Below are 144,179 nucleotides of genomic sequence, written 5' to 3'. Positions count from 1 at the left end.
CTAAGTGAAATAAGCTAGACAGAGAAAGACAAATAGTGAATGATATCACTTACATGTAGAATCCAAAAAAGCCAAACTCATGAAAACATAGAGTGGTGATTACTAGGGCCAGGGGGATGAAGGAAATGTGAAGATGTCGGCAAAAGAATATAGATTTCCGGTTATAATATTGTATTATGTACTTGATAGCATCTTTCTCACGGAGAGCCATAATATAGACCTCCAGCAGTTCACAGTCTAGGGGGATGTCATACACACACATAAAGGACCCTGTCAGAGGGCAAAGTGACCTCCTGCTGCAAAGAAGCAATTCACAGGGCTCCTGGTGTATAAGCTAGTGCGAAAATAACCCCATTGCAGGTGTTCTGGGAGCTTCTTGGGAAGGGAAGAGATTTGAACTGGGCCAGGGGAGAACCCTGTCAGATGCCTTTCTAAAATCAAGACTCTCTGCTTCCAAAGCCATCACCAATCCATCAACTCAGTAGCTCTATCAAAAAAGGAAATAAGACACATTCTGCATGGAGCACTGGGTGTTGTGCACAAACAATGAATCATGGAACACTTCATCTAAAACTAATGTTGTAATGTATGGGGATTAACATAAGAATTAAAAAAAAAAGGAAATAAGACTGTCTGGATAACAATTTCCACATGTTCTCTTTTTATGTGGTTGTGGGTTTCGAACCACATGCATAGGTAAAGAAAGAATGAGGTCATTACCATTTTTGTCCGCTCCTTTTTGTCTTTGCAGCTGGGCTCTGTGTCCATTCTGTCCACAGTGGCCCAGGATGAGTAGATAATAATGACTACCAGTATTTATTAAGCCCCTACTATGTGCCAAGCATGGTTATAAGACCTTTATATTAGTAACCCATTTAATCCTCATAACTACTAAATCAGAGAGGTGCTTATAGTATCCCCATTTCAAAAATGAAGAAACTGAGGCATAAAGATTAAATAGCTTTCTAGGATCATACAGCTGTACAGAGAGGAGTCAGGACATGAACTCAGGTAGCTGGATGTCAGAGCCTGAATGCTAAATCCCCAAGCTCTCTCTACTGCCTCTCTGAACTCCAGAATCTTTAGGAGACTGACAGATATTCCTGGGGCTAGAGATGGGGCAAATTTAAGGAAAGTTAAGTTCCCTTGATAGCTTTTCATGGGCAACACAACACCTCTCCTTCCTTTGGGCTTTCCTTCCCTGACCCAAGTGTCCTAAGCGATAGCAAGTTGGTAATTGGGAGTGTCTATGAAAGAGATTGCCTTTGTGTATTATGCAAACTATTGTGTCTTGTATGTCACTAGAACTTGCCTTAAATATCACTAGAATCTGTCCCTCTTCTCTCCTGTATGTCACAAAGGAATCCTCTGAAGACCAACCCACCTGTCTTATCCACTTTTACCCAGTCTAATCCATCTTCTCCTCTTCAGTTGGGTTCCAGCAGGGAACAGTTGGGACACTCAAAAAGTGAGTTAAAGAGAGAATTCAGTGAAACCAGGGAGAGAAGCGATTACACCCCAAAGCCTGGAGAGAAAGGGGAACAGAGCATAGTTATCAGAACCTGGCAAGACGTGGTTGTGGGAGAGAGATGGCTGAGATGTGGTCATAGCAGGGGAACAACCCTTATCAAGGCCAGCATCTGCAGGAAGCTGGGGCAAGGTCTCCGTTGCTTACTCTCTCTCTTCTCATCTTCTGATGCCTATCAGAAACCAGAGGGCCAGGAGCCCCTGTGGTGTAGTTAGTAGGGACTGAGAACAGATCTGGAAAGGTGAAAGGAGACTAATCAACACAGGTTATTCCTCTCTAAGTTTCTGTTCTGTTTGGCTTTTTATAAGCAATGCTATAATGAACAGCATATGTACATCTTTTTATGCTGGGCTTTTAATTCTGTTGAATAGATGGCCAGTTGTGGGACTGCCAACTCAAAGCATTTGGGAAGTTTTAAATGTTTACAGATGCTACCAAATAACTTGCCTAAAAAATTGTAGCAATTTCACCAACACTATATATACACCTTCATTGGGAGTAGATGTTACTAATGCCTTAAAATGTGTTGGTCAGATTAGCAGAAATTATTATGTGTTGTTTTATTTTGCATTTCCTCAGTGATGAGTGAGATTGAGGATGATTCCTAAGTATATGAGATCACTTCTGTGAATTTCCTGTTCCCATTAGGAGTGTTTAGTACCTTTCTTGCCAATCTTTATTTCACTCCATTCTTCTTTGTTCACGTAGTCTTTGCTGTATACAAGTTTTAGATATTTTTTGTCTTGTTTAGAGTCAGATTTCCAAAACACAAATCTGACTTTCATCTTAAAACCCTTCAGTGACTGCCCTTTGCCTTCAGGATAAAGTCTAAATTCCCTTGATGACTTAAAGGGCTCTTTCATGAGACAGTTCTGGAGAGCTCCTCAGCACTGTCTCCTGGTCCTCCCCACCTGTTCCCTCCCAATCTCAGGTACAGGTACAAACTGCCATGCCCTTGCTGCCATCCCTCATGCATTTTCAGGCACTGTTTTCTCTTCCTGAGATGACTGTCTTCACTTCCTTTTTGCCCCCTTAACTCCTGTCCTCTCTCAAAGATTAATTTTGACGTTGTCTTCTCTGCAAGGCCGTAAGTGTTGCTGTCTCCCTTGTCTGAGACTGAGTCTCAGATGACTGCCAGGCATGGTGATCTGGATTAAAGGCAAATGGCATACAGTATGTGGGGAGTGGGACATATCAAGATGAATAAGCTCCAGTATGTGTCCCAAGGGCACACAGCATAGTGGTTCAGTTGCATTGTCCATATTGAACAGAACAAGCATCAGCAAAATATTAACAATCCTCATTTTGATTTTTCCTACCAGCAGTTTTCCCAGAAAAGAATCAAAGAGGTGATTGTTCCTAGAAAAGCCACATACCATTTGTCAAAGTCCCTTCACTGTGACCTCAGTAGGCCAGCTGTAACATTCTAAGGTTACTCCAGAAAATCATACAACTGCAGTGAAAGGTCCTCCAACCACCATTACCAAATATTGAGTTTTGATGTCTTGTGGCCCTGAGGATCCCCCATGACAAACAAATGAGGCTTCACTCCATAAAAAAGTACTGTTCTAATGCATCACTTTCTCAGTGGGTCTGTTTGTCATAGTGTGATATGTAAATATCCACCAGATATTTAGCCTGTTTTTTTATCCCTATTGAAACAACTTCCACTACTCCAACCCAAGCACTTCTTTCCACCTCCACTTTAAACAACCCTAAGCATGAATGTTCAGACTTACAGAGCAGTGTGATATTCTTTCCAAACTAATTCAAATAAAAGTTAATTTGCAAAAAATTCCTCCACATAGTGAGTTTTTTATTGCATTTAAACAAGGATTGGAGAGGTATTGTGTCAGAGCACACAGTGGGAAGGGTTCTTGTTCTTAGGAAGACATAGATAGGCAAGGGACTTCACCACCCTGAGCGTCAGTTTCCTCATCCATAAAATGGGATAATGTCTATATTGCAGGACAGTGGTGACCAGTGGAAAAGTACATGCTTTTGAGATAGCTAGCATATCTAGAAAATATGAATAAATGGTAGATAATACTTCCTTTCATTGTTTATCTAGGCTCCATTCCCTCCATTATTCTAGATATGGAAGAACATACAAGAGCAACAGGCTGACTGGTTTCTAATCCCACTTCTGGTGCTAACTCATTTTATTATTTATCTAAACTCTATCTCCAAGAATTTGAGATGATTCAATAACCAGCGAGTAAGACAGCCCAATAATTAAAGACTTATATAATCAAATGTGGACAATCCCATCACCAAACTCTTTCTTGTAGAGAGTATTATATTTCTTTGGGGAAAAAAAGTGATAAAGTACCATGGGTAAGGTGAAGTCAATGTGCTATTTAATATGGGGACAACCACCACTTTTTGGGTGAGCACCCTGATAAGTTTAAGCCTACAGTTTGGGAGAGTGATCAAAAGAAGAGGATTATGTGAATTTATTTTAAGTACTACAAAGGTAAGAAAATTAAAGTTCAATTGGTGACTATCTTTGGGGGAGAATCATATGAGGAGAGAGTCTGGAAAGGTTATCTGCTGCTTGGAATAAATAGGACAAAAAGAAAAAATATCCTAGTATTGGCCTGAAGGAAACAGGACTTTGGAGAGAAAAGAACTATCTAATAAGGATTTTTAGTTGTTTGTGATATTTGTATCCAAGTCTCTGCAATAAGATCTTGCAAAGTCCACATTGTTCACTAAAGCTTTGCAGCCAGAGAAATCTTTGGGAACTCTCATCTACTCATATCTGGCTTGGTATGGGGCTAAAATAGACATTGCTTGTATAGATGCAGAGTAGTGGACAGCTGATATATAAGTTGTGTACATTCAGTAAAACTTTAGTGAATACAAACTGGGTCTCTGGTACTATAATTGGGGATTCAGTAGGGAAGAAAACAATAGTGTACGCAATGATAAATCATGTAAGGTGCTATAAGACAGGAAGGACATGCATCCCAAGGATATACAGATGAATGACTAGTTTAATGTATGTGATGATGGCATAGGGAAAGCTACAGAGAGTAGGGGCATTTTAGTAAGACCTTAAGAAATGAGTAAGAACTTGCTTCAGCTAGTAAGGTGGAAGAAGACAAGCCCGGCAGAGGTAACAGCTAGAGCAAAAGCAGAGAGGCTCACTAGTGGGGAGAGAAATTCTCTGATGTGTCTAAAGACATGAGAGAGGAGGGAAGCTGGAGGATGAGTCCAGGACTGGATTTTAAAGGGTTATTCTCTATTTCTTATTCTGGCTCAGTAGGTCTTGAAACACCAACATTCTTTTGAAGTTTGTTCCTTATTCTCTTTCGACAAATAGAGCCACCTTCTTATAAATAACACTTGCAAAATGTCCCATGAGATTGAGTCAAACAAAGCCTGCTGAGCTCAAGAATCAATTTCTATGTTCCCTTCAGGCATTTAAGATATATTCGGTTGCCCATGGTCGTGGTTTTTATGCTGAGGTAGTCTGTACACTGAGCCTTTTTACACTATCCATCATTAATCTCAGGAGTGGCTTAATTCCTACCATCTTCAAGACTCCAATCCTTCCTGTGAAGAAGAAGGATGAGGGATGAAGAGAGAAGGGACTTCCTCAGGTCTTATTGGACTGGCCATTTGTCTAATAGAGCTCCATGTCAGCAGTTGTTCATCAAGAATGGAATGGAATGAGTGTCCATAAACCATAGAGCAAAAGGGATTATAGATGTGTCACAGTGCTTGGGAAGCAAAGAGCAAGATGATAATGTGCATTGGGTTCATTCTTGGCTAGAACAAGCTAACTGACCAATACTCAACTGCAATCACCCCCTCTTTCCATGTTAAAAGAAAGAACTGGAGGTAATGGGTGAAGGGACTTGGGCAAGGTGGTTGAATAGAAAGCATGTAGGATTATGACTCCAAAAGTGTATGTTAAAAATCTCCAGTTAGGCACATACTGGCTGGAAGGGTTTGGACAACTTTTTAAAGTATTCTGATCCTCATTTCTTTTTACCTACAACATGAGGATAGTAGTATATGCCCTGAAAAGATGTGAAGATTAAAAAATAACATAAATCATCTAATCCATGGTAGAAATTTAGTAAAAGACAATTACTATTATATGGCATCCTCTCTTTACCCTGTCCTAAGACTCATCTTCTGAATGTAAATGTTGAATCACTAAGAATATGTGCTCAGAACACAGGGGTCCTTTTAATTTTGTTTGAACCATCTGAAGCTCCTGCACAAGTCCTGTATCACTTGGACTAAAATGGTCCTATCTGCCACCACTGACGTGTTCCTCAGTTTTGGTATCCATTATGGGACAAGCACTTGGACTTTTTCATCTTTTATAGCCTAGACATCTTTTTAACCTTCTATAAAACCTAAAATCAAAGATAGGCACTGGGATGGATTTCTGTGATGCCAGTGTTCTTCTTGATTTGTAAATATTGCACTTAGGGAAATTCAATTAGAAATAAAATAATTAAGTCAATAATCTCCTTTTTGTGTGCTTCAGTGATAAGAGAACTAGAAGATCTAAACAACACTGTTCTAAGTAAAGTTTGTCTAATTAGCACTATTATTAGCTTGTATTCTTCTAAAACTTTACATTTCACAAATCATCTTCATAATACGTCTTAAGAAAAATAGATTAAGGAAATTCATTTGGACTTGCTCAAAAACCATAGAGCTGCATTGTTTTTCCTGTACATTTGAAAAATCTTGGAGTGAAATTTGTTGTTTGGGTCTTAATTGGAAAAACTACAGATTGACATCAAACAAAATGTTGGATTTAAATGGTGTCTTTCCCATTTATGGGTGCTTGTAACTTGGGCAAGTTATTTAACTTCTGAGTCTCAGTTTTCTCATATAAAATGAAAATAATGTTCTCTATCTCTTAGGATAATTGTAATTATAAAGCACTTCACATAGCACTGTATTCTTAGACAGCTTCCCAAAGCATTGTTCTTTCCACCCCTCATTCTTCTTTTGCTGCTTTCAGTAGCTCTTTTTTGTTATAAATTAAGTCTCAACTCCTCACATGGGCTTTGAGATGCTTTCTGTATTCTGATGTTGGCCTGCCTTTTCGCAAAGTTCTTATTTTATGTGCCCTACATACACCCAGACTGAACTCACTATTTGTTTCACAGATCCCAGAAAGTTCTAACACATGTTTTCCTTTCCTATTTTCTCTGACAATCGTGCTGTCTTCAGTGTATCAAAATTTTCCCAAGGCTTCAAGATTTAAGTTCAAATGTTTCTACCTCCTTGACATTTTGAAATTTCCCCTGACATCCTCAGAGTGGAAATATCTCCCCTTCTCCTCTCAATCCTCACAGAATTCAAGTCAACATTCATTTATCATATGCCATCTCTATGTCCAGCTCTGTGCTAACCACCACATATATAAAGACAAGTAAGACACAATTCTTCTCTAATAATGAATAAGATATGATTTAATAAAGAAAAACTTAATGGAAGATTTTTATAGTAACAATATATCACATTCTCCCTTTTCTTATTTTGTTATAAATAACTACTATTTACTGCCTGGCCCCAGAGGGACTCATTATGGGAGTTAACCCCTCCATGATCAGTATTATTCCCATCTTAACAATGACGATGGCAAAGATCTAAATTTCAGAGAGGTTGGAAAACTTGTTAACCTCTGCTTTTTCTAACAGATCTATCTGACTTTATGACTCATAACTACACTAATGTCTGAGATTTCATATTAAATATGAAGAAGGCATTCCTTCTGAATTTAGGAAAGGCTCTATTTAATTAGAAAGAAGAACTGTGAAATTGTGAGGTGCAGCAGTCCAGGGGCCACATTTAATTAATCTATATGCCCCTCTGTAGCACTAAGAACATATCTGGTACTGGATTAGTCAGCAGAAGTGAATTTGGGATAGACCATTCTTTGTTGTTCTTGTTGTTGTTACATAAGAATCTTTTGATCATCCAATATTACCAAGGGACACAGTAACCACTGGTGATAAAGCAAAGACTAAAACAAACAAGATACTTATACTCTAGCTGATGAGGTAATGTTAGATAAATAATTACCCCCCAAATCTTTAATTACAATTGTGATAAATGTTATGAGGAGATTATGTGGTGCTATGAAAGTATATACAAAGATACCTCATAGTCTGAGAGTTTAGAAAAGATGTCTCCAAAAACATGATATTTGACCTGAAACTTGAAAGAGATGGAAGTAAGCCAGGTGACGATGAAGGGGATGGGAGGGAAAGGTAAAGAGAATGGAGAAGAATTCTGGATTTTTGCAGAATATACTTCCCCAGAACTGGGTTAGCTTCCACTTTCCCAAAGCCTATGTTTCAGTGTTCAAGCTTTTGTGTATTAGGATTTGTCACATCCTATTAAGATTGCTATTATTAGTATAGATGTCTGTCTCCCTACTTTACAATGCATTCCTTGAGTAGAATTTTGTTTTCATCTCTGTATTTTCAAGGATTTGGACTCAATACATTTTCAGAATTCCTTGTTGAAATAATAGAACATTATATCTTGCTAGGCCTGTAGAGTTAGCAGGTGTTGAATGAAATTCCAGTTTTTGGAATATTATTATATAATATTATGTAAAATACATAAAATTCTATGATATTTAATATAAATCAACACTAGACATTCCACCAGAATTTTATTTACCTCTCCTCATCTTGTCCTATTTTCCAGTATTTTCAGTATTTCATAAAAGCAAGATAATACCGTTCCCATTTGTATATCTATCCACTTATGGGCACCAACAGATGATTCCAGGTGCATTTTCCTGTTAAGCAATATTAAGGTAAAAAGAAGGTTATCAAGTTTGAAAATTGATTAGAGGGAAAATATAAACTAAACCAAATATCTCTTTAATGTCCACCAAAAGGGAGATTTATATTCAGAAATGCATAACTCCACCAATGAAAGACTAAATAAATGAAAACAGTTAACACTGTTGAAAAGCTGGGGTGTTGAGCTATCGGGAAATTAATGTTACACTCATTCATTTCCAAAAAATGGTAGGGCTTATCCCATTTATAACAAGAAGAAAAGAGAACTTACACATTTCTGGCAAAGAAAGGGCTTCCCAAGTTGCAGATAAATATTGATACTGGCTTTAAGACAGCAAAAATCACACACAAAATCAAACACAATAGACATATGGAAGACTTTGGGGGAACTTTACAACATTGCATTTAGTATCTTTCCATTTAGGACAGACTTTAATCAACATTTTTGCTGTTGAAGGTCAGCCAAGCTAGCAATTTGGCTGTTGGTTCAAAGAAACATATAGATTTTTTAAAGATAAAATTTAATTCTAGAAGATGCACAGTTTTTTGTTTTTTTTTTTTTTTTTTTTTTTAAGATTTTATTTATTTATTTGAGACAGAGAGAATGAGAGACAGAGAGCATGAGAGGGAGGAGGGTCAGAGGGAGAAGCAGACTCCCCGCCGAGCAGGGAGCCCGATGCGGGACTCGATCCCGGGACTCCAGGATCATGACCTGAGCCGAAGGCAGTCGCTTAACCAACTGAGCCACCCAGGCGCCCGAAGATGCACAGTTTTAAGTTACAATTCCATTAGGTTTGACAAATGCATCCACCCATATAACCCACATACCTATCTATAGAATAAAACTGTCAACCTAGAATTTTCCCTCCCTTCTCAATTAAAGTATTCCCCAGAGGCATGATGGCTCTGCAATCATATAGTTTATTTTCTTGTGTCTGTCTTCTTGGGCTCAGTATGTCTACTCAATCTGACCATGTTGCTGAGTTTATAAGAAATTTGTTATTTTTATTACTTAATATTATTCTGTGATGTGAATATATCACAATTTGCTTATCCATTCTATTTTAGGCTATTATAAGTAAGGTGTCTGTGAACATTTTTTTTCCCAGTCATTTTGTAAGCATAGATTTCATTTCCTTTGGCTAAACACCTAGAATTGCAAGGTCACACAGCAGAGGTATGTTTAAATTTTATGAGAAAATACCAAAACGTTATCCCACAGTAGTTGTGCCATTTTATACTTCCACCAGAAATGCATTAGAGTCTGGTTACTCCCCAACTTCATCAATATTTGGTGTTACCATTCTTTTAGTAGCACCTTGTCATGGTTCATCCATTGTTAGTATTGCTATAGTAGATGCTTTTATCATATTGATAAAAGTTTCTTTTTCTATTTTTAGTTTGTTAAAAGTTTAAATCATAGATATTGAACTTTTTCAAATGATTTTTTTGGAATTTATTAAGATATAATTATGTTTTTTCTCTTTTATTCCATTAGTATAATTAATTTCATTGCTTGACTTTTTTAAAAAATGAAAATAATCTTTTTCTTACTGGGTCAGAGGTCACTTAATCCATTTTATGTATTGTTAGATTGGTACTGATTGATCGATTCAGAGAGAGCATGCATGGGGCAGGGAATGGCAGAGGGAGAGAGAGAATCTTAAGCAGGCTCCACAGCCAGCACGGAGCCAACATGGGGCTCAGTCTCATGACCCTGAGATCATGACCTGAGTCGAAATCAAGAGTCAGACATTTATAGCCTGGTGATGGGTATTAAAGAGGGCACGTTCTGCATGGAGCACTGGGTGTTATGCACAAACAATGAATTATGGAACACTACATCAAAAACTAATGATGTAATGTATGGTGATTAACATAACAATAAAAAATTAAAAAAAAAGAGTCAGACATTTAACCAGCTGAGCCACCCAGGAGCCCTTGTATTGTTAGATTTGTTAATATTTTGTTCAGGATTTTTTCTCCTAAGTTAATGAGAGATATTGATCTATCATTTCATTTACTTAGGATATCTTTTTTCAGGTTTTTCCCTTAGGGCACGGGCCTCATAAAAGCCGTGGTGAAGTGTTCTATGGTCTCCTATTTTCTGAAGTTTGTGATTACTATTACTGATTTCTTAACTATTTGATAGCATTTACCAGTAATAACAGCTGGGTCTTGAGATTTGTTTGTGTGAATACTTTTGACAGTAAATTCAATTTCTTTAAAAGAGTAGCTGTCAAAGATGGGTGTACATCAGAATTGCCTAGTGGGCTTTCAAACACAAATAGTCGAACCTCACTTTCAGAATTTCTGGCTCAGCAGTTTTGAAGTGAGGCTTAAAATTTTCATTTTAGTAGTGTATTGCATGATGTTGATAGTCCTGGTTTGAGGACCAGACTTTGAAAATCATAGACTTAAAAGATACAGAGCTATTTACATTTTATATTACTTCTTGTATCGGTTTTTGGTTGTGTATTTTTCAAGGATTCTTTTTTGCATTTCACCTAAGTAGTTGAGTTTACTGGTATGAAGTTGTTAATAATATTATCTTACTACGTTTGTAATATGTGTAGGAAATTTGGTGATGTCTTCTCTGCTGTGATAAAGAGAATTTGTTTTAATTAGACTGGTTTTTTTTTTCTCTAAGCACTGCTTTAGGTGCATTCCAACAATTGTGACATGTGTGTTCTTTCAATATCATTCAGCTGATAATAGTTTCTAGTTTTCCTCATTTCTTTTCTATTGACATGGAAGTGTGCTGTTTAATTTCCATACATCAGATACATTGCTAGATACCTTACTTTTATGATACTCAAATTTGATTTGGTTGCGATCAATGAATAAAGTCTGTAAGGAAGAAATTTTTCTAGGTCATTGAGGCTTTCCATGACCCAACATGTTGGCTATCTTGGTGAACATTACAAATGAAGTTGAAGAGAATGTGTATTATGCAGTTGTTGATGTGGTTTTCTGTAAATGTAATCTAGACCGGTGGTGATTGACAACATTTACATTTTTATAGCTTTACTGATTTTTTTTGGTCTAGTTTTTGTTTGTTGTTGTTGTTGTTGTTGTTGTTTTAATGCTGTGAGAAGAGAGTTAAAATTTCCAAATCTGGTCGTGGATTTATTACTTCCTTTAATTCGGTGCATACATGTATATGAGTTCATATTTTTCTAATGAATTGACCCTTAGATCATTATAAAATGTCTCTATATTCCTGTGGCCGTACTCTTTGTGTTGAATGTTACTTTAACTAATATTTATATGACCACTCCAGCCTTCTTGTAATTAGTGTAGTAAGTTGTATATTTTTCCATTGCTTTTCTTTTATTATATTATTAGGCAGTAGTTTAACCTTAGTTTCTATCTTTAGGTGCATGTATGTTAGTAAAACCATATGCACTTTTTTACATCTGTAGGCTTGGACAGTATCTCCTATAGAGCAGAATATGCATCCAACTTAATTTTAAAAGAATCACAATGGGGGGCACCTGGGTGGCTCAGTTGGTTAAGCGACTGCCTTCGGCTCAGGTCATGATCCTGGAGTCCCGGGATCAAGTCCCGCATCGGGCTCCCTGCTCGGCAGGGAGTCTGCTTCTCCCTCTGACCCTCCCCCCTCTCATGTGCTTTCTCTCTCTCTCTCTCTCAAATAAATAAATAAAATCTTAAAAAAAAAAATAAAAGAATCACAGTGGTTTCATTAGAATATATTACCATCTGTCATAAATCCTACTATAAAAGCATTTACAGATCATTAGGGTGTGCTTAGTACTGGTCCTATAAATTAAAATCTATTGAGTATTGCCTATGATATTAGGTGCTACTTGAAGAATTTTATGGATAGTAAATTAATTTAATCTCTACATGAACCCTATGAGGTGTAAGAACTATAATTTTCCCTAATTTTCATTTAAGGAAACTGAGGCACAGAGATGCTTAAGAAACTTGACCAAGGTCACACAGTAGCATGGCAGGCTTTGAACCCAGACATTCTGGTCCCCAAAACTTCAGTCTGCGTAATTTTTTTTTTTTTTAATGATTAAGGATGGATAGAGATGTATGGGTCCAAAAAAGAAGGGAAGAAGGAGAAGGGGAAGGAAGGAGGAAACCAATACAGCAGAGTGTGAGGAAGAAGGAAACTCTACAGCAGCAAATGCAACAGAGAAACTAATCAAACAGTAACAGGACATCATCATTGAGTTTGGCAATGAAAAGGTGACTCTCATTAGAAAGTCTCAGCCAAGTGCCGGAGGCAGATGTATGGAACAGAAGAATGAGAAATACTGGATGGGGGCTGGCATGCGGAGTGCACGCTTTTGATGAGTCAGTATGGAAGTATTGGAGGGTGAATGGAGGTGGGAAAGGGCATTGTCGTTTGTCATCTTTCTGTTTGGGGGCAACGTGTCTGTTTTGTGTTTTAGAATGAGAGAAATGCAAGTATGTTTATGGAGAGGAAAAAGCAGAGAGGGAGATTTGGGTATAAGCCTGGTTACAAAATAATTGTGAAGACCATCAGAGTTACCTGAAACAGAGGGGAGACAGAACAGAGAGGTGTGTGTATTGGGGTGGGAGGAGCGAAAGCACTTCACCTGCTTTTCCACATGCTTCTCACAAGCCACCTAGCCTTGGCATTCCTGACAGACCCCAAGTCCATGGCAAATCGCTACAGGCACGTCAGAATCTGTTTCTGTGACAGAGCCGTCTGCTGATGAATCAAGTGTGAATGAATCAGATACAGATGGACTGAATTTCACTGGAAATAAGCATGAATTACAAAACTGGAAGAGAAAAAATGCCCAAGGAAAAATCACTTTGTGCCAGCCGAAAATTATTTGGAATGTTAATTTTCCAGCATGGCTCCATATTCTCATCCATCCCTTTGCCCTCCTTTAACCCACCCCCAATTTGTCTGCGTAGATGACATTCGTCAATCCTTCGGGACCTTTGGAACAGGTCTGGGGAAACCACGGAGGCAGGGACTGCTGGGAAGCAGTGATACAAGATTCGTGTAGGCATTTATTAGTCAGCACAGGGTCTGTGGAGATGCTGGTGGGAAATGATTCTGGCATGCCTCAAGGATGTTCTTCCTCCTTGGCTAGGCAGACTCAGACATGGCAGCGTATCAGAATGGAAAAATCCATGGGCTTCAGAGTCAGACTGACCTGGTTGGGAACCCTGAAAACACCGTCCATTGGCCATGGGCCCTGAATCAAGTGGTTTTACCTGATAGGCCTCAGTTGCATTATCTGAAAAATGGGAATAACAAGTGCTGTCACATAGATATTAGACTTCAGTGAGGCTGTGCATTCACAAAGCAGATAGAGTTCCTGACAAAGGCTATGTATCCAGAAAATATAAGCCAGTTTCCATGAAGAGGGAATCACAGAGATCTCCAAAGTCATATAAAAAGCAGAACAGACTCTAGCTTAAGACTCCTGAAGTAGAGACTCTGGATGGGGTTCAGAAATAGTTTTGCAAAAGCTTCTCACTGATTTCTGATGGTTGGGTACATTTAAGAACTACTGGAATAGAGGCTAAGGTAGGGGAAAAGAACATCCTCATCCCCAGTGTGAGATTAGCTTTCTGAATCCTGCTCATGTACTCCAGGTATTTACTGCTTCTCTTTGTTCTCAGCTTTGTGGGACCATGTGATTCCACGTTAAAAAGAAATGAATTATAGTGTAATTAAAATGTTGATCCCAAATGCAGATGCAGTCTTTTGTTAAAGGCCTACCCAGAGGGAGGAAGCAGAACTTAGTTGAAGGAGCACTGGGATAGGCAACAGTTTATATCTGTTCAAGACCCAATTCATCATCCATATCTCTAGAAGGCAGAAGAAAACTTACTTTATAGCCACAATTCATCATGTGTTCTTAAAAGGCCTGTTCTGAGGAGTAAGTGAAATAATATAGAAGGAGCACAACTGCATCCATGTGACAATAAGAGCCCAATTTAAAACATGAACTGGGAAAACAAACAAATAAGACATGAAGTGGCTAGATTTTAGCCAATCAGACACAAGCAGAGCTATTGGTAGGGTTCAGAAAGTGGTCCTTAAAAGGAGTCCATTCAGCCAGTATATTCCTTCTATTTTATGCCCTTCCCCTTCCTCTTGCCTAGGCCATGACTGTGATAGTGGAAGTAGCTCAGCCATTTTGGTGGCCAACACATGCTAAAGAAGGACTGAACAAAAAGACAGGAAAAGCCTGGGTTCCTCTTGGCATCTTGAAATAGCTTTAGAAGCCCTGGATTGCTTACCTCCAGATTTCTTGTTATATAGGAATAACAAAAGTCCTGATTTATTTGTGACATTTGTTTTGGGGCTTCTCCTACTAAGAGCCAAAGCAATTCTTGATAGGAGCTGTAAAACGTAGAACACTTTGAATTCAAAACACTATGGGATAAATACTGTGTGATCTCACTTGTCTGTGGAATCTAAAAAAGTCAAACCCCTCGACACAGAGAGTAGAATGGTGCTTTCCAGAGTCTGGGAAGTGTAGCTGCCGGCTATAGCAATACTGAATGCAGCCTTTGCCTTCAACTAGTGTTGAAAGTAGTCACATTCTCTGTTTGGCCCATGCTGGCTTATAAGTGAGATGCCCAGGAGCCAGGGACAGAGTAATGGTCAGGCACTGGGGGCTGGTGTTGGAATTGATGATGAGAAGGCTTTCCACTGGGACTTGATGGAGTTCCCACAGTAAGATGAATAGACGCCTGAGCAGATAGAATGGTTATGGCATCAGAAGAGGTATCAGATGAGAGGCACTAGGGTGGCACCGTTGGTTAAGCGTCCAACTCTTGGTTTAGGTTCAGGTTATGATCTCAGGTTATCATCTCAGGGTCGTGATCTCAGAGTCATGAGATCGAGCCCCACATCTCCACACTCGGCACGGAGTCTGCTTGAGATTCTCTCTCCCTCCCTCTGCCCCTCCTGCTCGTGCTCTCTCTGTCTCTCTGTCTCTCAAATAAGTAAATTTTTTTTTAAAAAGAAGAGGTATCAGATGAGGATTACCTCCAGTGCTTGGAGAATTGAGAATGACAGGAGACTAAGCAAAAGCTTTCATTTACTTGAGTCTACACTGTTGAGTGACTTTTGTGAGAGGCCACAGGGGATAGCATGAGTCAGGGCACATTGCTGTAGGAAGAATGCAGAACCAGAAGAAAGAATATTTCAGGCCAGGTTTGAATCTTGGCTTTACCACCTACCAGGTGGTACCGTACATCTCTCTGTATGCTGGTCTTCTAAGCTCTCAATTGACCCAATAGTGGCTACTTTGGTGGATCACTGTCGGATTATAGAATATGTACAGATGTGCCCAATATAATGCCCAGTAAATCTTAGTTGGTTACTGTTTTTCAGTGGTTATTTCAGCAAACAACCCTAAGTGCCTGCTATAGGCCAGCTACCTTGCTAGATGCCGTAGGAATACTGAATGCGGTCTTTGCCTTCAACTAGTGTTGAAAATAGTCACATTCTCTAAACAAAACAAAACAAAAAACAACCAACCAACCAACAAAAACATGAAAAACCAGAAAACCAGAGACCCTGCTCTTTTAAAATTAAATTCTGATCAAGTCACTATTCTTCTTAAATCCCTTTAGGGATTCCTATTGTTACTAGACAATGTATGGTGTTGCCTCTGCTTAAAAAAAGAAAAAAATGTCCATCTAATCCCAAACTACCCTTTACTATCTCAATTCCAGCCACTTAGATTTTTATATACACTATGTTTATGATTATTTGGTTAATATCTGTCTCTTTCACTAGATCTGAGCTCTGTTTGGGCAGAAAGTCTTACCCGCATTACCTGCCACTATGCACCTAAAGCTGAGCAGAATTCCCTACAGTTAGAAGGCAGTCACTAAATAGGTTTTAAACAAGTGGAAGAATGAATGACAACTATGACTGCCATGGTAGGTATAGCTGTCCCATGCAGTGGGAGCACAGAGAAAGGAAATAACAAAGCCCGTTTGGGGAGGAAGAGGCAGGGAAGCCTTCACAAATAATAGGACAAACAAACTTAGCTGTAAAGCACACCACAGAAAAGTTATCCAAGCAGAGAAGCTTTGGTGGGGAAAAAAATCCCAGGAGCTACTAATCACTCAGGCCTCCTTTCTTTCATCTGTAAAATAGAATTTTTGATACTTATCTTAATAGAGCGAAGTTATAAGTATCAATTGAGATACATGATGTAACATTCTCTACCAAATGGATATAAGGTACTGTGATCAGTACCTTCCTCTCTCAGGGATCCGTCTTTATGTTATGGGGATCTTGAAAATGGAAAGGCTATAATAATAATAATAATAGCGAAAACAATAATTGTTTTGTGTTATTGTATACCTGGCACTTGATGTACATTATTTTAATTCTACCACAGACCCGCAACTAAACTTTCTTTCATTTTGAAGATGGAAAGACATAGCTCCAGAGAGTTTAAGTATCAAGTATCAGAGAGTAGTAAGGAATTCACCTTATGGTGAAATTTTAATACAATGGCCAGAGATAGTTACTCATCAAGTATTTATTGAGTATCCACAGTGGATCAGTCCATTGTTCTATGTGCTGGGGATGCAGTGTGTATAAAAAAGACAAACATTCTGCTTCCATGGGGCACACAGTCCATTGGGATAAGACATATTGCAGAGATTGGGCTGGTGGTAACTGGAACCACACCGGGAGGAAGGCCGCCTCTTCTCTGGACTTAGGGGTATTATTCTAGATGGATGGCCACTCATTTTGAACTCCGTGAATGTCTTGCCACTTCACTTTGGGATTTAATCTCCTCATGTCATGAAGCCAGAGTCAGTAGGAAAAGGGAGGAATCTGAAACTAACATGGTCAGGTGGTGAGACAATTAGCAGGGCGACATTAGCCATTCTCAGGTTGTACCAACCAGGTGAGAAAGCAGAAGAGAGCTGGAGTCGGACTCAGGCATTTCAGCTCTTGTTCACAGCAGTCCAGGACACGATGGTACTCAGTGCATACCTGTGAGATGTTGCTGTAAGGCTTGAGACCTCTGATGTGCCCAATTGTGCACATTGCTTCCCAACTCCACTTTCAATAAAATAGACATAGAAATAAGCAAGTACTCTAAGTCTGCCTGCGCCATCATCACTCTGAGCTGCTTGTAAACACTTACCAGCGCACCACTGGACACATAGCGTCTCTCTGAGTCACAGTTTCTCCATCTGTAAAATGGGTAGAAGGAGGAGATGATTTCGAAACACCTAGAAGCCTAGGTGATGCATTAGGAGAAGACATGATTTGGAGTGGCACAGACTTGGATTAAATTCTGGAGGCTGGCCATGTGTTAACCATGGGACATTCAGCTAATTATGTACCTCTCTGAGCCTCACTTTCTGCCTGTGTAGAATGAGGCTAGTGACTCCTACATCGTTAGATTTTTCTGTGCATTAAATGTAATAAAACATAAAATGTTGGACATATCAAAGCTGAAAAGTGATAAACTTGCTCATTTTTTTTCACCTCCATGAACCATGAATAAAAGAAGGAATGAATGTATACGAACATTCTTTTTTCAGAGTTGCTTTTCCCCTTTTCTGCTTGGATCACTTCTACTTTCTTCTAATTTTTTTTCTAATTTCTTCTTAATACATACTGTTATTTACTGTTGATTTTGTTATTATCAAATGCTCTAAATTCTTACTCTACAGACATACTACGTTTAAAGGCTCTTCTAAACCCACAAACTGAGGCCAGTTTCCTTTGGAAGAGATAGGTGCACATGCATTTATTCAATAGCTCCTTGGTAGCTGGCACCTTACATATTTTGCTCATTAATCCTTCCAGTAAAGATAGGAGTGGGGTCCACGTCTGAGACATTTTCTTTGGACATCTGCAGAAGCCTCTTTGTACCACTAGGGGGCAGTAAATAGCTGTTATTCAAGATTTTGAAAACCAAGTATCCGCTATCAGATAAATACATGATACAACATGTTGGCAAATACTGAGTAAGTGTCCCCTGGCCAAGTCGCCACCTGAGGGTAAATGGTAAAGGGAAGGACCTGTGAGTCAGAACAGCATGTCACCTTTAATTATAGCTATGCAGCCTATACGAGCTTCAAGGAACTGAGTGAGCAGGGATATAATTTTCCAAATGAACATGGAGATAATCTATTCATGCCACTGCCTTTTAGGAAAGGGGAGACTGAGGCCGAGAGAGAGACAGAGACCCTTCCAGGGTCACCCAGTGAGTTGGCAGCAGAGCTAGAGCCAGAACCTTGTGGACACCATGTGCACACGACCTCACTTGTCGACAAGTAGGTACATATGTTAAAGATTTTGATATCCCTCTTATCCCGTATTTCAAAGAGGAGACTACAACTTTTCTCCATGGTGGGTCTTTCCACCCTGGGACGCTATAGAGGGCTTTGCTCATAGTACTTCCATTTGTATTGTTATTAGACTATCCTAGGTTTATTGCTTCTTAATAGAAGATAACCAGAAAGCCAGATAACATATAAGTGGATTTATCAAAGGAAAAGTCAGATGTGTTTTTCCAGGGATATAATTCTGGTGGCCACAGATAAAGACCTTTTTCATTTTGAACACAGTATCCAGAGAAGACTCTAGCAGGGAGTCATTACATTCATTCATCTTTCTTTCATTAAATAATAAGTAAATCATTAGATTCCAGCTCTGCAGCAGCTTCTAAGAAATGGTGGACATAGATAGAAATAAGGTGTACATAAATGAGACATATGGACATAAATGAGATATAAATCCTGCTCTGAACAAATCCACAGGCTAATTGCATGTCCTGACATGGAGCTAGATGATTACAATACAGAATCGTACATTTTATTATGGTGGTACACATGCCAGAGATTAAATTTTCTTTCTCTCTTCTTCTTCAGCAAGATATATGCCAGAAATTCACTTTCAACTCACCAAGAGCAGTCTTTTTAACAAGGAGGCAGGAGCAGAGTAGGGTACCTTGAGAATATGGATGCACACATAGATATATTGGATTCACTTGATCGGTGGAAAGGTAGATCACTCTGGAGTCACTGAGGTTGAACTGAGTTGTGGGAGCTGGGAAACTAAGAGCATGTCTCTTGAGAGGATGAGCACGTAACCTCATCAGACGGGGGAAGGACCACCTCACCCAATGTGCATGAAAAACCCGTCTTTTCTCTTAAGTCATTTCCGAGGAGGAGAAGGGCAGAGGGATTCTAAGTTGGTGATATATCAGATTTCATGATCAATTTCACCACAATTCTCAGATCTGGTTGATAACCTGCCTAAAGAGCTGGGTACGTACTTGAAAGAACCAAGCATGAAGACTTTCAAACGGAAAGCCCAGTAGTGGGAGCCTCTTGGCCTAGCTTGTTTCAGAGGATGTGAACATGCTCTCCCTTGAAGAACCATGGCAAGTGGCACAGCAGTCAGAGAAGTGAGACTTGGGGGCAAGTTGAGCCATCATGGCCCATCAGAGTGGTGGTTCGGGATTTCCATGGTAATAGACCTGGCAGTTAAAAGCAATGGCAGACAGGGGGAATGGGTGAAATAGGTGGTGGGGATTAAGGAGAGGACTTGTGATGAGCACCGGGTGATGTATGGAAGTATTGAATCGCTCTGTTGTACACCTGAAACTAATATTACACTATTACACTAATTTGATGTTAGCTAATTGGAATTAAAATAGAAACTTAAAAAAAAAAAGCTATGGCAGATATTTTTGTATCTGATGCCATTCCTCTTTATTTTAGAGGTTGGACTGACTTTGGCAAAGTCCAACCTTATGGATTTCCTAAGCGCATGTTTTGTTGTTGTTGTTGTCATTGTTCTGCTTATTTATTTTTAACAGTTTTTAGGGGAAAGTGTACTCTAAAAAACTGTGCAGTAATGAAGTAATATAAATGGAATAATACACAGTAAGGAAGCAAATGGGGATCTGAGAGATTAAGAAAATAAAACATGTGACCATTTTTACTCCAAGTTCAAGAAGAGATTCATAGAGATTAAAGTGATGTTGGAGATGTAGTTTGCTGTAGACATTTAAAGGAGGAATCCCAACTATGGCTGCCCCAGGTGTCAGGAAAGGCATCCCACGGAAGGAAGGCCTGCAAATGACTGCAGGTGAAGTTAGGAAAAATGCTTGGAAAGGTGAAGCGTGGGCAGTGGGAACAGCAAGAGCAAAGGCGCAGATGCCTGAAATCATATACAGGTCTCAGGCCTTTTTCATTAGCCTTGTGTTGGTGGTGGTGGTGCTGGGGTGTGACCAAACTTACAGACAAGCTGAGGGAATCGTGTTATTTTGTTTGTTTGGTCTTTGGGCTTCATTTTGGTTTTCGCACACCAGATTTGGAATTCCATGTGGCCCGAGTATCTGGTTCATGAACAGAATGAATAGAAGAGGCTGGTGGCCTTGCCCAACGGGTTAAAGAGTTGGAATATTCCATGGGAAACACTGTCAGGAAAAGGATCCCTTGACTTCTGAAGAGTAAAGCCTCCAAGTACTTGGGGCACTGAGGGGTCTCTCTATCCTAAACCGGAGACCTCCAAGGAGACAGAGGAGCAGGAAGGGCATAGCCATTTCCCAGTCACTGTTGATTTGATCTTCATAATTATCTCTGAGGTACACAGGCAGGGCTCTTCAACATTGACAGCTGAGGAATGTGAGCTCTCAAACAGGTGATGCCTGTCAGTGAGGAATGGAAGCAAAGGCACACCAGCACCCAGAGGTAAGAAGAGCAAATTGTGTCTCCACCAATTCCCCTCTTTTCTCCTAATTGCTTCTTGAGCCCAACTCTGTTACAGAATTGGCTTTAAGCAATTGCTGAATTGGCTTCGAGCAGTTTCCCCCATGCTTCACCTACTAATATTCATCCTGTGCCGCCCCACCCTGGTATCTCACCTAAGTCACATTTGAATTCTTTGCAACCATCCTGAGCACTCTGAGACCCGGCCCTCTGACCTCAGCACATTTTCTATTCATCCAGAAAACCGTTCTTTCCATCCTCATCCCAGTTCCTATAGAATTCATTTCCTCAGGTCTTAGCTTAGATGTCACCTCCTCCAGAAAACCTTCCCAGACTCACATGGAATGGCATTTGTTTCTGTGTCCTCCCTGTGCCCCCTAGCACATTTCCTTCTTCCAAAGCACCTATCACAATGTGTTGGCATTGCCTGGTTATTTACCTGTGTTCCTCACCAGTGACTAGTTAGCAGGGTTTTCTTATTCTCCATCATCTCTCCTAGCACCATGCATGGCACCCGACAATGATGCAGGCTCAGAAAATACACTGATTGGATGAGTAAATGAACGAGTCATTAAACAGACCAGTGCAGGTATTTTGCAAAAAATGTAAAGGGAGAGGCCAGGAAAGATCTATCAGTTCTCCAGTGGAATACCTGCCCGTGTTTGCATGGCAACTTGGGGCCCCTCAGCTCTGTCTCTCTCAGCCATATTCCCACATTCTGCCCTTGCTCAAGAGGTCAAGCAAGGTCTGCTAAGCAGGAAGCCCATTTTCCTCTGGAAAATACCCACTGCTTCTCTTTTGCATTCTTTTGACTCTGATGTCAGTGAAGCCAGGAGCTTCTGGAATCTCTATTAGCACCAGGCTGTGTGAACAGACTCCAGGCCAGAGTTGCAGCTGGAATGAATGGCCCTGGTGCTAACAGAGTCATTCTGGTGCGTGTGGAGAGAGCAGGCAGCATTGGTTCTTGCTGTGAGTGGTCAGGACGGTTAGGTGTGAAGCAGAATGAAGAAGAGTCAAATATGTATGGAGTCTTCCTCAAAGGCATTGGGGCACTATAGAAAAAGAACTTGAACTTTGGGAGCACACATCCCATAATTAGAATGTAGATCTGCCCCTAACTATATATAAGACTTTGGACAAGGAATTTAATTTTTCTCCTCCAGCTTCTTATTGTTGAATTACACCGATATCAGTACCTAAGTCAGGCCTGTTCTAAGGATGAGATGAAGTGATCCTCATGGGCTTCTTAGATGAGTTCTGAGTATTTAGTAGGCCAGCTTACTCGCTCTCTCTCTCCCTCTCACCCCCCTCTCTGAGTCAGGGTTCTCTAGAAAACTGAACAAATAGGAAGGAGAGAGAGAGGTTAAGGAATTGGCTCATGTGATTATAGAGGCTGGCAAGACCAAAATCTGAGGAGTGGACTGGCAGGCTGGAGACCCAGAGAAGAGTTGATGTTGCAGCTTGAGTCCAAATACAGTCTGCTGACAGAATTCACTCTTCCTCAGGAAAGGTTAGTATTTTTCTTAAGGCCTTCAACTGATTGGATGAGGCACACCCACATTATGGACAGTACTCTGCTTTACTCAAATTCTGTTGATTTTAATGTTAATCTCATCTAAAAAAATACTTTAACAGAAACATCTAGAATAATGATATTTGACCCAATGTCTAGGTACTGTGACCCAGCCAAGTTGACACATAAAATTAAGTGTCACCCTATCTATCAGATATGTGAATGAATGGGGATTCCTCATCCTTTAAATATAGTATGATCCCACAATTCTTTCTTTTGAAGATTTTATTTATTTATTTATTTAGAGCGAGTGGGGGAAGGGGCTGAGGGAGAGAGAATCTCAAGGAGACTCTGAGCTGAGTGCAGAGCCCAACACGGTGCTCGATCCCATGACCCTGCGATCATGACCTGAGCCGAAATCAAGAGTTGGATGCTTAAATGACTGAGCCGCCCAGGCACCCCTGATCCCGCAGTTCTTAAAATTAGCACAGTGGCAGGGACTTTCATTCCATTTTAATCTTCCACTCTAAATGCCCAGGAATTAAGTGATTTAAATCTCCAAGCCAGTACCAAAAGCTCTCTGTATTGAAGGGGTCTACATATTACCAGTTCTCTGCATCCAGAAGATACACAACATCCATTAAAAGAAAAGCCTAAACTGGTTATCTGAAAAGGTGGGCAAATAGTAGCTTGAGCAATAATTGCACCAATGAAGGACTATCTGCTACCAGAAATGGTAATACCAGGGAAACACTGATTATTCTTCCTTCTCTCCCCACCTTCATATATCTAATCAAGGCTGTCATCTCTCAGAGATAGAGCTCTATTGAGAAAGGGTAGCCAGACGTGTGTACAGTTAGCAGCACTGCCCGCTGGAAAGCCTGGATGCATGTCTCCAGTAGACAAGCCCAGGCTCCCACTCTTGTTGGCACATAGGTATCCAGGGAAGCTGTCCATGCATTGAGCCTCCTCCAAGGCCAATGCTGAGGGTGCTGCCCTGGGTTGGCTAATCTATTTGGGCTTCAGTCCTATAATACACAGCTCATCCCACTCCTTTCTGTGGATATAATGCTGCCATGCTTGACTTCCTAGCCAACTGAATTGGAGTCATGTCAAGCTTTCCATAAATCCTGATAAAATGCATTTATATTAAACAAGAGACGTCCCTCAGATCTAGACATCAGGTGTGGAACTGACTAAAAGCTTCTGTCTCTAACTCATTGGGTTATTGTAGGGACACAAGCTAAGACATCATCTCTAGCCATAAAGTGCTGTGGGCATGGTGTACTGTGGTGACCATATTTCTCTCCTATCCATTCTGATTGTACAACCCCCTTTGTCTGATAACAGCACCCCCTTTCCTATGGTAAAATTGTCCCTCAGTCTATATGGTCCTGGTGGAAGAAGGAAGCTTTTTCTTTTAGCTTCCAATTACCCAACTATAGGGAGATCTAGGTTGAACCATTCATAATCCTGGATCTCACTGAACAGAGAATAGCCCAAGGAGTATGGTGAGGAGAGAGAGAGAAGGAGGAGGAGGAGGAAGAGGTCATTTAGGACTTAGAACCTGTAGAACAGAACACAACTGAAGTCAGTTCTACTCCCAGGACAGGAGGGTGTGTGTGTGTGTGTGTGTGTGTGTGTGTGTGTGTGTGTTGGGATTATAGATGATTTATGTTTTCTGTGGCTTTGAATTTTTTTAAATAAAAAGAGAAAAATGCAAACAGAAAAAATATAAATATATTCCAACAGAAGGAATTCAATGTTGCGATTCAATACATGCTATTTATACTATGAAGCCAATATTATTAATAATAATGATGATAATAGTAAACAAAAATAGGAGGGAAGAATCTCACAAACGTAATGTTGAGCTAAGGAAGTCAGACCCCAAAGAGGGCATGCTTCATGATTCCATCAATATAAAGGTCAACAACAGGCAAAATCAATTTATCAGAAGCTGTGTATCAGAAGTCAGGAGAGTGATTACCCTTGGAGGAGCATACTAGGAGGGCATAAAACATAGACTACTAGGTGGATGGCAATGTTCTGTCTCTCATCTGGCTGCTGGTAACAGGCATGCATGCAGTTTGTGAAAATGGATTTAGCTGGGCATTGGTGATTTGTGCACTTTCTTGTTTGTATGTTATACTTCAATGAAATACTAACTTTTTTTTTTTTTTTAGACAAACCTTGTCCTGAATCGCCTACATCAATTGTTCAGGAAATATGGCAAAGTTGTTCTGGTGTGCTTAGAGGAAGTATCCCATACATTTGTTGTATTTCACATCTTCTTTTTTAAATTCCAAACTAGTCCTTATTGGTTTGAAAATTAATGACTTTTACACTTGCATTCTTCAGTGCTTCTTTGTTTTTGCAATTCTCAGCACAATGCTTCTGCAACCACCCTTCTTACAAGTTGCTGTGGCATTCAGGGCATGGTTTTCTGGACCTTGCCCGTGATTCACATTCTGAAAGGGTAAAGAGAAGCCAGCCAGCTCTGCTTTCTCCAAATGATAACATAGGCATCCTCAGTGGTTTATGGAAGGAGAGAGCAGTAATTACTGAGCTGCACATATGTAAACGTTCCCAGATTTTAGATGTAATGTATGTAAATGTAACTAGTCCAACAAAATGTTATTGTTTTAATAACTTGCACCAGTTTCCTCTTTGGGAGTAAGTTATCTTTTATTGGGCAGAAGTTCCCTAATACATCTCTGTGATGGAAATCAAGATCCCTAGGGTCTGGATGTTTGCTGATTTCAGGATTTTGGAGGGAAAAAAAAAAGGCAAAATGGCTCCTCATAAAAATGGGGGAGGAATGGATTGTGGTTCTTTGGAGTAAAAGAAGCTAAGAGAGTAAAGATAGTTCAGGAAAGATGAGTGGATGTCCTTGGTAGTGTGGAAGGATATTTTAAAAATGGAGATACTAGCGTATTTTATTTCATTTCTTGAATTAATCTGATATGAATCCTAACTCTTAACTCCACTGATCAATGGTTGCCCTGTGTGAAAGAGATTTTGTGGCTCCTGAAAACAGGGTTGAGTTTCTCATGACTATTGACATCACCCATATTATCAGAGAACAGAGACCAGAGAAAGAAGGAGCTCAGGAGGCAGATGAGGCCCCAAGGAATGAGTCACTGGGTGTCTGTTGAGTAGTGGGATAGGCCTTTAACTTCCACAGCCATGGAAATGCACAGGTCATGGAACTGGCGGGGAAGGAGGAGGAGGTTCAGACAGGAAATCCAAATGACAACTGAGTTACATAAATGTAAAAGTGAGTTATCTTGAAATCATGCTTCTTACCACCTTGTAAGTGGAATTTTGCAGTACTTTTTTTTTTTTTTTAACTCATCACAGATTTGAGAGTTTATGACATGTACCACTCCTTGTGCTAGGTGCTAGGGATACAGTGTTCAACAAATCAGACATGGTTATGGCTTTTGTTTAGACTTATGGTCTAGCACAGGCAGCAGAAATAAATAAATTATTATACAAGTGTTGTGTCCAATACAGGAAGTCAGGATTCTAGGGGAGTCTGTAATAGGAAGTGCAGACTTCATCTGGGGGAAAAAAAATAACAATATCTCAGGGAAGAGGATTAAGAAGGCAGGCTATGTCAAGTTGCCTTAAAGATGAATAAAAAAAGAGGCATCTGGGTGGCTCAGTTGGTTGAGTGTCTGCCTTCAGCTCAGGTTGTGATCTTGGGGTCCTGGGGTCGAGTCCTATGTGGAACCCAGGGTCGGGCTCCAATAAAGAAAGGCATAAAAAGATAGAGGCACTCAGGTGATATACAAACCCAACCTGGCTCATCTCAGTCCATTTTAACTAGTCTTTATGTAAAATATAAAGGTGAGTGTAGTGAATTCAGGTGTTACATTTAATTAGTTAAGAAGTGCTCTCAAGGGCGCCTGGGTGGCTCAGATGGTTAAGCGTCTGCCTTCGGCTCAGGTCATGATCTCAGGGCCCTGGGATCAAGTCCCGCATCGGGCTCCCTGCTCCTTGGGAGCCTGCTTCTCCCTCTGCCTCTCTCTCTCTCTCAGGAATAAATAAATAAAATCTTAAAAAAAAAAAAAAAAGAAGTGCTCTCAAGGGGTGCCTGGGTGGCTCAGTTGGTTAAGCGACTGCCTTCGGCTCAGGTCATGATCCCAGCGTCCTGGGACTGAGCCCCCCCCACGTCAGGCTCCCTGCTCAGCGGTGAGCCTGCTTCTCCCTCTCCTTCTGCCTGCTACTCTGCCTGCTTGTGTTTTCTCTCTCTCTCTCTGTCAAATGAATAAATTAAAAAAAAAATTTTTTTAAAGAAGTGCTCTCAAGTTTTGTAAGTAATCCCTCTGAAAAGTTATTCAAACTAGTAGCTTTTTCTTTCTGGAAACAAAAATGTCATTTAAGAAGTGGTTAGAGAGCCTCTACTTGATAGATGTTCAGAATATATGACGTAAGGAGTGTATGTTCCCAGATGCGACATACAGCAGCCACTCGAGTTGGGTACTAGAAGAGAGAATCGTCCCCTTCTCGCATTCCATCATGTACCCATAAATGTTCTCAATGTGGATAATGCACTTTCAGCCTTTTCAGGAGGAAAAGTGGCTGTTTTGTTTTCTGAGTGTAATAAAGCATCTGACTTCATTTTTTGATGTTTGCCAGGGGCTCTTAAGTCTCAGCCTTCCCTCGTTCCTGTCTGCTCCGCATCTGAGCAAGTTGGTAATAAAGCCAGTGCCCCCTCCTGTGGGCATACTGGCAGATTCAAACCAATCAAAGCCTTGTTCACACAGCGGGGGGCCTTACACCAGCCCACTCCTGGGTCACAATAACAAACCCGTGCCAGTCACCTTTTCCTGTACTCTGGAGCTCATTTTCAGACCAGCTGGGAAGCCTGCCCTGCTCCCTCCAGAAAGTTGATTATATGAATAAGAAACCTTTTCAAAATCCTTGGTGTGCGTGTGTAATGTCCTCAGTCTCTACATCTCAACCACATGTTGGGTGGGGGTCCATCCTGTTTCTGCAGAGTGGCTGCAACGCTGACTTTCATGCCCATTGGCTGTGTCCCAATCTCTTAAGTGAGTCTTTGCTCCAAAACCATGCTCTGTGCTCCATACTGTGATTCTGCGGTCTAGGCTTTGCAAACCACATCCCTCCTTTGCCACTTCTCCTCCCAGTAGGCTCTAGAAACAGCCATGGTCTGGAGGAGAGTGAAGGGGCTTGTTCCTTCTGGACCGCTAACTTTTCTCACCAGCCTAGCTTTAGCGGTGACTCCTCCCCATGTAGCAGCAGTTAGCTCTAGCTTCCAGACTTGCCCCCACACCAAGAACCAGTTCTGTCAGGTACCCTTAGAAAGACCAGTTCCAGCCAGGCTGTTCTTCTTGGAGATCAAAGTCATAGCTCCATGAAGCTCCCTCTCCAACCTCCTGATATCCCAATACCAGCCGGCCAGCACCCTCAAGACCACTTCTCTATGCTTCAAGGTATGAATAATCCCAACCTCCTCTTTGTTCCTCAAACCTTGGCACCTACTTCCTTCAGTTACTCCTTTATCATCTCATTTATTTTTTTTCCCTTTTCCTTCTTAATTCCCTCTATTAGATTGTCTCTGTTCAAATGACTGGTATGGTTTCTGTTTTAATTTGATCCTTCCTACTACAAACTGAAACTTGTTCTAATGGACGAGGCTACTTTGTTCCAAACTTTGGAAATAGTCACCTATCTCTGCCTCATAGATTTGAAAGAAGAGCTTGGATCCCTTTGGATTTCCTGCTTCCAACTGCTAAGAACACCTGCCAGTGTGCTTTGGGTCAGCCTCCTAGAGATGAGCCCAAGGTTCCACTCCTGACCCTTTTTCCTCTGCTTTCCATTCTTTGTTTGTGAGGCAGGAATATTTTCCATACAGCTGACTAGGTGAGTACAGTCAGATGTAATTCTCCCCACATTGGATCTGAAGTCATAGGCGTGGTGAGCAGGTCATTAGGAGGACCTCTCTTTAACATCAGATGTCAGCCACATTCTCTAATCTTGCCTTAGAAAGGACACCCACGAGTTAGAAATTGTTAATTCTCTGTTATTATTGGCTCCACATTTGACTCCTTGTTTTTCTTTCCAATGCTTGTTATAACCTAGAAAAGGAGAATATTAAATGAGTGGTACCCTTAATTTCCAACAGGCAAAATAATAGTAAAAATCAAACAGAGTGAAACTAGAATAGTACCCCCAAATACATGCAACAACTATAATCTCTGGATGATTTTACTTTTTAAAAAAGCATTTATTTATTTATTTTAGAGACGGAGAGAGAGAGAGCACGAGTGGGGAGAAGGTTAGAGAGGGGCGGGGGGAGAGAATCCTCAAGCAGACCTCCCCACTGAGCTCAGAGCCTGACTCGGGGCTCTGTCTCACGACCCCGAGACCATGACCTGAGCTAAAATCAAGAGTCAGCCGCTTAACCGACTGAGCCACCCAGGCGCCCCTCTCTAGATGATTTTAATACTTTTATCTTTTATATCTCTCTTAATTTCCACTCTATGGAACTTGCATTTTATATTTGTTTATAATTTTTTTTTTAAAAAAGAAACTAAATTGAGAGAAATTACACTATGGGAGGAAAAATTAAACTCTCAAAAGCATGAGGTTTATATCAAGTCATGTTGCCTCAGCCATGCCCTCAGTTTCTTGTGTATCCTCCTGGCCAAGAGGAGAAATAATGGTCCAAAGAGTACAAGAGGAAATTAACCCAAGCAAAGGCACATAAAGGGCTCATTTAAGAAGCATAAGCAAAAGAGAATGATCAGGTAGGAGATGGAAGGAGATGTGAGCCGGACAAATAAGGGTAAAGCAGAGGGAAGAAAGAGCCCAGGGTTTGCATGCAGTTGCATCTGATCCACCACCATCTATGGAGATTTCCTCAGAAAAGGAGGTTGGCTCCTGGCCCCAGCTGGCAGCTTCTCCAATCTCGCTCTCCTGTCAGACATCTGTCAGCACTCTGTGAGGACCATTGGAAATCAAGGCCATTCACAGTTTGTCTTGGACTCTTCAAGTCTTCCCACCCCTACTGGCTACTGGAAGGAAAGGGGAAAAAAGTTATAAGTTTCTCTAGCCACAGTGAGAATGGCCAAAAAAAGAAAAGAGAACAAGACGGCCTTAACAAAGGAGACGTGTTCCCAGGATGCCTCATTGTCAAAGGCTCCATTCATTCATTCATTCCCCCAAATATTTATTGAGCATAACTGTGTGCCAAGCATGGCAGTCAGTACTGGTGACACATTATTTAATGTCGACCTGAGCAAGCTGTTCTTTATCTTGCTTCACGTTCTTCCCTCAAAGGAAGTACAGCTCCTTGGCCCTCAACCACTTCCACCCCTCTGAAGGTGTTCCCTTTCCCCTGAGAGCAGAGTATAAGGATTGTACCTAATATATGCCTAGATATCTGGGGAAGGGGAAACAAGACAAGGGGACTCACCTTCAGTTGACTATCCCAAAGGGGCACATATCTAATGAGCGATGTCTTCACCTGCTTTCAGCTGACTCGGAAACTTTAAGCTCAAGAACATATACTTGAACTAGGTGTCATTCTTCAGAAGTACATACGTGCATAAATGCTTTTTACATGTTGGTGTTTTGTTCATGCTACTTTTTTCTGTATTTTCCTTTATCATTTTTCTATTTGCTGGCAAGCTCCTACTCAATTTTTTCTTTTCCTATGAAATGTTCTATATCCTATATACAGGTATATACATCTAGGGGTACCTGGGTAGCTTCTTGATTTCAGCTTGGGTCATGATCTCAGGGTTGTGAGATCAAGCCCCATATCGGGCTCCACACTAGGCTTGGAGTCTGCTTGGGATTCTCTCTCCCTCTCCCTCTCCTGGCCCCACCTCTCTCTCTCTCTCAAAATATATATATATATATATATCTAATGTGTGTAGATAGATGATGATGATGATGATAGATAGATAGATAGATAGATAGATAGATAGATAGATAGATAGATAGAAAGAAAGAAAGAAAGGATAAAGGAGTACTAAGGAAACAACCATGTTTACTCCACTCAGCTTCAAAAAGAGAACATTACAGAACCTTTCAAGCTGTGTGCCATTCCCTATATGCATTCCATTATCCCTCTCCCAACCTCCAGAGTTAACCACTATTCTGAATTTTGTTTTTATCAACTATCCCTTGTTTTTCTATACTTGATTTTCTACAAATGTATGCCTCAGTTTACTGTACCTGTTTTATACATAAATGGAATCTAAAAAATCGCTTCTCGGCCTTTTGGCTAAGATCAAGTGTAGTATCTGTTCTTAATCAGTTTAATAAATGGAATCTAAATTAATCTGTGTTGAATTTTGCACTGTTTACTTTTTTTATTTCTGCCATATAATATTCCAGTGTAATAATTATATTAAAATGTATCCCTTCTACTGACTATGTGAATTTGAAATTTTCATGGTTTATTACTAGTAAAATCAATGTTGCTGGAAACATTCTTATAGAATGCCTCGTACTATACACATGCAAGTTTCTCCTAGGCTATATTCCTAGAAATATAATTGCTGAATTTAGGGTTTTTAAAATTTGGTGGCTGACACCAATTTATTTTCAATGTGTTTGGTTCAATTTAAATTGCATTAGCATGATATGAGAGTTTCTGTCGCTCCATGCCCTTTACAGCAATCAATATTGTTAGGCTTTTTTTTTTCACCAATCTCAAGGGAATGAAATTGTTTTATTTTATTTGGCATCTCCTTTATAAATGATGAGAATAGGCATTTTTGAAAATGTTTATTGTTCGTTGTGTTTCTGCTTTCATGAAATACCTGTCCACATCTTTGTTCATTGTTATATGTGGCTACATGCTCTATAATCTTTATATTTTAGATACTAACACTTTTTATTGCTGTGAAATGTCACAGATACCTTTTCCAAGCATGTGGCTTGTATTTTCACTCTCTTTGTGATGACTGTTGATGAATAGAAATTCTTTTTTTTTTTAAGATTTTATTTATTTGCCAGAAAGAGAGAGAGGGAGAGTACAAGCAGAGGGAGTGGCAGACAGAGGGAGCGGGACTCAATCCCAGGACCCTGAGATCATGACCTGAGCCGAAGGCAGACAGACGCTTAACGACTGAGCCACCCAGACACCCCGATGAACAGAAATTCTTAATTTAAGAAATGTAGTTAGCTTTATCAATCTTTCCCTTTTTGATTTGTACTTATGTATCTTTTTTCATATTTTTATACTTCAAAGTCACATATATATTCCCCTTTTTTAAGATTTTAAATTTTTAATTGATTTTTACATATAGTCTAAGGAAATGTGTCCTTTTGTTTTTCCAGTAGCCAGTCCCATTTACTAACTATCCATCCTTTCCTCCATTGTTCTGCAATGTCATTTTTGTCATATACTTTTTTTTTAATGAGAAAAACTAGAGAAATTTTTTTTTTCAGTACGTACCCTCTTTAATACCCATCACCAGGCTAACCCATCCCCCACCCTTCTCCCTTCTAGAACCCTCAGTTTGTTTCTCAGAGTCCATAGTCTCTCATGGTTCATCTCCCCCTCCGATTTCCCCCCCTTCATTTTTCCCTTCCTGCTATCTTTTTTTTTTTTTTTAACATATAATGTATTATTTGTTTCAGAGGTACAGGTCTGTGATTCAACAGTCTTACACAATTCACAGCGCTCACCATGGCACATACCCTCCCCAGTGTCTATCACCCAGCCACCCGTCCCTCCCACCCCCACCACTCCAGCAACCCTCAGTTTGTTTCCTGAGAATAAAAATTCCTCATATCAGTGAGGTCACACGATACATGTCTTTCTCTGTTTGACTTATTTCACTCAGCATAATACCCTCCAGTTCCATCCACGTCGTTGCAAATGGCAAGATCTCATTCCTTTTGATGGCTGCATAATATTCCATTGTGTATATATATATATATATATATATATATATATATATACCACATCTTCTTTATCTATTCATCTGTTGATGGACATCTTGGCTCTTTCCATAGTTTGGCTATTGTGGACACTGCTGCTATAAACATCGGAGTGTACGTACCCCTTCAGATCCCTGCATTTGTATCTTTGGGGTAAATACCCAGTAGTGCAATTGCTGGGTCCTAGGGTAGCTCTATTTGTATAAATGCCTGTCCCATCACTTAGCTTTCTATTTGATTCCATTGGTTTGTCTATGCCTGCAGCAATCTGAAGTGCCTTAATTCCTGTAACTTCAAACAAATCATACTCTATGCCTAGGCAAGTTCCCTTGTCTTGTTTGTCTTTTTCGGAAATTTCTTAGTTTCTCCTTGTCTTTTAATATAAATTGCAGTATTACCTTGTCAGTTACACACACGCACACACACACACACACAAAAGAAAATCCTACAGAGATGTTGATTGGTATTGCATTAAATCTATTAATTTGGAGAGAATCAGTATCTTTAATAGATTGAATATTTCTATCTATGTATATTTCATGTTTCTTCACTTATGTAATATGTAAATTGATACAGTCATTATGGAAAAGAGTATGGACATTCCTCAAAAAATTAATCATAGAACTACATGATCCAGCAATCTCACTTCTTGATATATATCTGAAGGAAACAAAATCAGTATCCCAAAGAGAAATCTGCACTCATGTTTACTGCAGCATTATTTATAATAGCCAAGATATAAAAACAATCTAAGTGTCCATGAATGGATGAGGAAACTGTGATACATTATATATATAATATTATAGATATATATAAAATTATTTATTTATATAACATATTAATATGGTATCACAAAATATGTCATATATATTATATATAATGGAATATTATTCAGCCATGAGAAAGGAGGAAATCCTGCATTTGCAATCACATGGATGAAACTGGAAGACGTTATGCTAAGTGAAATAAACCAGAGGAAGACAAATACTATATAATCTACTTATATTTAGAATCTAAAAGACAAAATCCAAAAAAATGTTGAATTCAAAGAAATAGAGTAGATTGATGGTTGCTAGGAGTATGGGGTAGTGAAATGGGGAGATGTTGGTTACAGGGTACACACTTCCAGTTATAAGACGATTCAATTCTGGGGACTTAATTTACAGCATGGTGACTATAGTTAATAATAATATATTGTATACTTGAAATTGGTTAAGTGTTCTCTCTAAGTGTCCTCACCACACACATACACACACACACACACACACACACACAAGGGTAACTATACAAAGTGATATGTGTGTTAGTTAACTTGATTGTTGTAATCACTTAACAATGTATATGTATATCAAATAATCACACTTTATAGTTTAGATATACACAATTTTATTTGTCAGTTATACCTCAATAAAGCTGAAGTGGGCATCAGAAGAAAAAAAAGTTACTGTCCTCCTAAGAGTTGACATTGTTGTTTTATTTACAAATAGAGGTTAACCTGTATTGAATATTTTTTCTTGCATCTACTGAGATTTACTTTTATCCTTAAGTATACCAATATGATAAATATCTTAATAGATTTTACAGTGTTGAATCAATTTTGCCATCTAGATTATAGTAATGTTGGATTAGTGCTGAGTTTAGATTATGACTTCATTATACTGCATTGTTGAATATTTACTTACTAATTTTTTTAAGTTGATTGTTTTACTCCCCCTTGTACACTACTTTATGAAGTATTGGGCTAGATGATCTTCCAAACCAATCTAGAATTCAGGGATCCAGTCAATGGTACAGTTGAATGCTGAGTTCAAAAAACAGAGGGCTTCCTGGAAGCACTGGGAACTCTTAGGGAAGTCATGTGCTGGGAGTAGTAAAGAGGTGAGCTGTAGATTCTCTGTGACTGTCTAGCTGAATTCTAACACATGGGCTGGCATAGTATGAACTCAGTAACTGTTTATGAAGATAGTTAAGTTTGCCAGGAGGCTTGACCTGAGTTAGTTAGACCTGAGGTTCACTTCATAAATTGTAGACCACTAGATACAACCAAGTCATCAGTTCCTACATTGATAGCATTGGTATCTGACAAGAAACTCAACATGAACTTACTGTGTGCCTGCAATTACTGTCTCACTAGTATCAACGTTACTTATGAGAATGCGTCTAGATTTTATGGTAGAGTCATTAGGGATATTTGCATTTCTCCAAATAGCAGAGTACCTAAAAAGGACAGCTAAAATATATCTTAAACATCTCCAGTGCTTGCTCTCCTAATAGACAAAATATTCAGAAATCCAGTGGGCCATTCTTTACCTGGATCTATAGTCTCTTGTGGGTAGGGAGCTCTTTGCATGGCTAGCTTTGCTCAAGAACAGAAGATAGCTTGCTTTTTTTCAGTTCCTGTTTATTTTACAGCAATTGAAATCTTTCCAAACAGCATTTAATGAGAATTTCAGAGACATTGGGCTGTCTTGAAAAAGCTGTACAGTTCCACAGGCTACCTGAGTCAAGATTACAAGCTTGCAGGTGCATATTACAGTTTCTGAAGGGTGCCACCCCACACAAGCTGGCCCAGCCATCATCTTTCCACACTGCAGAGTAGGAGACATACAGTGGGAGGCCTGGTCTTCTTACAGTCTTGGCTAATAGGTGCAGTGGAATTTTTTTTTTAAGTGGTTATCTGTTAATCCAAAAACATCTGATTCTTGAAAAATCTGTTTTATTAATCGAGGGAGAGTTGATCTCGATATCGACTGTTCACTTTTTACAAATAATCTCATGTTTCTAGTTTAAGATATTTGAATTCTACTCCTAGATTTGCCATTAATTTACTGTATGCCTTTGGGCTATTTCTTGATTCACCTGGGTCTCAGCATACCTATGATGAAACATAATTAAAATGATGCCAAACAAAAACTACAAAACAAAATTTGGATTGAGTGGTCACTAGAATCACTTCTATTTTAAAGATGTATGGCTCTAGAGTGTGACTGACATCCAACAAGGATTTTATCAGCTGTAACTATCTGAGAGGCTACTTCCAGGAGCAAGTCTTTTGTGGGTTTTGATTCTCAGAGACAATCTGATGCATGCCCAAGACACAAGAGGGGCTGGCTGACATGAATACATACCTTGGGAAATCAGTGAGCAGGGTGAAAATGAGATATTGGGATATTACCCAACTCAGCCATCAGTGCACCTCCAAAGCCTTTACATTAAAAAAAAAAAAAAGATCAAATTTTGAAAATTCAAAAGGCCTTTTGTCAACTACAACAAGGGCAATCTAAACAGCTAAACCGAATAAATGGGGTGATGGGTGCCATTTCAGAATTGGGAGTTTTCGAGGAGCAGAAACAGCTTTTATTTGAGATGGCTGAATACTAACATTGGATTCTCCCATTTATGAGGTTTGTGACACTGGGTGCATTGCTTAACCAGAGCCAGTTTCTTGGGCATGTGACCTGTATAGTCACATAAGACCCTGCACTTAGAAGGTCCCCACACTTGCTTTAATATTCCGCTGTGCACCTGGGTGGCTCAGTCAGTTAAGCGTCTGCCTTCTGCTCAGGTCATGGTCCCAGGGTCCTGGGATCGAGCCCCACATCAGGCTCCCTGCTAAGTGGAGAAGTCTGCTTCTCCCTCTCCCTCTGCTGCTTCCCTGCACTTATACATGCACACTCTCTGTCTCTGAAATAAATAAAAATCTTAAAAAAAAAAAAATTCCGCTGTTGCCATCTTGAAATTCCCAGTAGTTTTTAACAAGGAGTCATGCATTTTTAATTTTCACTGGGTCCTGCAATTGTTAAGCTAGTCTTGAGCTTAACCTTTCTGAAACTTGGCTTTTCTATTGTAATACTTGTAGTTCAGAATCACAATGAGGATTAAGTGAGATACTTATGAAAGTTCCCAATGAACTCAGGGTATGATGTGTTTGCTAAGTAAATAAGTCTTATTCCCTACTTTGATCCATTTCTAGACCCACGTCTAACTGTTCTTCTTTAAAAGGAGACACAAGACTCGGGTTTTTTTCTGTGTGTGTGTTTTTTGTTTTGTTTTGTTTTAAATTTTTTCCTCACTTTATGTTCACAGACTGGTGCAGTCCAAAAGTGGAAGCATAAAACCATCTTGAATAAAAGCCATTTTTGGCCAGCTTAGAAATATTAAATATAATAAAACTTCTCCTGTGTTTATAGTTGGTTCTGGGGCTTCCCATGGATTAATAGTTCTGATAGGGCTTTTGAGAATGTCAGCAGTATACTGCATTTCAAACAGTACAGTGTGTCCCCATCAACAATTAACATGGAGTTTGACCCCTTACACATCTTCTCTGGACAAATAAGCCCTTAAATGGCCAGTATCTCACTTCAGTAGATCTTAAGTTATGAGGACACTGTGAGTAGTTACTATGGAGAAGTACATCATTTATCTCCCTTGAACTCCCCATTCTCAACACATTATCAGTTTTTGAAGAATATGGGTTCTTCAATTTCAAAAGAGATCTTGTCCTTTCACCTCTTGCTGAAGAGATTTTGATGAATATCTTTTGTTGTTTGACTTTGTTTCCACTTACACATTTTTCTTTATTTTAAAATAATTTGACATTATGGTTATATAATTGCATTTTACCTAGAATGGAATGGAATGGAGAGTCAAGGGATTTCTAACAAAATAAATAATAAAATTGTAATGATAGCTCACATTTAATGAACTATGTACCAGTATTCTCAAGAATCTAACAGTCTGTTATTTTATCTTCATAACAATCTTATGAGATATGTAATATCTCCCATATATAAATGCAGAATCTTATGAGATATGTAATATCTCCCATATATAAATGCAGAACGTGAGGTTTAACACAATGAAATAATCTGATCACAGTCAGGTTAGTTGCAGCCCAAGACTCGAATCCATGTCTGCTGAATTCCAAAACCTGCATTTTTAACATTTATGATATCCAAAGCAGAAGTATCAGATAAGTGAAGGACTTACCATGAAGGAAGGAGAAAGACAGTTGTTATTCATTCATTCATTCATTCATTCATTCAGAAATCCAACATATATTCATTGAGCATACGATGAGTCAAACACTATCCTAGGCAAGGTGCCTACAGTAGCTATAATCCTTACTTCAAGGGGCTTAAAAAATAAAAGGCAGAGCCATCCATGTAAATGAATTATTTGAATTGTGCTAAATGGTATGAAGAAGTGTAGGATACTTGGTGAGTGTGTAACAAGAGAATGGGTCCCAGTCTGGTGTGAAAAGAGAAAAAGTCTCCTTGAGAAAGTGATAGTATGATAGTATATTTTATCATTGAATTATAGAATTATAGATAAGGAAACAGTCCAGAGGAGAAAAACAACCTGCTCAAGATCATACGGAGAGTCAATGGAACATTTGGTAATCCAAGTTTGTATTCCAGGGTTCTTTCCTCTGTAGGGGGCTTTACACAATGATAATGGACTCCATTTTCTCTCAATAGGATCATGGGACTATATGCAGATGCAAAATATCCTTCTTCACTGATGAGAACTCATGCCTAGAGATGCAGTCTCGTGAATGTCTGAGTCTTGTTTCATAGCTCTCAGGATATTTCAAAGAATGCCACTACCTTGACTGAAGCATGTACACGCACATCTTCTTCTCTAAATGTTCACATATCTCTGGACAGTCCTATCCTGTTTACCATAAAACCAAACAGCTTTGAAGATAGAAATACGTCTAAGTTCTTTAAAGGTTAAACATGTTTCTTCGCCTTGAGATTTATGTGTGTGTACACTCAGGGTTTCCAAGCCTTGGCCATTGCCTCAGGGAATAAGACAGCTTGTTTTGGCTACAGTTTGGGAAGAGCTCAATTGAAACATTGCTTAGATAAATGCCACAAACCCTACATGGTGATGTCATGGCTTTGCCATGGAGCTGTTGCAAAGAAGTCCATTGAAGTTATTGAGAAGGGATACTTGAAGGGTTGCTCTTTATCTTGGGTTTTTGGGAACTGAACCTTTCTTATAATCTCATTATTTTAGATAACCTGTGACTATAGTTTAGATCACTTTTAGAAATGGTCATCATCATTAGCCACCAGGGAAATTCAAATCAAAACCACATTGAGATACCACCTTACACCAGTTAGAATGGCAAAAATGGACAGAGAAAGAAACAACAAATGTTGGAGAGGTTGTGGAGAAAGGGGAACCCTCTTACACTGTTGGTGGGAATGCAAGTTGGTATAGTCACTTTGGAAAACAGTGTGGAGGTGCCTCAAAAAATTAAATATAGAGCTACCCTATGACCCAGCAATTGCACTACTGGGTATTTACCCCAAAGACACAGATGTAGTGAAAAGAAGGGCCATATGCACCCCAACGTTCATAGCAGCAATGTCCTCAATAGCCAAACTGTGGAAAGAGCCGAGATGCCCCTCAACAGATGAATGGATAAAGAAGATGTGGCCCATATATACAATGGAATATTACTCAGCCATCAGAAAGGATGAATACCCAACTTTTACATCAACATGGATTGGACTGGAGATTATGCTAAGTGAAATAAGTCAAGCAGAGAAAGTCAATTATCATATGGTTTCACTTATTTGTGGAACATAAGGAATAGCATGGAGGACATTAGGAGAAGGAAGGGGAAAATGGGGGGGTGGAATTGGAGGGAGAGATGAACCATGAGAGACTATGGACTCTGAGAAACAAACAGGGTTTTAGAGGGGAGGGGGGGGGATTGGTTAGCCCGGTGATGGGTATTAAGGAGGGCACGTACTGCATGGAGCACTGGGTGTTATACGAAAACAATGGATCGTGGATCACCACATCAAAAACCAATGATGTATTATATGGTTACTAACATAACATAATAAAATTTAAAATATATATATATATATATATATATTTAGCATCTACCAGGAATGGTGTTTGATGCTAATAATTTCAGAGAATGAATTAAAGATTATTCCTGATATGTTTCCTTTCTCTCCTGCTCTGTTTTTTTGCTTCACTACTTCATCCTTAAATTTCTGTTGCATTTTGTCACTGAAAGACAATTTATAATTTGGAGGAAATACCCTTTAATTACCCATACTGCATGAACTCCAAGAAAGCTCCATTTCAGTTCTAAACTTTTTTGAAGATAGTAAGTAGAGAGCTGGGTGCAGAGATGATTTCAAGATAATATTTTTTAAATCCTGTGACAGAAATAGATTTAAAGTATTATTTTAATTGGGTGGTAGTTAATTGGATGACTATTGTCTCGATGGCTTTTCAACGTCCAGAATAATTTATAAAGTGTTGTAATAAAGGTAATAATAAGCACAGAGTGGTGTGGAGGCCTAAAGAGGAGTTCTTGATTCAGGGTAGAGCAGGGAGTGGGTGTGAGGATGTCTGAAAGGGAAGTTTTCCTGGTGAAGGCAATGCCTGAAGAATCAGAAAGACGATTTTAAAGAGGAGTAAAGAAGAGTGATATTCCAGGCACAAATGCATGATGGTATAAAACAACAGGGTGTTTTTAAGGTTCTCCAAGGTCAGTGCTACCATTTTATAGATAGAATTCCTGGCCTCCAGAAAGAGACGGTTGGTGTGGGGCACTTGTCTAATGTGTTAGTGTCAGAGCAGGGACCAGAACACTAGCTTCCCAGCTCCAAATCACTGGTTTTCCATGCCAGTGTGAGATCTTTGTTCTGTATGTTTAGACTACATTCCAAGACCTCACTGTTGGTCAAAGTTCCTGTAAACATTCCAGTTATCCCAAGCAGAATTCCTCAGCACAGGTTGCATGAGAGTGAGTCCAAGACCACCCTCTTTGCTAGATGAAGTATTATTAGAGTTTGTTATGTGATGAACAAATTGTGGAATGTCTCTAACTTTCTAACAGGGATGGGTCTTAGTTACTGTTATTTTGAAAAAATTCTCTTAAGCAACTTTATTTTGACCCAAGTGGGAATTTGAATGTACCTACTCTCCTCCTCCTCCTCCTCTTCTCTTTCCTTCTCTTCTTTTCTCCCCTGCTCTTTCATTCTCAAAATTTTGTTCTAGTCACTAAAAGACAACTTATGTTTTGAGGGAAAATATAATTTAATTGGCATATTGCAAGAAGCTCAGGAGAGAGTTAGTTCCATTTGAGTTCTAACCTTCTTTGGGCCCAGGTTACGAATGGAGAAGATAGGATGTTTGACCTTGAGCAAACCACTTCTTTTGTTTCATTCTTCTTATCTGTCTGTTGAGAGAGATTGGACCAGCTGGCTTTTCACATTCCTCTCAGCCCTAACGTTTAATATTTTGTTTTTCTAAGTTACTGGCAGAAATACTGAGTTTCTTGCAACTTGTTTTCAAAAATTAAATATTTTCCAGGAGTCTGATGAAAGGAAGCGCTAATTTCCCAAGCATGAGCCTGCTGATGGCTTGCACAATCTTCCTCTCTGGTTCTTTTAGCCAAAGGTCATCACTGACTTTTCCTACCTCTTGAAGCTCTCTTTATTCTTCTAGCATGGCTTCCGGTTATGTTCCTTGGATGATTTTCTATGTTTCTCCTGCGGCCAAACAAAAACAAAAATAAAACAAAACCAAAAACAGCATCTCTACAAATTTGTGGAGGGAAGCCATTTGAAACACAACTATCAATATTTTAGTATTCTAAAACAGTTCAATTCCCCAAGAACAGTTTGCCATGTGCCCCCACCCCCACCCCAGCATATGAGGAAAAGTATCCCAAGTAAATGCAAGGCTAAGATACAGGGTGGAACTAATTTCCTCTTCCAGGATTGCTATAAAATGGGATTTTTTTTTCTTCTCTCATCTCTTAATTGTGGAAATAATGTTCCAACAAAGCTAGGTGGAAAGAACGTTGACATCTCTTCATTCCTCAGCTATAAGATCACCAACACCCTTTGGAGAACTGATAACCCAGTAGAAAGCCTGGTTTCCCAATGGAACAGTGGAAAGATTCTGGGAAAATGCTTACAGAAATCTGTTATACATGCATGCTATGGTATAGTTGTGACTGGTTTCCTCATCTCATTGCCTCTGAGTTTTTACCTTTTCCTTATGTTTCTATCATAACGTTCTGCTTGGAGTTTCCCAGAGACCCACAATGTGCCATGTCTTTGTCCAAATTGTTCCATCTGTGAGGGATGCCCCTTTAACTACCTATTCTTCCTGTCATTTCCTGGGAGAGCCCCTTAGATTACTCTTCCTGAGAATCCTGTTCTAACATCCATGAGTCAAGTTCTCATCCTAACTCCAATTCCTCCTCCATCATGACAGTTCTTACATTGCACTCCAATTACTTAAGCATCTACTATGCCTGGAGGACAGGGTCTCCATTTGGCTCATCTCAAAACACTCAGCACATAGACAGCTAGTCTCTGAAGAGCACTGGTTAGCACTGAAATAAGAGCTAGTGAAGTAAACTCTGATAAATATATCTTCCAAACGCGTAGATGAGCACACAGTGGACTTCAAACACATGTGTCGAAATGATTAATAAATTAGGAGCACCTGGGTGGCTCAGTTGGTTAAGTGTCTGACTCTTGATTTCAGCTCAGGTCATGATCTCAGGGTTGTGAGATTTAGCCCCACGTCAGGCTCCATGCTCAGCACAGAGTCTGCTTGTGACTCTCTCTCTCTCTCTCTCTCTCTCTCATGCCTTCTGCCCCTCCCCCTCTCTCAAAAATAAATAAATCTTAAAAAAAAAAAGATTCTTTTTCTCCCTCTCCCTCTGCCCCTCTCCATGCCCCCCGCCTCTAAAAGTAAAGGGAAAAAAAAGATTAATAAATCAATTTTAATTAGAAGAAGATAAAATCCATTGTTTTGTAGGGGTGTGACATTTTCACTGGGTAATTTAAGAAACATAAATTTACCTCCATTCAAGAGTGTCAGGGTTTATTTCAGAGACAGCGGGGCTCTCTCTAATTAAAGATGGGTTTTCTCAATGGGTATAAAGTTTCTGTTATGCATGATGATTAAGTTCTAAAGATCTACTGTTCAACAGCAGTGTGTGTTCTTACCAAGAAACACATACATACACACAGACACAAGAAAACAAGGAAAGTTTTGGAAGTGATGGATATGTTTAGTATCTTGGTTGTGGTGACGGTATCATAGGTATGTGCATATGTCCAAACCCACAGATGTATACATTAAATGTGTGCTTTTGGGGGTATCAGTTTGACCTCAATAAAGCTAATTTAAAAATAGGTTTTAGAGTAAAGAAAGCAGCATAATTTCGTCTTGCTTCTTCTGAGATGGTGTATACTGAATGGGAGAAAGAACTCTGGAGCAAGGGTCAGCTGACTGAATCCAAATCCTAGTTCTACCACTTAATACTGTATAGACTCAGCTTCCCTACCAGTAGAAAGGAGATTAGTCACCTGAGAGGGTTGTGACAACTAAGCAAGGTAACACTTTTGTTAAACATTAAAGCAGTTTGCAAATATTAAGTCAAAGTGGCACTTCCCTTTTCCTACTGAGTTACCCAATCTATTGGTATTTTTCTTAACCAGAGGAAAATTGAAGGATGTGACTAGCAGAAAAAGTAGCACTTTCTTCTGTCTGTTTCGTTCCAGAGCTCTGCCTATGGCTAACTATTTTTTAGCTTTATTGTGGTATAATTGGCAAATAAAACTGTGTATATTTAAAGTGTACAATGGGATGATTTGACATACATATATTTTGTGAAACAATTACCTCTCTCAGATTAATTGACACATCCATCACTGCACAAAGGTAACTTTTGTTTTTTTTAAATGTGATGAGAACACTTAAGGTCTACACTCTTTAAAAAAAAAAAGATTTATTTATTTGAGAGAGAGAGAGAAAGTGTGTGCAAGTGTGGGAAGGGGCAGAGGGAGAGAATCCTTCATGCAGACTCCCTGCTGAGCTTGGAGCCTGAGCTGGGCTTAATCCCATGACCCATAAGATCATGACCTGAGCCAAAACCAAGAGTAGGATGCTCAACTGACTGAGCCACCCAGGCACCCCAAGGTCTACACTCTTAATAAGTTTTTCTATGGCTAACTTTTTAGATGCAAGAAATGGTTATAATGAGCAGTTGACTCACTATTACATTGCAAGGCTTTGGCGTATTTTTTGGTGTTTTGGAAATTAGTAATTGGAATTTGACTTAAACCAACTATTAATTGGGATTCCAAGTATTAATTGGAATTGACAGATTTGCTTTCTAATGACACATGAGAATTTGATCTTGTTTCTTTCTTTGTGGCATGGATAAAATCCCATCTTCCACATCCCTCCCCATGTGTTTTCTTGTGATTCACAGCTCTCAATACCCTGTATATAGAAAATGGATTGTTAAATTGCAGATATTTCCCAAATTGTTTATAGGCCAACATGAATGTTAGCAGTGAGTAGTGGAAGGCAGAGAATCTAAGTATGAGTCCTGGCTTCCCTACTTTCTGGCTGTGTGAGACTAGTGAAGTAGTATCAATCCCTTACGTAAATATAATATTTGTATTGATCCAAATATTGAGGGAAAGGAGAAAAATAATATCCTACAGTATCTTCGAGTCAGCTCATTAATCATTTATTGACACTTCCTTTCATTAAGCAAATATTTATTAAGGTGTCAAGCCCTATACTAAGTATACTGTCATGCCCTGGAATATACTGAAGGACCACCTTCTATCTTGATCACTGAACAGGGTCCTGGGTTAAAAGAAGTGTGTGACTAAGAGTCACTCTAAAGTAGCCCTTCCAGTGGTGGAACAAGAGCTGCTTACATTCTTTCAGTAATGAGTAACCCCATCCCTCACGTTTCCTAAGGAACCAGTGTGTTTCAGAGAGCCCTTTCATTTTGTGAGATCAGTCTCCCAGGTACTATCTTCGTTTTATGAAAATGTTAACTCCTGGTGTCCTACAGAACAGCTTCCACTTGGCTACATATCAGGTATCTTTTAATTTTCAGGAAAATTTGAGACAAAGGAAACAAGAAGATCCTGGACATAGTGAAAATTCTAACACAAAACAAGTTTGTTTTCAAAAATATCCTGTGGTGGTTAATTTTAAGTGCAACCTGACTGTACCACAGGAAGCCCAGAAATTTGGTCAAACATTATTCTGGGTATGTTTGTGAATGTATGTCTGGATGAGATTAAGATGTGAGTTGGCAGAGTAAAGCACATTGCCCTCTATAATGTGGATGAGCCTCATCCAATTAGTTGAAGGCCTGAATGGGACCAAAAGCCTGAGTGAGAAGGAACTCCTTGTGCCTGACTGCACTGAGCTGGGACATCATTCTTTCTTGACTGAGCATCAGCTCTTCTTGGGTCTCAAGCCTGCTGGCTTCTGGACTGGAGCTTACAAGATCTGCTCTCCTGGTTCTCAGACCTTCAGACTCAGATTGGAACTATACCATCTGTTTCCCTGGGTCTCCAGCTTGCCAACTGCAGATCTTGAGTCTTCTTAGCCTCCATAACTGTGTGACACAATTCCTTATGATACATCTCTTTGTGTATATAAGTATTTTCATATATACCATATGTATATGATCGGGAGTGAGCCAATGCCCTGTTATTTATGAGCAGTGTGACAATGCTGCAGTGTCCACACTGGACAGGAGAAGGTCTGTTTGGATAGGAAAGTTATAGCCTTGGTACTAGGCTAAGACATCTGAACTATCTCCTTAAGAGCATGGAAAGTCTTGGAAGGCTTTAATCAAGGAATAGGTGTGTCTGATTTGCATTTAGAGAGATCATTCTGGCAATTATGTGGGTTATGGATCAGAGGGGACCAGACTAGAGGTATTTGATGTTCTGCCTTTAATATGTTGATTGATTGGCTATATCCTGAACACCAGTTACATGACTGGCACGTTGCTGTGTGCTAACGTTGGGCCACAGACAGAGTGGGGACACAAGAATGAATCGAATTTCCTATCCCCCATGGGTCTCACAGTCCATGGTGGTATCATAATTGTGATGTTTCCAGGAAAGATTTTGATGTTCTTTCCAGGCTTAATCCCAGACTCTGTAGCAGTTTCTCAATAGCATGTGTGAACTAAGTGTTCAAGTCAGTAACTAAATAAATTGAGGTACAGCTGTCCGTCACAGCCCAAAGTGTTAAGTGAATCGGGAGTTTAACTGGCAGCCTTAAAACCTGCTTCCATTTACAAAGAATTTTCTCATCCTCTGCCTTATATAATTCTCACAAAGCACTGCAAAATGAGGAATCTTTCTGATCATACGCATTTATTACATGAGGTAATTAAGGCTTTAAGGAACTTATATTATTTATTCATTACACAGCCAAGAGGTATAGACTTGGAACCACATCCTCTAATTTCTGATCCATTTTTATTTTCACTAGTCTCTCTCCAGCCGTTAATAACACACATCCCCAGAAGGTAGTTTGTAGAGAGATCTGAGCTCTGCGCTAGTCTCCCGAGGAGGCACAAGGCAGAAACAAGGAGAACTTAGTAGCCAGTGAAGTAATCCATGTACAGGTTGCTGAATCACCCTGGCACCAAGGAGGGAGCTAAGTGATGTTGCTCTTCTGTGGAGTCTAATGCATCTCGCAGGGGCTTAAATGGCTTTTTGACATAGGCTCTGCTCATAGATTCCCACGGAGTCATTCACTTGTTCATTTATGTACTCATTCATTCAGGATGTCTTCCAGCATATTCAAGCAGGCCAGGTCTGAAAGGATGATCTCACCCTGTCTGGGGAGCTCAGACCCTGGAATGGGATCTGGCAGGGATTTTCTCTCCTGTAAATGTGGGTCAGGAGGCCTGGGGGGGCAGCAAATCAGAGGGCTACAGGCCAGATAGCCCCTCCTGGTGGGGCGGATGGCTCTTTCTGAGGCAAACATGTGTCTGTCTATCCCAAGTCTCCTCTGGCTCAAGGAACTGTGCCTGTTTTAAATTCTAGAAATAGGAAAATCAACTCAGATTCCACCTTCCTTGCACTGAGCAGAGTCATTTCACATAAAATATAAATTCAATCCAATCTCCAAAAAGATCCACAGCTTTCCAATTCAGTTATGTGAGCCCCAAAGTGACATGTTAATAATGAAGGACATTGGGCTTTCAAGTAAGAGAAAACAGGATTTAGATCCCACACTGAACTTGTGTGAACTTTACCAAATGCCTTAGCTTCTCCAAACTTCAGTTTTCCCATCTGAAAGATGGAGAAAATATTAACCTCCCAGGGCAGTGGGGAATATTAAGTGGAAAAAATTAAAAGGATATTAAGAACAGAATAATTTATTGTGTGGTAGGCCTTGTCCTACTTAGAATTTCTAAGTGAATCATCACAGAAATCATTTGACCGATGAACCCTGAGACTGGAACCTGATATGACTTTCCTGAAGGTGGAAACCACGTAAGTGGTAGAATCCAGAGTTCAGAGTCAAGCCCAGTGTGTCTTACCCTGCATTCCTGCCTGTCGATCTGATGATATATAATGTCTGTGCTCTTCTCTTTTGATCTTTGGCTATTCTCCTCCCAGATCCCTTTCTCTACCTTTGCTTTCTTCATCAGTGAAAATAATCATTTGGCTCATTTACAGATAAAGACACCTTATCAGGCTTATCATCTGAACCCAGCGCTGTCCGATGGCGGTGTTCTCTGGTCCTTCCACTAATGAGCCACCTAATTCAAGTCCTGTCACATATTCACTGCACAGTAAGTGTTCACTTTTATTTCTTTACAACTGGCTCCAAAGTAAAAGTGCATCTGAGACTTTCCCCTTGGATACCAGTAGCTCTGACTCGGTGTAGATGGGAAGACATTCCCCCTATGATGGGGAGGATGAGCAGGTACTGAAGCCTGTAGCTGCCGGAGGTTAAATGATATCTGGAAGGCACACTGCAGTTTGTATGTGGGTATCTGGTGGTGGCATTTTCCATCTGCTCTCCCTTCTCCAGGTTTGGCTCATAGCCAGCAGAGGGCAGGTACCAATACCAATCTCTCCCTTAGTGCACTATAAGCTAAAAGGGAATGGAGACCCACTCTCTACCCCACTTGCCCTTAAGGAAGCAACTAGAGACCTGCTAGGGGGAGTTGAACTCTTTGGGTAGTTTCTTCAGCAAAGAGACTGGGATGATACCTCACATCTGTTGTAACTCTGCTGCCAGATCCTGGGAATTGTACCCTCTGATGCTTTATCAACATCCCTGACTCTCCAGCGAAGCCTCTTCCAGAGTGTGAACAACCAGCCTTTAGCACATTCAAGTCTGCCCATCTAAGAGACTGATCTTAACCCATTTTATCATTGTTCTGTGCATCCAGACTTACAATGTCACTGGAGGGTGAGACTTAAGAATGATTATGGGTGCCCCAGCAATGACAGTGGCCTGACAATGACTGGGTGTGGAGTCAGTCAGAATCAGGCTGCCTGGGGTTGACAGTTCCATCCTACAGGCCTTCCACAGGCTTCTTCCTCTGTCTGGAATGCCATTTATTTCTTGTTCGTTGACTAATTCTATGGATCCACCTGCCTTTTGCCTTTAGAGTGTTGGATGAAATATAATTACAATTTAATGATTGCTAGGTTGGTTTCCAACATAAGCTGAAGGGCAGTCCTTTACGCAATTGTGCACTGAGAATTCTGTGTCATTTTTGATGTGTCCTATCATGGTACTAACTGCCATGAGGTTAAAATGCCAAAATTCAAGATAGCAGAACCATGACTGATGCTTGAGTGGCCCACGTTCATTTAAAATGCTACTTTGAAGTGGAAAATGTGTAAAATGTGTCAAATTTTAGAGAGAGAAATTTGAGCCTGGGCCAGCAATTCAGTTTTAGAATCCTCAGGAGGCACTGGGGATACCCTTCTCCCCTTTCAGGGGGCAAATACGTATCAATTTATCTACATTGGAAATATTTCATAATATCCACTATACATAAATATAGGAGTTCGTGAAAATATGTATAATATAGAAAGGATAAAAAAGCTAATTGGCTTTGTAAAGCACTGAGTCAGGTGTTTGTAAGGATGATCTAATTTAACTTTCATGGTAATGCATGAGAAAGATGTTTCCTCCATCAATGTAGAAACAGTCTCAAGGAAATTAATCCACTTGCTGGAAATAACACTCTTCTGGAATGTGTATATGTGTCAGGTCTGAAAACCTGTGCTCCTGCCATTTCATGAAATCCAATATTGATGATGGCTTTTCTCAAGGTCCTCTGCTTTTTCAAGGCCCTTGAATTTGTAGCTCCTTGTAAAGAACAGTAGGAAGGTAGAGAATTGGGCTGCTTTCCAGATGAATACTCTCAGACAAAGCAGTTGCCAGCCAGTTTGGAAATAGATATCTGCTCGTCTCAAGCAGGCCCACCTCTTGGACAAAGTCCAGAAGGCTCGTCCATTCTGTTCTGTGATGGTTTCCACCCCCTTGATGACTGGGTATGTCCTACCTTGTCAAAAAGACATCTGGGCACCATGAGCACTAGCTGTGGTTGTCTCTAGAGTCTGAAATTAGTAGCCATCTGGTGAACAGCACGCCTCAGTGGCTGCTCTGTAAGGAGCTCCAGAGGCAGGGGAGTGGGATGGGTGGTCCTGAACTGCAAAGAAGACGGTGTGCCTCATATTGTCTTGTCATACTGCTCCCTCCATGTCAGCCAGCATGCTCCTGTACCCAGTCCCCCTTAGCTTTAGTGGGACCCTGAATGTTGGTCTTCTGAGGTGCTTGGCAGGTCTCTCCCACCTGTGCTTGGTTGCTAGGAAATTGAATCCTGTCCTTCCACAACCATGTGGTCTCTCTCTCCCTGGATTTTGGAAACAACAGTATTAACTTTAAACTGTTTTTGTTTTGTTTTGTTTTGTTTTGTTTTGTTTTTGCCTTCCCTGAGATTCATTAGGTTGAGCAGTTTGTTGGACAATGCTTGTAAGCACTATTCAGAGCCAAATGACTCCAGAGGTTCTATGTGTGGCCCAGATTTTTAATTTGGGTTTTGAAAGCTGTTATTGTCTGGACCCTGGAATGAGAGCGAAAGTGAAGAAAAATGTAAATATGGTTTTCTATTGGTAGAGACATCCTGCAGGCAGACTAGACAGGGGAGGGGCCAGGAGGCAGGACTATGTGCTGCTCTGTGGCAGAAGAACAGGGTCAGAAGAGACCCTAATTCAGGACAACTGGTGTCATGCCTGTTTCCAACTCCAGCGGCAGAGCCAGTTTTACCAGCAACGGGAGCTCACTGTCTTACTAGGTCAAGTTCACATGTGTATTAGTTGTAGAAGCAAAGGGTCAGGAGTATTGTGAGAAGTCTCTCTGGGGACCTTGGGGACCAGCAGATTCAGTAGCCATATTTCACAGATGAAACAACTAAGGATCTTACCAGGAAACAAAGAAAATGATCTTTAAAATTATGCAGTCATATGTGAGGATTGAATATGCCACCTCTTTAACCTATTCATTCACCCAGCTCATTAGATATCAGCGCACCACACACACCAATCCAGGTACTGCTCAAGATTCAACAGTGAGCAAGACAGATGCATTTCTTAGAGTTCAGTAGAGGGAACAGGGAAATATAAATGAACAAATGAATATTAGTCTATTGTAGTAATTGCTATGAAGGAACAATAAAACCAGGGTTCTGAGAGAAGATATTGGAGATGAAGGAAATCTCCCAGACAGAAGTGTTAATGGAAAGTCTCTGAGAATTAACAGATGAGAAAATATGACCCATGGGAATCTCAGTGCAATAAACACGCCTAAAAGAAGAAACATTTTGTACAAAACCCCTGAGGGAGAAAAAACTAGGAAAGTTCTAGGATCTTGGCAAAAAATACCATCTGGCTGGTGTGGTTGGAGTGTGCTACATCAGAAGGTAATGGGGGAGAAATGAGGCCAGCAGAACCAGAGGTGTGATCCAACATGACCTTGGAGATGATGCATGCTAGTTAGGATTTTATCCTGCCAATAATAAGTCATTGGATGTTTACCTTGTCTTTTGAGTAATCAGTACATTCATGTGGTTCACAATTTAGAGATTTAATAAAGTATACAATGTAAAGATACTCTGCCATTCCTATCCTATCTACACAGTTCCCACCCCAAAACTGCCCCTTTGTAGATAGCTGTTGTCATTAATTTTTTAGGCATCCTACACGTACAGAAAGCAGGCACACACAATTTCTAGGTACACTCCTAATTTACACAAAGTAGGCTACCATATCCACGGTCCTGCTGCTTGCTTTTATCAGTTAGCATATCTTAGAAATCTTTCTCTATAAGTGTAAAGATATCTTGATTTTTTTTTTATAGATACAAAGCACTTTATATCACAGATATACCATAATTTCACCAGTGGATTTGAGGTTATTTTTAGTCACTTATTGTTGTAAACAATGCCACAGTTAATAACTGTGGAAAAACATCATTTTGCCTTGTACACCATATATCAGTGGGGTAGACTCGTAGAGGTATATGTTTTTGAAAATATCATGAGAAATAGCAGAGTAGGGAGTTCCAAGAATTGATTCTTCCACTGAGTGAACCTATAAGCTGGTGAAAACTGACAGAAGAAATGTTTTCAGGGGACCCTGGGTGGCTCAGTCGGTTAAGCATCTGCCTTCGGCTTCGGTCGTGATCCCAGGGTCCTAGGATTGAGTCCCATATAGGGCTTCTTGCTCAGCGGGGAGCCTGCTTCTCCCTTTCTCCCTCTGCCTACAGCTCCCCCTGCTTGTATGTGCTCTCTCGCTCTCTCTCACAAATAATTAAATAAAAAATCTTAAAAAAAATGTTTTCAGAACTCAGGAATTTACTAAAAATCGTACAGTAACCAGGGGTGTGTTTAATGAAGGAAAGCCTGCTCCATTTTGGTAAGAAAGTCTTGTACTTCTGCTTACCTGTCTACCATCCCCCATTCCCCAGCTTGGTGGCAGCCATGGGGATGGGGGCCCACATTTCTGTGCAGCTGCTAATGCTAGGACAATGTGAAACAAGCATTACAGACTTTTTTCTCCACAAATAATGGTGTATTTTGACTCATCTAGAGGTTCTCTGAGGGACCATTTTAGAAGCTTGCCCTTATTTCACCCCCTTCAGTCTTGGTGCCATCTGTTGAAAGCATTAAAGATCTATTATCCATAGCTGCCTGGGGTGAGGGATGACATGTGGGGTAAGCTGCAGACAGACCAAAAAGCCTGAGCAAGAGGAAACTGAGAAGGAAGAGTGCATATAATGATATGAGAGTCGGTTGTGTACACCAGGGATCAAGAGTGCAATGTGCATGTCTGGGACTAGATTCATACTCTGAAAAGTCCTTGAGAGGACTGTGGGCTTGCATCTCTGGCTGCTCTTTGAACTCTACGCAAGCAAAAGCTGGAGGCTGGGGCAGAGTTGTAGGTACACACACTAGCAAAGCTTTAAAGGAATGCTCCAGCGTAGAGCCAGTCTGCAAAGGAAGACCAAAATTGTATTTTGGCTTTTGGATTTTGGTTCCAGGCATTTTAGAAAATCTCTATCAGGTCTGACTGACTACTGAGACAATGAAACAGGGACTTTAGAGGCCACACATGACAAGGAAAATACTCTTTACAAAAATAGTTTAGCAGAGTCACTAAACAAATGGGTGACTGCAGCCCTCACCAAGCAACAACAGTAAATCCTAGGGAGGGGGAGAAAATCTGATATCCAGAGTTACTGCAATATAATACTCAGAATGTTGCATTTGCAACAACAGCAACAAAAATTACAAGGTATACAAAGAAATAAGTATAGCCCCTTTTCAGGGAAAATGGGGGGCACCTGGCTGGCTCAGTCCAAAGAGCATGTGATTCTTGATCTCAGATCATGAGTTTGAGCCCCACGTTCGGTGTAGAGATTACTTAAATAAGTAAACTTTAAAAAAAGAAAAGAAAAGAAATTGACAAACACTGCCGAAGCCCCGGGTTTGGACTTGGCTATGCTGTGTGAATTTAGCCATGTAATTACTTTCACCAGAGTTCTTTCTTTCTCTGTTTGGGTTACTGTCCAGTGCCTTTTTATTTTCACCTGAAAAACTCCACTTAGCCATTTTCTTGTAGGGGGAACCTCTTACTGACATACTCATTCAGCTTTTCTTTATCTGGAAATGTCTTTAATTTCTCCTTTCATTTTGAAGGCTAGTTTTGTCAGATATAGGATTCTTGGTTAATAGGTTTTCTGTTTGGCCTTGTTTTGTTTGTTTGTTTTACTTTCAATGCCTTAAATATGCCTTCTGGTCTCTTGTAGCTTCTGCTGAGATATTGGCTGCTAATCCTATTGAGGATTCCTCATACATGATGATTTACTTCTCTCCTTGCTTTCAAGATTCTCTGTCTTTTGATGGTTTTATTATAACGTGTGACTCTTTGTGTTTACCCTTCTTGGAGTTTGTTGAGCTTCTTGAGTGTGTAGATTCAAGAAGTTTTCGGCTCTTGTTTCCTTAAATACTTTTCTCTTAGGACTCCCATTTTGCACTGTTGTACATTTGATGGTGTCCCACAAGTGTCTCCAAAACTTCAAACATTCTCCAGTCTTTACAAATGTATTTATATGGGGAAGAGTCTTCCCAGCAACTGACAAAATGACTCAGATCTGTACCTAGAACAAGATATGCAGCAGGACACCCCACATGGGGATGCAGGAGTATGACACAGGAGACGATGGGTCCCCCAGAAATTAACCAACTGTGACAAGAGTTCTGGGCTTTCACAGGCTGTGGTACTGTTGGGGAACTCTTCTCAAACCCTCTGGTACTCTGAAGGACAGAGGGCCCTTTCTTTCTTTTTTTTTAAATTTTTTTAATAAGTTCAGTTAGCCACTGTATAGTACATCATTAGTTTTTGATGTAGTGTTCAATGATTCATTAGTTACGTGCCCTCCTCAATACCCATCACTCTCTTACCCCCTCCCCCAACTCCCTCACCTCTGAAACCCTCAGCTGGTTTCCCGTGGTCCATAGTCTCTCATGGGTCATCTCCAGAGGGCCCTTTCTAATAACTGAGTGACAGCTGTGTCAAAAATGCCGGTAACTTGGTAGATGCTCAAGACAACGCTGCAGTGAATGAACGAGAACCATGTAAAAGTCTGCTCAATAAAGTGGAGAGCAGATGAGTTCAAAAGGGGGAGTCTTCTCAGATCTGCTGAAATGTAGTACTAAAATCATTTATTGAAAATGGCTAACGCCCAAGCATAATTTTTCCAAAGCCCTGGAGTAAGGCTGGGGAAGAGGAACTGAATTACATGAGGTGATTTCAGTCACCCCAGTGCCCTTTCATTATCTTGTCTGTTTCTGTGTGTTCTGCTCCATCTTCCTGACCACAGGACTGCCTGTCTGTTCATTGACAGTCTCTTTGCCTGTATTCTCAGATGTGCCAGAAAGATGGATGCTCTCATTAGCAAACATGAGCTGACTGAAGTTACTTTAGGCTAGGCTCCATGCTGGGTACAAGATTCAGAGATGACTGGGACATAATCCTTGCCATGTTGAAACTGAATCTGTAGTGAGAAAAAAATCTAAGTATACAAACAGAATGTACGCAAATTTAAGCCTTCCTTGAGGAGTTCAAGAAAGTTATTTATTCATTCTTCAAAGCTTTTGTCACCCCTAAAGGGGATCAGGCTCTGTTCTAGGACAGGAAATTCACTGCAAAACAGAAAAAATCAAAATCCTTGCACTTGGGGAGTTTTCTTGTTTTGTGTGCGTTTAGGAGGTGGAGGAACATACACAAATCAAGTAAATGGGTAAATAAACAAGGTAATTTTAGATTATGTAAGAATTATGAAGGGAATGTATTATGTGTTAATATAGCTAGAGAACAGCATTAGTCTGATAGAAAAAGAGCTACTTAATTTAGGAGGGTTAAGTCAAGTTTCAAATGAAGTCTTAGCAGGAGGTGGATATAGATAAGTCCTTATGCTTGTGTTCACAAAATACTTAAGTCCCATTATTTACTGTTTATAAAACAATATTAGTCCCTTTTACAAACAATGTTCAGCTCCATTATTTTCATTTGGTCCTCACAGCTAAACACATTATAGTAGCTCCATTATGGAACTTTGATTATTTACCTGAGTAATTTGGATTTTTTAAAAATAATCTTCACTTCCCCATCTGGAAACAAAACAAAACAAAACAAAACAAAAAGGCTGATGAATTAATTCTCACCTCACAAAATTATTTGAGGGTTCAAATTAATGGGATGCAACATAAAATGAGAGTTGAATCTTAATCAGAAGAGTGTTATTGAGGATCATCTATGTGTTGGAAATTATGGTAAGTGTTGGACCTTTGTTTCCAGAAATATCCAAACAGATGTAGGATATTCCCATAACAGAAATACTGCAAAAGAGATTCCTGGGTTGGGTTAGGTCAGTCGATTGAAAATTCTAAGGCAGGTATCCACCTGACTTTTCTAAAATACCATTTCCAGGACCCAGTTAGGTGTCTTAACTGTGGGCATCTGGAGTAGATAATCATTATGGAAAGAATGCGTGAACTTGTTCAATAACTTTGAACTTATTTGATGCCTTTGACTTCCCTACCACCTATCACTCTAAAATATGATGGCTAAATTCTTCAACATTTGTCCTCGAGCTAGCATTTGGCAAAATCAGTGATTCTCCAGCTTTGAAACCAGGCAGTACCTGTGCTAAGGTTTACTCCTAGGGAAGTGCTCCAGGACACTGTCTACCTCTCAACACACTACTCTGAAGTATAGAGAATGTATATGTACCAGTCAAGGTACTGCTAGCTTCTAAAAGCCTCTGGAAGATTAGATATTGATTAAAATGTACTCAAGGATTATTTAAGAGCTCTTGCCAAGCACGCCTAGGAGCATATGAAAACAGTTAATGGAATATATACCAAATCTGACCTACTAGGGATTAGGTGTTCTCCAAGAAAGAATTCCAGGATGGTTGGTTTGGGATGATTTCTGTTCCCTTTCTTTAGAGGAGCACTGTTACTCTGTAATGTTATTTGTTCTGTGAGAGGCAAGGGCTTGCCAAGCAGTATTCTCAGAGAGGAGAGTTATGCACATTTAAAGCACCGAAAATGCAAAATAATCATCAGTCACCATATATTTCAGTCTCCTGATGCTCAGAGCTTTCCTGTCTGTTTTCTTAAAATAAAAAATAGTAAGGGGTGGTCTTTGAGCAAACATAAAATGATTTTCTTACCATAAACTTCACACTGCTTTTCATAAGTGTCACATCAGAATAGCAGAGCCATTCCAGAAATTCAGGTGGCCTTTTGAAGGACTTACGGATGACTTCTGGAGGCTGTATTTATTTATTTTTTCCTACTGTTGTTATCTCACAATGTTGAGTGTATAGAGAAGCTCTGAGCACATTTTGCCAGGATCTCTCTGTGGGGTTCAATGCTGTTTTTCAAAATCTTTGTTTACGTTGAGAGTGTATTAGATGATTGAAACTAGAACTTGCAATGGCTACTTGCTGTTTGAAGAGGCCAGACACCTGGAAACTGAAGGCTTGGGCTCTTGCCTTGGCCTCACTGCTCCCAGCTTGTAGATCCTGGACACAATTCATCTCTTTTGGCTACTGTGTCCCCCTCTTTACCATGGGCAGGATACTACCCACCTCACAAAAATAGCTGATTGGTAATCATGGAGAAGCTCTAATAAAGCTGAAATAAAAATCAAAGCTATTTATTCTGTTATTTAAGAATTTTGACGGGGCGCCTGGATGGCTCAGATGGCTAAGCATCTGCCTTTGGCTCAGGTCATGTTCCTAGGGTTCTGGGATTGAGCCCCGCATCAGGCTCCCTGCTCCGTGGGGAGTCTGCTTCTCCCTCTCCCTCTGCCCATCCCCCCTGTTCATGTGCTCGCTCTTTCTTTCTCTCTCAAATAAATAAAATCCTTAAAAAAAAAGAATTTTGAATTAATGGCTTACACCTAGTTTTTGTTTTATGCTCAGGATTCACGATTTTAATCCAATCAGTTTGCACACAATTTTTCTTTCTCTTCCATACTCTGCACATAAATGAGACTCATCCTAATCTTTGAACCTGCAGTTTCTTCTATCAGGTATACTGTCCCTGAACCTGTATCTACACAAGTCCTACACATGCTTTGAATCCTAATTTAAATCCCAAATTTTCATGACAACTTGGGCTTTAAATCTAGAGCAAAGAAGGAATTTGCCCAGTCTAAATAGTGATTTGGTCACATAGGTTGTTGCATATCCTCACCATTGTCTTTGAGTTTTCTGAATGCGGTGGCTCCATATGACATTTTGGAAATTAGAACTCCAATGGCAATGAAAATCTTTGGAAGTTTATGGGAAGTTATTGCCAGTGAGCCTCTGTAAAATCGTATGGTTCTTGTTCTGGGAAGAGACAGTTAAGCACTGATGTTCCTTAAAATGCTAATTAATCTTTAACATGCAATGACATTTTAGGGAATTGTACACAAATTCCTTTTGAAAAAGATTTTGCTATAGATACTCACCAGTGAAATTTCCAATTAATATTTAGGAAGCATTTTTAGTCCATAGCTCAAAAGTGAACATGCAGCCTTGAGATGAGAGCATGTCCCTGAAGGACAACAAAAAATGGAAATGCATTTTGCATCAGGGTCATAAAAATATGCTATCAGGGATTGTCTCTGCCTGGAACTCAACCAGGGTGGGTATGAGGACAGTGACATCACTCTCCACAAAAGAACAGCCAGTGTAGAGCTGCCTTTCTGGGCTTGATGAATCCATATACAAGGTGACTTATAGTAGTTCAGAGGTTGCTTTTTGTCCTGATGGCTGGCATGATTCCAGGGGGAGAAGAAGGGAGTCACTCAATTCTCCATTGTCCTGACCACCACAGAGACTATGCTGTGTTGATTTTGGCCTGGAAAGAGTCAAAGTCTAAAGCTTCTCATTTCAGACGAAAGTCTGGAGAGAGGAAGTAAGGAAGTGACCTGGCTAAGGCCCCACCATTTGTTAAAGTGACAGGACTGAAATCTGCATTTTTAAAAAAATATCCATTTCAGGGGCTGGAGATAGGAAATTTACTGCATTTTTTTCTAAAATGTAGTATGAATTATAATTGTTCAAAATTCCCAGAGGTTCCCCTTTCCTCCTCACATTCGTGCCTCCATAGAATCATAACTTATTAATGAGTACCATCACAACATGACATCCTACCTCCAAATCACAACTTCTCCCAAAGTTTTTAACTATATCCAAGCCTCTGCCCCTTTGATTTTGCCCTTCCCTTGGCCTGGATGACCCTACTGGACACTATCCTTTAATAGTCAGCTCAGATACCATATCTAGTTTTTCATAGCTCCTTTCGTTGATTGGGTTATTGTCCTTAAAGAACGGTTTATATTTTGCTTCAGACAATAATCATATCTTTTATTTTCCTTCCCCCTAAAATGTGATCATCCAGAATCTGAGAACTGTATCCTCTTTATCTTGAAAACTTCTGGCACCAATAAGCATCCTATAAATGTGTATTTAATTTGAATCTGCCATTGCCCAAAGTCATAGATAAACTAGTAAAAAGAAGTAGAACCCAGATCTTCTGAGCCCCAGTTCCTGTTCTCTTTCCATTCCAGCTTGAAAGGTGACTGTGACTTCCCTTTTGACCTTGAAGGAGGATATCTCTCTTGTCCCTGGCTTCACACTGGATGCTCCAAGCCAGCAGTGCATGGCTGGATGTATAGTAAAGGATGAAATCATCCTTTGGTTGTCCTGGAATCTTGGGAGGTCTCACATCCGGCAGTCCCAACTGTGAAGTCCAAAAGCTCCATCTGCGAGTCCATCTGGCGTTTTGAAATCCATAAATGTCTTTGTTATCCCAAACTTCTGCTGGACTAAGCACAGTTTCCACACCAAGTTGCCCCTCTAATCCCACCCATCAATTTCTCAGAATAGTCGTGGAGTAATAATTGTTTCACCCATCGCTTGTCAACATCTGAGATTTAATCATGCCCAGCTGGCAGGAACACACAGTGCCAAATGTGAGGGCAAGAAGATGCAGGGCAGAAAGACGTGAGGCCCCCGCACCAAGGTCCAGTCCCTGTGACTCAAATGCCCAAACGTCAGAAAGTCTAATCAGTTTCCACATCCCCTTCGGCGGGTCGGCGGGGCTGTGGGGCATTGACATGAATCACTTGCAATTTGAAATTGAAAGTTCTGCAGTTTCCAGTGGGAACTGTTTCACTTGCCAGAGAGAAATGGGAGAGTCACCCTCCTCCTCCAGCCATAGCCCTCATCTTTGAGCTTCCTGGGCTTTGCTGGCTGGCTAAAGACAGGTTTGGAAAGATTTGTATGGGGTCCTTAGAATGTTCTACCTATACTGGAACTTCTTAGCAAACCTAGAGGAAGCTTTTCCACTCTCTAATACATGGCTCCCCAAAATGACTTCTGGAGAATACTACTTCATGGAATATTAATTGGTCTTTTGAAGAGAAAGCTAATACTGTCAAATAAATTTGGGAAATGCTAGATTAAACCAGATTGACTCTCTCTGTTGCTGCTCTTTAACCAAGGAAAGCCTTTGTTATCATAATATACTTCGTAATTGCCCCGTAATTGGACAGACTGTGTGTGGCTTATTTGACCATTAAAACACTTTTTCCACCAAAGCTCTGGTGGAACTAATGGTAACTGGATTTCATTTAAAAACAAACAAAACAAAGTAAGACAAACAAACAAAAAACCAAAACAGACCAAAAAAAGTCTGATCTAGTCTTGCTATTCTTTTCTTCTTTTCATACCAAACTTGTGTAGTCACTTCTGCCTTTTACATTTTCTTCTCTTTTTTACTTCCTTTTAGTTTCCTTATTCATTTTCTTAGTTTATTTATAGAAACTACCTGCCAGTTTCTTCTTAAAATATATATATATATATATTTTTAGCATTGCTCCCATGTGTTGTTCTGAGTAGAAAGAGCAATGGCCTTGAATTCAAACAAATATGAAGTTTAAGTCTTTGCTCTGAGTCTTAACTGTGTGACCTGGAACAAATCTCAGCTTTAGGGGTGCCTGGATGGCTCAGTCGGTTAAGCATCTGCCTTCAGCTCAGGTCATGATCCCAGGGTCCTCAGATAGATCAAGCCCTGCATTGGGCTCCCTGTGGGGTCCCTTTGGGCTCACTGCTCAGCGGGGAGTCTGCCTCTCCCTCTCCCTCTGTACCTCCCCCATCTCCCCTGCTTCTGTGCTCTCTCTCAAAAATAAATAAATATAATCTTTAAAAATAAATAAAATCCAAACTCTAGATCTGTCCCTGGGCCCTGGTGATCCCATTTGCTAAATTGAGATGGTGAAAGGAAGAGCCCTGATGATAAATGCGGGAAAACATTTTACAAATGGTAAAGTGTTGTGAACATGTGAATTGTTGTATTCTACTGGTCTGGATTTGGAGAGCTGGTTTGGGCAAATGGAGTCTGAGCCAAAAAGGCAGCATTTCCAGCTCAGGCCTTACTTCTGGCCCCCTGCCTTTCCCATTTTCACATTCTCACATCGGGGCTCAGACTGAGGGGAACGTGCCCTAGAGACTGGTGGTTTCCATTAGATTACAAGCTCTACGTTCCATGGCAGGATTTCCAGCCTCAGCACATGTTGGCCCAGACCCTGCAACCCTCCAGCCCCACTCCCCCACATTGCTATCAGTACCCCTCACCCCTGGGACAGCTTCTTGCAACGTGTTGTTTTGTCTGTCCCCTGTTGCTACAGCAATCCAAAAAAGAGTTGTGTTTCCAATTCTCTGAAATGGAGACATCTGCATGCAATTTTGAAAATCCTTGTCAGGGTCCTCGTTTACTGTTTTGATCAGCTCTCTGACATGTGGGCAGAGTCTCCAGGGAATTTCAAAGGCGAAAGACCCCTCTAGGCAAACAAGTGCTTCCCATAAGGGCGGCCTGTCTGTGGATTCCTGTCTCCCAGGAATAAAAGCATGATGCAAAGCCATGAATGCTCAGAAGCTAACTCTGTCCCCCACTCTCCCTGCCCAGCCCACGAGGAAGAGTGGTCAAATTAAAAAGCTCAGTTTAGAACCCCGTTGAAGTTCATTTCTATGAAGCAGATTATGTCCTGAATTTCCATGTAAACCGATGGAGTCCTAAATTCTGCCGCTTACACATGCCCCATTTGAGAGGTGGCCGAGGTGGTGGGTAGTACTGGACAGCAGGAATCCTGGGTTTTGCTCCTCATCCCAATTAACCATGTGACCTAAAGTGTCAGAATTTCATCTGGGCTTCAGTTCTCTCACGTGCACAGCAAGTTGGTTGGATGTCCACGACGGCCTCTTTCCAGTCTAAAATAAGTCCAGATGGGCTACAAAAGAGGCTCCCACACACCTGCTGACCCTGGGTGGAAATTCATCATTTTAATCTAGACTATTTCTGGGATAATGTTGGGAAAGGAATATTTTTCAGCTCCACAATGGAGTGGAAGATTCATCTAGATCTCAGAATCAAATAGACCTAAATTTGAGCCCTAGTATACCACTTTTTGGGAGTGCAAGCTGGGGCAATTTATGTGAGGCCTCTAGGATATTGGCAGCCACTTTAGATAATTCATGAGAAATAGGTAAAGTAATATATGCAAAATATAACACATGGTACATAGAAGAAAGCAACATTTATATAATTTCCCATTCCTCTACCTTTTGCAGTCTATCAGCTTTCTTCCCTCAAGCTATTCCAAATCCAAGCATAAACAGACATTTAAAGCCCTTAACGCGTATCTGTATGCATTAGCTTACATTTACATTATAGCTGGAAAATCACCCATACCATACCCATAGCATGGCTTCTTGGTTAATTAGGGTTATCATTTTTGAGAAACAAGGTCAGTTCATTTTTAAATGCAATTTAACCTTTTGTTTGTTTGTTTGTTTCCCCCCAGGGGACCTTATAAAATATATCCAGTTCTTTCTTGAGTACCTGAGCATTCCAAAACCCTATTTTCTTCTTGGATCTTCAGAAACGGCATTTATGTTATTTTTATTACTTTTAATATATGTAGTGTATGGATGCTCTCATCCATCAGTCCTCCATGGAATATTCCACCTGAATGAGCTCTGGGAGATGTTCTTCCGCATCCCTCCAACTTACCCACCTGAGGCTGAGGGCCGTCAAGCCTTTCACTGCTGTCAGGTATTTTTCCTTGAGCAACTCTTCCCCCTATTTCTAACATGATGCCTCTCCTTTGTGGCAGGCCCAATTGGTGGAATTTTTGTTAAAATAGCAGTGCATGGACTGTGGCACCAGGAAAGTTTGAGGGCTTTCGTTTAGTTTATAAATACCATTTGTTTGAATGGCTGTGAAGCCTTTTGTTTCTTTTCTCCTTAGCTGTGTTCCAGATCTGTGAGATTATTAGAGAACTGAGTCCTGGGTGGGTTCATTTTCACCATAATTATGACTCAAAGCCCATGACTTTAAGGGTTACTGTGTTTCCCGTTGCTGCGGTGACAAATGACCACAAACTAGGTAGCTTAAAACAACACCCCTGTATTATCCTAGAGTTCCAAAGCTCAGAAGTTTAGAATGGGTCTCAATGGGCTAAAATCAAGATGTCAGCAGGACTGGGTTCTTTTAGGAGGATCTAGAGGAGAATCTGTTCTCTTGCCTTTCCCAGCTTCTGAAGGCCACTGCACTCCTTGACTCAAGTCCTCTCCCTCTGGTTTCCCTCTCTATTCAAAGCCAGAAGCCTGCATAGTCAAACCCCTCTTACTCTCTGTTCCTCATCTCAGCTTCATTGTCACATTGGATTCTCTGACTCTACAACTCCTGCCTCCCTCTTAAAATGGCCCTTGTGATTACATCGGGCCTGCCAGCATAATCCAGAATAACCTTCCCACGTTGATCCTTAACTTAATCCCATCTGCAAAGTCCTTTTTGCCATGTAAGATACTACAATCATAGATGTCGAGGATTAGGACATGGACATCTTTAGGCAGACTTTATTCTCCCCACCGCAGTTGTCAATATAGGATTGCTCTAAGTGATCTCCATTCCAGTGTGCTCCCTCTTGCCCACCCCACCAATTTAGCATCCCAGGGACAGGCCTTTGGGATACTTACCTAACTAGGCTAGTTAGTGTTTCTCCTGGGCCAACCAAGAAGACACTTCTGCTGCCTCTGCAGCCATAACAATGTGGGTACTGGACCTCCTTGGCTCAAGGTCCTAAATCTGAATCTACTCCTTCCTGTCATTGTAAGAAATCAAGCCAGGGTTTTCCCATTGATATCCATTCTAGGCCTGTCTAGATAGGACATCTGCATCTGAAGATGTGCCAAATGGCAGCAGAGGCAGAGGGGTAAACATGGTACCTAGCTCTGTGCCTCCCAGAGTGGGCAGACAAAAATACTACTTTTTCCCAAACTAGAAAAAATGGACAAACACCCCAGAATTGGAGACTTCTTTGTTACTGGTGATTGATCCAGTAAGACACCTATAATAGGGAAAATAATATAATAACTAATGTTTACTAAGATCTTAGTTTTTGCCAGATAGTATACTAGATGTGAATGTATATTATCCCTTTACTTCTCTTATCCACTTTGTGAAGCTTGTACTATAATTAGGCCCCTTCTATATGTAATAAAACAAAGGCTTAAGTAGGGAAATTGACCAAGTTCAGACAACTAGCAATATTTATTTCTAAGATCCCCACTACTTCCTAATCTTTCTGAAGATTGACTGCATAGGCTTTAGTCCACATACCTCTTCTTTATGCTCACTCCCTAGGTAATGGCACCAGGTCCAATTCCTTTAAAAACTATTTATATACTAAATATTCTCAAACTTAAGTCTCTAGCCTGCATCTCTCCAAGGAACTCCAGACTCATGTCCAACCACCCATTTATCACCTTGATTTCAAGGTCCATTAGACATCCCCAACTTAAGACCAAAACCAAATTCCATTTCCTATTATCCCCGATATGCTCCCCAGTGGTTTTCATCTTGGAAAATGTCGCCATCATCCAGTGTACCTTTTACACTCCTACATACTATCCATCAGCAAATTCTGTCCTCTCTACTTCTATAATATTTACAGAAGCTAAGCACTTTTCACCATCTGAGTCTAACTTGAGATGTCCAACAGAGATAATGTGAGCTACACATGTGATTTAAAATTTTCCAGTAGCCACATTTAAAAAGGAAAAAGAAACAGTTAAATAACATATTTTAATAACATAATTAACACATTTACTAATATTTTGTTTGAACACTTATTTGAGCAGAATATTATCATTTCAACATGTGATCAATACACATTGTACAGTGTTGTACCTTGTTTATTTCCTACTAAGCCTTTGAAGTCTGATGTTTACTTTACACTTACAGCACATGTCAGTTTGAATGAGGCCTATTCCAAGTGCTCAGTAACCATATTTGGCCAGTGGCTTCTGTGCTGAACAGTGCAGATCCAAGATCATAATCCCCCTAGAATTCTACCACAGCCTCCTAACAGTCTTTGGTGCTTCTGCTCTAAGTCCCCTGAGTCTATGATTCACACAGCAGCTTAACTGATCCTTTTAAAATGTAAATCACATCATGCCACTCTTTTGCACAAAATATCTTCAAGGCTCCCCATTACCAATTAAGTAAAAATCCAAAGTCCCTCCATGATGGGTCCCTTAACAGCTTTCATGCCCTATTCTTTCTCACTCTGCTCTAGTATGCTGGCTTTAGGGGCCACAGCTGATACTCCACCCATATCCCCTTAAGTCCCTCTGTTGGTTCTCTGTGCTCATCCTCCAGCCTCGGGAAGCCATATACCCTGGATGACCCCAGAGACCTTCTTTAAAGGACTGCCTTTGTGCACCTGGAACCAGCCCTCTTGCCTGTCCTGACAGAGGCCAGGGGAGTTTATTTCCTCCCTGGCTCCTGGGGGTGTAGTATAATCTCCAGGAAAGATCAAGCTAAGGCTGGAACTTTGCCTGAATTCTCAAACTTTCCTCCCCCATTTCTCTTACTCCCTTGTAGGTTCCCCCTGAGAACACTTCCTTAATGAATCATTTAAAAGGGAATCTGGGCAACCCAACCTAAGCTGCTGGCTGTAGACCCTTTCCTGCACCAGGGCTGCCTTTGTACTTGCTCTTCCTCAGCCTACAACTCTCTTCTCCCAGAGGGAAACAGGGCCTGCTGCTCTCACTTCATCCGGGTCTCTGCTCAAACGTCAGCGCCTCCAGAGAACCCGTCTCTGATGCACCTGTCTGTTTCTCCCTGTCTCCTTCCCTGCCTTACTTTCCACATAGCATTTATCACCATCTGTCTGTATAAGTGGGTTTTATTGTTGTTGCTTTTGCCTGTTTCTTTCGCCAGAATATAAACTTCACGAAAGAAACAACTTTGTTTTGTTCGCAACCAGCCCTGATCCTCAGAGGTGTGGATGCTCTCATGAATGGTGATAAATACGTGTTAAATTAATAGATGAATGCATGAGTGAATGAACTGGTGGAGACAGGACCAAACTGGACAGCATAATTCCAGAGTTCATACCCCATGTGTTTAAAAAGCCTAATCTACAAAGAGTGTCTCAAACTGTTGGTGTGCACATATGTTCCTCAATAAACATTGAGCATCATTCATTCTATATGCAAACTGTGGCACCATCACCCACCTCCATACTAAGGAAAATGGCCCTATTTCTTAGGGCAATGAGAGCAGGAGCATACATCACTCCCCTAAAACACTATCAGCTCTTAGGAATCTTAGCTTCTTACTTTCCAAGCCCGATTTTGACTCTAACCAGTAGTGCAAACAACATTAACTAATGTCAGACTGAATACATGAAAACTCAGGTTGAATAAATGAAATAAATGTAAAATGCCCGGCACAGTTCTGGCACATAAGATGCTCTTTATTCCCAGTAGCTATAATTATCATGGCAATTATTTGCACCCTGACATTTTACTTAAAACCTGAGTCAGTAACTCAGTTACATCAATGTGAAAGAATGAGGTCTGGTAGGGAACGGAACGGAGACTCAGGGTGGGGGGGAAGCTGATAAAATATGCAGTTCCACATTTCTCGGACTTTGCGTGCTAAGCATTGACCACTGGAACCTGTGCAGTAGAGGCGAGAGGTAATAATGAAGGAGAGCATACGATTTCCCCGGAGGAAAAGACTTATCATCTCTGTGGCTTTAGTAACAAGGCTGCTCAGTTAACTTTGCTGGTAGTTAGCAGCCTGTCTGAGAAGACTAGCACATTCTTCCAGTGCCCCAGCCAATATTGCTTTTGGAAGAGAGATTATTGGCAGATGTGAAAAGATGACTGAAATAGCTTAGAAATGAGCTTTCTGTGCACAAACCACCCCAACCTTTTCCTGTTTCAGTACACCAACGTAGGGAGCTTGCACTCTGTCTTTAAATGTCATTGAGCTTAGGAGTCATTTGATTCACCAAGGAAATGCAATCAAATGACAAAATGATGATCACGTTAAGATCATTCCTATTAATGTCAAAACTGCAAGCAATACAGCAAAATGCCACGACATTCTTGGGCAGTGAATCTCAAGAAGCTCTTGCTCTACCAAGAAACTGTGCTCCTGGGAAAGAGTTCCAGTGTACACACTTTCCTTCAGTCCCCTGGATGTGACAGTTCTCAGGATGTGGTGCCAGGGCTTGGGGGGCTGGTGAAATGGGCAGCTTGAGGGTCATGTTTATTGTCTTGTGTTTTCCTGCTGCTGCTGTAACGAACAAGTTTTAGTGGCTGACAACAACATAAATTAATTTTCTTACTCTCCTGGCTGTCAGAAGTCTGAAATGAGTCTTGCAGGACTAAAATCTATGTATCAGCAGGGCTGTATCCCTTCCGCAGGCTGTAGGGGAGAATCCTTTCCCTGCCTAATTCATCTTCTGGAGGAATCCACTCATTCCTTTGCCCTGGCTCCTTCCCCATCACCAAGCTCAGCAACATCTTCAGATCTCTCTCTCCCTCTCTCTCTGCCTCTGTCATCACACCTCCCCTAACTCTGACACTCCCTTTTATAACATATTCACAGGTTCCAGGAAATAAGATGTGGACATCTCTGGGGACCATTCTGTCTTCCATACTCCCCGCTATAACACCTCCCTTATTTATTCTGTATGTTCTGCTCCTTCTTCTGCAAACCGTGAACTCCCATGCAGCACAAAGGAGTTGCCCAGGCACTGTGTTAAGATACTTGACTAAATTTTAACTTGGCTTCCACCGCACTAGGCTATGTCCCTAAAGATGATCCCAGCCATCATACTGAGCCTTAGCTCGAGAAAATGCAAGGCTGCCAAACTGTTAAATGTATATTGTCCCAACCCATCGTCAGACCATTTTTAGCAATTCTATACTTACCCCACCTTTCATTTTCCAATTCCATATATGCCCCTTGTCCCTTTTTGGTTCCCTTTTTCAATTTTCCATAGTCCCTATTCCTATTTGTCCTCCTTTTAAAAAAACTTAGTTACCTTTGTCTCAGTTGGAGTTGGGCTCAGTCTACACTGGAGACTCTCTCCTCGACTACAGTAGCTTGGATAAAATCTGTCTTTCCACCTTTAACAAGTGTCCAGCTCTGTTTTTTTCCTTTTGGCACCTCTATCACAGCAAATATCAGAAAAGGATATAACCTAAGCCTTTTGCACCTCTGTATGATACAGAATCTGTATTTTCTTGTGGAAACTTGGGTCAGAGTTTTTGAGCTACTGAGAAATCAAGCAAGCTTATCAGTTTCATACAATTAGGAACGGAAAAGGTGTTTTCTGGGAGATGCTCCTAGAACCACACCACATGACCCATGTGCCAGGAAGGGGAATGATGTGGATTAGGGTCTATGGAATATTATTAGAGAAGCTCTGTGGAAGAGATGGGTTTGAGTTAACACTAGAAAAATTATCCAAATCTCCTGGTGGGGGAATGAGAACAAAGAGGGGATGGAGCAATGGAAAAGCAGGAGAGTTCTTCATAGTGCATCTGTTCTCCTCAGATATTGAAACTCAAGAGAACCAGGAAGTGTGTGATAGTGTCCTCTATAAGGATACCTCATTTTTTTTTCAATTGCTGTTTTCTTTGCTGGTCAGTCACTTTTAGAATCCACCTTTCCTTATTCTCCATTGTTCTGTTGCTCATTCTCTCCTTATTAGTTCATCTTTGCAAGGCTATAACGAACAGAATTACTTATACTCTCCACCAAGATACAGTTGTCTGGTGGTGCTGTCAGCATGTGGAGGGACAGTAGCCCTGCGTTCCAGTTACCTGTGCTCTCTTCCTCCCGGTGTGAGTGATCCAAGTCCCCAGATACCCATTACCTGAAGTTAAAGGCCCAATGCAGCTTTGTTTCTACTGTTAGTAGTATTTGTTACACCTGAGATTCCAGGGATAGGAGGGATGGTGGACTCTTGGCTTGACTTCTTCTGGATATATATTTTTGTCAAAGTATTCCTTCCATGGTCATGAACAGAATGGAATGATAAATGTTACAAATGCAGGCATGACTCCTTCGTTGATGACTAATCTGCTTCAGTCAGGACTTTATATGGGAGCAAAGTTTACTAACAACCCAAGCCCATGAGTAGCATGGAATCAACCTTCAAATGAAGCCTTTACAGCCTCTAGCAGTTTTATAGTCTGGCCAACAACAAAGACCCCAGTTATGCATTGTTACCTTCTTAAAAAGCCAAAGTCACTTCTCTCAAAATGCTCTCACATCTGAATAACAGATAGCTAGTTATCCACAAAGAAATATGTATTTATTAAATTTTAACACATTAATAAAGAACCAGATCTGTACATAAAAAGAGAAAAGGATAGTATTTATTTCCTTCTAGTGTCCATAGTCTATAAGGGAATAGTGATAAAATAAATAAAGTACTGTATTTTTATAAAAGCACAATGAGAAAATAGGGGGAAAAATCACCTAGGTAATCAAGGAAGATATAACAGAAGAAGTTAAGAGTTAAAGCAGTTCTTCATGGTGAAATGGTATGAGTTTGCTAGGTATGGGATTTTGAGGGGAAGGTCATTGTAGGCAAGGGAAATAGAATTACAAAATCCCAGAAGAATAAAAGAGTATGACATATTGATGAAATGCCAGTAGTTCAGTGCTTTGGACTTTGGGTACAAAGAGGTTCTTGGAGAGAAATAAAATTGATAAAGGAGAATAGGGTAGATTATGAGAATCCCTGCGTGCTTCATGGATGATCAGCTTCTTAGACACTCTTCACTGGATCACTGTGCCACTTGCTCCTGCACACAGGGATGATTGTACCTGGATTTATAACTGAAATGTTGGCCTCATCAAGTAGTGTGAAGGATGATGAAGAACACAGTGAGACTCAGAAGTGAAGCCAAGGGATTGAATTCCAGGCCTGTAAAATAGCCCCAGCAATAGTCTAGCCACTGGAAGTGTTCATAGCGAAGAGGAGCTGAATATTCAAAAAAAAGAAAAACAAATTTAGAAAGTAGAATGGATTGGACATAGAGACCAATTGATGGTGAGGAATGAGAAAGTGGGGAAATCTTTCATTTTGAGTTACCGGGAAGCATTGGTGTTGTCCACTGGAGGAGAGGCAATGGCAGTGAGGTTTTCTCCAAAGATGTATTCCACCTGACCTACAGAGTTGGTTGGAAGTAGTTCTTACAACCAGGCATAGCCCATCGCCATTGGAAGGCTGTGACTTCTTGTAAAGCTCCTATGAAGGAAACAGGCACCTCTTTGATGCCTACAGTGCTTAAATGGATGGAAATGCTCAAACAGATTGTCTGGAAAATATTTCATCATTAGAAGTGATCTAAGTGTGAAAGTGTCTATTGGGAACCAGCCCCAGTTCCCAAACTCCCTGAAGCCTTTTCCTCTCAAGAGGAAAGTGAAATAAGTAATACCGACATCTCCCCCACAGGGTCAGGAATTTTGCAAGAAGAAATGCTGGTAAGAAACTGAATCCCAGCAAGGATGGCCCATGAATCATTGCTTCTGAAACTGAAACAAAATTAGGATGGAATCTGGCTGGAGTGCAGGGTTCCTGATAATGTGAATTCCCCTGATTGGTGACTCTGTGACAAACAATGGGAAGAAAAGAGCTTGGCCAATTGAGTGATGCAGTTTTCTGACCCTTATAAGGTATGTGGATTCATTTCAAAGTGAAAAATAACCAAGCCCCAGGGCAAGGTCAAAGCTTAGCGATGACCTTCTCTAATCTTATTTTGTGAAAGAGAAAGTTGGAATTGAGGTGATATTCAGAAGCTTGCCAAAGAGCACACAGTAATGTGGAGGCAGAATCTAATTGACGCATATGATGGACAAATTTTGAAGGACTTGAATTATCATATAACTGGACACCTATAAGTAGCTGGACAGCTACTTATTTTGTACTTGCTCTGTGCAGGGGTGTATTCCAAATGCAAGACATCTCAAGTACCAATGATAAGTTCAGGTCAGTTCTAGAATACTAAAATATTCATGAACAGATAGGGTATAGTAAAACTTTCATTGCTACATCTATTTTTATTATTTAAGACTCTGTTCATCAGTTCCTCAACCTATTTATCTACAACAAAAATGTGAACCCTTAAAGAACCTACCTAGAGTACCCTTGGAACCCACAAAATTACCACCACCACCACCATCATCATCATCATCACCATCATCAAGCTTTCTACATGGCAGGAACAGCACTAAACATTTTACACCCACCATCTCATCCAGTCCTTATAATCATCTTGTGAAGCTTGTATGATTGCTATCCCCATTCTACAGAAGAGAAACGTTACGCTTAGAAAGAGGTAATATGTCCAATATCACATAGCTAGTACATAGCAGAGCCTGCATTAAAGGCGATAAGAGAGAGGGCTTTCAGGTCATATCTGCCAAACCTCTACATACTTTTCAGCCACAGGACATTAATCCAGTTCTTGCTTGGACTCACTTAGGGATGGGGGTTCATTGCCACCAGAGACAATCTATCTTCATTTCAGACATCTGTAACTGTGCTTCCTATAATGAAACTGAACTCAGGATTCTTTTGCAACATTTAATCATTAGTCCTGCTCATGTTCTCTTGAGACCTGCAAAAGAGTTCAATGTGTCATCCATCTGAAAATGTTCAGATGTGTGAACACACAGTCTTTTCTCTCCAATATTTACTCTCTTTCAGTTATCTTTCCTGTGTCTTGATTCCTGGATTACTTACCATTTTTATGATTCTCTTTCAGAGTTTCTCTTTCAGTCATCAAGAATTCCAAAAACTCCCGAGGTAGACCAATGGTCCTATATAGAGCTGAGTTAACAGCATGACTTTGAAAGAGTCAGCTTAGAAAAGAAAAGATATTAAGGTTAAATCCTGACTTTGTTTTTTGCCTGTGTAAATTCCTTATCCTCCCTGAATCTCAGGCCTCACCCGTTAAATTGAGATAATGATATCTCACCCATTGTTTAATAGGGACAAAATAAAATAATGTATACAAAGAATATCATAGTGCCTAAAACTGCTCTAGACAAGTAAAGTCTAAAAAAAAATACCATACTGTGCCTGGAGATAGGTAATAAGCATTCAAGATGACAATTTAAAATTATTTTTTTAATATTTTTATCTATTTCAGAGAGAGAGAGAGCGCACAAGCTGGGGAGACAGGCAGAGGGAGATGGAGAAGCAGACTTCCCACTGAGCAGGGAGCCCGATGCGGGACTCGATCCCAGGACCCTGAGATCAGGGCCTGAGCTGAAGGCAGACGCTTAACCGACTGAGCCACCCAGGCACTCTGACAGTTTAAAATTATTGATAAAGGACTTCACCTCCAGGAAGGTAGACTAGACCCAATTTTCTCCTAATTAGTGCAACTAAAAACTCTAGACATTGTACATAAAAAACACACATAATACTCTGAAAGTTGAAGATAAGAAGGCAGACAGACCAGAGGCCTTGGGACTCAAAGGAACAATAGGATGATGAATACCCTGGGTTTTCTTTTTGTCTCATATATATATGAGACAAAATATATTCTTTTGTCTCATATATATAAAATATATTCTTTTGTCTCATATATATAAAATATATTCTTTCGTCTCATATATATAAAACTGGAAGATGAAGAAGCCAGCAAACTGGAAATGCCAAAGGATACAGACAAAGAAAGCCCCAATAGAAGTTTCTTCTCTCAGTCAAGGGACCAGGAAAGGGACAGACAAGCAAGACATAAAGATTTTAGGCAATAACCAATCTACTACAGCCAAATACCACAGTAAAGGTGGTGTGGCAGCCCCATACCCATGCCAACAAATGCCAAGCAAGGAGCAGCCTGGATTTCCGCCCTTATAGCACTGTAACAAAACACCTCAACACGCAAGACTGGGGTGATATCGGAGAAGGTCTTTCCCCCCCACCAGCCAATGAAAAGCCATCCTACTTATGTCACTTGGGACCATTTGGGAGGCCTGAATTTCTACTCCAAGCCACCATTCCCCTCCCCACCATACAGCGCCAGAGCAAGCCTAGTGGGGACACAGGACTTCCATCACCCAGCATAGGGAAAGCACCCCCACTGACGTTACCATGGAAATAGCATAGGGAGCCAAATTCACGCCTCCAGTAATGATGAGCCTCCAATCTTGATTATAAACTGAGACCAAGTGGGAACCTAGATTTTTACCTCCATTTGGCAGTAACAAAATGGTGCTTTCCCTCTTTGGCCAGAACAGTATCAGAGAAGGCCAGTTCTTATTTAAATAGTAGATTTAAGGAGGCGCTTGGGTGGCTCAGTTGGTTAACCAGCTGCCTTCGGCTTGGGTCATGATCCTGGGGTTCTGCAATCGAGCCCCGCATCAGGCTCCTTGCTCAGCAGGGAGCCTGCTTCTCTCTCTGCCTGCTGCTTCCCCTGCTTGTGCTCTCTCTCACTCTCTGACAAATAAATAAGTAAAATCTTTAAAAGTAAATAAATAAATAGTAGATTTAGGGGCACCTGGCTCCATCAGTTAAGTGTCCGACTCTTGATTTTGTCTCAGGTCATGATCTCAGGGTCATGAGATCGAGCCCTGCATCAGGCTGTGTACTCCAGAGTACAGAGTCTGCTTGAAATTGTCTTTCTTCCTCTTCCTCTGTCCCTCCTGCTTGCACATGCTCTCTCTATCTCTCTTTAAATAAATAACATCTTTTAAAAAAGCTCCTTTAAAATAAATAAGTAAATAGTAGATTTAACTAAGACCCAGGGTTTTACAATATAATGTCCAGATTTCAAATGAAACTTCTTGTCATACCAAGAACGAAGATGATGTCAATTTGAATGAGAAATGACAATCAGCAGATGCCAAAATTGAGGAGACAGAGATGTTAACATTATCTGCCAACGATTTTAATGCAGCCCTAGTAGAAATACTGTAATGGGAAATTACAAATAGTCTTTAAGCAAATGATAAAACAGAATTAGCAAAGGAATAGAAGAAATAAAGAAGCAAATGATAATCTTAGAACTGAAAACTATAATAGCTGAAATGGGAAACTCAGGGGTAGGCTCAAAATGGAGAATACAAAGGAAAGAATCAGTGAATGGGAGGCAGAATAGTAGAAATCTCAATCTAAACAGCAGTCGAAAGAAGGAAGGAAAGGAAGGGAAATGTGAACCAAGCCTTAGGGACTAATGGCACTGAAAAGAAAATAGACAAATCCATAACTTTAGTTGAAGACTCAACACTTCCCAACAAGTGATTGGTCAAATAGAAAAGCAGGAAGCATATAGAAGAATTCACAACATCATCAAACAATAGTATCTAATCAACATTTAAAGAATACTCCAACTAACAACAGCAGAATAGACATTATTTTCAAGTGCCCAAGAAACATATACCAAGACAGACCATCTCCTGGGACAAAAGACAAATCCCAACAAATTTAAAATAATTGAAATCACTCAGTTTTTTCTTACCAGAATGGAATCAAACTAGAAATAAAAAGCAGAAAGACAACAGGAAAATCTCTAAACTCCTGGAAAATGAAGGATACACATCTAAATATTTCATGGGTCAAGTAAGGAAGTCTCAAGAATATAAAAAAGTACACTGGACTGAATGAAAATGAAAAGACAGTAAGTATATCAATATTTGTGGGGCACAGCTGAAGAGGGGCTGAGAAGGAAATTTATAGCATTAAATGAATACATTAGAAAAGAGAAAAAGCCAAACTAAACCCAAAGGGAGCAGAAAGAAGGAGATAAAAAAATAATAATAAATAAGAGCAGAAATCAATGACATTAAGAATAGAAAAATAACATAGAAATTAATTAAACAAAAATGTTTTTTTTTAAAAAAAAGACCAATAACATTGGCAAATCTTTAGCAAGATTGAAAAAAAGAGAGAAGACAGATTACCAGCACCAGAAATGAAATAGGGGATAACCCCACAGAACATGACAGAACAGGACAGACATCAAAAAGATAATAAAGGAAGGCTACAAACAACTCTAGACACATAAATTATTATCCACATTATTATCCAATATGAAATAGTTTGTATAGCCCTATAAATATTCAAGAATTTAAATTTATGCACGAAAACAATATTATTAGCAATTAGGGAAATGCAAGCTAAAATCACAATGAGACCTCACTACACATCTATTGGAATAGCTTAAATAAAAACAGTGGCAGTATCATTTGCAACGACATGGATGGAACTGGAGGGTATTATGTTGAGTGAAATAAGTCAGTCAGAGAAAGACATGTATCATATGACCTCACTGATATGAGGAATTCTTAATCGCAGGAAACAAACTGAGGGTTGCTGGAGTGGTGGGTGGTAGGAGGGATGGGGTGACTGGGTGATAGACACTGGGGAGGGTATGTGCTCTGGTAAGCGCTGTGAATTGTGCAAGAGTGTTGAATCTCAGATCTGTACCTCTGAAACAAATAATGCAATATATGTTAAGAAAAAAAAAAAAAGAAGAAGAAGGTAGCGGGAGGGGAAGAATGAAGCAGGGGAAATTGGAGGGCTAGACGAACCATGAGAGACGATGGACTCTGAAAAACAAACTGAGGGTTCTAGAGGGGAGGGGGTGGGAGGATGGGTTAGCCTGGTGGTGGGTATTGAGGAGGGCACGTTCTGCATGGAGCACTGGGTGTTATGCACAAACAATGAATCATGGAACACTTCATCTAGAACTAATGATGTAATGTATGAGGATTAACATAAGAATTTAAAAAAAAAAACAGTGGCAGTATCAAATGCTGGATAGAACAAAATTGCTTATGCATTGCTGTTGGAAATTTAAAATGCTATAGTCATTCTGGAAAATAGTTTGGCAGTTTCCTAAAACAAACAAACAAAAAACAAGCCTAAAAAACCCTAATCATTAAACTACCATTTGGCCCAGCCATTTCACCCCTGGGCATGTAACCCAAAGAAATGAAGACTTATATTCATAAAACAAAAAAACAACTCTGTGAACTAATACTTACAGCAGCTTTATTCATAATAGCCTAAAACTGGAAACAATCTACATCAGGGGAGGGGAATGGTTAAACAAATTGTGGCACATCCACACCATAGAATACCACTCCACAATAAAAAGGAACACACTATTGATACAGCAACAATCTGAATACGGATGAATTATGCTGAGTGAAAAAGGTCAATCTCAAAAGAGCACTGTATTATTCCATTTATGTAACTTTTTCAAATGAGAAAATTATAGAAATAGAAAACAGATTAGTGGTTGCCAAGGATCAAGGAGAGAGTGGTCAGTTTGCATCTTTGCTGTATCAATGTCAATATCTTGGTGGTGATATTGTCCTATAGTTTTGTAAGACATTATCCTTGAAAGAAAGTAAGTAAAGTATACATGATATCTCTATTATTTCCTACAATGTCATGTTATAAATACAATTATCTCAGTATAAAATGTTTAATTAAAATTTATTGATAAGAATAAAGTATATCATAATTCCTTGAAAATTTATAATATATCTGTGACATATGTTCAATGTTAACATGAAAAGGTGTTTTCCACTGTGATCTGGAGAGTATTTGTAGCTCTTGTATAGGAGAAGGAATTTGTCATCACATGCATTTGGCTGTGATGCTGGCTTAAGGGGCACCTGGGTGGCTCAGTCAGCGAAGCATCCGACTCTTGATTTCTGCTCAGGTCATGATTTTAGGGTCCTGGGATTGAGCCCTGTGTCAGGCTCCCCATTCATCAGGGAGTCTGCTTAAGGATTCTCTCCCTCTCCCTCTGCCCCTCCCTGCACTCAAGATCTCTCTCTCTCTAAAATAAATAAATCTTCTAAAAAAAGGAAAAGTTGGCTTAAGTATATTTCTCTTTTTCAAGAATTTTGAGACGCTTTTTTATACTTTTCTGTCTTGGGGTTTTTCAAGAGATTGTGATCATTGGGACTTAGCTCCTCTTTCTCTTCTCCCCAAAACACAGGCTGAACACATCAGAAGAGCGTTTATGAGACTGGTGCTCCATGGAATTCACTTAAGAAAATGCCAGTGTCTACAGAATATGCTATTTGTTGCTCTGACTTAATAACAGAAGGAAATTTTAAGCAGAAGCAATAACTTATCAGAAGGTACAAAAGCATAAAATAGTATAGATTTTTGGAGTCAAGACAGGACATAGGAATGTGCAGAGGGCTTGCAAGAGGTATATCTGGAGGGGTGTCAGTTGGCCACATCATGAAGGGACTTGAGTGCCAAGCAAGGGAGTTTTTACTTTGTCCTGGAATCTGTAGAGTCTCTGCCTAGACCCCCAGGGCCATCCTTTTATTCTACAAACAAGGACACTGCAACAGAATTGCCTAGATGGTCCATTTAACTATAGCTCTCTAGATTTGACTATATGTGTTCTAAAATTGTGAGTAGAATTTACAGATGATGATATTAGCCTTTGGCTTCGGTGATTATGGAGTACATACAGATAAGCTTCAATTCAAAACATCTCTGCATATATTCACAATATCCTGTATAACCAGTAACTGTGAAGTCATTCTTTCTCAAATCTCCTTATTTTGCCAATGGGGCCAGAACCCCAGAATAACAGAAATGAGATAAAAATCCAGTCTTCTGTCTCCCACCACAAGCATCTGCATTCTCTCTCCTTTTTCCTGAAGGGGTCTTTTAGCCTGCCCTCAAACATAACCCTGCAAGAATAGGACCTTGCACCTGAAGTTCTGGGAGAAGGAGCAACCCTGGGATTAATTAAAATCCTACACACTGATTAAAAGCATCCCTAGCACTTCAAGCTCAGTTATGAAAGCTTTTCATCTTACAAACTCAGTTAGAAAAATTCTGTAAACAGCTCCTACTTCCAACCTGTATTTTGAGAACAAAAGAGCAGATCCATCAGGAGGGAGGAAGGATGGGGGCTGGCAGCAGAGCTTGTTTTTCTGTGGCTTCAGCATTAAATAATCTGGTTCGAATTGTTATAAAGTACAAAAACAAATGGCATTCAGTCGTGGATCCTAACTCAACAATATCAGTTTGAAAAAATGTTGTTTTCCCTTATAACTCAATGGAGCATCTTATTTGGCAGCTGGGCCCCATTACTGGGGTCCCCACAAGGGAAATGTCGGGTCAGGCATTACTTACAAATCCCAAGTTTATTTTCTCGCCAAGGCCTCTCATGGTTCTGTCCATGTTTCAAGTGACAGGCTTTCCATCCAAAGTCACTTACACTCTGTCCTGTCATGTCATGAGCTTTCAAATCTTAACATCTTTAATACCAGAGACTACGATAAGTCTTCTCAAACAAAACTGTACTTAGAGTCCTGAAGATTTCTGTTAATGTATTTCCTGGCAAGGAACGATGTGCATGGGCTAATATTCATTTACCCAATGTTATTATAAATGTTCAAAACACAAATATGAATGATTGCAAATGGGTTCCTGCCATATGACTGGCGCCAGATGATGTCAAGCAAGCCAGAAAGGACACATAACACATCACATGCCATCGCGTTCCCATGTCTGCACACAAGAGCATCTGAACATACTAAGTCTGGAAATGTCCATTGCTCTGTTTCTATCCAAGTTTGACCTCTTCAGATAATGAGATTGATTGATCAGCTTCGACTAGAAGAACCAAGCCTCTGGGGTGCCTGGGTGGCTCAGTCGGTTAAAGGCTGTCTTCGGCTTGGGTCATGATCTCAGGGTCCTGGGATTGAGTCCCACATCGGGCTCCCTGCTCAGCGGGGAGTCTGCTTGTCCCTCTCTCTCTGCCCCTCCCCCTGCTCATATGCGTGCTTTCTCTCACTCTCAAATAAATAAAATCTTTAAAAAATAAAATAAATAAAATTAAAAAAAAAAAAAGAGAAAAGCTTACCCCATACCAGAAGACATTCCTTTGAGCCAGGAAGAAGAAAAAAAACTTTGAATCCCAAGCAGTGGAGAACCAGGGCCTGCTCCATTCATATCTGTGTATTGCCCAAGAAAGCGATTCACCCATAAAATTCACAGGATGATCAAATTCCAACATGTTTGCAGCCATTAAAATATATTAAAAAAAAAAAGAACCAAGCCTCTCGTACAAGGCTGTGTCTTTATGAGAATGTGAGGATCAGGGTTCCTTGAATGCCACTTCTTTCTCTGAGCTATTTTTAATTCCATATAGCCTGGATAGAGTGGAGGAAACGGGACTATGTAACCAGAAATGCCTAGTTCAAGTCTTTATCTTTAGCAATAGTTATCTTTGGGCAGGTTATTCTTTAAGTTTAACAACTTCTCTAAGTCATTTTCCTCATTTATGAAGGGAGATAAAGATGTCTATTTTAGTGGGTTGTGAAAAATGTGAGACTATATTTGGAAAACTGGCTTTATAGAGGATGCCTAGTAAATATTCAGCCTTTTCCCCCCATCCAGATTACTCTGAACATTTTTGTCTATAATTCTCCTTATGTTTCTATTCTTTACATACATTATTTAAGCAGTCCACCATGAGCTTCTTGAAGACAGGTAGTTCAATGATAAATGATGCAGTAGATATAAAGGTGTTTTCTTCCCTACTTCAACCACAATGGGCCTCATATAATAGAAACTCAACATATGGCTTAAGTAATAGAAGGAACTGGAACATTCCATCACCTCTATTCTGTGCCTTGAGTTCTAAGATTCCTGGAGGTAGGGGCAGTATCTTACTCATCTTTGTACCCGCTGTGCTTTAGCTGCATAGTCTTGGTGATCTGGAACATTCCATCACCTCTATTCTGTGCCTTGAGTTCTAAGATTCCTGGAGGTAGGGGCGGTATCTTACTCATCTTTGTACCCACTGTGCTTTAGCTGCATAGTCTTGGTGATCAATAAATATGTTGCCTTGAATAAAACTTAGTTCTCTTCCCTAACCTCTGATTCTGTGCTGGGTATATAGGAAGTACTCAATAGAGCTCAGGAAATCATTGTATTTAATACACTGAAAGAAACTCCCTGGAAAACCACAAATCTTACCATGCAAGTAGCATGCCATTTGAGTTACATGGACACATCACATGTATATCTCCTATCTTCAAACATACCCAGTTTGTGTTGCTTTAATTTTATAGATTGGAAGACAGAGAGGCCAAAAAACACACTCAGAGTCACAAGTAAAACCTTCATATGGCCGGCTGCGCTCTTCATGACGATTCTTCCTACTGCCTCCCCTCCCACCGCAGCTCGCTGCGTTCCAGCCATGCTGCTCTCTCCTGCATCTATGAACTTGCAGAGCAGTTTCACTTGCCTGAAGTCCCTCGTGCTCTGTCTGTTAGACCGCCCTATTCCACCTGCAAAACATGACATGAGTTGCACTCCTGTGACATAGTCCCCTAAATTGCTGAGTTAGACAGGCTTTCCTCTGTCCATTCATCGTGCCCCTCACATCATATATCTCAGCATTTGTCCCATTGCTTCACCACCTGTTCTTCAGTACAATCCTGAGGTACTTGAGAATTTTAATTCTAGAGCACCACAGAGTTCTTTAATTCTGTGTGCCTGGCACATAAAAGATGGCTGGTAAGAATTTTCCAGATTCAGTGAGAAAGTCAAGGAGTAGCCAGGAAGAGGAGGAAAGAGAACTTGGCTTAGTAAGGAAAGGACCATATAAATGAGGGATATATTTTAAAACTGATTTCCCAGATGCCTCGTTTGATATATTGTTTCCTTACTGATTTGAAATAATGAAATAAATATATACCGTTTACCAATAGATAAACTCTGTGATTTAGGGAGAAAAAACCTTTTTGACTTACTAACAGATTTCATATTTTGAAATTTAAACCTCATTTTCCAGAAAAGCTTTCTAGCCTGCTTGTGAATAGTTTAATCATGGCAAGGTGGAAATCAGAAAACTAAAAAAAAAAAAAAAGAAGAAGAAGAAGAAAGAAAAAGAACCCTATGTCTACAGTTTACTTTTACTTCTGTACATGTTTCAAGAAAATTTCAAAAACCACCCAAAGAGAACTCAAGTCTAGGATTAGTCCACATTTTCTGGTTGTAATTTCCAAGTTTCTAGTTCTAGTAATTTGTCAGTGATCTGGAGATAATACACACACACACACAGAATCTCTCATGAGTCATCCCTAGCTCAGAGCACAGTAGCCATGGGGATAACACTTTCTTCCTGTCTGACATTTCAGTTCTTGACTTTAGAAATCTGACTCCAATTGGATTAACTTTATTTTCCACTACTTCATGAAAAAAACATGTCTCTCCTGAGTTTAAATAAGTCTAATTGCACTGACTACGGTGTTAATTCTGACTACGGTGGGGAATTCTCAGATTGTTGGCGGTGGGGGCGGGGGAGAACAGCAGTGTCCCACCTTAGATGATGAGAGGAGGGAGCGCTGCGGGAGATGCGTTGGCCAGCAGCATTACTTATTCACAAGTGAATTCAGATACATTAGGGGGTGTCTGGGTGGCTCAGTCAGTTAAGCGCCCTACTTTTGATTTCTGCTCAGGTCAAGATCTCAGGGTCGTGAGATTGAGCCCCATGTTAGGCTTCATGCTGAGCATGGAGCCTACTTGAGATTCTCTCTCTCCCTCTCCCTCCTCCTGCTCACAGGCATGTGCTCTCTCTCTCTCTCTCTCTCTCTGTCTCAAATAAGTAAATAAATCTTTAAAAAAAAAGATACATTAGGATATGAAAGAGCTGAATGGGAGATTTTAGAGATGATGCAGACAGCATTTTTGGTGGAAAAATGAAAAGGCAGTGATTTCGGTGGGCACTGTATTCTCTGCACCTAAAATCCTGCATACAGTAATTGCTCAAAAAACATTTGTTGGAAAAAATAAGTGGATGTGCGATACTGCCTCACCAGGTAGAGGTTAATATATGTGAATTGCAGAAACTTCAAGAAAAAGAAATCTCTGCACAGAGCTGGAAGCCATCCTTTTATCTTTCCACCAAAAGTGCTTTTGAAGAGTACAAAAGATGAACTGTATCTCTTCTTCCATAACATGAAACAAGCCTATAATCTCTGAGGAGGACTTACTCCAAAGGTCATTGCCCTTCTTGCCCTCCCCTCCTCTGCTTATAAACATCACCGTCCCTACACCAGCCACACTAAATAACTCCGTGACCTTAGGCAAATGCCTTAAAACCACTGAATCTTAGTGCTCAGTCTGTAGGTGGGAACATAGGACTCTTTCTTGTCTTTTTACTATTTCTTTCTCCCCATCCTTTCTCTGATTGTGAGACTTTCTTTTTTTAAGGTAATGACACATGAGTGTTATACTATGAGAGGTTATGAATATAGCACCAGAGAGTTTCATTTATATTGTCGATGAGCCAGTCTAAAGAAGTGAGGATCTAGGCTAAAGCTCAATGTGCAGCCTGAAAACAGATGGTGTTGATAAGATGTTTGGGAACGCTGAGGGAAAGAGAAAGGGGAAGAAGAAGAAAGAGGGAAGACAAGGAAGGTGAGACTTATGAATGCCCAGCTCGGGATGATCTATAGAGAAGAATAAATAACTATGGTGCCTGCACTTGCTTGTGAAGGACCATAAATAGGACTGGACTCTTTCTGGCACTGAGCAATGCAGACATTTCAGGGAGGCATCAAGTTATGCAAAATGGAAAAAAGAGTACAAGCTTGCTGTAATAGAAATTACTAATGCTTACCATATCTGATTTTCTTCTCCTTCCTGGGAATATGGGAAGACTTTTCAGATTCCCTTGGTTAGGCTGTCATGTGACTAATATCGGCCAGTGCGCTGTAACATTTACTCTGTCATTCACTGACTTGGGATTGGGGGTAAATTAATTGAATTTCCTAAGTTTCACATTTTTCATCTGTAAAATGTGGTAACAGGAGATGGGGGGGAGTCAAAAAATTCCCTTGATTGGATCAGTATAAGAATAAAAATGAAATTGTATGTGCCCAACAAATTCCAGGCCCTATATATAGATCAAAGTGCTAACAGTGGGCAATATCCAATTAACATTAAATTTTTTCTGATTATTACAAATCAGAGTGAAGGATGAAAATAAGTAGCTGATAAGTATATTTTGTATAATCTTTTGTATAATCTTATCCTATGGAAAACAAAGAGGAGAAAAAAGTGAGAACCAGTCAGTAGAAGGTTCTGATTATGATCCACATTATGGGAAAGTTTGAAAGCAGGGTAGCTGTCTTTCCCTTGATGTTTCATTGGCCAGGTCCAATGTTGACATTTCCTAGTTAAGAATATGAACTCTGAAGATTGAATTATATTTAGGCAATTAAAACCAGCCTAGCTGAATAATGTGGATAAAGATTGTCCTTTAGAGCCAAGATGTCGCTGTCATCAATCATAAACAGACATGAACCCAGGATGGAGTGGATCTTTGCAGAAAATGTTTACGTCGGTTACTATGCACTTGGGTTTTGTGGGGTATGTCTATTTTTCCAATAGTTAATGACATGTGGCATTTAATGTGCTCAGGTTAACTCCTGAATGTTTTTGCTCTCCCCTTTTTTTCTTTTTCATATTCTCTCTCTCTCTCTCTTTCTTCCTTCTATATAATGACCTGCTCCCATATATTTTGCCTATATATCCCCAGGTTTGGATACATGAAATGGCTTATACTCTTAGATTCCCTCCTTATCCTCATCTCAATCCTGGCTTTGGATTTAAAAAAAAAAAAGAGAGAGAGAGAGAGAGGGAGGAAGGAAGGAAGGAAGGAAGGAAGGAAGGAAGGAAGGGAGGGAGGGAGGGAGGGAGGGAGGGAGGGAGGGAGGGAGGGAGGGAGGAAGGAAGGAGAAGAAACTTTTTAAGTGTCAGGGTGATCCCTAACACCAACCACTTAGTTGTTTGTTCTCAGTGTTCCTGGTTGGTATTCAATTCTAGCTCTGGAGTCTGAAGTAACTTTTTAAATTTTGTCTTCAACTGATATCTTAGAAACAGTGACTAAAAATCCTTAGGAAGACTTCAGAGTTATTTTTATAGATGTGGAATTTAAAACTCATTTTATGTGATCCAGGGCTACTGCATTGACAGAGCCAAGACTCCTCCAAATCCCAGGATTCCAGTGACTCCATCCTAATCATAATTAGCCATACCTACATCTTTTACAGGGTAAAATATGCTTTAAAATGCAGGCATAGAGGAATTTAAGAAGCACTTCTTTCTTGGGCTCCTGGGTGGCTCAGCTGGTTAAGTGTTTGCCTTCCGCTTAGGTCACGATCCTGGAGTTCCGGAGTCCCAGAGTCCTGGGATTGAGCCCTGCATAGAGCCCTGCACAGAGCCCCAGATCGGGCTCCCTGCTCAGCGGGGAGTCTGCTTCTCCCTCTGCCCCTCACCCGCTCATGCTCTCTCTCTCTCTCTCTCAAATAAATAAATAAAATCTTAAAAAAAAAAAGGAAGAAGCACTGCTTTCTTGATCCACTTCTCCAAGTGAGATCATCTTGGTTAGCTCAATGACATCATCATTCTTCAACTTAATACCTTTTCCAGGTGTAAATGAAACTCCTTTGGGATTTTTCAGACCTTTATATGTTGGCATAATTTAATTTGTAATAGTCTCAGGAGAATATCCTTGATGGGGCAAAAGCAGAAGAGCACTCATCAGGGAGACAAGACAAAGTAATAAATACCAAGTCTTTGAGAAGAAATACCAAGAGCAAATGTTATCAGCTTTAGCCTAGAGCCAACCAAACACATTTATAGCACATTCATATTTGCTTTTATTTATTTATCAATTTTTTTTCTACTGAGTGAAAATCAGTATCCTAGGTACTGAGATAAAACATAGTAGGGGTGCCTGACTGGCTGAGTCAGCAGAGCATGAAGCTCTTGATTTCGATGTTGTAAGTTCAAGAGATTGCTTAAAAATAACATCTTAAATAAAAAACAAAAAAACGAAAGACAAAAAAAACAAAACCCAGAGTTTGGTAGGGAATGGTTCCAAACTTTTAGGACCTTATAGCTAAAAAGGCAGTCTTCCTCATGTCATTTAACTAACACGGTGATTAAACAGAACAAAATGCTTACAATAAGGGACATTCATTCAACACTCTGAGGGAGGAGAGAAATTGATTTTTATGGGGAAATTATGAAAATAAGAAAGGATTCCTTGAAGACATGAACTTACACTGGACCTTTGAGAGTTAGCCGCAAGGAAAGAATTTTACATCTCAGGGAATTTCATACCTAAATACCCACTCAGCATCTTACAAATATTTCTTGTGCTCTTTGTTGAGCCCCAAGGATACAGTCTCTGCCTCAAGGAGTTTTTTTGACTCATATAAGCCACTGGAGAAAACATTAATTTAATACAAAGTAGCTGAAAGTGAACAAAAACTATGGTTTGGCTTATTAAGCTCTAGGCAAATGGCCCATTCATTCTTGGATTTTGTTTTTATTTTTTTTCAATAAAGTTAAAGGAGGCAGCCTGAAGATAACAGTCTTTCTCCTTCAGTATCTGTTTTTCCTTCCTCTACTCTTTCTACTTTATGCTGGGGCCACAGAATTGACCACACCTCTCTAACATGAATTTCCTAGTCCTTCTTTTGTGGGAAGCTATCCACCATAGTTTCAGTGGTTTAATATTATTTGAAAAATCTATTTCCTGGAGCCCCACACCAGGTACTATCAGTGAGGTATTATTTAGGTACTATTCCTGAGTAGCAGATCCAGGTTATGTGGGTTCCGGCTTGGTCCCTTGGGATACCCTGTGTCTTAATGCTCTATGGCACCAAAGAAGTTACCATACCTCTCTTTGAACTTTAGTTTTCCCACCTGTAAATTGGAGATAACTTGATGTACCTCAAGACAAAGGTAGTTGCTTCTTTCTCTTGTGTGTGTTTGTGCGGTGGTTGTGAAGGAAAGGTAGCTGCTCTGAAAATGGGAAAATCTCAAATTTACCCCTGTCTGCCCTCCTATTTTTGTGTTGGGGAAATTATGTTATGCCTTGTAATGTCCCAGTCTATTTTAGGGGAAATTCATGAAGATTAAATGTAAAACTGATTAACAATATAATCAAATAATTCAATTTGGTGAGAGAGGGAGAGTAGAAATAGGCCAATTGATTGCTTGACTGCATGACTGATTATGTGACTCAGTTGATCAGACTAATCAGAACCATCCATCTAGTAGCTGAGGATGTGTACACATGTCAAAACAGTCTCAGGGATCAATGGAACAGAATAGAGAGCCCAGAAATGGACCCTCAACTCTATGGTCAACTAATCTTCGACAAAGCGGGAAAGAATGTCCAATGGAAAAAAGACAGTCTCTTCAACAAATGGTGTTGGGAAAATTGGACAGCCACATGCGTTTCCTTACACCACACACAAAAATAGACTCAAAATGGATGAAAGACCTCAATGTGAGACAGGAGTCCATCAAAATCCTAGAGGAGAACACAGGCAGCAACCTCTTCAACCTCAGCCGCAGCACCTTCTTCCTAGAAACATCACCAAAGGCAAGGGAAGCAAGGGCAAAAATGAACTATTGGGACTTCATCAAGATAAAAAGCTTTTGCACAGCAAAGGAAACAGTCAACAAAACCAAAGACAGCCACAGAATGGGAGAAGATATTTGCAAATGACATATGAGATAAAGGGCTAGTATCCAAAATCTATAAAGAACTTATCAAACTCAACACCCAAAGAACAAATGATCCAATCAAGAAATGGGCAAAAGACATGAACAGACATTTTTCCAAAGAAGACATCCAAATGGCCAACAGACACATGAAAAAGCACTCAGCATCGCTCAGCATCAGGGAAATCCAAATCAAAACCTCAATGAGATACCATCTCACACCAGTCAGAATGGCTAAAATTAACAAGTCAGGAAATGACAGGGGAACCCTCCTACACTGTTGGTGGGAATGCAAGCTGGTGCAGCCACTCAGGAACACAGTATGGAGGTTCCTCAAAAAGTTGCAAATAGAGCTACTATACGACCCAGCAATTACACTACTGGGAATTTACTCCAAAGATACAAATGTAGGGATCTGAAGGGGTACGTGCACCCTGATGTTTATAGCAGCAATGTCCACAATAGCCAAACTATGGAAAGAGCCAAGATGTCCATCAACAGATGAATGGATAAAGAAGATGTGGTATATATATACAATGGATTATGCAGCCGTCAAAAAAACCGAAATCTTTCCATTTGCAATGACGCAGATGGAACTAGAGGGTATTATGCTAAGCGAAATAAGTCAATCAGAGAAAGACATGTATCATATGACCTCACTGATATGAGGAATTCTTAATCTCAGGAAACAAACTGAGGGTTGTTGGAGTGGTGGGGTTGGGAGGGATGGGGTGGCTGGGTGATAGACATTGGGGAGGGTATGTGCTATGGTGAGCACTGTGAATTGTGTAAGACTGATGAATCACAGACCTGTACCTCTGAAACAAATAATACGTTATATGTTAAGAAAAAAAAAAAGATAGTAGGAAGGGAAAAATGAAGGGGGGGAAATCGGTGGGGGAGATGAACCATGAGTGACTGTGGACTCTGAGAAACAAACTGAGGGTTCTAGAGGGGAGGGGGGTGGGGGGATGGGTTATCCTGGTGATGGGTATTAAAGAGGGCATGTATTGAATGGAGCACTGGGTGTTACACGCAAACAATGAATCATGGAACACTACATCAAAAACTAATGATGTAATGTATGGTGATTAACATAATAAAATAAAATTTAAAAAAAACAATCTCAGGGAAGGACTTGGGAATATCTGTTCATTTGGACTAATGTAGACAAAATATAGTTTACTAACTTCTCTGATAAATTCTAATCCTAGTTGAAACTCTTGGGGAAAAAACAATATAATGAAATCATTGGCTTTATTAAGTCTTGGGAATTGACAAAATTGTGGCTTTACATATTTATTTAAAATGATGATGTCCCTTCCATGATCCAGATACAAACCCAGTCATTTGTGTTATTTTCTTTTCTCTAAATGAAAGCAAAAGGACCACAACAATAATAAAAATAATAAAGAAGAAGCAAAATGAGAAGCAGGAGGAAGATAACCAGTAAAAAGACATTTTATTGTTTCAGACTTGGAATTGCACATTTTATGGGCACAATCTCTAATGCTCAACACCAAGATCTGAGATATTCATTTACTCATTTTTAAAAGAAAAAAACAAAACTCAAGTAAAATACATGTTATATTATTTAGGACTCCTTTACCTATAAGTAACAAAATTGTAAAAACAACAGCAGCAAAACCCAATAAGTTAAAACAAACAAACAAAAGGTGAACTTTGGTAGAAGCACAGAAATAAATGTGTCTCATGGAACCTAAGGACAGAGAGCATGCCCAGCCTCATGGATGTCCAAGAAGCTTTCTCTTTCCTTTCTCCTCCACTTAGTGTGTCTTATCTCATTCTCACTACTTTGTTTCCTCTCTCCCCACCTCCTACTTCTGACAAATTTTTGGGTGTTCATTTCCTAGAAATGAATTCATCTCTCTTTTTCTTTGGTCACTTTCTAAATCCCCACAAATATACTCTGATGGCTTGCATTACATCCCCAACTTTCATTCTATCATCAGTGACCTCTGACTAGTTCACAGCTGCTGGGACCCTTAATGTGTAGGTGGAGAAGACAAGCAAGGTTGAACCAACAGCCTAAGATGTACCTACTACAAGTATTTGATTCTGGTTACAAAGCAAATTCACTGTTGAACAAGGAGTTGAGCTCAGAAGTCCAAGACATCTTTACCACACAATGATGCCATCATGTTTTGTAGTTTGAAGAAAGACCATAAAAGTTTGTCCATACATAATAGATATTTAGACTTTTTCAATTTAGGGAGACTCAAGCTAAACCAAACTTAGACTAGGTATTTACTAAGATTAGAGTTGTTGGGTTTCTTGTTCATTAATAATGATGATGATAATAATAAAAATGATAATATTCATAATGATAACAATCCATGTATACAACCCTTACTATGTATCCTAAATTCTTGATGTGCATTAACTCAATCAAACCTCTCAACAAAAACCTGTAAGGTCAGTATTATCATATGATCTCCATTTTACAGATGAGAAACCTGAGACACAGTGAGGAGAGTAGAAGCTATCAGGCATTTTCATCTCAATCTTTTATTGGAAGTTCTAAAACAAACACTTGATAGATTAATTGTAAACAAGAGAAAATAAAATGTGGTGTACTAAGTTTTATAGCACAGAGAAAGACTTTAACAGTTGCCTTGTATATAGTGTTTAAGGTTCACTCTGTGATTTATTAAAAGAAAAAAAGAAGTCCTCAGGAAGAACAGAAAGAATACCCTACTCCCATTCTTTGACAAAATCACTGAAAACTGAAGTCATTGTCCCCACATTTGTGGAATCTTAAGCCTATAGTATTGGTCTCTGATGACTTCAGGAAAGGGAAGACATTGAGTGAGCATTTAAGATACAATCCGAAATAGTTTGACTTATAATGGAGATAATTGCCCTGTGCTTCACAATGAATGTTCTGGGGCCATTATCAAATAAAGGACTCTGACTTAAAGAGAGAAATGATTTTGAACTCTGGAGATACTCGTTTTGACTTAATAGAGCAAGAATAGAATTGAATCATAAACTTCCACTTTCCCTCTCTAAAATAAAATGCTAACTCTCTTAACTACAACTTTGAATTGGCAAAACACTCACTTAAACTTAATTAAGATCATATGTTTTAGTTTTCCCTCCTTTGACCGGCTTTAAAATGTCATTCAGATATAACTTGGCAAAAAGAAGAAAATAAGACTGTGGAGAAAATAAGTAAAAAGATTTTTAAAAAGAAAAGTGAAATAAATTTTAAGGATAAAGATAGATTTGTATATTACTTTTAATATTGGAATGTACATTCTCACTTATCTTTTTATATTTTTTAGCTCATACACTATTGAGTATCAGAAATCTTAAAATCTCACAACAGGTTCATCCATTTAAAACTTGAAATAGCTTGAGTCCTTAGATGAAAGATAGGATTATGGTTGGAGGAATGTAATAATGCCTTTGATAAATGACCTGAAGATTTATCTAAATATCTGTTGCTATAGACTGAAGATTTGCTTCCCCTAATTCATATTTTTAAATTCTAACTCCCAGTGTGGTGGTATTAGGAGATGGGGCACTGGGGAGCTAATTAGATCATGAAGCAACTCTCATGAATGGGATTAGTGCCCTTATAAAAGACACCCAGAGAGATGCTGCCCCTCCTCTACCACGTGAGGACATAGGAAGAGGAGGTGATATACGAATCAGGAAGTGGGTCCTCACTATATATGGAATCTGCCAGCACCTTGATCTTGGACTTCTCAGGCTCCAGAAATGTGAGAAATAAACAGAAATAAATTTCTGTTGTTTATAAGTCACCCAGTCTGTGATAATTTGTCATGCAGCCTGAACAGACTAAGACATTTGTGAATATCAATTTGGAAAGGTTGGTTACACAGTGATGAGAGCTTGGCAAGATTGTAGGGCATTGTTTCTTGTCCTTCCTAGGGAAACAGCATTTCCTGGAGTGTGGCCTATAAAATGTAAAAATCTGTTCATTAATTCTTCATTCAGTGCACACATACGCATCCCAGATTTTAATGTCTCTGAAATTAGGCTACCTGTTACACAATGTGAGATGATTTTGTTAGCCATGAGGCCTTGCTTAGGCAAACTTACCTGTGCATAAATAAGGCCCATTCATCTGACCATCACTCCAGTCAAGTCTTTTGCATTCCTGTACCTTGTGTGGCTAAATTTAACTCAGGTCCTCAATTTTTGCTTATAAGAGATTATACTTCAATGTTGCATTGAAATGAAACATTTTTATGAAGGCAGAAGACTGACAGTCGCAAGACAACTAATCCAATTTAAGGCAGTAGACACTGCCAAATCTCTTGAAGTAGATCATAAAATGTTGAAAGCTAGAAGTTGATGTGACTTATTTAGGCATTGAACTATTTTATCTGTTAAAAGCTTCCAGCTGAATTTCAAGAGAAACAGATTAACTTCTAGAGACACATACTTAAAATAAGTGTGTAATAGGAAATGCAGATAAAACTCTGAGAGCCTTTTATATAATATAGAATTATAATGTCAATCCTGAGGACCCTAAAGAAATAATATGATGAGTGTAATTTATGAAAAACATGTCAATCTGTTGTTATCCTGAGTATCTTAGGATGATGGAAATCTTCCATTTAGGATTTCCAAAGGTGTATTAAAAGCTCTTAAACATACTATAATAATCTGCTTAGCTTTGTTTTTACCATTATTGCCAAACATACAAAGAAACTAGAACTCCCCTACCCACACCCTCCACTGCCACCACACACACACACACATGCACACACACACCAGCTACTACCATTTACCAGTCCTGCATCCTCGTGAACATACCTTGAGGCATGTTACCCTAGGGAATAGATTATTAGGATAAATTACCTGTTCCTCACTTTTGTAAATGATAAAAACGCGTCCCTTCCCCATCTTTAAACTGATTTCCCCATCTCTTCAATAAATACATGGTACAAAATAATCCACAATTCCTCTTCCTGCCCTACCTTTCAATGCCTGCAATGAGGTCTGTTCGATGGGGAGAGAGAAGATCAACTTTGGCTAAACAGACACTTCTCTCATTTGTAAATATTTTTACAAAACATAAAACCACAACTTATTTTGTGGTTTTCAAGAATAATACATGAATTTATTTGATACTTAACTCTTTGAGATCAGTCACCCTTCCAGTGCCACATTCTGAGAGTGCTATGCCAGCCATCACAAGGAGAACTGTGAAATCAAATGAACCACCAAGGCATTCATTTATCAAGTTCTTTTCGTGTGCTGACCCTATTGTTTGCATGGAGTAAAGTCATCTGAGGCCACAAGAGGGGCTCTTGAACTCTTGGTTGGCCATATATTCTACTTTGGTGGTGGTGGTGTTGATGATGGTGGTTCTTCTTCTTCTTTGTTGTCATCCTCATCACCATCATATCTCATTTCCAATTTACCTTGTATATGACTTCCTAGAAGATTAGATTCTGCATGCTCCTGTTTAACACTTAAGACACTTCTCATCCACTCAGAAATGAAGTCTAATCTTCTTGTATGATTTAACAGACCTCTTACCATTTATCAGACCATTTATATGTGGGCATGGAGCCTACACACACACACACAAACACACACACAAAAAAAATTTAAATAAAAAATGTATCAGACCATTTGTACATTTATAGTTTATCAGAATTTTTTTCCTCTCTATCCCCATCTCTTACCATCTTCCTACCAACCACTATACATTCCAGTACTGCCTGATCTTTGTTTAGTTCCTTGAATGTGCCATGCTCTTTTTCATCTCTGTGTCTACACATTCTGTTCCTTTATCTGAGGATGTTGTCTCCATCCTCCTACCTCCCTCCTTCCACTTGCCTTCACTTGGTTACTGTTTTAATATGGGTAATGCCTTGATCACCAGTACTGAATTAGATGGTCCTCCTATCAGCCCCTGCAGCACCTCCTACTTCCCCTGGTACAGCACTGTCAGGACTGTTGTAATTGCTTTCTTCCTTGTGTATCTTCCCCTAAATTTCAAACTCAGCAGCAGCTTATCTGTTGGATGATTTCAGATGGTATAAGGATCCTATTGAGCTCCAGAGCTCTGTTCAGCAGTGTCTGAAGTCTACTGTCCAAAGCAGAGATATGAAAATATTAAGGATATGGTCTGTTTGAAGTCATGGTAGCTAACATGACCTTTTCAACACCACCACTTTAAAGTGATAACAAAACAAATGTCCAACAATGCACTGGATGCACAAAGCCCAAACAGCTGTGACAAATGTCATATTTTGGAATGATCCCCAGTTGCCTAAGGAATGGCTTACACTCTGGAGTACTCTTACCTAATCTGGAGATCTGAAATTTTCTCTTCATTGTTCTAGCTTTCCTCTTACATGTTGACTGACTACATGTTTGCCTGGCCTGGGGAGTGAGTTTCTCTCTCTTCCTACCACAAAACACAGCTTTTCTTTTGAAGGTATGAATCAAGCTAACTGCCTGGCAATCTGATGTTATAACCATTAGTAACTATGTGTGAAGTCCACTGGATCTAGAAAGCAAGTCTTTTTTTAACTGCAGTTTATTAATTAACTGATATAAAAGTGATGATAAAAATCAAGACTTTTTAAAGAGTCCAATGTGATCTTAACACCTTGAATACATTATATAAGTTAATCCTCTCGATAAGCCTACAGGTAGGTCTTATTAGCCCCCATTTCAAAGATGAAGAGACAGAGGTGCCCAATGGCTTTAATGGTTTGTCCAAAGTCATGGGGCTGGTAAGAGTCAGAGTTCATGTTAGAAGTCACATCTGTCTAATTCCAAAGCCTGTGTTCTTTCCACTCCATGAAGATGCTTCTCAGTGTTACAGAATGGGATAGCCAGTACTTGCAGAATCAATAAAGAAAAATGATTTATTTGGAAACACTTGCTTTTCATCTGCATTAGAATGGAGTAAAAGAGATTCTCTCTCTGGGTTGACCATGCTCAGTGCTCCCTGAAGTGGGGGGCTGCCCAGCGATATCACTATGCTGGATACATCTGTGACAGGTGGGGTCACTGGGACTCAACTACCCTCTCTTCTGAGGATCATTCCTTGAATAACCTTCCTATGTCCACCCAGACAACTCTTTCACTTTCATATTCAGAGCTGGGAGAGCACTGAACCTGGTGTTGGGCAGACGAGAGTTTGAGTCCTGACTTGGCCATTCACCACACATGTGAATTGGATGACCACCTAAATTATTGCATCTCACAAGGAGATGGGGCTCTCACGAGGTCAGAGAGAGAACCACGGGAATGACATCATGCATGTGAGAGAACCCTGGGTGCTATAAAAGTGCTGAACACATATAAGGCAGTATTCTTATACCCTCAAACCAGTAGTCAATAAAAACTTTAGATAACAGTTCCTGTAGACATATCGTCATCAAAACTGAGCACATCAGGAAGGCAGACGTTGTCCCATTGTTTCTCTGCTCCTCCTTGGCCTCAGGGCCTTGAACTCCACAGGGGCTGATCCTTGAGACCTTCATGATGATGATCACAGCCCCCCACCCACATCCACCCCCAAGCTGGAAGGAAGTGGTTTCCACTGCTCCAAAAACATTCACTGTCTGAAATCCTCATCTGTACGTCAAATCTGCTGGCTTACTGTTCTTGTTTTTTTTTACTCTATGTGCATAATAATGTTAACAGTGAACACTTACTAAGTGTTTAATTTGTGCCATGCAAATTGTACTTTCCATACATTATCCAATGTAATTTTTACAGCTGTCTCACATCTTACTGTATAAGTATCACCGTTTTTGCATGTCAGAAAACTCAGAGAAGGCAACCCCCTTTTGTCTGGCTCATCAGGACTCCCCAGGAGAGAGGGATCTGAATGCAGGGCTTCCAGGGTCCAGAGCCCTTACACAGCTTCTAAATCATGCCAGTGACTTTGCTAAATTTTGGCTGTCAAGTCAGAGAACATGGCTTAACCATGATTGTTTTCTCCTAGGAACCAGAAACTTGCATGGAGCAGTTGTTAAATTGATATTCTCAAATTCCTCATCTGAAAAAGGGTCCCTGCTTTTTGAGGTTGTATAAGGATAAAATGATACTATATGTAAAACACATAACGAAGTGCCTCCCACAGATAAACATTCAATAAGGGAGTAGCTACTATTATGTATGGTCCTTGCATGTCATTTTCCTAATCCCCTCCCTCCTCTGCAGCATAATGTCATCAAGCTCAGTGTCAATACTAACATGTCTTTATTTTTGGCCCACATAGAAACCTATACAAAGTCTGTCATCCACGAAAGGTGTAAATGGGCAGGATGTAAGATCCAGGAGGTCTGCTGGGATCTGACTTACAGGGTAATCAGTTTGGGGATCAAAACTGATGACCAGGGCACCTGGGTGGCTCAGTCGGTTAAGTGTCTGCCTTTGGTTCAAGTCATGATTTCAGGGTCCTGGCACTGAGTCCTGCATCGGGCTCCCTGCTCAGTGAGGAGTCTGCTTCTCCCTCTCCTTCTGCCCTTCCCCCTGCTCATGCTTTCTCTCTCTCTCTCTCACTCATGCTCTGTCTCTCAAATAAATAAATAAAATTAAAAAACAAACAAACAAAAAAATCAATGGCCAAATGGGAAGGAACGGTGTCTCACAGGTGGACAGCACTCTACAGTTAGAGTTTAGCAGTACAGCACAATACTGGTGATATGGACTATGGAGTCAACCTGAATTAAAGAAACAGAAGCTGCTACTCTTATTGACTCAGTAAGTACAAATTAAGTGCTCCCTATGTGCCAAGCACTGGGAAACACATTTCACACTCACTAGCTTTGTGAGCTCATGCAGGTTCAGTAAATTCCCCAAGCCTCGATTTACTCACCTGTAAAATGTGCATAACACAGCCTGTGTCAAGGTGTTGTTAGCTCTGTAGGAAACAGTGTATGACCGTTGTGAGAACGGTGCCTGGGTGATAGCAGCTCTGACAGTTCAGCCTCTGTACGTGACCTCTCCACCTCATTTGATTCTCAAAACTGTCTTGAGCATTATTTGTTATTACCATGATCCCCATTCAGGAGGTGAGGGAATCGAAGAGATGCACTCATACTTGCCGCTTGTTCTTGTGCATGGTATGGGGCAGCTGAATGGCAAGCGTGGGAGACAGCAGGCATTCATCAGTCCTTCCGGAGGGAGACCTAAGGACATCTGAACTGTATAGGTTGCCCAGTGGCTGCAGAGGAGAACATTATCCCAGCTGTGTCCAAATCTTCCCACCAGTGAGTCCTAGAGCCCCAGACGTGGCCACGTGAATTTGCTGGGCCTCCAAGAACTGAATGGAGGCAGGAAAACTGCCAGCCTTGGCCTTATCCCTAGGAAAGTTCTGCCACCCCTTGCTGCCAACTCAGACGGTTGTCATATTATTCATGCATGTGGTATCTTACCCAAGAAGTCCTTGGCTCCCCAACGGCTGGCATGGATAAGCAAGCACTAGAAGTCCAGAAATCCAGACCAACAGTGGAAAGGTCTGGCGTGAATTCGGGGGCCTGCTGGGCTCATCAGTGTGTCAATTCTGGGCAAACCAAGAATGGTCTCTTAAGGCTGGCATCCTAGGGGCCAGTCTGTCACCCAGACCATGGGAGCCAAGTGCCATGTTAGACACTGTGTGGGGAGCAGGAAGGGAGGTGTCTGGTCAGCTCAGGCTGCCATGACAAAATACTGGCTGGCTTACACAACAGAAATTTATGGATGCTGGAAGCCTGACAATAAGGTGCCAGCAAGGTCTGTTTCTGCTGAGACATCTCTTCCTAACTTGCAGATGACTGCCTTCTTGCCATCCTAACACATGGCAGAGAGAGAGAGTGTCAAGCTCTCTGGCATATCTTGTTAGAAGGGCACTAATCCCATCATCAGGGCCCTGCCTTTACAACCTTATCTAAACCTAATTAACTCCCAAAGGTCCCATCTCCAAATATCATCACATTGAAGGTTAGGGCTTCAACATACGAATTTGGGGGAGGACATAATTCAGTCCATAGCAGAAGGTAAGCATTTGATTGCATTTGGAGTCTGGTCACTTTTAGCTGATATATTTAAGAGGATCAATGCCAAACTAGGAAATGCAGAGCAGATAAACCATAATAGTAAAGGATCTTAAAATTAAATTATACAAGGAAAAAAAAAAGAAGGAAGAAAAGGAAGGAAGGAAGGAAAGCAGGAAGGAAGGAAGGAAAGAAGGAAGGAAGGAAAGAGATAAAGAAAGAATCCATCAAGAAACTGCTAGGGGCCAGTACTAGCGTAACAGGAGAAAACACTTAGAAAAGCACAGATTGCTAGGGTGCTAATAGAAAGATACCAGAGCCCTAATTACAAAATTACTAAGGTGATGATTAAAATTCAAGATGGTATTTATAAACATTTAGTATTTTCATTTTAATTTTAGGATACAAGTTATGTAGCTGGAATGTCAATTGCAAGTGATATGGATGATCATTGCAAAGGACTAATGCACTGATTCATTAATTACACACATCACAATCCAATTCTCTGGTCAATCCTTCCAGTAATATTCAAATGACTTGAGCAGAACTTTTATTCAGTCTGCACTCATAGGTGAACAGCCTACTATTCAATATTGACCTTTTGTGGAAAATAAGTCAAACGCCAAACCCTTATATCAAGGGACTTTACTCATTTGGTTGGGGTTAAGAACCCATTTGAGTAGCTGTGGAAAGCCATAAACCCTTTCCTCAGAAAAATGCATTAATGGACAAATCTTGACACATAGTTTCATAGAGTTAAGAATCTCAGGCCTAGGGCCACCTAGGTCAGTTAGTTAAACGTCTGCCTTTTGTTTGGGTCCTGGGATGCAGCCCTGAGTTGGGCTCCCTGCCCTCTGCCACTCCCCCTGCTTGTGCTCTCTCTCTTTCTAATAAATAAATAAAATCTTAAAAAAAAAAAAGAATCTCAGGCCTAGACAGTATCATAGTTGGTGCTATTTGGTGAATGACTTAATGAGTGACAGAATGAATAAATATTGAAAACTGTTTTATCAACCTTTATGTATAGTTGGATACTTTTTCCTTCTGAAGAGAGGCTTTCTCCAGACATTTCTAGGCACACATTGTGACATCAGCTGGGCTCTGTTGGGTTCTGCTGGATTTAGCTTCCAGCTGTAGATCTGGGTCAGGTCTGCTCTCCCTGTCTCATTCTGAGTCCAGGCTAAAGGGGCAGTGGACACCCAGTCATGTGCTCACAATGATGACAGAAGCAGATGACAGAAGCAGAAGAACATGGCATACTATGTCATATTGATGACAAGTCAACAGCCCAGAGTCATGGAGGTGAGCATACATTTCAGCTACCATGAAGCCATAGCAGGGGTGTGGGAGGTTAATACTGTTCCAGAGGAATGAAGAATTGAGACCAGTAATCTAATTGGCCAAACTCTCTCCCTTCTATTTACTTCACAGAACTTCACAGAGCTAGGTTTGGAAGGACAAGCTGAAGGAGGTAGAGAAAGATTTCAGACACAGGAACCAAAGATGAAGAATTAGGAATAAACAGATCAATAAACAAAGGGAGAGAGAGAGAATGAGAGCAAGAATCTGAAGAAACAAACTGGGGGGACATTTTTGATAAAGAGTGTCAGTGTTTGAGACCTTATTTTTGTTTGTTGTCTGAGAATTCCTTGAAGTTCTAAGACCTGGATAGGAAGCCAGAAAACCTGAATTTTGTCCCAGTTCTAATATGCTGAGTACTTAATCAAGTTCTTCCCGTTCAGTTTGTTTCTCCATTTATAGAGATGAAGGGTTCCCCCAGGTGAAGTCAAAAGGTCCTTATAGCTTTGAGAAGGCTTATTCTGGTCCACCTGGAAAAGAATGGAGTTATTCTGGAGTTTCCCTCTAGAACTAGGCAAGAAAGCAAGAAGAAGAGATAAACTGGTGATGCAGCTACCCGCATAGCAATGGGCACAGGCAATAAATAGGTTTACAGGTTCCAAGAGAGGACAACGAGACTGGGAAATCCACACTGGAATGTTCCCTCCAGGTTGGCCTTGGAAATGCCTGAGGGTAAAGCATTCTTACCTCCAGTATTTTGAAGGGACAGAGGGAGGGCAATCCTGTATCTGATGCCAAATACATGAAGGCCATTCCAGTTAGTTGATGGAATCCACAGCTTGGAAAGAAAGCAACGTGTTTTCGCAAGCATTTCTAGGGAGCCAGCTCCTCTGGTTTCCATTCACACCAAATAACCTCAGGTCAGCAAATGTGGAAAGGATGACCTTGGCCAAGGCTTCCAGTAGCCAAGCCTAACGAGGCTCTAGGGAAAAAGTCTTCAAAGAGTCCACAGATATTACTTACTGGGTCTGCCAGAGAGACTTTTGACCAGAACAAAGCAGGGCTGCTAAGGTGGGCCAGGCAGTAGGAAGTGCAAAAGTTCTGTGCTAATAGCTATGGACTATGGACATTTCTACAAGCTGCTCTTTGGTGGTCTGACCTGGTTTAGCCAAGGGGCTGTGCCAGGGAGAGCCACTTCACATAACTTCTCTGAAGAATCAGAGAAACCAGGAAGTTTGACAACCTGCTTAGCATCACTTAGCAACAGGTATGACTGGGAGAGACCTGAGTTCTGGCTCTGAGTCACCTCCCCCCACACGCACTCCTGAATGATCTTATACAGGTTACTCTCCCCCCTCTGGGTCTTAGTTTTCTCACTGTTGAAAGTAGGAACTTGGTTTTACCCTGCAGCTTTGGAAATATAGAAAAGCGAGCTTTGCTTTAAGCAACTGATTAGGCAGAAATTTTTACTCTAGACTGGTGTGTGTGTGTGTGTGTGTGTGTGTGTGTGTGTGTGAGAGAGAGAGAGTGCGCGCGCGCGCGTGCAGCGATTTTATAGTGGAGTTTATAAACCAAGGCTAAGAGAAAGGATTTCCTAGGGTCAGTCCAGTTGGGTAAACATGATTTAGGCATATTGCTAAATTCAGGAGGTAGAGGAGTGAATAAGGCTTATGTCCGTCTCTCAAGGAGTTTACAATTGGTGGCAAGACAGACCTGTAAAAAGATAATCACAGAATAGTGTGGTGGGAGCAACAAAGGACCTCATACAGCCTACTGAGAGAGATAGAAATAAGGCAGGGGCAGAAGTAGACCCTTCTCCAATGAGTGGTAGGAGGGAAGATTGAAAGAAGGCTTGCCAGCAGGAAAAAAAAGAAAAAAAAAACCTGCATTGTCTTCTTTGATGATTGTGGGTTATCTTAAGAAAGTAAGGAGTGACTGGAAAAAAGATAAACGAAGGCTTTCCAAGACAAAAGGCAAAGCATAAGGCATGGAAATGTAAAGGAGGTAGCATAATAATGCGATATAACTGGAAACCATCTGCTTAACTCAATGTTGCAGGATAAAGCAGAAGAAAATGGCACAGTAGGGTAATCTGGGCTCAAGCAAATATGTTCTAAAAGCAAATCCATCCTTTTTTTGTTTGAAAATACCTTATACAATATTTTGATATATAAAATGTTACAAAGAATAAAATAATTAACACCCATATTACCTGTCATTCCGTTTGAGAAATAAAACATGGCCAATATAATTACAGAACCTTGCGTTCGCCACCCTGAGCATACCCATGGAGACTGAATTCATCTCTCAAGGTTGGCATCACAGTAATTGAACTCTCAGGAATGGGATATAAAGTTGGAATTGTAATTGATTAATTTATATTGTGAAATCTAACTGTCACATGGACTGGAATATGACTATCCCTGAAGTCAGTACATTCCTTCCCAGTACCAGGCTAACGGGTACACCACATCTTCAAAAGCCAGTTTGACAGTTAACAGTAAGAAATTCCAGGCAGTCTGACCAGCTTATTCTTTCCCAGTGGCTAATTCCTCATGAAATGTCAAATTATAGACATATGTTCTCTTGGTAAAACTGGAGTCAAATGAATCAAAAGTCAAGTAGTGCAAACTTAAGGTAGCCTGATTCATATCTTCTTCCCTTCCTCCCCCTCTCCCTTCCTTCTTTCCTTCCTTCTTTCTTTCCTTCCTTCCTTTTTCCTTCCTTCCTGTGGTTGCAAGATCAAATACAGAATACCTAGTTAAATCTGAATTTCAGGTAAACAACAAATAAATTTTGAGTATAAGTATTGCCAAATATTGCATGAGATGTATGAAAAAAAATTACTCATTGTTCAATCTGAGATTCAAATCAGACTGGGCATTCTATATTTATATTTGCTAAGTCTGACAGTCCTATAATCCTTCCTTCCTTCCTTGGACAGATATTGAGAATCAATGACATGTTAGTGAATGGGACATTTTTTATACATTCTTGCTACCAGTCACTGTTAAACTCCCACCTTACATTTTTAGGAATTTCTAACTTTCTGAACCCTATCTCACAAAGGTGGAATGAAATGAATTCAGTCCCTCAGGTCATCTGGCTCTACCAGTGAGATTCACCCTTATTAAACTTTGATTGGCAATTCAGCAACTATGGAAGGAAGCACCACTCAGAATCCTTTTTATCTGCAGGGTGGTCTCAGAGGCACCCAGCTTTTGGTAGTAGGATTTTTTTTCAAGATCAAGTCTGGTGGTTTTCTTTACAGAGTACTCACTAGGACAGTAGCAAGGACAGAGGTATGCTTATCATCCCAGTTCTGCAACATGGTTTGGAACACTTTTTTCTGAAAGTTCAGGCCTAAGCATGATTTTCTAGCACCATTCTTGTTCCTGCTTAATCGCCAGACTTGGTTTCTGTTGCCTATGTATAAGAAACCTGTTTATACTAAGAGCTTTATAACTAATGAGGATACATTGGCCCTGACTACATGATTCTTATAGATGTGTGGAGGAGGCAGACTAAATAAATAAATACAGAATGACAAATTATGGGGCTCCTGGGGGCTCAGTTGGTTAAGTATCTGCCTTCGGCTCAGATCGTGATCTCAGAGTCCTGGGATCAAGTCCCCCGTCAGGCGCTCTGCTCAGCAGCAAGTCTGCTTCTCCCTCTCCCTCTCCCTCTCGCTCTTACTCTCTCTCAAATAAATAAATAAAAATCTTAAAAAAAAAAGCAGAACAAAAATATTTATAAAAAATGAAAGAATGACAAGCTATGATAATTTGTAATTATCTTTATAATCTCTATGAAGAAGAACTCCATCTATAGGAAGTGTTAATAGAGGGAACTAACTTCATTATCAAGTAATTCTACAGCAGCCCCCAGGTAAATGATAGCAGAATGAGTAAGATAATTCTCCTGAGAACAGTAAGAAGCCATTGAAAAGTGTCAGGTGAGAGAGTTGGCTGGTCTCATTTTTTTTTTTTATTCACTTGGTGTATATAATGGATTTGCATTGGGTCAAAAGTAGAAGTAGTCAGTTCCAACCCCGACTTCCACGCCTCCAGCACCACCTTGAATGTGGTCTGTCCTTAGTGATCCGATCACATACAGAGTGTATGGAGAAGGGGAAAAATAGTAACTTTACCAGGGAGAAACCTGGAAAACACTTCCTTAACCAAATGATCAAGGTTAATGTTACCAACTGCTATAGATTAAATGTTTGTATCACCTCAACCTTCATATGTTGAAACCTAGTCCTCAATATGGTGGTGTTTGGAGGTAGGGCCTTTGAGAGATGATTAGGTCATGAGGGCGGAGCCCACATGAATGGCATTAGTGCCCTTATAAAAGAGACCCCAGGGAGTTCCCTTCCATGGGAGGAGACAGCTGTCTGTGAACCAGAAAGTGGGGCCAAATCCTGTAGAATTTAGTAGCACCTTGATCTTGGGCTTTCAGCCTCCGGAACTGTGAAAAATAAATTTCTGTTGTTTATCAGCTACCTGCTCTAGGATGTTCTGTTATGGAAGCCCAAATGTTACAGGATTTCTTTTCCTTCAGTGCCCGTGGTTCTTGGTCACACCGCTTGGAAGAATGACGAGGTAGACCAGACAAAGAGTTGTGGGCAGCAAAGCAAAGTTTATTGAGCAATAGTAAAAGTTTATTAAGGGATAGTACAAAGCTCCCAAGAGGGAGGGGACCCAAGAGGGTTGCCACCAGAGTTTCTAAGTCTAGGGGTTTTTATGGTTTGTTGGCAGGCGGGCTGTTTTAATCTGATTAACCCTCCTTGAGCCTGTCACCCAAGGAGGTTTTTGTCCATGTGCTCATCTACCTATCAGATAGTTGTTCACATGGGAAAGAGTGGAGTGCTCCTTTCTGGGCCTTTTAAAGTTCTTTTAAGGGTGATTTCCTCTTAGGGCTGGGCCCCTTGTCCCTGCCTGGCTTTCTTCCGACTATCCTTCATTATAAACAGACTAAGACAAGGGCAATAGGCCATGCTTGTAGTAAATACCTCCTGATATGGTGTGATAAAAAGGGAACTTCATTTCTGTGGAATTTTTACCCCAAATCCATAACCTTAGTTGAATCAGGAGGCTACACATCAGACAAACACAAAATGAGGGACATTCTACAAAATACCTGACCTCAGGTACTCCTCAAAACTGTCAAGATGTGAAAAATAAGGAAAGACTTAGACACTTAGTTCCATGAGGAGACTAAGGAGACAGGACAGTGTAATGTGTTATCCTGAACTGGATTCTGGAACAGAAGAAAGACTTCAGTGTAAAAATTGGTCAAATCTGAACCAAGTCAGGTAATAGTAATGTACCAGTATCAGTTCAGTTAATAGTAATGCACCAATATCAGTTTCTTAGTTTTGGCAAATGCACCCTTAGGGGATGCTTGGTAAGGAATCTACAGGAACTCTCTGTATTTTGCAACTGTTCCGTAAATTTAACACTGTTCTAAAATAAAATGTTCATTTTTACAAAGAAGCAGGAAAATTCGTTCACTGACTATTGCACATAGTTGTCCAAGCAACGGGATGGACTTTGGAGAGGGCATGAAGAGGTAGAATCGACAGTTTCAATGTGCCCTTCTGACATCAGAAGAAAAGCACTGGGAAGATGGGGGAGCAAGGCCTGGAAACAAAAGCCTCACACTGGTCAAGGCTTTTTTAAGCAACTAACTGCCCCAGCAATATACACCAGATGTGTGCATGTCCCAAATCCTGACAGATTTCCAATCCTCTAATTCCCATGGAGAATAAAATCTTTTTTTTTCCCCCCAAATCCCAGAAGCCCTCTCCCTAAGCTTCTTGTTTAACTGATTTATAAATGTTTGGTTTTTCATTTGCATCAAATAAATTGTTCCCAACAGTGAGCTGTTGGGGTGATTCAGCCTGGGTGGGAAGCTAGCTCCCTGCTGTCCTAGGGCCATGTGCTTGCTAATTTGTCATGCTGCACTTATGGCCTTAGGAATCCCTTTATTTATCCTGTAGTTGACTACAGTCGTTCCTCTTTGATTGTTAAAAGGCTGGGTGGAACTGAAGAGCTTGTTTTGTTTCTCAGCACAGTGTGGTCAACTGTGGAAGGAGAGTGGGGGGCAGGGAGAGGTGTGGATGGGCAGGGGTGGGGAGTGCTGGCAGGGGCTAGGGATATTGATTTGGCAAGATTTCCTCAAGCCCAAGGCTACTGCTTTCAAGGAGTTTGCAGGTTATTATAGTGTTTGAACCATGGAATCCTACATGGTTACTGGATAGGAAAAGTATAGGGCCTGATGGCCAGGAACAGAGACATATTTGTGAGTACAATCCAAGAACAAAAGATAGAGTGGTGGACCTAGAATTTTGCTGCCTCGTTCTTCCCTTATCGATATTCTGTGAGGTTTGGGTGTCGCCGACCCCAGCCCTGCAGACTCTACCTCTGGAAGTCCCATGGCATCTTGTATACTAATAATTCCTGTGAAACAATCTTTCTCAGGAGTTGAGGAAACATTAGACAGTATTTATTTTAACCATCTATTGGAAGGCATGTTATTAGAAATAAAGGAAAAGAAACCAGAGAGGAAGACAAAACATAAGAGCCTCTTTATCATAGGAAACAAACTGAGGGTTGCTGGAGGCGAGGAAGGTGGGGGGAATGGGTAACTGGGTGATGGGCATTAAGGAGGGCATGTGATGTAATGAGCACTGGGTATTATATAAGACTGATGAATCACAGACCTGTACCTCTGAAACCAATAATATATTATATGTTAATTTTTTTTTTAAATAAAGGAAAAGGAAGCACCTGAAAATAAAGAATGGCTGAGCCCTAAAATAATGAGAGTTGGAATGCAGTTTAATAGGTTGTGCAGAATGCAGATAATTGTGCATTTTCTAGAAAGCAAAAATTCTAAATTATTATTATAGTTACAAGTGTTGTTTTATAATAACAAAATTGTTACATATGTATTGTGGTACAGAATTATAGCTAGGAGAATATGTCGGTAGAAGCAGAAAATCTACTTCAATCTCAGCTCTGCCACTCCCTTAGGCAAATGATGCGCCTCTCTGAGCTTCCAACTGCGTATCTGTAAAGTGGGATTATTGTGTTAGTGTCATTGCGACGAGGAAAGTAATGTAGATAAGTTATTTTTCACATCATAAGCACTCAACCAAGGTGAGTTGTTATTATTGCAAAATAGACTTCAGAAAATTCAGGAAAATTTGAAGAAGGAAATAAAATTATCCTTTTTTCTACTATCTACAGCAAACTAGAATTAAAGTTGTTTTTTCTAGGACTGTATGTATTTCAGGAAGGGGGAGTTCCATTTCAGAGATAGGGGTTTATTTAGCATCTCATACATAATTTTTGAAGTGCTTTTTGACTGGACTGCATATTAGACAGCTTTTTATGTCAATAAATTTAAATGCAATTCATCATTTTAATAGCTGCATTTTATTCTATTGTATGGCCACAACAATGTTTTACTAATGATATTACTTATGATACTTAACTTTTCACTTTTATTACTCTTTTTTATTATGAGTTTTGAAAGCATGTACAATGAGGATCACTGCATATGTGCATTTTAGCATCTGTCCTATCACTGATAAAAATATAATTGTTTCATCAACGTCTACACTCCTGTACATATTTGATGACTATCATCAAAGTGCCCAAAATGTATACTTTCCACATGCTGTACAAGAATGTCTGGAAAATGCTCCATTTCAGGCTGGGCATGCACCTGAGCACAGGGGCTCTCCAAGCCCTGATGTCTTGGAGGTTCAGGTTGTATATGGCTTGGTCCAACTACCTTGCCTGGATTGGTGAATATTCAGCCAAGTCATAGTTTCCACTGGATGTGTGATTATAGATAAGCTTCTTCCTTAAACTTGCTTGTGTGTTAGTCCCTTCATTTGTAAAATGAGAATGAAACGTGTCCTGTGGTTGAGAAAATTAAGAGGAATATAATAAAATACTATTATATAGTGCCTGATTCATCATAGGCACTTAGTAAATACATGCCTGTTTCCTCCATTCTTTTGTAAACTGTGAGTTTTTATGCCATGGTGCCTTATAAAAGTGGATGCTTATAAACTTATGTTGCTATTTTGAATCTTTTTAGTCCTGAAAAAATGTATTAGGATGCAATGGATCAAAGAGGGTATCTATGGAGTTAGCTAGCCTTAAAGATTAGAAGAAGAAGAAGATGGAGAAGATGGAGGTGGAGGAGGGGGAGGACGAGGCAAAGAGGGGGACTAGAGTTTGAAGACAGACACATCTAGAGTTGAATTTTCTAGCCCCATCACTCGCTTCCTGTGTGAGTTGGGATTTTGAGTTAATCTCCTTGAATCTCAGTGTCCAGATCAATGATGTGCAGCTCATGGCTTCTTTCTCAGTGTGTTCTTGGGAGGATTAATTGCAAGAATGCAGGTAAAGTGATCAGGGTACTTTCAGACAAACCCCAGAGGTCTCATAGAAGATAATTCTCATTTATTATTGTCATCATTATTTTCACTGTTGACATTATTATTCCATCATTATGTCCATTATTGACAATATTAAACATTGCTTCTTGTGATTAACTCTCAAGAAACCCTTGTGGCTTAGCACAGTAAATCTATTATGGCCCCCACTGGTCCACTAGAGTGTCATTGGTCCACTTATTCATGGGAAAGATTAGAACCACACATTGAATTTCTGTCTCAGCTGATCTCAAGGCTTTGCAGGTGGACAGAAACTGACCAATTAATACATGTGATGGACTTAGGAATCAGGAAGAGCCCAGCATGGAAACAGGGCTTCTTTCTATCTTTTGTGTTCTTCAGACAATTTGCTCATCATTCATTGCCAACAGCCATTATTCTATATCCATATCTGTATCTATATCTGTATCTATCTATCTATCTATTTATCTACATATAATCTTTATGTATAAGTCATGTCTGTTCCTTTATTTGTGTTTTTGGTTTGCTGGTTTGTTTTTTTTTTTGCTTTTGTATTTTGTTTATCACAAAAGGAATAAAGGATGTAAAACCAGATTCTGAAGCCAGGATAGACAATGGTAAACCCAACTTCATTTGCTATGAAAGCTGGTAATAAAGGAAATCTTTGGGGTAAGTGCTTTCTGACAGTTGCACCATGATGGACTTAAAGGGATGAGATAAAAAAGAGGGTTTTGATTGTTGTTGTGTTTTGGGGTTTGGAGGGTTTTTTTGTTTTGTTTTGTTTTGTTTTGTTTTTTGCATTGCCTCTGACTGCAAATTCACCATATTATCTACAATAGAAAACAATGTCAGGGTGTAAAGCATGCCAGAGAGATGATAAATATGGGTTTTCCATGGTTCCAAATTATACATGTAGAGGGAAGCCCAGTAAAATGCACAGAGGAAGCTCAAGCATCCTTTCTCATAGAAAGAGGCCTTTCTATTAAGTGATAACTGAGGCTTAACACCCTCTTTAAAGTGTCAAACATTTTTAAGTAAATTATTGTAGGCAAACATCAGTCTAGAATAGTCTGTGCACGTCTCTGATGATCCTAAACTTGTTTAATTTTTCGTCAGTTCAGCAACCCAATGTTATATTGTGGGGGAGGTGAGCTTCTTTGTCTGCTTTGCTTTTATTTTTTCCTCCCCTATTCTCAAGCTGTCAAGTCTTCTATTGACATTTCACTGTTTCTGCCAACTCCTCTTCCTTTTCTAAATCACTATATTTAATCTGCTGGGGGGATAAAAAAAGAGAGAGAAGGGGACGCAGAGAGAAGCAAATAACGAAGCTTGCTACATAAAGTGTATTTAATAAGCTTTCATGAGACCTGGCAGAGGAGCCAGAGGTTTTGTGCCTTCATTCATTAAATTCCATCTACAAATATTCGTCAGGCTTCTTTGTGTAAAACCTTGTGATAATCCACAGACTACAGCTTGCCCTGGACAGCAAAGCACATTGTTTGGGAGCTATAACTTTTTGACAAGTGTATTTCCATTTTCAGGAGCCTTTTCAAATGTCTGAGTTTATAGTTAAACTGTGGATGGCCAATACTGTGAGCTTCTGACCTCTGAAGATTTGATTAATTACTGAACTACCCTACCTATATATGTGTGATTCTCATGTCTCCTCCCAAAGCATAATCAGGCATAGTTTTTTTGTTTTGGTCCTGCATTTGAAGTAAGGTTTTGATCCTGCATTTGAGGTAAGCAAGGTCAGAATGTTTATCCACTTCTTAGAATACAAGGAAGAGAAACTCATAAATTGTGAACCATTTGCAACCCTTTAAAATATCAGACTAGAATTAACTGCCCACTAGCTGAAAGCTCATTCCCTGAGCCTTTGTTCAAGTCTCGAACAAGGAGAGCCTTTTGATCTCTTATTACCTCTGACTGCAGAGATTCCATGTTGGAAAGGCACTGGCCCATGAATCAGGAGACTTGGATTCTAGTCTGACATTTATAGGAGATTCACAAGCAAATATCTCTGGGCCCTGGGTTTGTCTCTTTTCCTCTGTAAAATGGGGATGATCCTATCTGCCTCACAGGTTGAAATGATGACAATTTTAAAACACTGTTATTAAGCCGGGTATACCATCAAGCCCCTCTGCAGCCTGGGAATTAATCAGAGAGAATAAAAATCCTCTCCTCCATTTTATAGCAGGGTCCTGCCTGATAATTTACAGATCTTCCTCCCTGTAGGAGGTATCAGCAAGAAACTGTCTAGACCATCCCTCTGCCCTCACTTTACCCCATTCCTTCCACAGGAGGCTGGGCAGGAGGACCAATTCTGGGAAAGACTAGTCTTTCATCAGTGGCTTCCCTGGGAACCTCACTCGGTGTGTTTCTTTCTTGCTGGCCGCTGGCTGGCCTGAGGTCACACACAGGGAAGAACACCAGCTCCAACCAGACTCCTTACAAGAATTTCAGCATTGTGTGCTGAAGACTAACAGATGTGCACTTTCTCCTCCTACACAGCCTAAGGCCAGACACCAGCTCTCTGGAGGTGGGGCCTCTCTCCTGGGTCCTAACAGCAAGCACCCAACAGCCTCACATGCCACAGCCTTTACCTTAGATCTGGAGATGCAATGGAGAGATGAGGGCGGTTAAGAGACTGGAGTGGACAATCCTGGGTAGATTCTGGGCTCTAACACTTTCTAGCTATGCAATTTTTTTAAAAGCACTTCCCTTATCCCTAAAAAGGGGGTAGCCACCTTTTGTAAAGATTTAATGAAATAATGTAAGATGCCCATGAGTGTGCAGCACAGAGCACAAGCTTATAATTAATTCCCCTTCTTCTTCCACCAACCTACCTGGCAGATCCAATGGAAACCCCTCTATTCCCTCCAAGAGGTAACAATACACGAAATCTTCTTTGAGGCAAGTTGTTTCTGACACCATAAAGAGCTTACCAGATGAAGATGAAAAACAGTGGGGTTTTGGGGGGTTTTTTTGTTGTTGTTGTTGTAGGTTTTGTTTTCTGGTTTTTTGCATAGCCTCTGATAGCAAACTCATCGGACTACCTGTAATAGATAAGTGAGCAGTGTCCATCATATTCCGTACTGTTTTGGCTCTCACATGTCTGTCTTGTCATCTCTCTGTCCCTGGCCATGGTAGGCGGTGGGGAGATGTGGGGAGAGGACCAGGCTGCTGCTCTCTCCCCCACACAGGCACCCACTTACATGAAAGGAGACTAGCAGAGTTAGGAGGTGGCCAGGGGTGGTCCCCTCTCTGCCTTCAGGAACCAGCACACCCTTCTTATCTGAACCCCTGAAGAATCTCCCTTGCCTAGCTCTGTTCTGACCTTCAGCAATGAGGACCCACAATCACTGCCTGTTGAGAGCATTTAGCAGATGCTGGGCTTGTAAATGTGATGTTTTACAGATCTATAAATAGACCAACAATGCCCTTGGGATCTTCCTTTCTGAATCAGGAGACCTTTTAGTGGCACTGGAATAACCACTGTGGTTACAGCTTGAGTACTCACTATCAGCCAAAGAGTATTGTGCTAAATGTCTTATAGCCAGTTCTGGTATTTAAGGACACAGAGTAAGCAGCATTGTCAAGGGCTACATCTAGAAGGTGACAAGAGTAGGCTCCACACCCAGTTCTGGCTGAATCCAGGGTGGTTTTCCTAAACATCCAGGCCCTTGTACTTCTCTCAGTTGCTCTGGATTGGTTTTGTAGTGTCAGCCTCTGTCCTCACCAGCTTCAAAAGTGGCAGCATCTGCAGTGATGTGGAAGGTCTTGGTGAGGCCCTCTGTCCCTCACATCTAGAGAGGCTCTGCCTGGTAGTGTGGGATGGTAATGCTCAAGTTACTTCTCTGAGTTTATTCACCCATTAGTCAGAGGAGATGATGCTATAGTTCCCTCCTCCTTAACCTTTAGCCTTCTGGAGAAACTAAAGAAACTGATGAGGCATTTTATTTATTTATTTATTTATTTATTTATTTATTTATTTATTTATTTATTTATTTATTTATAGAGAGGGGGTGGGGAGGGGCAGAGGAAGAGGGAGAGAAAATCTTAAGCAGCCTCTACACCCAGCATGGAGCCCGATGCAGGGCTTGACCCCACAATCCCCTAGATCATAACCTGAGCCAAAATAAAGAGTTGGACACCCAACCAACTGAGCCACCCAGGCCTCCCCTTTCTTTTTTTAGAGAGGGAGGGACCGTACCTTTCCTATGTCCAAAGAGAGACTACGCTAGTATCTTTGGACAAAGTTCACTCTTTGCATAATAAGGACAGTTAGATTTCTGACTCTAAGAATCTTCTAATAAATGGGGCACCTGGGTGGCTCAGTTGGTTAAACATCTGCCTTTGGCTCAGGTTATGATCCCAGGGTCGGGCTCCCTGTTCAGCGGAGAGTATGCTTCTCCCTCTGCCCCTTCCCCTGCTCATGCTCTCTCTCTCTAAAATAAATAAATGAAATCTTAAAGAATCTTCTAATAAATGGTATTTTATAAAACATCACAAAATTGATGGAAGATAAAAGGAGATAAATAGGTAGGTGGATGGATGGAGAGCTAGAGAGAAGAGAGATAGGCAGACAGTGTAGTGGTGGGGAGTTTAAATATTTTTCAGGGTTTGGCATAGTAAATCATGCTCTATTTAAAAAATTCTAACGAATAGTAAAAATATTAAAATGTTCAAGAAAACCCTGCCACAAATTTAATATCTTTTTAAGAAAAAAAGAAAAGGGAAATTTGTTTTAATTTTAATTATTTTTGTTGTGGTCTTCTTGTCTTATTTTCCACATCCCACACTGCAGTGATTTAGAGTCTGCCCTAAGTGTGTCAGGTCAGTGGTGCATGCTGTGATGTTAGAAGAATGATAGTACCTAGGTGTGATTTTGAGCAGCTGTTATTGAGACGAGGAGGAAAGGTACTACTAATCAGTACAGTACACTCTTGTTTTAGAAAATCAAAACAGGAAGTGAATCGAAACCATCACTAGTAGCAAGGCTGAAAGAAATAGAGTGGGACTGGGAATTTAAGAAAAAAAAATGTTCTTTGTTCTTTTTCATAGTTTCCAAACATAATCAAGTCACACAGTGCAGTGTGATTGTTGTGGGAGGAAGCAGCCCTTCTCCACACTGTCATTGAGAACCCAGGCCCCTTCCATCTTACAATTCTTCTCTTCTCAACATGGGGTCTTCATGAGGGCTACAGAAGCGGCAAAGTTTAGAGTATCATATGTCAGATTTTAGGGCAGGTGTGGAAATGGTGCCATCACATCTGAATAAAACCCGGTCACGTCATGCTAACCTCACTGCAAAAGAGAATGGGAATGTCTTCTTGTGTGTCTAGGACAGCTTGAAAGGTTGCATGACCATATTTCATTGTCCTTGTCACTTAGCTTCTTTGGATTTCTTACTATACTCTTGCCCCCTTCAACCTAATCTCAACCCAGAAGCCAACGGAATTATTTAAAAACAAAATCAGGGGGCGCCTGGGTGGCTCAGTCGTTAAGCGTCTACCTTCGGCTCAGGTCATGATCCCGGGGTCCTGGGATCGAGCCCCGCATCTTGCAATCTGTCCTTATTAAGGAGAGTTTAGAAGTCCTAAGGGGAGTTTCAGAAAGGGTCTCCAGAAGCTATTTATAAACGTCACCGAGTCTAATCAGTTGATTGAATAGGAAAGTTGGCATCTTGCCCGATGATAGTCTAAGGTAAACATGGGCAAGGTGGAATGGAGACTGCCTTCCAGCACCAAATTCTAGCCTGGAGATCACTTTGGTTCATCCAGAACTCTGAGAACATCCAAAGAGCAAGACTCCCAAAGAAATAAACGTTCCCATTCCTGATGGCCTCATTCCTGGCTACTTCTTGGAACCCCTGACTTACTGCTAAAAGCCCTGGAGAGTCATATCTGGAGCTGTGGACATGCAGATTTCAGGGGGTTTCCTTGTTACCAGAGTGACATCTGGGCAACAATAGACAATTTACTCAAGGACGTGACCCCTTTTCCTGTTACCTTCACCCCTCTGTTTTCCCAAGTAGAACCAAGGGTGGGAACAGACAGACAAAAATCACTCCCTCAGCTCCCTCCAGCCCTGTCCTAACTCACAAACCCACTCCCTTTCTCCATGCTCTGACCTGATCAGCCTTTATTAAGCCCCTATGTATTGAGTTCCTACTGTGGACCAGGTCCTGCACTCAGAGACTTGAATCTACAAATCATTTAATCCTCATATACCCAATGGGATAGGTTCTATTATTAATACCATTTAACACAGGGGAAGCTGAGAATCAAAGAGCTTAAGAGACTTATTTGAGGCTGCACAGCTAGGAAGTGGCAGAGATTGCTTCATAGAAGTGCATTCTTCCTTTTTTTTTAATTATTGAAGTGTAATTAACATAGTGTCATATTAGTTCCAGATGTACAATATAAGGATTCAGTAATTCTATACATTACTCAGTGTTCATCATAAGTGTACTCTTTGTTTGTTTGTTTTTAGAAAGAGGGAGAGAGGAGGGGAAGGGATAGAGGGAGAGAGAGAATCCCAAGCAGGCTCCATGTCCAGCACCAAGCCTGACATGGGGCTCTGTCTCACGACCCTGAGGTCATGACCTGAGACAAAATCAAGAATAGAATGCTTAACCAACTGAGCCACCCAGGAGCCCCATGATAAGGGTACTCTTGATCCCCTTCACCTATTTCATCCATCCTCCTATCTACCTCCCCTCTGGTAACCAATGGTTTGTTCTCTGTATTTAAGAGATTTTGTTTGTTTGTTTGTCTCTTTTTTCTTTGTTTATTCATTTTGTTTCTTAAATTCCACATATGAGTGAAATCATATGGTATTTGTCTTTTTCTGTGTCTTATTTCACTTAGCATTATACTTTCTAGATCCATCCATGTGGTTGCAGATGTCAAGATCACATTCTTTTTTATGGTTGAGTAATATTCCATTATATATAATACATATATAATATATATATATGTGTGTGTGTGTGTATTTAGATATGTAGCGTATCTTCTTTAACTGTCCCTTTATGGATGGACACTTGGGTTGCTCCATAATTTGGCTATTGTAAATAATGCTGCAATAAACACAGGGATGCACATATCTTTTCAAATTAATGTTTTCAATGAAATTACTGGATCATATGGTAATTCTATTTTTAATTTTTTGAGGAAACTCCATACAGTTTTCCATAGTGACTCTACCAATTTGCTTTCCCACTAATAGTGTAGAAAACATAAGCTATAGGTTCTTTGACATTGGCCATAGAAATATTTGTCTAGATATGTCTCCTCAGGCAAGGGAAACAAAAGCAAAATTAAATTATTGGGACTACACCAAAATAAAAACCTTTTGCACAGCAAAGGAAACAATCAACAAAACAACAAGACAACCTATTGAATGAGAGAAGATATTTGCAAATAATGTATCCACTAAGGAGTTAATATTCAAAATGTGTAAAGAACTTATACAACTGAACACCAAAAAAAAAAAACAAAAACCCAAATAATCCAATTAAAAATGGACAAAGGACCTGAACAGAGCTTTTTCCAAAGAAGACATACAGATGGCCATCAGACACATGAAAAGATGCTCAACATCATTAATCATCAGGGAAATGAGAATCAAAACCACAATGAGACATGACCTTATATTTCTAAGAATGGCTAGAATCAAAAGAACAAGAAATAGTAAGTGTTGGCAGGGATATATAAAAAAAAGGAACCCTCATACTTCTTTTTTCTTATCGCTTTTCCATGAACTTCCTTTATCAGCTGCCACATCAGTTCTTGGAGGACATTGAGGGGTCTGCAGTATGTGACCTCAAGCAATCGCTTCCTCTTCTCTAAATTTCAGTTTCTCTTTCTATAAAATAAAATGATGGGGTTAAGCTCCATTCATTCTCCAACATCCTTGGACTCTAAAGATGCAATTAATGGCAGCAAATGATTTGCTGAAATATCTCAATTTGTAAACTCTCACATACCTGCTTTTATTGAGCTTACTGAGAAATCACCAGCTGGCAGTTCTATGTGGCTTAGAAAGAGGAGAGATTGTGGACATCTTAGCCAACTGGTCAAGATACATAAAGCCAGATGCAGAGTGTGGTCACTAAACATTTTTCTGATTTTTGAAAATGTGAAAAAGATCATTGGCTGTGCAAACAATTATGGCATAGAGTCTAGAATTTGGGGGAATCTAGTTCATATTGTGGCTTTGTCACTAACTTACTGTATAGTCTTAGGCAAGTCCCTAACTCTACAGGAAATCTATTTCTCCATCTGTAAAGTGGATAATAACCATAAATATGCTGCGCTTCCAAGATCATTGAGAGGAACAAACTGGCCAGGGTTAATCTCTGACTAGCCCATCACAGACTGTGCATGTCAAAGTTCAAAGCTAAATATCAAATATGCTCCCTTCTTCAGCCATAGTGGGTTGACCTCTTATGGGCATAACTCTAGCAACAAAAATAGTCAGAAAAGGATGGGAGATGATTAGCTTTCTTCCCCAACAGCCTGACCATTAATGGAATTAAACAAGAACAGAACCTCTCATCCCTTGCACTTGCTCTTCTAAGCCAGTGAGACTCAAGAAGTGACGCCTATTGAAGACACTAATTGTGTTTTTTGGCCAGTGGTTTTAAATACTTATTCGATTTTGAGCATCTTAGCTTTGGGCTGAACATTGTTTGAAAGCTCCAATTAAATTTACTACTCTCTCCTCTCTTGAAGCAGATTCCTCTTTGGATAACCTTGAATAAGAATGGCAAACAAAGATGCATTCAAAAGCCCTGTTGTACTTTCCAAAGTAATGGTCCCTGGTGGGACACTAGTCTTGATTTTTATTTGAATCCATGTCTCTAGGCACAGAGGGAACATGCACCCAGAAATGTGCTTTCCCAGCATGCTTTGCTCCAGGGTCATACCCTTTTGGGTATTAGTCATTCTTAACTCATAAGACCAAAACTAAAGCTAAATAAAAGCTAAAAATGGATGATTTGTCACCCAGCAAACACCAATAAAATGTAACCACATGGAAAGATGAGTTAAGCCAAGCTGGTCTTTCTCTTAAAGATAATTTCCTCTAATGTCTCACGAGTTACTATGTTTGTTTCCCTTCAAATCCTTCCTTACTCAGATAGCCAAGCCCTGCCCTTCATTCCTCCTTTATGAGCCCACTGGCTTTTTCTTCACAGGAAAATGTTTCTTTGTGAATGCTTGTGCTTTCTGATTTGGGCAGGTGCCATGATTCCGAGCAGACCAGCACTGGGCCACCCACCTGCAGCAGCCCCACACATCCAGCCAGCACATTCTCCAATCTTCTTTCTAGCCCCCAGCTCCTAACAAGACTGCCCAGTGAATTCTGATACAACAGTAAATTCATGTCTGGTTTGCTGAGGACCAACCTTGTAGAGAAGATGAAACCTAGTCCTGGTCCATCTTTTTAAAAGATGCTCTCAGCTTGCCCAGCTGTTAGTCTTCACCATGTATAGATTTTGACCATGGGTATTACTTTTATCTTCTGTATTACTTAATAATATGAATACAAATAAGAAGAACCCTGACAATACTAAAAACAGAATAATCATTAATATTAACACTAAACAATATTGTTAGTAACACTAACAATAAATTTATGTCATAATTTAATGACACTAATAATACTTTACTACTAATAACTCTGGTATACATACTACTAAAATTATAACACTGATAAGGAGAATAACATACACCATGTGTTGAAAGCTCACTCACACATTTCTCTTACACCATCTCCAGGTAACTATGAGTAGATCATATAGTCTTTATTTTATACATAAAGAAACTAAAGTTCCAAAAGGTTCAATAACTTGCCTGTATCATACAACTCATAAAGGCCAGGTTGAATACCCAGGGCTGACTGGGAAACCCATGCATTTAACCACTCTGCTCCTCTTCTCATCCATGTGGTCAAGTAAACCAACCACCAACCACGTGAATGGGGGTGGGGGGTGGGAGGGTGGGTTGGTCCTCTGTTTTCACAAAAGAATCAGCATAAGGGAAGATTTGAGTTGGACCCACAGCCTCCAGTTCAGTTCTACCCTCCACTCTCACCAATGCACACCTGAACCATCTTGTTGTGATTGGTCTTGGGTGAATGGACCAACATTTAAATACATTTGAGCCAAATAAATAAGGTGTCATTACTGTACATATTAGGAAAGTGCAAGGGCTTGGCCTGCATGAGTTTTTCAGTCTCATCCTCATCTGTTAATCTGGGAATCTGTGGAAGGAAGGAAGAAAGGAAGGAAGGAAAGGAGGGAGGGAGGAAGGAAGGAAAGGAGGGAGGGAGGAAGGAAGGAAAGGAGGGAGGGAGGAAGGAAGGAAAGGAGGGAGGGAGGAAGGAAGGAAAGGAGGGAGGGAAGGCGGGAGGAAAGGAGGGTGCAAAGGAGTGAGGGAGGCAGGAGGAGAAGGAAAGAATAGCATTAATTTGCATTAGTAGTTAACATTTACTAAATCTTTTTAAAGTGCAAATATTGCCCTAAAAGCTCAACATATGTAATCTTATTTAGTCTTTATAACAATCCTAATGCAAATGAGAAAGATGGCCCCTGCTGAAATTAAGAAATTTCTCCAGGTCACATGTCTGGTAAGTGGTGGAAATGTCAGACCTAGATCTGGTTACCCAAGGAAACTGCATGTTTTATTACAAGGCTGTCATGCCTCATAGGTAACAGGCACTGAGTTAGACACTTCATATGGCACCATCGTACTTAATCCATTATGTAGTGAGGGCTCTTTTCCTCCTTTAATCCTTTGTTCACTCTGACTCTTTAGCATCATACATGAGGCCCTTCCTGATCTGTTCTTTGCCTAAATCTCCAGCCTTGGCTCTTAACACCCACCCCTCTCATTCTATCATATAGCCATGTTGGACTCCTTACATACTATCTTACCTCTGGCTAATTGTCATGTGCATTTTCTTCTTGGAGTACCTCTCCCTGTCCATTCATTTAGCTCATTTGTCCTATGCTTTCAAGATCAGGCCTGGGAGTCAACTCATCCAGGATTCTTTCCCTTGGTTGCTCTGAGCTTGGCTTTAATGCCTCTTTTGTGTACCTCCTCCATACCCTGAGCTTCTCTCCACCATAGTACTCATTGCACTATACTGTGCTTGTGTATGTGTCTGCTCCTTGTCTCCCCAAACTTTGAAGCCCTTGAGTATAGAGACTATATCCTATACTATATCGCATCCCCACCACTCAACAGTGTTTGATGATCAATAGACATTGTAAGGCTATTTCTGAAATGAACTAATGAGTGTATGGCTCACTGGCTGGATAGTTGGATGGAACAAAATTTGAGCTTTGTTTCAGTAAGTTGTAGGTGCTAAAGGTAATGCAATATGCCACAACCCCTGACAGCCCTAAAGACTGCAGAGAGAAAAGCACATTAATGAACAAGACCAGTTAGAAAACAAGAGAAGCACATTCTAAAGAATAGCAAAGAAACATCTACCTCACAGCTCATCAAGTTCAATCCTCTTATTTTACAAATAGGGAAATTGGGGCTCGGAGAAGGGTGTGGTCACATAATGAGTTATAGCCAAGTGTAAAATAGAACCAGGTCTCTTGATTCCCAGCCCAATGTTCTCTTTCTTTCCCTCATCCTGGGATGCATGGAATGGGATGCTGCCCACATAAAATACTTGTTCTAATGAGGCTCCTCAAGTTTAAATGGATTCCTCTTAATGAGAGGAAATATGTGGAATGCCAAAGCCAGCAGAGTTTGACCCCCAAAAAAAGGCAGTAATGAGAGCTGCAGCTAGAGTTAGATCAGGGGGGTGGATTGGAAGTGCAACTAATTCCCTGGAAAAGGAGGAAGACACAGAAGTCCCCAAATATATGACACAACATCATGAGATGCTCAGAACTCTGGGTGACCTCCCTGATGACTCTTGGTTGTGACACACATATATAATTTCAGATGTGCATAAGGAGATGCATGAAATTAATGAGGAAGATTTGATGCCAGAAAGCCCACTAAGTGGGGCTTGAAAACATTAAACTCTGATGTACATGTCTAATCACACTGAGATCGCTTTATACTCTAGACACAGGCCCTCAGTCTATCACCCAAGAAACTTTATACTACAAGTATTTATTCATGGTCTCACTGCTTGAGTGCTTGCCCCCCACATATTCTCCACAAATAATTCAAAATTATCTCATTAAAATATAAAGCAGATCTATGTCACTTTGCTTTTTAAAATCCTTCATCTGTCACACTTAGAATGAAATTTGAACACCTCATCGTAGCCTGTAAGGCCCTTAGTGATCTGACTCTGACTACCTCCCTATTCCTCTGATCTCCTTCCTTACTAGGCTCCAGCTACTGGCCTAGTTTCCCTTTTGTTTTGTTTTGTTTTTCCCTCCAACACACCAAATTCTTTCTTGCCTCTGGGTCTTTTAACTTGATGTTTCCTCTATCTAGAACATTCTTGTACCTACCTGTTCATAAGACTGGCTCTTTTCCACTTCTCATGTTTCATATCAAGTGCCAAGTCCTCAAAGAGGCCTTCTCTGACTACCTTTATGGAAGTGGCCCCCTAATGCCCATTCCAATGATTCACCCTCTGTTTATTTTCTTTGTAATATTCATTATCTGAACTCATTTTGTCTGTTCTCTTGTCCATTGGTGGTCTCCTCTAAGAAAATGTAAATTCTTAAAAGGCAGGGACCTTGTCAGTCTTGTTCACTACTAAATCTCCTAATACCCAGAAGAGTACCTGTCACCTAGAGAGTTATACATTACAATCAGCTAATGAATAAATTAACAGATGCATTTAAGAGAGGTTTACTGAGTGTCTAGTGTGTGCAGGACATTATAATGGGTTCTGTGAGGGACAGAGAGATGAATTATTCATGGCATCTACTAGTAAGAATTTATAGACTTACAGAGAAGGTGATTCTAGTAGTTGGTAATGGACAAATATAACTAGTGCAATTTAGATATGACTGGAGTCAGAGGTAGATAAAATGGTGTAGGGAAAACTTACACAGTGTTACATGTAAAATGTATTCAATAATTTTTTTAAAAATGATGTGGGAAATTGTATGGGAGAGATTAACTCCAAATAGAGTCAGAGCCAGAGAATAGGTAGGAATTTCACAAAGATGGAAAGAGGACAGTAAAGTTGCCTGGTGGACCCGAGATCAAGGTGGACAGGGATACTGGCTATGGTATTCATTGTTTTATTCCCAGAATTAAGAAAGGTGCCTGGCACATAATAGGGATTTGATGAATATATGTTGAATGAATACTTAAATGAGCTTATTGCAATAACCATTTCTAACATCTATTAAAATATGCTTGTATCCATTTAATGGGAAAAACAATCCCCTATTCTTGTCATAGTCCATGCATAATAAGTCTCCTTTCATTTCTGTTAAAATAAAGAAGCACCCTCTTCCTCTACCTGCACCCACTCAAATTCCAGGATTATCATTTGGGCAATAAATTAGCATTGTAGAAGTCGGCATTCATCCCTCCATGTCCTGTCATCAAAGAAGAAATGGGAGCTAAAAATCCTGGGTGAGAAGGGACCTTCCTGTGGCTTTAAAGAGAAATGAAGAGGGGAGCCTGGGTGGCTCAGTCAGTTAAGTGTCTGCCTTCGGCTCAGGTCATTCTCCCAGGGTTGTGGGATCAAGCCCCGCATCGGGCTGCCTGCTCAGCGGGAGCCTGCTTCTCCCTCTGCTTCTCTCTCTCTCTGTCTCTCATGAATGAATAAAAAATCTTTAAAAAAAAAAAAAAGAGAGAGAGAGAAATGAAGATACCCACATGAGAGGAGTGGCCCTGCAGGTTAAGAGGAGCCTTTTGATTTCTGTTCTACGTGATTACCTTTTTAACAGCTTTATTGACATTCAATTTACTTACCATAAAATTCACTAATTTCAAGTGTAATGCAGTCTATGATTACAGGTAAATTTACAAAGTTGTGTAGCCATCACACAATACAATGTTAGGACATTCCCATCAGCCCAAGAGTGACTCTCATGGCCACTTTGGTCACTCCTCATCCCTACCCCCAGCCTCAGGCAGTCACTAATCTGCTTTCCATCCCTACAAATGGACTTTTCTGGACATTTCATATAAATGGAATCATACATGTCCACATCATTAATTTCTATGTCAGAATTTTGTACCTGTTTGTTATCTAGAGGGAGAATCTGAGCATAATCCTCTTCCTATCGTTTTTTTGTGCCTTAGTTTCTTTTTCTTTAAAATGAGATTCATAATGCTCCCACATATGATTAAGGCATTTAGTGCAATGCCCGGTAAATACTACATGCTCAATAAATCGTACTTTGTTAGTATTTTTTTTTTTTAATTTATTTTACCCCAGCACAGCTCAGCAAGGCCAGGATAAAGAAATCATAAATGGCACATTTAAAAGAGAGGAAATATTTCCATTCAGGTTCTAGCAGAGCTTTTCCAGGGCTTTCTGTTCCCATTTCTTCTTTTAGGATAGGATTTGGATGGATGTGACTAGCCATCTCATTCACTGCTGATTTACTGCCAGAGAAATGATTCTGGAATCTGAGTAGATGTAAGAGGAGGGTGTTTTTCTGTTTTGCTAGAAATGAAAGGAGACCTTTAATATGAGCTCCAAGTGACAAGGACAGGGAACTGGGATTTCCATTAGGCAGACATAATAGTGTTTTTATGTGTGACTATGGCACATCCATTAACAGACTGAAAAAATCCATTTCTGTATTAAAACCCCAGTGGAAATGAAGGGTTTGTTGTTGTTATTGTTGTTGTTTTTCCCCTCTCTCTTAAGGGAATTATTTTTCTTTTCAGACTAAAGAGAAAAAATATATGGTACCCAATTTCAGGTCAGGAGACTAATTTTCTGGTGCTAGCTCTGTCCCTGGAGCAGTTGACTGAGTAAATCAGTTCTCCTCTTTGGACCTCAGTTTACCCTAGCTGTAAAAAGAAGAGATTTGACCTCAGAATCCCTCCTCTAAAGTAAGACTTTGTGGTTCTAAGGCTGTGGGGTTCTTAGAGTAAGGGCAGGGCTGCAGATGGATGGGGAAGAGCTCAGAGCCATGCACTTTTCCTACAATGTCATGCATTTTATGGACCAAAGGTTTGTGTTGGAAGAAACTTACTTTCTCTTAAATCACAGAACATTTACAATTTCTTTAATTTAAAGCAGGGGTGAGCAAACTGTGGCCTCTACACCAAATCCAGCCTACCTCCTTTTTTTGTAAATAATGTTTAATTGGATCACAGCCACAACCGTCTGTTTACATATTGTCTATGGCAAAGGCTAAAATATTTACTGTCTGGCCCTTTTCAGGAAAAAAAAAAATCTGGTGACCTCTAGTTTAAAGACTTGATTGGCTTTGTGAACCACTCTAAATAAAATTTGAAAATAAGTACCATATATAGTTAAGCAGTTTCAGAAAGCCCTGAGTAGTGGCAAATATGAATTGGCTAAGGTCACAGAGCTAGTAAGAAAGAGTAAGAAAAGAGAGCCAGTAAAGGATGATGATGAGGAGGAGGAGGAGGATGAAGAAGAGGAGTCTTACTGAGTGTTCAAAGAAGCAAAATAATGATCTAAACAATTTATACTAATATATAATCGTCTAGACTGTCATATTATTAACTTTATAAATGAGGAAGATAAGACCTAGGAGTTTAACAAATCAACCAAGATCAAAAAACTTACAAGTCATGACTTAGAATATAGGACTATATGGTCTGGTATAATTTTTCTGTTACAAATGGGAAAACAGCATTCCAGAGAAAGAAGGGGGCTTGCACAAAATCCTTTATGACAAAGTAAAAGGAGTCCCCAGGCTTCCTGACCCCATAACCAGTATTCCTGCCATCACAGCATGCACTAGCCCACCTGAGAACTTATGGAAGATTTATGTATCCATATGTCGCCTATCCATTTTACTGACCACTTCGAAGCTATTAGATGTAAGAGAATAAAAATCATATCTTCTGTTTCTTTTCCTAAAGCCCTGGCGTCTGATAGGCATGCAATAAATGCCTGGTTATAAGGATAACAAACATCTGTTGATATAGCATGTTGTTACAAGAAATGATTTGAGCACTTTGCACCTACCACTATTGGGTCCTTAAAACAGTCCTGTGTTAGGCACTCTCATTTTCTGTGAACATTATATACAAATGTTTAAAATGAGGAACGTTTCCATGGTCTCATAACTAGTGAGTGGTAAAGCTTGGATGCGAACTTGGGCTGTGCTCTAAGACCTGGTCACTCCGTGTGGTCCACCAACTAGTGGGCATGATGTCATCTAGGACTGGTTAGGAATGCAGAATCTCAGGCTTGTTGGATCATGATCTGCATTTTAACAAGATTTGTATGCACATTAAAGTTTGAAAATCTTTGCTCTAAATCAGCAGGCAATGCTCTCTGGGGTTGAATAAGAAAGGAGTGAATGAATGATTGCTTTCTGGGCAGTGGCAAGAAACAAACTGATGAGATGAGAACGGTCCTCCAAAGCAAAGGACCCAAGGGTCCATTTCTATAAATCAAACCTACTCCAAAAATGAATGATCTTTCTTCAGATTCTATGCTGATATGCTGCCCCTGCAGTCTCCTGAAACTGCCTGACTACAAATGTCTAAGATCTATTTTTATATTCTCAACTGCATGATAAATACAGAAGCAAATGCTTCAGGACTGAGTAATAGAGCTATGACCAGGCTGGGCTTTGCTTGTGACGCACCCAATGTGTGTTTTTAGGCAGGAGACAAAGGGGAAATTGCCATCTGCTCAGTAACCTGTGAGTTTCTATTTCCCGAAAATTGAAGTGTTTTCCAATTCCTTGAACATGAATTAAAACACAGACTCAAGGCAATAGTTACTTTTGCCCCTGGAAAATGCCTCTGACTTCTAGATATAATCAGAGGTGGCAGGGGCAATGGGACTTATTCAAGGTGGTAGGGATTATTTTGTGCTTGGTTATCTTTTTTTTTTTTTCAGATTTTTAATAGAAATTTTCTCCAAGTAATCAAAATAAGTTTTTCCATCCTAAATCATCTCTCCTCCCCAAGTCCACTGGTTCAAGAAGATGGGAATCTGGGAAAGCATCTCACTGCCACTTCACTTGAGAGGTGGCAAACAATGATTTCCCTCTTTTGTAACCAAATCCTTTGGGTCTTGTGCTGACTATACTTCCTCTGACCCTCAGTTGTCTCAAGCGTCAAATGAAGATAGTGCCACCTACCATTATTGGGTCTTGATGAAGGTTATTTCCCTTCATTACACTGAATTGTTCGTAGAGCCACTAACCTAGTGGTTTCTAAACATTCGTGAGGATAGCAATACCACATGAGCTTACAAGTCTTCAGATCCCATTCCCAAATAGTCAAATGGCGTAGGTTCCATTAGATAATGAGGAGACCCAGAAATCAGCATTCTAAAGATGATTTCCAAGTGATTTAATCCAGATGGTCTCAAAACCATAATTTGAAGTCTCTCTCCAGTGGTTCCTTGCATTTCTCTAAGACAAATTCCAACTCCCTAAACAAATATGACTTCCCAGTTGGGCGCTTGGGTGGCTCAGTTGGTTAAGCATCTGGCTCTTGATTTCAGCCCAGATCGTGATCTCCTGCGTCATGAGATTGAGCTCTGTGTCAGGCTCCACACTCAGCAGGAAGTCTGCTTGAGATTGTCTCTCTCTCTCTCTGCCCCTCCCACTCCCGCTTGGGCTCTCTCACTCTCTCCCTGGCTCTCTCTCTCTCTCAAATAAATAAAATAAATATTTAAAAAAACATGACTCCCACAAACAGGTTAAGCCCAAATTTTAGGTAATGCCTTAGCACTTAGGGGCAGACTCCATGGTGTACTCTCACCCCAGAATATCAAGCTGGGCTGTAACTTATTGGGGGAAAAAAATCACAAAGAGGCAGGACCAAGGCTTGAAATGCTGTGCTTTGGGCTGAAGTGCTCATGAGTAAAGTGCATCCATTTGAGTATCAGAACCTAACCCAGCTCGTGGGCGAGGGGGCTACCACAGTGCTTCAGCACTGTGCAGGACATGTGGAGCAGGGCCCACCGTACCTGCATCAGGCACTTGGCTCAGCATACGCAACTATTATGAAAATAGTGGCAGATTTCACTCAGTTTGTTTCACCTTGACTTGTTCTTGTGAGCAGTTGGATTTGGTGGAATTGCTTTTCACTCGCAGTGGCAGCTGTTGTACTTCTGCAGCTGCTCTCAGTGATCTGTTCTTACGCGCACAATAAACCCCAACTAAACACTAATAAGAATAATAACGGCTCTAACTTCTCTAAGACAGCTGGCGTCATTTTCGTATCTTGCCTATTTTGCAATGGGACAATAGCACATCCATTTATTTATTATGTAAATGCAGATCTCAGGCTGAGGGAATATCTTATCACTCATTCTGATGCGTGGGCTGTGTTCAGATTTCTTTTTTTTTTCTTTCTTTCCCATATCTAAGACCCCCTCCTGTCCCAATCAAAATAAAATATTCTGAGACCAATTTATGCTGTATATATATTTCAGACCCAAGATGAAGGGTTTGCTTATGATTGCCTCAACAGTTCAAATCCACCAGTGCATGCTCTCTAGTAGACTTCAGGTGCTTGTATTTGCAGTGATTTGAAAAGTAAATTTTTATGTTATCAATAATATTAATAGATGCCCTAAATTATTATCAATAAGCTATGTTGAACAGTTTCACCCATTATGTGATTAAATTTTACAACAATCTGGCTAAGTCATATATTATTATTCCTGTTAAGAACTTGAAATTAAGAGGTAAGTTGTCATAAATTAGTTGACAAAATCAAGGTTGGTACTGAGGGTCATCAGAGGCCTGAGGCTTGGTGTTTTATCCCCACTACTTTGCCTCTCCCAGAAGAGGAAGAATGTAACACCTAAACTTGATGGGGAGATCAAGCTCCAGTTGCGATTGGCAGCAGAGCAGACTGCTACCTCACTGGACATGATGTGACAATCCCCTCCTGTCCTGTGGCCCCGGGGCTTATTCTAGTTGACCACCAATCCACTCACAACTCTAATATCATATGAACATTTAAGCTAACTCTAGGGTCACTCTGTTGGAAAGGCTTGATAATATTCGGTCTTTTTGTGACCCTTTAAAAAAGGATAAAATTCTGCTATAATTAATGATCCTACATATCTCCCTAACTGAGAAAAATCTGAGAACAGAGGAGGACACTGTTAATAATTATCCCTGGGCATTAGGCAAAAGCCATGACTCTCCTAAGCAAACCAAGCAGTATGATCCTCATAGCTTACCTGATGATATGCTTATCTCTCTAAATGCATAGCTACTAGCTGAATGTGTTCAATAATATGAAAGATGAGTATCTCTGGAGAAAAAACAAGGATGAGGGTAAGGAAAAGAGCCTATTGAATGGATCAAAGTTAGCATTACTGCCAGATTGAGATGGGAGGGCTGTGGAAAAGACACAGTGAGAGATGACACATATAGTGGAGTATAAGAGAACAATTCCTGGGGCACCTGGGCAGCTCAGTCGGTTAAGTGTCGGCCTTCGGCTCAGATCATGATCCCAGGGTCCTGGGATGGAGCTCCGCATCAGGCTCCCTGCTCAGTGGGGTACCTACTTCTCCCTCTCCCTCTGCTGCTCCCCCTGCTTGTGTTTTCTCTTACACTCCCTCCTGCTCTCTGCCAGATAAATAAATAAAATCTTTAAAAAAATTATCAAAAAAAAAAAAAAACCATTCCTGATTTCTCCATTGTACATTAGCTTGACCCTGGATCCTGGAGCCTCTATTCATAGTGGTGACACACACTTGGAGCAAGATTTTTCAGGTTTCTTGTAATTCTATCTCTAGGCATTGGTACTGCTGCTATCCTACCTTTCTCTTTGAATGAAGAGTCTGTGGGGCTGACAGATGTGTCAGCTCTGGGCAGGACATATCTTATTTCAGAAATAGAAGGTGACAGCTAACCCTGTTCCAAACAGTCCCCCAAGCTGTGAGGCCACAGAGAACATGCCTCTGCCAGATTCTGCCGCTGGAATGCTGCAGCTTAATCATTAACCGTGGCTTATGCATTGCTAGCCTGACCTTTCATATTCAAGGCAACAGCCCCCTTTTTTTGAGAAAATGGTGAATTATTAGGAGAAATAACATATACACAGACACCCTCTGCTTCTTACCCCTACATTCAGCCATCCTTTGAAGAATTAACTGCATATGGTAAGAGGATAAAGTGGGTCAAACCTTGTGTTGGCCTTGGGAATTCATTGATGAGTAAGACATGGTTTTTGCTTTTGAAGAAATTAATCTTTATTCAAAGAAACAAATTGATATATAGTAAATTCAACATATCACCATCTTTTTACAGAAATTTATTCTATGCTGGACATTATATATAAATATATATATATATATACCTCATTTAATCTGCATTCCAGCACAGTAAGGTAGGTTGTCTTATCCCAGTTCACAGTACCCCAAAACACACCTTGTAAGTCACAGAGTCAAGATACAAACAAAGGCCTGTTTCATCTTACACTCATTTTTCTGTTCATGATCTCCAATGGCTTCTCATTTTATTCATGAGAAAAGCCAAAGTTTTTACTGTGACCCAGTGGCTCTTTTGTTATTTGCCAAATGTATGGATTTCCCTTTAATCAAGACACATGATAGGACTGTGCTTTCTGATTCCATATATTGGGTCAATCCAAGTAATCAGTTCAGTCCAGTGAGTTATATTGGAAGTGATGTGTGTCACTCCCAGGCTGGGTATTGCCCTGCCAATGTGAGACCCAGCAGGGATCTCTTTTTTTTCCCCCCTTATGCCAAGCTACCAGCAATATTACAGATATTGGTTGCTCCATCAACCTGGGTCCTAGAGTGAGGAAGACAGTGAGGATGTGGAAGCAGAGGCCCCCCTTGACCCATGATGGATATTGGACCTGTGGAAGAAGACTTTGAGATCTCAGAGTTGTTTGTTGCTGCATCATAACCTGGCTTCTCTTGATTGACACAGCTGCTTTTTTTTTTCCCCTTGACGTATCATGACTCATCTTGTCAAATAGTGTATTTATTTATCATGGAATTTCCTGTCACCCACACTAAAATGTTAGCTCCATGAGGGCAAGGAGTTTTGCTGTTTTTGTTCACTAATTTATTTCTCATGCCAAGAACAGGGCATGGCTCATTGTTGAACTCAATAAATCTTTTTTGAATGAATGTAAGAACAAAGCTACCTCATTACACCCATGAGTGGTGAAAAGTTAAGTTCAGGGTGCTATCGGAACACTGATTCAAAACAAGGCTGGACTCCTTTCTTTCCCCTGTACAACCCTAGTGTCTAGTGAGTGCCTTCAGCCTTGTGAGAAATCAATATGCAGTTGTTGAGCTGTGACAGTAAAGAGCTTCCTGTGGTTCTCATAACCACATGAGAAGGGGCTCACCATGCACACATGCATTAATCAATCACTCATTCTCCTGGTGGTGAGACCATCACCCATCACCCTGGAGGTCCCAGTCATGACCAGTGACTCGGCTCCATTCAGCTTTCCCCCAGTGACACTCCTCTCCTCCTTTCTCTATGTCCAGTCTCCTTCTCGCTCTTTTAACTCACACCCCACTCAGGTGTGTCTTGGACAGTCAGTGCCAGTGGTGCTGCCACCTGTCAGAACAGAGTAGCTCTTTTTGTCCCCATGTCATAGAGACATTCCTCCCAGATTTCAGCCTCCGGAAACTCTTACGGACATTTAGGTGCATCTGTCAGAGAGTCTACACGAGTCATACCCTTATCACCAAAATATTTTTACGCACTGGAAATAATGCTGGCTTCTCTTTATGTGTGAACGAATGTGCTTCTAAGGGTTGGTTGCCCTGCTGACATCTAAAGCACTGAATTCCAAAGCAGAACTCATATCTTCCTCTTACTGAATTCCTTCCCTGTTTTGGTGTAGACACCCCTTACAGATACCCAAGCTCTCTTCTTACCCAACTTGTACCTTCACCTAAGGCAAGAAAAGAAGATTATGTGTGGATTATATATATATATGGCATTGACTTGCATGATTGAGGGGGCTACTGGGCCTGAAATTTGTAGGGCAGGCCAGCAGGCTGGAAACTCAGGATTTATATGTTACCTTCTTGAACCAGAATTCCTTCTTCTCTGGGAAACCTCAAAGCCTTAAGGCCTTCAACTGATTGGGTGAGACACATTATCAAGGGTAATCTGTTTTTAAAAACACTGATTGTAAAATAAATGAATAAAGACACAGATTGTAAATGTCCATCATAAATAGAAAATACCTTTGACCAACATCTAGACTATGGTCTGACCAAGCAGCTGGGCACCGCAGCCTAGCTAGGTTGATGTGTAAAATCAGCCATCACATGTTTACATTTTTAAATACACAGCATACATTACTAATCAATCACCACGCTTTCCCAGGTAGGTTCAGACAAGGCTTCCTGATTCCTCTCCCAGCAACGCTGTTGCCAACCGTTACCAACAGATCAAATTGAAATGCGTCTCTGGTTTATATGTTTAAAAACAGTTCTAATCATTGTTATCTCCTGCTTAATGGTTCTTCATTGCCTAAGATTCCTTATACAAAACACATTTCACAAAACAATAATCTCATAAGATACTCTGTGAAAAAAGAGATTTTGCGATCCAAAAGGTTTATTATAATTGACATACCATACCTATCTCCAAAAATCTCAAGAACTCCTACAGGAATTAAAACAATAACAATTTGATAAGCCAGCTTTTCCAAAATCCGTTTGCTCACTCAAACCACTCTTAACATCATACTCACTAACAGTGAGGAAGATATGTTTTGGGAAATGCTTGTCATTCAAGGCCTTTCCACATCTGTTATCAACTATCTTTCCAAACCAGATGTTTTTTGAATCAGTGTTCCTTGAACATCCCCTACACTATCTACATCCTGCTTGTCCCTCAACTTGTTCAATTAACAATTCTGCAATATTTATGTCACTGTCCCTGACGGAAACAATGCTATGTGCTCAACAAACCTTCTGTCCTGAGTATACAGGAAGAACACATTCCCCATCCCTCCGGTGCACTTATTTTGAGGCCATGTTATTGAGTCTGCCCACTGGGATGTGAGTGAAATGAAATAAGCCTCTTCCAGGCCTGGGCCCTCAACCTTTCACTCTTATCTTCCATTTGCTCTGTCTTCCCTGCTCACGTGGCTAGAAACATAGGACTCTCAAAGTGAGCCATGTGATGCAAGAGGCCTGTATCCTGAGTCACCATGTAGAAGAAAACATTGCCTAATTCCAACAGAAAGTAAGGAAGACATTCTTATGATGTTAAGCTATTAATTTGGGGGGGCTATATGTCACAGTGGCTAGTGTAATTATCTTGACTATTACACTCATCCATAAAGCCTAATATGATGCCTTGTAATACTTCGTACTTGTAATACTTGTAATCCTCATAATACCTACACTTTCTATGTCTCATCAGAATGACTTACGTTTTTATTATACATATCTATTCCTAGACTTTGAGCTTCTTGAGGGCAATATTCATATCCATTTCATCTCTGTATCCCTCCACCTCACTTTGGAGAGTGAACTGTATATGGTTACCATCAAGGATTATTGAATAAAAGATGACCCAAAAGGTATTCCCATTCTAACAGAAAATTCATTGTAGTCCAACAAAGCTGTGAGCCTAAGGGAATTTAGGACCTATAGCATTGGGCAGGGACTCTCTGTTGACAAGCTTTGATAGGCTGATCAAATTGGCTCACACTGTGAGCCAATTCTTTGGTACTTCCTTATGTGGAAAGCCAGACTGAAAAATCAAAAATGCTCCAATTTTGGAATTGGAGAGTACTTGGCTGAATCCCAGTTCTCTCTCTTGTTACTATGACTTTGGACAAATGACTTTACATTCTTAAGCCTCAGTTCCCTTGTCTTTAAATCTGAGAATAATTCCTACCTCACGGGAGGGCAAGGTGAATTAAATGAAATCTTAAATATGAAGTACCTGGTAGAGGGCCCAGGGCATGAGTAAGTGCTCAAATAATGGCAGCTCCTTCCCCCTGGTGGGCTGATGCTGCTGACATGTGAGCAGGGGCCATCCTGGCCCGGGGAAGCCCACCAGAGCCCTAAAGGAAAGTGGATGGCTTTTAAAGCAGAGTTGATTAAATATGATTTTGCAGCTCCTGCTGAAAGACGAGTAGCAAGGGAACAGCTGTGTTGTTTTATTGGGGAATCAAGAATTGAGTGTCATATGAAGTCCTCTTAAAAAGAATCTAAAAAGTTACTGATGCCACTGAGAGGGTTGTTTAGTAAGTGAAGTCCTCTCTCAAAGAGCCATGGCTCAGATGACCACAGGGAGGTCAAAACAAAAGTAAGTCCAAACAAAAAGTAAGGAATAGTTTTCTTTCCTATCGGCCCCAGTAGATTAAAACATATATCGGTGAGACTGCCTGCTTCAGGCTGAGCTCATGCAACTCTCTCCATGGAAAAATGACCAATTAGAGCAGAGAGTAGCCTAATCTTTTATATAAACGTGTTAGAATCAGGAGTCCCCGGTTGGCAATTGGGAAGGTAACAATTTATTCCTGTAACTGCCATTGTTCTTCATTTGGAAGTGGTCACGGAGAATGGAAGGTTGATGAGCTGGAGACATAACTGGGCTCCGTTTTTCCTCTAGAAGTGTCAGCGGCAAAATGTGGCAGAAAGCATATCACATAGACCTGGGTTCAAGTCCTGGCGTGTCCACTGCATCGTGTGAGGTAAACCCTTTCCCCTCTCTTGGCCTTAGTTTCCTCGACATAGGAAAGCATCACATTAGGCAACCTCTAAGCCCTCCCTGCAATCCCATTAAGTGTCCTGTGCTAGGGTTCCTTTTCAGATGTTCCTTGCACCAGGGGGAAGAAATAAAATGGTCACATATGAGGTAGAATTGAGACACTTGGTTTGAGAGGGAGCACTGGTCTGGAAGGAAAATAATGAGAACATTTGATTCAGTTCTCCATTAAAAGATAACTGTTGAATTTGAAGTAGCCAAAGGAAACAGAAAGATGATGGTTTTTGGTTTACTGAACTTCGCTGTGCCCATCAAAGCTGTTATTCATCCTACACATGCAAAGCCCATGGCAGGAAGGATACTGACCCAAATCCCACAAATCCTGTCTCCTCAGATGAGTAAGAGCTGCCATTTCCTGAGTGCTCGTGATGTGCTGGCACTATGCTAAGTGATTTATAAACTTCATTTTATTTTTCCTCACCACAGCTATAAGGAAGTAGAGATGTTATTCCTATTGCACTAACTAGATCCAGGAAGTCAATTACCCAGGGTCAGGAAATTGGGGACAGCACTAGAATGCAAAGCGAGCTCCTTCAATGGCTCTCACAGAAATACTGTTTCATTCTGTTAGGCCTCCTGGTGTCCTTCATGTAGTCCTTCAACAGATGTTTACCAGGGCGCCTGGGTGGCTCAGTCGGTTAAGTGTCTGCCTTTGGCTCAGGTCATGATCCCAGTGATCCCAGGGTCCTGGGATCAAGTCCCACATGGGGCTCCATGCTCCGTGGGGAATCTGCTTCTCCCTCTGTCCTTACCCCCACTCATTCTCTCTCTCTCTGAAATAAATAAATAAAATATTTAAAACAAAAAACACATGTTTACCAGAGGCCTACAATGAACTAGGTACTGGGGATTGATTCTTTTAGGAAGACAGAAAGGGCTGCTGTACATAGAGAACTCATTTTCTAGCTGGGACGTGAGGGAAAATAAACAAAATCGTCAATAGAAATATAACGAAAATACCAGATGATAGTAAATCATATGCAGATGATAATCTTAGTGTAAATATGAAGGGGGAGTGTGTGGCTACTTTACATTGGGTGAATGAAAACAGCTATCTCTGAAGATGTGACATTTAAGCGGAGCCCTTGGGAAAAGCATCTGACCTCTCTGAGCTTCAGGTTTTCCATCTGTAATCTGAGGAATAATAAGATGTGCCCAGACAACAGGATTTTGGAGAGGGGCAAAGGGCACTATGAAGGTTAACAACTTAGTACACAGTGAGATATTTGCAAATGCACGAGTTTGACCCCCAAGTGCTGCATCCCAATAGGAGGCGATTTTGCACTTAGAAATTTAGGAATCCTCAGCATGTGGTTGAACCAGAGTAGTTAATAATAATAATAATAATAATAATAATAATAATAATAATAATAACAACAACAACAACAACAGTAATAGTAATAGGAAAAGTTTACTGAGTGCTTACTATGCACTAGGCAGTGTTGCCATGTATTAAATGATTTAATCCTCTCAACACCTCTATGAAACAAATACTATGATTAGTTTCATTTTATAGATGCTGAAACTAAGGCCAACTTCATGCAGACTGCAAGTAGTAGGGCCAGGCTTTGGACCCAGATGCTCTGGATCCTAAGGCCATATCCTCAGCCATTACACTTTGCTGTTTCATCTATAATAGTCTTTGACCCCAGATCTCCAAAATCCTTTCTGGTCCTACCAGGAGTGAGTAAAAATGCTTGTGAGCCACATACTGTTCTTTCACTATTCAGTTTTGCACCAGACATGGTTACCCCACCTGGAAAGTAATCTGTCTGGAGGGCAAATACAGAGCACTGCTTTTTCTCCTGATGATTTGAGAGCCTCCCAGCACTCCATGGGCTCTAAGAATGTGCTTCATGATAAGAAACACAAGAGAGTAACAGCCAGCTTTTTAAAGTAGTAAGCACCCTACCACCAGAGGTATTCAAATAGAGGGTTGATGCTCCTTTGTCAGGGGTGTTGCATAAAGGACACTGCACATTAACTGGAGCACTGGTCTAGGATCTCTTCAATGCTAAAATCCCACCTTCCCATAAAGATGGTACAATAAGGGTCTCCTTTGCCTTTCTGTGTCTATAGATGAGGTCGGAGGCTGCCTATAAAATAAATCTGTAGTGCCACCCCTCCCCCTCTCCCCAAGTATCCATGGGTCTGTTTCCCTCAACCTAGAAATTGCTGCTTCTGTGATTTAAGGCACAAAAAGCTTCAGTCAGAATAGAAATTGTATCTCCAGAAGGACCCCACTTACTGATGACGAATATCAGAGCTGCCATCTCCTCCTTCAGGTGTTTCCTGACAGAATTAAACAGGGGATAAGGATGGCTTTCTGGGATAGTGAAAGGGTCAAAGTCCAGATTAGAAGCTAAGGATAGAAATTGAGAAGTTGAAAGTTTCCAAAAAATTCAGAGTATTTAATATTTTGCCTGAGGCCCCCCTCATACTTCTAAAAATATCTCTAAACCATAGAAAATGTTTTCAGATATAAATTATAATCTGGAAAAAAAGTGGAGTTGGGGAAAAAAAAAAACTCCTTATAGACATCCCTGCCCATTCTGAAAGAAGGACCCTTGTACTCACAGTCCAAGAGGGAAGGAAAAAATAGCAGTTATATTTTCCACACATCTAGGAAAGGGTCCCATTTATAGACTCAGACATGTGGTTCAGAACCAGATTTTCATTTTCTTTTATGTGTCAGTTCATAACTGTCAGCCTGTGCAAGGCCATCAAAATGAAAAATAAAGGTTGAGCATAAATTCTCAGAATCTAGGAAGGACAGGCCAGCTTTGCAATCTGAAGGGCTGAGCGGAGAGGCTCCTTTTCCCTGACACAAGGGTCAAACCTAAGGTGATCCTTAATGACCTGGCTTCATGAGAGGACGTGAATGACCTGGCAGTATGCAGGGTCCCAGGGGAAAAAGTAGGGACCCTGGTACTCTAAGTGCTAAATCGGCACTGAGGATGATACTCAATAGAAACTCAGGGTTCCAAGCTTCCATTTTCTTGAATGAGTTGGAGATTTTGTGTGTGTAGGTCGTTTCCACCCGACGGATTGATTTATGAAATCAGCAGTAGGACAGCATGGACCAGATTTATATCTGGGACATGAAAGACAGCATCATATAGTGGAAAAAACAAGCAAAACAGATGTGGGTTCTTATTCTTCCTCTACTACTTGGCCAAGTTACTTCCACTTTCATTGTCTATAAATGTGAAATAACAGCCCAAACTTTATTCTTGTGGAGTTTGAATGAGATAATGTAAATAACACATGATGCCTAATACAGTGTGAAATTTCAGGAAATGCTGTTGTTATTAGCATTTTTTTATAATACATATTATATATCTATATATCTATATATCTATATTTATGTTTGGGAGAGATTTCTCTTGCAAATAACTATCATATCTTCTTTCATATCTTCAGATCCAAATCTTAGGGGTGGTCTGTCTGAATGGATTAATTAGAAAACCTCACCTTTGGGGGCGCCTGGATGGCTCAGTCAGTGAAGCATCCGACTCTTGGTTTCGGGTCAGGTCATGATCTCAGGGTCATGAGATCAAGCCCCTCATCAGGCTTCGTGCTTAGCACAGAGTCTGCTTGAGACTCTCTCTCCCTCTCCTTCTGCCCTTCCTCACCACATGCTCTTTCTCTCTCTCTCTAGAATAAGTAAATAAATCTTAAAAAAAAGAAAGAAAGAAAACATCACCTTTGGGTCATCCGCCAGTGGCTGCCATGGGTCACATGTCCACTTATAGCCCAATCAAAGACAAAAAGAACAGCCTACTGAGGCTCTCATGAATCGAGTCTTTGGGCATGATGTTTTAAGTAGAAGCAGGATTAGATTGATTTATCCAACTCATCAGCTGAATCGACACATGCATATAAAAAACTTTTTCTAGCAACTCCAGGCATGCCTGGACCCTCTACACAACTTGGAAGCTCATCAGAAACGTGAAATCAAGGGTAAAATAAATATCCCAAATGGAGTGGTCACTATTAGCTGTTGGGTAGCATCTTATCGTAGATTCTTAATGGAGTGACATCAGAGCATTGTCATTTTGCCCTGCCCTTTTATTTTCATGTGGGAAACCTAAGTTCAGGGAGAAGAAGTACTTGGGAGAGTCACACAACAATCTCTTATTAATTATCCAAACCCCTCCTGGCTTCAAGGCTCAAGTCTCCCCTCCTTTGCACAGACACTTTTGGCCTTGCATGAGAACAGCGTTCATTTCCTCTCCTTTGTCTTCCCATTGTTATCAGTATCTGGGCTATTCATTTAGGTCTTAATCATATTCATTCCCTCACCTTAGACAGAGAAGTAGTCTTGAGCACCTACATCGGCCAGATTCCATATGCAGAGATGAACAAGACACTATCCCTTCCTTCAAGGGGTTCACAGTCCAGATCAGTGTTGTCCAAATGCAATAATAGGAACCACAAACCTAACTTTAAATTTTCAAGTAGACACATTAAAAAAGGTAAAGAAAAATGATAAAAATGAATTTTAATACTTTCATTTAACCCAGTGTATCCAAAATACTTTAATTTTGACATGTAATCATTTACAATTATTAATGACATTTTACATTATTCTTCATACCAAGACTCTAGTGTGGGATTTTTACACTTCCAGCACATCTCACCTTGGAGCACATATTTGAAGTTCTCAACAGCCACCTATCATAAATGGCTACCATATTATACCACTTCATCTAGCCCAAGTCTAGATGAAAAATGAATAAGTAAATTCAAAAACATGGAAGATAAGTCAGTATATAGAGTGCTTGATTAGGGCAAATTATGGTACCTTAACCTGGTTGTGTGTGTGTGTGTGTTGATATCTGCTTGCAGGTACCTGACTGTGTGTAGCAGAGCTAGGTAAGAGATGGGAGTTCATCAGAAAAGAGTTCTCAAAGTTTTATTTTTAATAATATTTTTAAGATATAATAATTCACATACCATAAAATTCACTCTTCCCAAAAGTTTTGATACTTATGCTACATCATGAAAGATGATGTCATTATTTGGAATAAGTAGGGTAGGATATTCCAGGCTGAATTATTTATTATTTATTGCAGGCTGAATTATTTATTTACACAAGCTTAGATATGTGACTAAGGATAGCTTATAACAGAAAATTAAGTTGTTTTGTATTTGTGGTAAAATTGGGGGTCTGAAGAATAGCAGGGTAAGGGGCTGGAGTAGGCTTTGCACACCTTCTAAGCCATTTGAACTTTATCACTAAGGCAATGAAAATCCATTAAAATGGTTTCATTGCAAAAGTGGTAAGAACACATCACAACCATTGTACTGGGAACTGAAGTAGGCAAGCTTGGTGGCAAGAGGGCTTATCTACTGACGGTTTGATTTATTTTGAGAAAGGGATTGATATTTGGTGTGTCTTGTGTTTTAACAAATGGTTCATTTCTGTGTTGTATCAAATAGTGTGGGAGGACCCCAAAGGCCATGAGTGTTTATTATTTTTTATTTGTTCAATGTTCTTGGTCACTTTAATTTCTTTAGATGTTTTCAGCTCTAATCTGCACTGTGACTAGAACAAGAAAGCCTTAATTCATACCATCTTCTGATGACAAAAGACAAGCAAGTTTGTAATTTAATAAATGTGGTCAAATCTGACCTTTGAGATGAACAACAAACATCTTGTAGCCTGAAATTTAGTCCTAGGGATTTGCCAGGGACATTGGATAATATGATACCTTGAGTCTTCTGCACATAAAGTCTTGGGCATGCAATTTCAAAATGCATGTCCCAAGTCTTTCCATAAAAGATAATTGTGGAGTTCTTCCTTCTAAGATCCTAAGATAGTTAGAATGATGTCTCATAAAAAGCCGTGGCTTGTCAAGCTGGGTCCAACATGTTGGGAGCTACTTTACAATGATGAATTATATGAAAAGTAACTTGGGACTGGCCAGATGGAAGCTGTCGCTTAATGCTTTTACCGTTGTGGAAGAGCTGCCTAAAGGAAGAAATGTAGCGAGCAGATCATGGAAAACTTAAACTAGAGTCAAACTCAAGCCCCAGTCTTGATAAATGACAATACAACATGTCCCTTGGATACTAAGCCCTGTAAACAAATAATAGCACAAACACACTACCACTCACATACATGCCAAAAGTGCATGTATGCGCCTCTGACATACTCTTGTCCCACCTCATTTGTGAGTTCATGTTTAAAATAATCAGAAGAATTAGCTAAGTTGTTTGGGTAATCTCTTGAATAGTTTGGTGCTTGTCATGACTAGTTGAAACCTCCCTTGTTTATCTCCATGTACTTCAGAGAGACAGCAAGGAATAGTGTTGTTCTCATGACTGCTTTGTGTTTACCAGCTTGAGGAACTTAGATAAGGTACTTTCTTCCCCAGAGCATCAGTCGCTCTATCTGGGTAATAAAACATTCACACTCTAATATTCCTGTAAGCTCTGAGGATGATCTCCAGATAGTGAGGGGCCAGGTGATCCCATCATGCTAAGGCAAATGTAAATGTTGCTTCAAGACAATACTTGGGACTTTTGAACTTAGACTCTGTCCTCCTAGAAAGAGATGACTGGGTACACCTTGGTTTACTATTTACCATCCATTTCCCTTTCTGAGGGTAACAGTTCCACAGATTTCCTTTGGAGAACTGACCCTCCATCATTCTTAGCTATGCATTTTAAGTAGAATTGACTTACCCCCATCTCCAGAAGTGGCCTTGACTGATGTATGTTTATCAGTGAAGTCCATCTACCTGCCCACATGGTTAGTTTAGAGACTGGCATGTCACCCAGTTTAAGCCAATGAGACACAAGGAGACATATGCTAAGGACTTCTAGAAATGAAGCTTTCTCTCTCTTTAAAGAGAGCTAATGGGAACAAAGTTTTTTCTGTCCCTGTTTATGAATAAACATGAAGACCTAGAGCATCTGGCCAATATCTTATATCCAGCTTATATTCTAAGATGATAACAAAAAGGTAGAAAGAATGGAGAAGAAAGGATAGAAAGTAGGCCTTTGGTCATAATGTTGAGCCACTGGCATGATCTGCACAGAAAGCCTGCTCTACCTCTGAACTTTTGGATATGACCATCAATGAATTTCCTTAGTTATCTAAACAACTTTGACTTGTTTCTCTTCCAACCAAAGAGTCCAATGAGTCCAGTGATGAAGATTAGCTCATACCTGAATATCCTTTCCTGCTTGTCAAACTCCATGGCCCCAAATATCTTTTCTGTTAGGAAATCAGTGGTGTGGACAGATCCCAGATGCTTCAGCAAGTCTCTTCACGTTAGAGCCTTGCTTTGTGTATAGAAGGTGATTCCTAGTTAGATAATAAAAAAATGTTTATGCAATGCTACAAGTTATTCCAGCTAAATCTGGATGACTCAAAGAGAGGCTTAGGCAAAACTGCAGTTTGGTGATTGGTAATTGTCTAACAGTCAACACAAAATAGGATTATTTCTGATCTGAGTATCAGGGAGCTGAATGAGATGATTTAAGATTGTTCCAAAGACAACTTTCCTGAGACTTCAGCTTATGACCTCATGCTGCATCACATCAGGGTTGCCAGATCCAGAGACTTCACATGTGACGTTTTGCTCTTTTATTTATTATATGGCTGATGAGTTTTGATAATATAAGAAAGCATTTCAGTCCCATGCCCTGGAGCAGACAGCCTGGGTTTGAATTCCAGTGCGGCCACTTTGACAGTGCATCCTCATGTGAACTCAGACTTTCTCCCTCTGTGCTTCTGTTTTCTCCATTATAAAATGAGGATAATAGAATTCCCTGTCTCAAAGGGTCTTTAGACAGATTAAATCAATTATCACTTTAAATACTTAGAACAGTGCCTTGCATGATATAAGCACTCAATGAATATGGTTATTCTTGGTGGCATTTTAGAAAATATCCAAATTTTATGATGGCTTCTCATCTTAAATGATCTGTTCTGAGTACCTCAGCAGAAATGTGGGCACTGTGCTAGGAATTTATATATAAAGGCATTACAGACTCACAACAACACTGTGCCCCAGGATATTATGGCTCCCTCTTCCATATGAAGAGAAGCCCATAGATGGTCCAGGACAGAGGCAGGCTTGGAACCCCATCCTCTCTGAAGGTTGGCTTAAACCACAAGAAAATCCATTCATCTGCTTATCCATCCTGGCTGACTTGCTAGTCTCTGCATTTTGTGGGGCTTGACACAGACCTGTCTTATTTATAGTCTGTTCCCAAGGATGAAACCTCTTCTATCTGGCTCCTTATCCTGATTCCCCATATTCCCAGTGGTTGCAACACGTGGAGAAAGACTGTCCTTGTTGTGTCAATCTCCACACAAGGCACTGGGTGAGTCATTTGTTTACCTCGATCATATATCACCTAACACAAATCAGAAGTTAATTTAAAAATCAATTAAGAACTCTTTGTTGCCCTCAGAATGAAGTTCATTGATCCATTTAGTCTTTCAACAAAGTTGTACCAATGTTCCAAGAACTGTGCTAGGTCAAATTCCTTAGATGACCTACAAGGCTGTCAAGATTTCTTTTTGTTTGCTTTTCCAACCTCAGGTCTTGCTACACCCAACTTCATACACCAACCTTCATGGATTCTTTGCCATTTCTTGCTAATTCCTGGGTCTGTATAGGCTGTTACTGCTGACTGAAATGCATCCCAAAGGTCCACATCTACTTTGCTTGGGCTGGCATTTACTTGTCCTTCAGACCTCAGCTCAGGGAGCTCACTCTCCGTGCTCTGGCCCCCAGAAGGAGGTAGGAGCCTTGCTTTGTGCCCCAGCTCTGTCCCTGTGCCAGCACCCCATCCTGCTACAGTCTGTTGAAAAAGCCTGTCTTCTTATTTAACCCTTCACTGGAAGACAGCACTGATAACTGAGATGATGATTTATTCATACCTAAATCATTAGCATGTAGCATAGTGTTTCATATACAGTGTAAGCTCAATAAACATTTGATTAATGAATGAATCAGCTTTGTGATCTTTAAACCAGTGAAGGTGGGAATGAGAAGAAAGGGAGATGCTGCTGGGAGTCACCACCTACCTCTGATCACAGAGGCTGGAAGGAGTCTGAAAGATAACAAGTTTCAAGAGATCTCAGCAATCAATTCATTTCAAATGAATCCCTGATACTTGAGGACCTGACTTAAGAACACCACAATTCTCTCATTTATAACTTCCTAGGGAATCATGTGCTCAGTTGCAAACTCAAGAAAAAGGCTTGATTTAAGATGTCCATTAAGGGGGCGCCTGGGTGGCTCAGTTGGTAAGCGTCTACCTTTGGCTCAGGTCATGACCCCAGGGTCCTAAGATCGAGCCCCACATTGGGCTCCCTGGTCAGTGGGAAGCCTGCTTCTCCCTCTCATACTCCTTCTGCTTCTGTTCCCTCTCTCACTGTCTCTCTCTGTCAAATAAATAAATAAAATCTTAAAAAAAAAAAAGATGTCCATTAAAGGGCAAATAATCTGTCTCTCTAACCAAATTCCACACCAATGAAGAAAGTGGAAACTTTGGGGGGAAAATTTTAGTCTTTAGGGAGGTGATTTGAAAGAATGAGTAAAGCTTTCCCAAAGTCCCATGAGTTGTGTAATAACTTTTAAGGTCTTAGTTGGAAACAACACCTCCCAAACCTAATTGTTTTGGGAAAGTTATACATCCAAAAGAAAACCCAACTCCATGTCACAGAATTTCATTTTCTTCTGGCTTCAGTGAATGACATCAACCAAATTTAATTGAGCATTTACTATTCACCCAAGAAACAGCATCACTAAGTACTTCATGCCATTAAATGCTTTTCATAAGTTATCTAATTTTTTTCCTTACAGCAACTGGATAAAGTAATTATCATCACTTTCCTCATTTTACTGAGGAGAAACATGAAGCAGAAAGAGGCTTAGTAACTTAGATCTGGGTTCCAAACCTAGGCATTCTGGCTTCAGAGATTGCTGTCTTAACCATTTAGCTATGTCCCCTCACTTTCGTAGATAGCACATCACTTAATTCTCACAACTGTTTTGGCAGTTTATAGATGAAGAAATGATCATTACTTACCAGAGAAGATACACAGATGGCAAATAAGCATATGAAAATATGCTCCACATTCTTTGTCATCGGGGAAATGCAAAGTAAAACAGTGGGATACTACTACACACTTATTAGACATGGCCCAAATCCAGAATACTGACCACAACAAATACTTGTGAGAATATGGAGCATAAGGAGCTCTCACTCATTGCTGGTGGGAATGCAAAATGGTACAGCCACTTTCGAAGACAGTTTGGTGGTTTCTTACAAAACCAAACATATTCTTACCAAACAATCCAACAATAGTGCTCCTCGTTATTTACCCAAAGGAGTTAAAACCTTATGTCCACACAAGAACCTACATATGGATATTTATAGCAGTCTTGTTCATAATTGCCAAAACTTGGAAGCAACAAAGATATCTTTCAGTAGGTGAGTGGATAAATAAATTAGGATACATCCAGACCATAGAATATGATATAGCACTAAAAAGAGATGAGTTTTCAAGACAAGGCAGAAGCTTAAATGCATATTGCCAAGTGAACGAAGTCACTCTGAAAGGGCTACATACTGGATGATTCCAAACATGTGACATTCTGGAAAATGCAAAACTATGGAGACAGTAAAAAGATCCAGGGTTTAGGGAAGAAAAAGGGATGAATAGGTGGAGCACAGAGAATTTTTAGGACAGTGAAAATACTCTGTATGATAATATGATGATAATGGATACCTGTAGTTGTAAATTTGTCCAAATCCATAGAATGTATAAGACCAAGAGTGAACCCTAATGTAAACTGTGGGCTTTGGGTGGTTATGATGTGTTGATGTAGGGTCATCAGTTGTTACAAGTGTACTACACTGATAAATGATGTTTATAGTAAGAAAGGCTATGCATGTATAACATCAGAGAGCTCTCTACCTTCCTTGTGTGGACCTTATACTGCTCTAAAAATTTATTTAATTAATTTTATTTTTTTTAATTTAATTTAATTTTATTATGTTATGTTGGTCACCATACAGTATGTCATTAGTTTTTGATGTAGTGTTCCATGATTCATTGTTTGCATATAACACCCAGTGCTCCATGCAATATGTGCCCTCCTTAATACCCATCACTGGGCGAACCCATCTCCCCACCCCCCTCCCCTCTAAAACCCCCAGTTTGGTTCTCGGAGTCCATAGCCTCTCATGGTTCGTCTCCCCCTCTGATTTCCCCCCTTTCATTTTTCCCTTCCTTCTCCTAATGTCCTCCATGCTATTCCTTATGTTCCACCAATAAGTGAAACCATATGATAATTGACTTTCTCCGCTTGACTTATTTCACTTAGCATAATCTCCTCCAGTCCCATCCATGTTGATGTAAAAGTTGGGTATTCATCCTTTCTGATGGCTGAGTAATATTTCATTGTATATATATAGACCACATCTTCTTTATCCATTCGTCTTTTGAAGGGCATCTTGGCTCTTTCAGTTTGGCTATTGCAGATATTGCTGCTATGAACATTGGGGTGCATATGGCCCTTCTTTTCACTACATCTGTGTCTTTGGGGTAAATACCCAGTAGTGCAATTGCTGGGTCATAGGGCAGCTCTATTTTTTAATTTAATTGATTAATATATTTTAATTAATTAATTAATTTTTTTAAAATCAAAATTTATGAATTCAGCCAAAAATTTACAGGAAAGTAGCTCTGTAAGGGCAAAAACCATGTCTTTTATTTTGCTCTGCTATAATTTCGGCTTCCAGTATCATATTTGCCACATGGCAGGTACTCTGTCCACTTCATTACATCATGGTCTTTGCTTTCATCCCAGTCAGTACCATCCAAGTCACTCACTGTGTCTTACCATGGGAGTTGGGCAGGTCAAAATTTTATTAAAAAAAAAAAATGCAACTCATGGCAGTACTTAAACGTGGACCTTGAGAGAGAAGTGAAAAAAAAATAGAAGATATCACTTGTATCTATATATTAAAAACATCTGATAAAGGAGACTTCTCAAATTTTGAAACAAAATTACATAATTCTAGAAAGCTATAGGGTTGGAAACATCTGGAGAAGTGTCTGAATCTTGTTCTCTTCCACTGGAAATATAGACTGTAGGTGCATGTCTTTGACTTTTCCTACTTTCTTATTATATAGCCATAGTTAAATTTAAAAAATAAATAAATAAGAGGGGGAAAGGAGGAGGGAGGAGGGCATGGTTCTTATTCTCAAAATGCAAAAGATGTTTCGTTCTGCTCCAGAATCTCTAGTGAGGCCGAGGTTGCCATTAAAGGGATGTGTCGGTCAGAAATTCCTTTAGCCAAATTCCAAGTCTGGAAATTTAGCCACCACCATTCCCATAGGGACTTACAAAGCCCCACTAATTCAGAAAAGTGTCCTTCCATGAAAATACACAGCCCATTCCTGCCATTTCTACGAAAAGACCCTCTCTTTGAAATGAGACTACAGAGTGGCCTCAACCCAGAGTCTTCCCTCATATAATAAAATTAACACGTCAACACTGACAATGAAGGACATAGTTTTATGGGCAGATGAATAATGGATTTGCTCTATCAACCCAGAACAGTAATCATCTGCTCAACTGGTGATTGTAAAGGCATGATGACATGGAGACTCTAGAGAGGCATTCCTTGAATCCCAGATGGTCTTTCTAATCTAAGAGTGTTTCCAACCAATTCTCCCCACCTGATGGCACAGTCACAGAGATAAGAGATAAATCCTGGTTGGGGGAGGGAGCAAATAAAGTTTACATCCTTTGAGAGTATTGTGCCCTCAAGTGTCCAGGGGATACTGGCAGCTGTCTCTTCGTCCCATCTTCTGGCAAAGGAAGCTGGAGAACTAACATGTATTAAGTTATAGTATGTGTTGGACACTATGCTCTTTGTGCTCTACATGTGCTAACTATTTATACCCATTACAACCTGCTAGAATGATACTGTTCACCTCATTTCACAGGACATTGAAACCCAAGGAGGAAGCCAATCACAGTCACCAAGTAAGTCAATGGTAGAGCTTGGATCTGGACCAAGATCCAACTGGCTTCAAAACCCGCACACTTTCCAACACACCTTTCTGTAAGGGGAAAGTGAAATGGGAAGCAAACATCTGAATTGAGCATTAGAATCTATAACTCTTAGTGTCAATATCAGGGCAACAAGAATTACAAACATGGGTCCCTATCCAGGCTTTGCTACCAACACACTATCACCTTGGGCCAGCGCTGAATTTCCCTGCGTCTCAGAAATGAGGGTTGTGTTTGCATGAAATCCACTGACTTCATGGGGAGTAATGGATACTGTGGGATAATAATTACCGGATGATTGTTTTGCTAACACTCAGTGGTGTTTTAATAACGACAATTTTGGTACGCTTAAATCCAAACTAAAACGCATGTTATGCAACATGATGTATTGGAAAGTTCTTAGATTTTGTCGTAGAACATTTTTGGAAACACATTTTATGCTGGACCACTTCCTAGCCTTTCTACAGCTTTCCCATCTGTAAAATGGTGTTTCTGGAATTGATCTCACATGTTAGTAGGTTAAATGGGATAGTGTAAGTAAATGCTTATTGAAGTGCCTGGCAAAAAGTAGGTGCCCAATAAAGATTAGCTAAGGGGAGGATAGGGGAAGATTATAAAATTTGGGCAGCCATCTGATGTCATAGATGGAGAATTTTAGGCCAGAGTTATAAAAAAATCGCAGCAGATATTTAAGAGCAGAAAAATATGTGCATTCTTCTCTTGGTGCTGCGGAATTGATACTATGACCTGCTTTCTCCAGGAGCTCCTCTCCTCGAGATTTACATAGCCTCTCCTTATGGCAGTCCCTCCATCCTCACTGCCTCGCACCAATCCTCAGTCTCTCACTACCAGGTTGCTCTGGGTATGCTGAGTGGGAGAGGACTTTGTGATTGCTTGCAAGTCATTTCATTTTTGCATCTGCATCTCAAAAGGCGAAGTAGAGGTCAGGGCCTGACTTCTGTTATGTATTTAATAAATTGCAGTCTTCTTGGAGGAGGAGATCTGTCTTATTAATTTCTAATTTCTACCCACATTCTTCAGTATGGTAGCACAGGGCATGGTGTGGTATAAATACCCAGCGAATGTGTATTCAAAGAACAGATGAATGATTCAGTATTCTTCCAACTGTGCTTTACCATCAACATATGTTT

At 40.2% G+C, this 144,179-nt stretch overlaps 2 long non-coding RNA genes and 1 pseudogene across 2 annotated transcripts; 1 reads left to right on the top strand and 2 right to left on the bottom strand.

Annotated features, from left to right (window-relative positions):
* Nucleotides 1-28,858: 28,858 nt before the first annotated feature.
* Nucleotides 28,859-95,000, bottom strand: LOC135362703 (uncharacterized). The gene is made up of 3 exons (XR_010407694.1): nucleotides 94,202-95,000; nucleotides 40,967-41,037; nucleotides 28,859-29,622 (listed from the first exon to the last, which is right to left on the bottom strand). It is a non-coding gene; the product is annotated as an uncharacterized LOC135362703 (long non-coding RNA).
* LOC123850356 (U2 spliceosomal RNA) lies at nucleotides 30,820-30,927 on the top strand (annotated as a pseudogene).
* On the bottom strand, nucleotides 68,160-70,782 carry LOC135362691 (uncharacterized). Its single transcript, XR_010407658.1, has 3 exons — nucleotides 70,564-70,782; nucleotides 70,257-70,438; nucleotides 68,160-68,799 (listed from the first exon to the last, which is right to left on the bottom strand). It is a non-coding gene; the product is annotated as an uncharacterized LOC135362691 (long non-coding RNA).
* Nucleotides 95,001-144,179: the final 49,179 nt, after the last annotated feature.

Source organism: Mirounga angustirostris, unplaced genomic scaffold, assembly GCF_029215605.1.
Source record: "Mirounga angustirostris isolate CCGP_5_RB_7025 unplaced genomic scaffold, mMirAng1.0.hap1 SCAF_15, whole genome shotgun sequence".
Taxonomy (NCBI): domain Eukaryota; kingdom Metazoa; phylum Chordata; class Mammalia; order Carnivora; family Phocidae; genus Mirounga; species Mirounga angustirostris.
Note: the sequence above shows the minus strand (reverse complement) of the source record. Positions and strands in the feature narration are given on the sequence as shown.